Raw genomic sequence first — 112,710 nt, 5'->3', positions numbered from 1 at the left:
GTGATGATTCAACCCTTCAAGTCCAACTCTTTCAATTTGCCTACAGCCAAGTTGCCTGTCCAGTACCAGGGCTGGTCAGGAATGTGGACTTTTGCAGTCTATGATGATTAGCCCATCCCCATGCTGTTGGGGGAAGACTTGGCCAATCATGTGAAGCGGGTCAAGGGGGTGGGAATAAACAAGCCGTGACGCCTAGCTCTATTCCGGAAACTTCTATCAGGACCCGGTCAGAAGTGATGGACCCAGACCCCAGGCCAATGTCTGCAACAGCAGTAGTGGATCCAGTCCCAGAGACCCAGACGGAACCAGTCCCAGAAGCGGAACCAGCGGAACAACCAGCACCATAAATGATCTGGAGGATGGTGTGGATTGCACTCTCAGCAAATTTGTGGATGATACTAAACTGGGAGGAGTGGTAGATACGCTGGAGGGCAGGGATAGGATACAGAGGGACCTAGACAAATTGGAGGATTGGGCCAAAAGAAATCTGATGAGGTTCAATAAGGATAAGTGCAGGGTCCTGCACTTAGGACGGAAGAACCCAATGCACAGCTACAGACTAGGGACTGAATGGCTCGGCAGCAGTTCTGCGGAAAAGGACCTAGGGGTGACAGTGGACAAGAAGCTGGATATGAGTCAGCAGTGTGCCCTTGTTGCCAAGAAGGCCAGTGGCATTTTGGGATGTATAAGTAGGGCATAGCGAGCAGATCGAGGGACGTGATCGTCCCCCCTCTATTCGACATTGGTGAGGCCTCATCTGGAGTACTGTGTCCAGTTTTGGGCCCCACACTACAAGAAGGATGTGGATAAATTGGAAAGAGTCCAGCGAAGGGCAACAAAAATGATTAGGGGTCTGGAACACATGACTTATGAGGAGAGGCTGAGGGAACTGGGATTGTTTAGTCTGCAGAAGAGAAGAATGAGGGGGGATTTGATAGCTACTTTCAACTACCTGAGAGGTGGTTCCAGAGAGGATGGTTCTAGACTATTCTCAGTGGTAGAAGAGGACGGACAAGGAGTAATGGTCTCAAGTTGCAGTGGGGGAGGTTTAGGTTGGATATTAGGAAAAACTTTTTCACTAGGAGGGTGGTGAAACACTGGAATGCGTTGCCTAGGGAGGTGGTGGAATCTCCTTCCTTAGAAGTTTTTAAGGTCAGGCTTGACAAAGCCCTGGCTGGGATGATTTAATTGGGGATTGGTCCTACTTTTGAGCAGGGGGTTGGACTAGATGACCTCCTGAGGTCCCTTCCAACCCTGATATTCTATGATTCTATGACCTATTGCCAGCACTGAATCCAGTACTTGCAACCTCAACACCAGAGGGCCCCACCGAACCTGAACCAGCAGCAGCCCATAACCCTAGACAAGAGGCTCAGCTGGAGCCTGAACCCCAACATAGTGTCCCAGCGGAGAGCGGTTCACAGTCAATGGAAACAGCCCCATCCTCTACATCGCTTCCAGAGGGACCAAGCATAGGTCCACAATCCGATGAGGAACTGATGTCTCCAGCATCAAGGGAACAGTTCCAGATCGAACAGGAAGCAGATGAAAGCCTCCAGAGAGCTTGGACGGCGGCACTGAGCAACCCACTGCCTCTCAGCTTTTCTAATCGATCCAGGTTTGTTGTAGAAAAAGGACTTTTATACAAGGAAACTCTTTCTGGTGGACACCAGGAAGACGGGCATCCTCAGAGACAGTTGGTAGTTCCAACTAAATACTGGGCCAAGCTCTTGAGCTTAGCCCACGATCATCCTAGTGGCCATGCTGGGGTGAACAGGACCAAAGACCGTTTGGGGGGGTCATTCCACTGGGAGGGAATGGGCAAGGATGTTTCTACCTAAGTCCGGTCTTGTGAAGTATGCCAAAGAGTGGGAAAACCCCAAGACCAGGTCAAAGCCCCTCTCCAGCCACTCCCCATCATTGAGGTTCCATTTCAGCGAGTAGCTGTGGATATTCTGGGTCCTTTTTCGAAAAAGACACCCAGAGGAAAGCAGTACATACTGACTTTCATGGATTTTGCTATCCGATGGCCAGAAGCAGTAGCTCTAAGCAACACCAGGGCTAAAAGTGTGTGCCAAGCACTAGCAGACATTTTTGCCAGGGTAGGTTGGCCCTCCGACATCCTCACAGATGCAGGGACTAATTTCCTGGCAGGAACTATGGAAAACCTCTGGGAAGCTCATGGGGTAAATCACTTAGTTGCCACTCCTTACCACCATCAAACAAATGGCATGGTGGAGAAGTTTAATGGAACTTTGGGGGCCATGATTCGTAAATTCATAAATGAGCACTCCAATGATTGGGACCTAGTGTTGCAGCAGTTGCTCTTTGCTTACAGAGCTGTACCACATCCCAGTTTAGGGTTTTCACCATTTGAACTTGTATATGGCCGTGAGGTTAAGGGGCCATTACAGTTGGTGAAGCAGCAATGGGAGGGATTTACACCTTCTCCAGGAACTAACATTCTGGACTTTGTAACCAACCTACAAAACACCCTCCAAACCTCTTTAGCCCTTGCTAAAGAAAACTTACAGGATGCTCAAAAAGATCAAAAAGTCTGGTATGATAAACGTGCTAGAAAGCGTTCCTTCAAAGTAGGGGACCAGGTCATGGTCTTAAAGGCGCTCCAGGCCCATAAAATGGAAGCATTCTGGGAAGGGCCATTCACGGTCCAGGAGTGCCTGGGAGCTGTTAATTATCTCATAGCATTCCCCACCTCCAACCGAAAGCCTAAGGTGTACCATATTCATTCTCTAAAGCCCTTTTATTCCAGAGATTTAAAGGTTTGTCAGTTTACAGCCCAGGGAGGAGATGACGCTGAGTGGCCTGAAGGTGTCTACTATGAAGGGAAAAGTGCTGGTGGTGTGGAAGAGGTGAACCTCTCCATGATCCTTGGGCGTATGCAGCGACAGCAGATCAAGGAGCTGTGCACTAGCTACGCGCTGACGTTCTCAGCCACCCCAGGACTGACTGAACGGGCATACCACTCCATTGACACAGGTAATGCTCGCCCAATTAAAGTCCAACCTTACCGGGTGTCTCCTCAAGCTAAAACTGCTATAGAACGGGAGATCCAGGATATGTTACAGATGGGTGTAATCCACCCCTCTGGAAGTGCATGGGCATCTCTAGTGGTTCTAGTTCCCAAACCAGATGGGGAGATACGTTTTTGCATGGACTACCGTAAGCTAAATCCTGTAACTCACCCAGACAACTATCCAATGCCATGCAGAGATGAACTATTAGAGAAACTAGGACGGGCCCAGTTCTACCTTGGACTTAACCAAGGGGTACTGGCAGGTACCGCTAGATGAATCCGCCAAGGAAAGGTCAGCCTTCACCACACATGTCAGGCTGTATGAATTTAATGTACTCCCTTTCGGGCTGTGAAATGCATCCGCCACCTTCCAAAGACTTGTAGATGGTCTCCTAGCGGGATTAGGAGAATATGCAGTCGCCTACCTTGACGATGTGGCCATATTTTCGGATTCCTGGGCAGAACACCTGGAACATCTACAAAAAGTCTTTGAGTGCATAAGGGAGGCAGGACTAACTGTTAAGGCTAAGGAGTGTCAAATAGGCCTAAACAGAGAGACTTACCTTGGACACCAGGTGGGTCAAGGAACTATCAACCCCCTACAGGCCAAAGTGGATGCTATCCAAAAGTGGCCTGTCCCAAAGTGAAAGAAACAGGTTCAATCCTTCTTAGGCTTGGCCGGTTATTACAGACGATTTGTACCACAGTACAGTCAGATTGCTTCCCCACTGACAGACCTAACCAAAAAGAAACAGCCAAATGCCGTTCAGTGCACCAAAGAGTGTCAGAAGGCCTTTAACCAGTTTAAAGTGACACTCATGTCTGACCCTGTACTAAGGGCCCCAGACTTTGACAAACAGTTCCTAGTAATCACAAATGCGTCCGAGCGTGGTGTGGGAGCAGTTTTAATGCAGAAAGGACCTGATCAAGAATTCCACCCTGTAGTGTTTCTCAGCAAAAAACTGTCTGAGAGGGAAAGCAACTGGTCAGTCAGTGAAAAAGAATGTTACGCCATTGTCTACGCCCTGGAAAAGCTATGCCCATATGTTTGGGGACGGTGTTTCCACCTGCAAACTGACCATGCTGCGCTACAGTGGCTTCATACCGCCATGGGAAATAACAAAAAACTTATTCGGTGGAGTTTAGCTCTCCAAGATTTTGATTTCGACATCCAACACATCTCAGGAGCTTCTAACAAAGTGGCTGATGCACTCTCCCATGAAAGTTTCCCAGAATCAACTGGTTAAAATCGTCCTTGAGATGTGGAAAATATTGTTAGTCTTTATGTACTTGGTAGTATATTTAGAGGTGCATGTGCCTTATTAACTCTGTTTTTCCTAGAGCTCCAGGAAGAAATCCCAGCCAGCGTTTCACCCTAGCTGAGATTTGGGGGGCGTGTCATAAATATAAAGGGAAGGGTAAACCCCTTTAAAATCCCTCCTGGCCAGAGGAAAAATCCTCTCACCTGTAAAGGGTTAAGAAGCTAAAGGTAACCTCGCTGGCACCTGACCAAAATGACCAATGAGGAGACAAGATACTTTCAAAAGCTGGGAGGAGGGAGAAAAACAAAGGGTCTGTGTCTGTCTGTGTGATGCTTTTGCCGGGGACAGAACAGGAATGGAGTCTTAGAACTTAGTAAGTAATCTAGCTAGGTATGTGTTAGATTATGATTTCTTTAAATGGCTGAGAAAATAGCTGTGCTGAATAGAATGAATATTTCTGTCTGTGTGTCTTTTTTGTAACTTAAGGTTTTGCCTAGAGGGATTCTCTGTTTTGAATCTAATTACCCTGTAAGGTATTCACCATCCTGATTTTACAGAGGTGATTCTTTTTTTACTTCTATTAAAAGTCTTCTTGTAAGGAAACTGAATGCTTTTTCATTGTTCTAAGATCTAAGGGTTTGGGTCTGTGGTCACCTATGCAAATTGGTGAGGATTTTTACCAAACCTTCCTCAGGAAGTGGGGTGCAAGGGTTGGGAGGATTCTGCGGGGGAAAGACGTTTCCAAACTATGTTTTTTCAGGAACCCAGATAAAGTTTGGTGGTGGCAGTGGAAGTCCAAGGGCAAAGGGTAAAATAGTTTGTACCTTGGGGAAGTTTTAATCTAAGCTGGTAAAAGTAAGCTGAGGAGGTTTTCCTGCAGGTCGCCACATCTGTACCCTAGAGTTCAGAGTGGGGAAGGAACCTTGACACTCCTGGAGGCCAATACTGTCAAATTGTGTCCGCACTAACCCTAATTTGAAACGGCGATGTTGATTTCAGCACTAATCCCCTCATCGGGGAGGAGTACAGAAATCGATTTTAAGAGCCCTTTATGTCGACAAAAATGGCTTTGTTGTGTGGACCGGTGCAGGGTTAATTTGATTTAAGGCTGCTAAATTCAACATAAACTCGTAGTGTAGACCAGGCCTGAGGGATTTACCCTCACAACTCCCCTATGAGCAGCAGTGTATCATTATTCCATTTTATAGATGGGAACAGAGGCAAAGGGAGGCCAGAATTTATAAATGTCTCTCCTAATATTAAGTGCCTAACCCGAAACACCTACAGCCTGTTTTTTCAGAATACTTGGCATCTGATATCACTTTTTACACCAAAGCACTGTACAGACACGAACTAATTAATCCTGGAGAGATGCAGGGCCAATATTACCATCCCTATTTTATAGGTGAGGAGACTGAAGCAGAAAGACAAAGTGACTTGCGCCAGGCCACACAGTGAATCAGTAATGGCACCAGGTTTGGAACTCATTCCTCTGGGCTACCTGCCCTGCCACAGGCCCTGGGCATCCACAACTTGCTCTGAGTTCAGGTCAGCACCTCTGAAAATCAGGCATCTGCACAGGCTCCATGGACACCTGTGGAATGAAGCAACTGCGCAATGGACCAAGGGAAAGGGAGCTGAGAATGTCTTTGGGAATGGATGGGAATGCCGTATGAGAAGGACGCACTGTGGTTAAGGCACAAATCTGAATCCTGGTTCAGCGACTGTCACTCTATGAAACCTTGGGTCACGTCATTGCTTCACTTCGCCATCTGTAAAACCAGGGTCATGGCACCTTCCTCTGTAAAGCACTGTGCGATCTGCAGGTGAAATGAGCAATAGAGAGTTTGCACAAAACCTAAGAGAAAAATTCTATCTTGGACCTGGAAGCTCCTGACTAATTTTCAGCCCCATTGACCTTTATTTGTCTGTTTTGTTGGGTAGTGATACTAGGGTGCATATTGAGAACTGGGTTGCACCTTAACTATGGAACTACTGTCCCCCCTTCAGTTTAAGGATTCAATTCAGTGAGATGCTGAGCCCCCTAAACTTGCATTGTAGTTAACTTTGGGGGTGGGTTTCATGATTCATGGACACCCCCACAACACCTCAATAGCATTTTTTACCTGATCTCCCACACTCACTCTTTTCCCCCAACCCACCCACAGCTCCCCACATATCTAGCTATCTATTAACAGTTTGCCCAGTCAGACCTAAAAACTATTCAACTGAAAATCTGGCCCCATTAAGGTGTCTCAAGTTGGGTACACAAATTATGAGGTTCATAATATCACTAGTAAGTTTCTAACCTTAGGCCATATTGTTTGTAGTGTTGAGGTCACACAGTTAAAAGGAGTTCAGACATCACAATGATATGGGATAAAACCATGGACAGAGAGACAGAAAATCAACATAGGCAATGGAAAACTTCTGGCTTCTTCAGCAATAGCTCAGCGATATAAATTAAAATGTGTTTCCTGTTCTTTATGTTGTTTGGTACCTTTCTCTTTATTATGTGGTTAAATATAAATCAAAACAGCCCAGCATTTATTTACTTAGATAAGAAAAATTGGGAGAAAAAGGAAAACCTCTTCTGTGCATAAATCTGAATAGTCATAACCAGCTTTGGTGCCACCCTCTTTTTGACTGAACACATTTATTTTAGTCATTAAGGCTGGGATTTTCTAAACCACTGAAGAGACTTGGCAGAGCAAGTCCTATTGACTGTCTATGAGCCTCTTTTTCCTAAGTAACTTGAACCTTTCAAAAATCTCATCCTGAAGCTATCAGATATGACTCTGCTCCTGATTCTGGTCTAATAAATGAACAAAGTGTAAATGAATCGCCATTGAAGTTTCTCTGGAGTTTGTACAGATCTATTTTAGAGCAGCATCTGTGGAGTAAGGCTGAGCCTTTACTGCTGTCTCATTTTTCAGAAGAGAAATGCACTCTGTTGACTCTGCACTATGTATTCCCCTATAGCCAGGGGCTGCTACTTTGGGGCTGTACCTGGGAGCCTGATAACATTGCCCCGAAACTGACATAGCAAAATCTTCAAACAATTTTTAAAAAATCAAAAAACAAACAAATCAACAAATTCCTGTTTGAGGATCAGCAGATGGAGAATATCAAAAGGAGCAAATTGCACTGAGTGTTTAGTGTCTCTGCAACATTGGATTCTCTCTGATTCTGCCAAATTTAAACTTCCATTAAAAATGAAATGTAGATATTTCACTTTGGAAACAGCTGTGTATTGCAGGGTTTATTCAGCCTTGCAGAAACTGTCTCTGGCTGAAAATAGGAGCAGGAAAGGTGATAACTTGTCTCACATTCACCTTAATGCAGTGTTAACTCTGCCTCCTAATTAATTTCAGTAAGATGAGAAATCCAGTCCTAACCCCCTCCACCAGTACAGTTATATCAAGAAAAGGGTGAGTTCAAAACTGACTGTTCAGATATAAGCAGTGTAGTTGCAGCTGTGTTGGTCCTAGGATATTAGTGAGACAAGGTGCATGAGACCTAAAGAGCTCTGTGTGAATCAAAAGCTTGTCTCTCTCATCAACAGAAGTTGGTCCAATAAAAGCTATTACCTCACCCATCTTGTCTCTATATATTCACACAAGGTTTTCTGGCATTTTTTAACTTTCAAGCACCTGTACACTGCATATTCTTTCTTCATTTCAGTACAGCTCCTACTAAATGCAAACTTTTTGGGGAGGTGAAGTGAAGAAGTCCAAGGTATAACACTCCATCCTTCCAAAATGCAGGTGAAAATGAAAGGGAAATTGAGACTGTTTTTACCATATGAGTGAACCAAAAAGACTATTGCAATAACTGGAAAAAAAGTACAGAGACACTTTAGCAGGGTCAAGAACAATTACCAGGAACTTACAGTGGAGGGGAAAGTATGTTATCAGTGGTGAATGGACAGTTTTGTGGGGGTGGTGTCTTTCTTATCAATGTGTATCTTTAGATCTTGGACAAATCACTTAATCCCTCCATTTACCCTCCACACAACTGGAATAACTTTTATTTCACTATATTCTTTGTCTATTTAGTTTGTAAGCTCTCTGGGGAACAGACTGCCCCTTATTTTGGGTATGTACATTTCCCAGCCCAATGGGGCTCTGATCTCCATCGGTGCTACTGCAATACAACTAGTAATGATAATGGAAATCTCTTGTCTCCTTATTTCAAAGGACTGTCTCATGCTTATTTGCTGGTAACACAGCCCCATGCTGATTGTATATGAGCTATTGGAGGCAATTGTGGTGGGTCTGCTAATACCAACACCAGACTGCCCCTTCGTTTCCTCTGCAGAAAGACCACTGAGCTGCACAACCTGAAAATGAGCCTCAACAGGTGGATAAGCCACCAAATTCCATCTGTGGGAGGCCAGTAGATGGACCAGCATATGAAACAAGGATACCGGAGCATGTTTGAGGAGATGAACTGTCATAATTCCTCTCTAGGTAGATATAAATGAATTAAAACTTGAGAATGAAATAAATTTTGGTGTTAAAGTTCACATTGTTAGTTTCAATGTTTTGGACTCATGTAGCTTAAAAATTACCGATTGCCAAAAGAAAAAATATCATACATAGTGGGAATGTCTGGAGTTATGTGGTTATTTTGTTAATTAAAAAAAAGCAGCATTATCTCTCATAACTAACTCCTTGTGTGCTGAGGTTATCATGGTATGGGGAAGCCTTTAGCATAGCTTCGAGAAATATGACACAGCCTTTTGTCCTATGTCTCCAAATATTCCCTACAACTGAAATTGGGGGTTAACATGGAGAATGGGGAAGGCATTTTGTTAGTCCAGGAACATTTACGATGTGCCAGGAAAGCTCTACAACTAAGGAACAGATGCTTTATCAAACACCAGGATACCTGTGAAATTGCTCAGCCAGTTCAGTACCACACTGGCATTGCGGAGATGACAACATATTTCGGTTTGCCGTGTCACAGAGGAGTGACAGCAGGACCATTTTGTACATCATCATTACATTGCATAACTGTCAGGAACAGTATGAGCTATGTTCTGTCTCAGCATCATAGCGCTGGCATCCCAGAGTGTAATCCTGTCATGTTTTGACACAGCCCTGTTGCACTACCATGACAGTGACCCAACACCCCAGTGTGCTATTACAGCAACTCTGTGTTGACATCACACAGACATGCAATCACCTTGACATCAATGCAGTAGCTGGTTGCACCACTTTAGTGCTGACATTAAGTAGAGGACTAGCACCATGATCTATGCAGTGTCATTGCACTGACATCTGACAGAGGTGTGAGCCACTTGTCACAATTCAGGGCAATGGCTCCTGTGTTTCCTCTCTATGGCCAGTAAGGGCACCTGCTCCGGCACCTCAACCATCACCTCTCTTGGGTGGGGACCCGTATCTCTCTCCTTCCTGACCATGGCTTTTCCAGGCTGCACAGCTCCCAGCCTACACTGTGACCTTCTCAGAAAATTCAGGGTTGCCTAATCTGGTCTGCTTTACTTTTATCCCCAGAGATGGTAAACAGTGTAATTGTCACAGTTAAGCTACCACACAGCTATTTCTAAGCAAGCACATGTATTCCTAAGGTAAAAGCATCACAGAGAAAACATTTTAAAACAACAGAAGAACCTAAACACATACTAAGAACCTTACCAGAGATCACCCTCAACTCCAACAAGGGCTGTGGCCAGTGAACAGTCCTCCAAACCCCACCCAGGGTTTTCCTGGTGGCCACAAGTTCATAACAGCTTTTGCTCAGAAACAGCATTTCCATAAGTAAATTAGTTACTCCTTTAAAGTTTGTCTTTGAACTGATCTCATGTAACAGGTGCAAAGCAGACAAAAGGTCCCCTCTCAGGGCAAAGCTTTGAAGGCTGAGTCCTTAAGTGCTAGTTGCAATCCCCTCCTCCCCAGTACTCCCTAGGCATTCCTCTTCACACATAATTTCCCAAAAGATCAGTTGCATCTGCTACATTGTTCAGCATCATCTTTTGAAGCCCACAGTACTTCCCAGAGAATGCATTAATTCTGTCTTCCTCCTAAAGAAGTTCCAGCCAATCTCACAATAATACATGACTATTTGCCTTTTATTATACATTGAACTCCTAACATGTGGAAACTTTATTCAGTAAGGTTTAAAAATAAGATTTGTCTAGGACAGGAATTCTCAACCTTTTTCTTTCTGAGTCCCCCCCGCCAACATGCTATAAAAATTCCATGGTCCAGCAGGGGTGGGGGACAGCTCAGGGCTCCAGGCTTCAGCCACCAGTGAGGGGGAGGTTTGGGACTTTAGCCCTGCAGGATGCTGGAGTTCAGGGCTCTGGGCTTCTGCCACCAGGTGGGCTGGGGTGGGGTTTCAGGCACAGGTGTAGTTTGACTTCTATGGCAGGGGGCAGGGCCCAGTGGGGTTCAGGCCAGTTCTGCATGGCAGAGCCCCAGGAGGGAGTGCCGTCTCCAGCCCCGACTCACCTCAGCAGGCCACCCAGCCTCTCTGGGTTGGGGGGAGTGCAACCAAAATTATAACTCAGTTCAAAAAGTTTAAAAACCACTCAGGGTGCAGGCAGGGTGGTAGCTAGGGGCTGTGTGCAGGCAGGGGGTAGCTCAGCATGCAGGCAAGTGGTAGCTAGGGGTTGTGTGTGGGCAGGAGTTAGCTCAGGGTGCAGCCAGGGAGTAGCTAGTAGCTGTGTGTGGGCAGGAGGTAGCTCAGGTGCAGGGACAGGGATAGCTTGGGGTTGTGTGCCAAGGGAGGCTCCCCCCTGTGGTATTTGCTCCTTGAGGGCTTTGTTGGCTTCAGAACTGGGTCCTCCCACCCAGACAACTCTTACTGGCTGTGTGAGCAGTGAAAGGGGTACTCCTGGGGGAATTCTGCACCACTTGCACGTGCACATAATTAATGAGCAGTGCACATTTTAAATTTTTTATGCAGAAAAAACCTGCTGAAAATTTGCTGCAGTTCCACCTTTTGCCCACCAGATGGTGCTATGGCAATAGAACACAGCAACAGCTCTCAGTAGAAAATAACATCTGCAGTTCCACCTTTGGCCCACTAGAGGGCGCTGTGATGAACGAACACAGCAGCCTCTCCCAGCCAGCTAGGAAAGAGGAAGAGCCTGCAGAGCCTTCTTTACAGCGCCTATTGGGCCAGGTCAGGAGACAGGGGCTATGGGGAGACAGCCAGCCTGGGGCTACTGGGGGGGGGGTCAGACAGAGGCTCATAAGGGATGGTGGGGGAGGACAGATTGGGGAAGGGGCTGAATGGGAGTGGAGGTGCAGAACCACAAAGGGGAGGGAAGCTCAGGGCCACATGGTTATGGCGGAGTGGCTTAGTGGGGGCACAGAGACACACGGGAATAGGGAGGGGGTGCAGGGCCACATAGGGACAGGGGATGGCTGAGTGGGGTCACAGAGACACATGGGGATGGGGTGGATGCAGGGCCACATGGGAGATGGTGTCTGAGTGTGTGACAGATTTAAGTTACCAATTGGCCTGGGACTTTAGGTGATCAGGCTGAGGTCACAGGATCTTTAGGGGAGGAGATGAAGGAGCACACCAAGTGACTAAGTTTTAAAGCTTTATTAATAAAATAACAGCGGTGAGTGCTGGATTCTCTCCACGTCACTCAAAGGAAGGAAGAAAGCATTAGTGCCCGAGCCCTCACCCACTTTCATACTCACACACTCACAACCCAAGGCTGGCCAAGTCCAGGTGTAATGTAAGAAGAATAGGGGGAAGGATGGACGAGAATTTTGTCCTGTGCACAGGCCATCCAGGGTTCGCTGTTGATCTCCGACTTGCTTTGGCTCTTGGGAGGATTTTTAAGTCCTGGGTTCTTCTGGGGGCATTTCGTTCAGGGACCTTTGTTTCCCATGCTCTTTGTACCAGTTTAAACCAGCTTTTCGCGGCTTCCTCAGCTTTCCCAAAACACACTGGCTTCAGGGACACAAGATTGTTGTTTTCCCCACTTGCTGACCTTCGCCGTTTTACTAGGTTTTGCGGCCCCTGCAATTCTGTTCAGCTTAATTCTCCTTTCTCATGGCTGGTCAGGATTAGAATTCAGGCTTTCATCTCTCTTGGCATCAGAGAGTCTGCTTGTGTGCATTGGCCTTGGGTGGCTGGAGCCAGCTTCTTATCTTTGGATCTAGATGGATCGTCGAGTTTACTTGTTTCTTTCTCCCTTCCTCCCTCTGTGGCCTCTTGCAACTTGCAAAGGAATCTTTCACTCCACACTCACACCTTCAACCCCTCCCAAAATCCTTTCCCATGTATATGCATATATAGGCGTTAGCGACATACAATGCTGGTGCTTACCCAGGGAACCCCATAGGGGGCAATTTTACTGTGACTGTGACAAATGGTGGTGGAGGGACACATATGGACAGGGGGTGTAAGGACACATGGGGAAGGGGGAATGGGGGTGAAGGAACATGTGGACACAGGGGGCAAGGATACATGGGATTTAGGGACACATGGGAGCAGGAGCAGGTGTGCCTGACTGAATGGGAGAGTATAGGGAGCCAGGGTGGCTTCCCTCTGAACCAGAGGGTAAAGAGCCACCCTCTCAGCCTGAGTGGGAGGGCCAGACCAAGCTTACGCCAATCCCCGGAAGGGGAGGGGTGGGACAGGAAGTACAAAGGGCGGGGCCCTTTGCCCAGTGAGGAGAGCACCAGGGAGGGAGACAGACACAGGTTGCTGGCTGCTCCCTCGCGATCCTGCTGCCGACCCAGGGGAGGCCCTGGGCCAGGAGGAACCTGACGGGGAGGAAGGCCTGCGGCAACCAGGACTGCCAGCCGCTGAGTACCCAGAGGACCTGGAGGGGCCGGCTGTAGCCCGGGCCAGCGTGAGTCCGACACAGAGGGGGAGCTGGAGCTACCAGCAGCGGCATACCCGGACAAGCTGGAGGGACCGGAGAGACCCGCTTGAGAGACTGGGTAGGAAGTAGCCCAGGGGCAGAACTGCACCGTGGGTTGGGTGTGTTTGGTCAGCAGGTGCGGATAGCCCCCCGCTGACCGAGCAGCGGGACCTTCAGCTCCTGCCATTGTCAGGGCCCTGGGCTGGAACGCAGTGGAGTTGGGTGGGCCTGCGTTCCCCTACCCCGGCCAACCTGCCTTGGGTAGCAGAACTGTGCGCTGCAGACTCGTGCCGGCGCTCCCCCTGCCGGAGGGGTGCGCTGCAGACTCCGGCCAGCACACCTTTCCCGCTAATTCCCCAGCGCCCGAAAGGTGTGACTAAGGCCCGCCAGTGGGACCATAGCTCTCCATCGCCCCCTAGGGGCTCAGAGGACCGATTGAAACCTGTCACAGAGAGGCTAGGGGTCAGCCAAGGTCTGCATCGGGGAAGCTCCCTAACAGTCTCTCTCTGTGGCCCCCAAAAGCCTGTTCCATACTTTTCCCACGCATACTCAACAACCCTCCAAGTTCACACCCAGGCTCCTTCCCAGCAATTACTTCCCTCTCCCTCAGCTCCTACATTACTCCTGACTCCCCCAAACCTTTGCACTGCTTCTGAGGGGTGCGGGAAATATGGTTCTGTATTGCAGTTTAAATGAATTATTACTCCGAGTTCTGTATTAATATGCCTAGTAAGGAATCTATTTGTCAAAAAACATTTCCTGAATCTTTTTTGTTGTCTGTATTGTTACAGACGTACTTGCTGACAGATATTTTGAAATAAACGACCAAAAATAATTGAAACGGGTGTGATTATATTGTGTTATTTTGACAAATAAAATATGCAGGAATTTGCAGAATTTTAAAATATTGTGCACAAAATTTTTAAGTTTTTGTTGCAGAATTCCCCCAGGAGTAAAGGGGGCTGGGAGCTGATGGGCAGCTGCAGCCACAGCCCAGGGCACCACAAGCAGCAGCAGGAGATGGGGGAGCACTGCAGCCACCCGCTCCATGGTACCAGCTAGAGCAGCAGCAGCCCTGCATTACCTGGCTCCAGCTTCCTGCCTCTGACCTGGCCAGCTGGTTGGGTGGGAGCAGAGGAGGGGTGTGTGGAGCTTCCTCCGGGACCACCCTGCTCTGGTTAAGGCACTGCAGTTTGGGGGAGCAATGCCCACACTGCGCCTCTCCAACTCTGCCCATGGGCTAGGGGCTTCTGCCCTGTGGGGCTCGGGGCTTGCGGACCCCTGAAACTGGCTTGTGGCCCCTCCACGGGCCTGTGGACTCCCGGTTGAGAACCGCTGCTCTAAGATATTGCTGGAAATTGCCACAACTGTCAGATCTCCCCCTTAAAGAAGTGGGTTTTACTAGGGTGCTGGACAGGGTTATTTCCTGAGTAGCAGCTTTCCCATTACCTTTTATAATTTTATATTTCAGCCATGCGTATAATAAACTTTCTGCAAGCCAGCCAGCCTACACCTGTTAAAAATCCACACAGAGTTGTTTGTCAACCATCCTGCGTAATTTCTCTCCTTGGAACCCCTGTGGCTGAGCTCTCCCATGCCCCTTTTTATCCTTGTTATCCCAGAACATTTGGGTGTAAACTTACAACCTGGTTCTCCCACTCCCACCTCCCATTCAGTTTCTAGGGAGTGTGTGTGGTGTCCCTTCGTTTCCCAACAGGTCAGCTGCCCCAACAATGGGTGGAGGTTCCCCAACCCCTGGGAATATTACAAGCAGCCATTCTGTGGACCGAAGGGTGAAATATATCGGGAGTATATCAGTGCTCTCAAATATATCAGTGCTCTCAACCCTGCACTGCACTTAACACCGGAGTTGGGCAAGGGAGCATCTGCAAACCTCCCCCATAGCCACATTCCTTTCTCTGCCCCATCTCCTCCAAAATACTTATGTTTAATCCCAAAAGGTTTGACCAGAATATTGCAGGACATTGCCATAACTGTCACTCCACTGTCTCTCCGTTTCATGCCCTCCCACAGAGTGATTCTGGGCTGTGGTTGGAAACTCCCCTCAACTCAGTCCCTTCCATGGGTTGAGGTACCTAACTCTACCCCACCACTCCCCCACTCCAGGCCTGAGCTCCAGTTGCCTTCTGGTCCTGGTACAGCCTCTGGAGGGTAGAGAGAGCCTGGATAGGAGGTGTCAGGGCTTCATGTTGTGCTGGCATCAGCAGGAGGAGCCAGCTGGCCTAGGATCCAAGACCAGCCTGCAGATTCCACCACTTTCAAGGAGCCAGTGAGCCTACGAATGGTTGGCACAGATAGCAGGGTAGGGGGGAGGAATTTAGTCAGGGGGAAGGAAGGAGCCAGGGCCCATTGGGGAGAGAGTGCCACTGGAAGTAGACAGCTGGGGGACTTTGGGAAGGATTGGGGGTGGGGGGGACTTGGAGTGCTCAGGTAATTTTTGATTCAGCCTTTTAACTTTCCCCACAAATCCTTTGAGGTTATTTCATCACAAGTTACAGATTTGTGGGGGAAGGAGGAAAGTAGGCACCTGAGCAGCATGTGACCAGAGGAGGTCCCAGGGCATGTGTCCCTGCCTTGGGGAGCAGAAATCCTGATTCTAATGGCTCAGACCTGATCCTTGGGGATGCACCTGCTCTCTCCAGCTCGTGTCTGCTACAGAGTCAGATTCCATGTTCTGCCACTAGTGGGGGCTGTGCTCAAACTTCAGGAGAGAAAACACAGAGCTCGGATATCCCCCATTGACCCTTCCACGCCCAAAGGACAAGCGACATGGCCAGTGTGACCCCTGATTTCTGCTGTTTAATCCACCCAGTTCCCACCGTGTCTTATCTCCACTCTCTCCTATGGACACTACCCAATTCTCACTCCCCCCCGCCCCACACCTGCAGCCTTCTGCAAAAAGTGCTCTAACTTCAGCTCCATCAACACAATAAAAAGTTAAAGTCAGAAGTGGCTAGTACCTGAGATGCTGAGACCACAAAAATGGTAGCAACTGGTCCTTTGCTTTCTTCTGATTTGTTGGGGACACAAAGAAAGGGCTGGGCCAGCCCAAATGGATGAAATGAGAACCGACTCCAGAACTGTCCCTCCCTCCCATCGCAAAAACTGACACACCTTTAGCCGCCCCCTGGGAACTCATGCTGCATTGACCCACCCAAGAATATGAACCCTGATTTTCTCACAAAACAAATGACATTTCAAGAGGGCCTAGGCTACCCTTTCTTCATCACCTGGAACCCCTGACCTCCACCCACTAATGGGCCAACCTGGAGTTCGTTTGGACTCTCAACAGCTTAATAGATCTATAAAATATCAACAAACTCCCTTGAATCCTTTGAAGAAAAGACCCCTATGCTCGCCAGTGCTCATTGCTTCCCTGTGCTGGATTCAAGGTCAAGGAATTGGGTAACACAACTACAGTCATGTTTAAAAGCCAATCCATACTGTAAAATGCCCTCTAGGCAAAGCCACAGGTGATAGCAAAGACCTGACTATTTGCTAAGGGGCCCATTTTCACACTGTGCTCTGGGGGCAGGATGTGCATAGCCCCCCTGCCCATGAATATTCATAATAGAGGCTTGTAAACCACCATTATAGCTGAGATCCCCCATCTCCCACTCCAAAGTATCCAGCCCCAATGTAGCCCACCTCTCCAATAAAGGAGAACTGATAAATTCCCACCCCCTCCTTCCAAGCATATCATGCCACAAGTCCCTCTTCCAGCTGGAGAATCTACTCGGTGCTCACTTCCCGCACAGCTAAGACATAAGCCAGCATGACCCCTTCTCTGCAGCAGAAACTACCCAGTTTCCATGCCCACCACACACGCTCCATGGAGCTGGAACACAGAAAGCTGAGAAGCTGCCTAGGCCCATATGCTGCTAGCCTGTGTACTACAATGATGCCTGCTGAAGTAATCGCTGACTGGTGTGGGAAAGTGTCCTAACATGAAGGAAAAAATAAGGCGGCCACACCTAGGAACCTCCGGGAGAGGACTGCACAGTGCCTCCATGAAAGTGTTATCCAGATCTCTCAGGATTCAAGGGACATCCCTGTGTACATGAACAAACTGCTCCGCCTTCCCCCCACCCCCGCTTTGCCTAACTCTTCAGGGGAATGAAAAGCAGATAATGCTCCCTCTCTTTGTTGTACCACTCCCTCTTCTTGCATGAGCAAATTAATGCAAAGTTTAAAGCTGCCCTGTTAAGATAGGGGTACCATCGCTATAATGGGGAATACATTTACACGCTTATCTGAAGATCCTTCCGCTGCATCGGGCTCACCCATGCTCAACTGCCGGGACCGACTAGACCATGGGGGAGTCTCAAATAGGTCCTGGCTTGTGGCATAGATGGACCCTCATCGCATGTTCCACATCTTCCCCCTTTGCGTCTTCCACCTCGTCCTTGTCTTCACTGTTCAGGCCGGGTGCCTGTGGGCTTAGGCACCTCAGAAGAATCCATGGTGGTGGTGGGGTTTCTGCCGATGATGGCATGCAGCTCTTTGTAAAAGTGGCAGGTTTATGGCATCGACTGATGGCCTCCCTAGCCTTCTGATATGCCTGCCACAGTTCTTCTGCTTTCATGTGGCACTGCTGCTGGTCCCTGTCAGACCTTCTCCGGCATCCGCCGAGCTATCTGCTTGTAGATGTTGATGTTTCTATGGCTGGTCCGTAGCTGTGCTTTCACAGTCTCTTTTCCCCACAGGCCCAGCAGATCCAATGTCTCCTGTCTTCTCCAAGCTATGTCTGAAGCATGTAGCCATCATGGTCAGCTGGGTGATTGCACTCAACAATGGAGAACTGCTAGGTATGCCAACCAAGCTGGGCAATCAGGAAAAGACTTTTCAAAAATTTGTGGGGCATTAAAAGGAAGGGGGGCCTTTCAGCCTATATGATCCCTAGGCAGTGGAGTTCATAATTGTGACCACAGTGGGGTATTGTGAGATAGCTGCTGGAGGACTGTTAGGGTCAACATAGGTTTCAGAGTAACAGCCGTGTTAGTCTGTATTTGCAAAAAGAAAAGGAGGACTTGTGGCACCTTAGAGACTAACCAATTTATTTGAGCATGAGCTTTCGTGAGCTATAGCTCAAATAAATGTGTTAGTCTCTAAGGTGCCACAAGTCCTCCTTTTCTTTTTGCGGATACACATTAACACGGCTGCTACTCTGAAACCTGTCATAGGTAATACAGTATCAACATACACTTGTGCCGTGTTGACCTCAGTATATTACTTCTGATGGCATTCTGTGCCAAAACATTAAAAATTCTGCATACAATATTTTAAAATTCTGCAAATTTTATTTGTCAAATAAATGTGGAGGCTCCAGCGTGGCATTGGGGAGCACAGGCTACTGGCTGCACATACATGGGAGATCACTGTGTAGCTCCTCCCCTGGGACACAGACTCAGCGGTGAGGCTTCATCCAACCCTGACACAGCACTTGGGCCTGCCCCAGAAACACCACAGAGCCCTGCCCCTCTGTGCCAGGTGCACCAGGTATGGGCAGCCAGGCTCTGCAAGGCAGGATCCAAGTGTGGAGGGGCTTAATGTGGGGAGATCCAGGTGTGGGTTGAGAGGGTTCTGTGTGGGGCAATGTGGGAGCAGGTGGCTCAGTGGGGGATCTGGGTGTGGAGGGGATCTGGATGCACAGGGTCAAGATTGTTGGAGGATTCTGGGTGCAATAGTAATGGGACTCTGCAGGAGGGTCCAAGTGAAGGTGGTTGGGGCTCTGCGGGGAGGGGGGTCTAGGTGTGTGGCGGATAGAGCTCAGAATGGGGGTTTGAGTGTGGGGGGCTCAGTAGGGGGTCCAGATGCTAGGGGAGTGGAGTGGGGATCCAGGTGCAGCTGGTTGGGGCTTGGTAGGGTGGGGATCTGGGTGTGGGTGGCTCATTGGGGTGGTGCAGGGGGAGTGGGGCTTATTGGGGAGGTTCTGGGTAGAGGGGGTGAGGCTTGGCAGGAGAGTCTGGGGCATGAGGGGATCTGGATGCATGGGAGTTGGGTGGATGGGGGAGCAGCTCCCTGTGCAGTGATCCCTCACCCTGCAGATGGGGATCGATGGGTGCAGGAAGCATGGGGGAGTTTGCAGAGCTTCCTACAGCTGGGGGAGAAATCTGGGGGTGGGTCTGACATGGCCCTGGATGCCGTGCAGGGGAAGAGAAAGTCTGATCCTCCCCAGCCCTGCTGGGAGCCACCAGCCAGGTCTTCCCCAGTCCCACCTCCTACCACACGGTGATTTACCTCTCTGACAGTTGCCCTAGGCACTCAAAACATACTGCTGGGGAGGGTCGCATGACTGCTGTTGCTGCTTCCCTTTGCTTCCCAATCAGAAAGTCATAAATCCTGCACATGTGCAATGGCACAGAATTCCCCCAGAAGTCATATATAGACCATGTCTCACCGCAGGGAGGTGATGTTACTGCATTGACCTCACTACATTCACCATGCTTCAATGCTGTTTGGGATGGTGGTGTTACTATGTCGGCATAACAGGGCACTTACATCAGCAGGAGGCAAATTTAATTGTAAACACGTGCACCTGTAACCCATGCCTGCTTGGTGGGTGCTCTGTCCCCCTCCAGAGGCACCTAGACCACTTAGAGATTAATCAGAGTGTTGCAGCCTTGGTTAAGATCCACGTGACTTTTAGCTCATGCAGTAGAGGCTCTTGCATTTAGCTCCAGAGGTCTCAGGTTCGATCCTGACCACCAACAACTGGGGTCTGTCAACGTCACAGACAGCGAGGTTGATGCAAGGCAGCTTATGTCAAACTAACTTTGTAGTGTAGACCAGGTCTATAGTATAAGATTCCAGGATTGTCACTCTGTGTATATATCATTCTGAACCCCAGACTGTCTGTTGAATTAGCGTGAAGTGATAGAAACAGCTACAAGCATGGCTGAGAGCTCTTTTTGTTCAGAATATTGCTAGGTTCAACCATTACTGGGATTCATGATCTGTTACTGTCCCATGTTTAAATTCTCACTCTTCCACAGAAGGCCCTGAACAACATTTCTCCCGTCCCAGTGCTTACACTCTCCTGTTACTTCTTCCCTCTTTTTTTCTCCTTACAGGGGGAGGATCGGCTCAGAAATCCCAGGGCTTCATCAACACCTGGCCCGTCTTCACTGTGCATGAACCATTGAGGCAGCCAAAGCCCCCGGGAGTGCCAGATAGGGAATGAGCAATGGAAAGAGAGGAGGAATCGAAACCAGTACAGCTAGTTACAGCTGCACATTCTGTTTTTCTCCTTTAACAGCCAGATGCACACAGACTACGGTGCAATCACTGTGCTGGCCCAGGTCCTGGCCCCCACTGAGAAGCAAGTAAAACCAGCCTCTCGTGATAGGGAGTCTCTCTCCCGTCTCTGTTTTCCCTAGTCAGGGCAAACACTGAGGCTGTAGCAGTTCCTTTTAGGAAGGTCTTGGAGAGGGAAATGGGGACAGAGGAGTTTCCAGTACAGGGGAGGGTGTCTCTTGAGCTAGAAAGGTCTCTTTCTGGCTGAGCTGGAGGGATCTGTGGGGTGGGGGGGCGGGGGAAGAATCTCCCCTTACCTTTCTTATTTTTTAAATAACTTTCACAGCTTTCTTTCTGGTGTCTCCCAGAACTCAGCATAAAATATGACACTGTCCCTATTGGGAAGGGATGGAGTGAGAGTAATTGGGAGAGAGAAGGAGAAATAAAGGCAGAGCCTTCTTAAGTTCCCTCCTCCATCAGCATCTCCTTCCTCCCTTTCCTTCTGCCCTTCCAGGTGAGAATGTCGTTCCACAATGAGTGGAAGCAGCATAGGAAGTGCTGTCATGGAGACGGAGCCCCTGGGAGCGGCTTCTATATCAGGATGGTGATTCTGCAGGCTCTAGGCCCCCAGACTCGCCAGCGCTGGCTCCCATGTGGAGACCCGAAGGGAAAGACTCCCTCCTCCAGTACACACTGTGATAAACTCAGGACAGATAGCTGCAAGGGGATTGGAGGCTAGAAAACAGTCCCAGAAGGTTAGAAGGCCCTCCTCCCTATCAACTGAGGAGGAGTGACTACAGGTCAATCAGGTTCACCTGAGAAGAGGGTTACCAGAGATCAATTAGGATCAGCTGATTCCAACTACGGGCTCCCTGAGACCTTTTTAAACCCTCCCCTGCTGGGAGAAGAGGGAGAGAGAAAAGGAGTCAAGCTGCCAGTAGGCAAGGAGCAGCAAGACAGCAAGTCTCACCAGGAGAGGAGGCTTCATTCCCTCCTGTAAGGGAGAAAAACAAGCCCTAAAGACTGGCGGAGAGAAGAACAGACTGCCCCTGTGCAGCCCAGAGGGACTTTTACTCCAAGCCTGTCTCACCAAGGCTAAAAGCAGCTGAGTCTGGTGAGACCAAGAAGGTGCCTTGCCACACGTGGTGTCAGGGTTGCGATCGTCTGAGTGAGACTTCGTGGCGAACCATCTCAGGGCATCTCCCCAACAAGAAGGAAAAAAAAATGGAGGCTGTAGTGAAGGCATTGGTACAGGCCACCACGGCCCAACAAGAGGCTACCAGGGTTCAGATGGCTGCCCACCAGGAGTCAGTGCGAATAAAGCAGGAGACAAATCAATTACTGATGAGCCAGGCGGCCCAGGATTGAGCCACCCTGCATGAGGTTGGGAACCAGCTAAAGGCCCTGACCACTCTGACGCATGGCCCCCATGGGACCCGGCCCCTGCAAGCCAGCAGCTACTTATAGAAGATGACGATGGAGGATGACATAGAAGCATATCTCCTCGCATTCGAGAGAATGGCCCTGCGGGAAGCCTGGCCCCAAGACCAGTGGGCCAGTATCCTAGCTCTTTTTCTGTGTGGGGAGGCCCAGAAGGCGTATTTTGACATGACAACAGAAGCAGCTACAGATTACCCCCAGCTGAAGGCGCAGATCCTGGCAAGGTCTGGCTTGACTACAGCTAAAAGGGCCCAGCGGTTCCACGAGTGGAAATACAGGTACAGCAAAGCGCCCAACCCCTCATTCTTCCATGAATTTGCCAAGGATTTGTTCTTTCCCCTTGGGAAGCCCAGGAAGACTTGGTGAGAAAGGAGGGCAGATGAGAGGAGGGGAACGAGAATTTTGGCCCAGAACCAGAAGCCTACACTCCCAGGGGAAAATGTTGGCTCAGCTGACAAGGGCTATGCAGGGGGTTGATAAACCAACAGCTGGACCCAGTTCTTCGGGGACACTCCCCCCCCGAGAGGGAGACGGAAATAGATCCCCCTGAGTTTGGGCAAATTGGACCTTCACTGGAAAATTTTGGGCAGGATCAGGCTAATGATCCAATATATAACAATATTCGCGAAGAAGTAGTTGAGGTGAATGGGGTCCCTGTGGAAGGCAGAGCCAAGGGCCCAAGGCCATATTATATGATAAAGAGGGATCTGCTACACAGAGTAGTCCAGGTCCAAGAGGAAGTCGTGGAACAGCTCTTAGTACCACAGAAGCATCAGAGGGGCGTGATGGATCTAGCCCACACCCATCTGTTAGGGCGGCATCTAGGGGTAGATAAAACCATTGATCGAATTCTACAGAGATTTTTTTGGCTAGGAATTTATGTGACGGTCCAATGATATTGTGCCTCCTGTCCTGAATAACAATTACATGGCCCCCGACCACACATAAGGGCCCCTTTGGTACCTCTGCTGACTATTGAAGTCTCATTTGAGCAAATAGCTATGGACCTAGTAGGCCCACTGGAGACCGCAGCCTGGGGCCATCAGCACATATTGGTTGTGCTAGATTATGCTACTAGATACCCTGAGGCCATACCCCTACAAAACACCATGTCCAAGACCATAACTAAGGAATTAATCCACATTTTTTCTAGAGTAGGGATACCCAAAGAGAACTTGATGGATCAAGGAACCCCCTCTTTGTCTAAATTAATGAAGGATTTGTGTGTAATGCTCCACATATGGACCATAAGAACATCAGTCTATCATCCGCAGACCAATGGCCTCGTTGAAGGCTTTAACAGAACATTACAGAACATGATACAGAAGGTAGTGAGCCGGGCTGGGAAGAACTGGGATGCCCCGCTGCCATACCTAATGTTTGCTATAAGGGGAGGTTCCTCAGACTTCAACTGGGTTTCCCCCATTCGAGCTGTTATATGGTCACCACCCCCATGGCAGACTGGACATTGCCAAAGAGGGTTGGGAACAACAGCTGAACCCAGGGAGAAATATCATCGAGCATGTGTTGCAGATGAAAGACAGGATAGCCCAAGTCGCCCCCGTAGTATGGGAACACATAAAGAGGGTGCAAGGGGCCCAACAGACATAGTACAATAGCCGAGCGATGATCCGAAAATTCCAGGTGGGAGATCGGGTAATGGTGCTCATACCCACAGAGGAGAGCAAGCTCCTAGCCAGGTGGCAGGGGCCACACAAAATAATAGAAGCCATTAGAGAGGTCAACTATAAGGTCCAACAGCCTGGCTGCCGGAAGCTGGAACAGAGCTATCATATAAACCTGTTGAAACCTTGGCAAGACAGAAGCTCATGTGGTCACTCTAGGGTCACCCCCCAAAAACAACCGGTACAGCCAAGTGGGAATATCCCCGGAATTGACCCCGTCCAACGAACTGAAATGATCAACATGATCAAATGCAACCAGGACGTATTCTTGGAAAAGCCAGGCAGGACTACCGAGGTTCACCATCACATCCTCACAGAACCTGGAGTGAAGGTGAATGTCAAGCCATACCGGATCCCAGAGGCAAAAAGAGAAGAGATCAAGACAGAAGTCAGGAAAATGCTGAAGTTAGGAGTCATTGAAGTGTCTCATAGCCAATGGTCCAGTCCAGTTGTCCTAGTACCTAAGCCTGATGGCAGTATGAGGTTCTGCAATGACTTCCGGAAACTGAATGAAGTATCCCAATTTGATGTGTATCCTATACCCCGGATAGATGAGATAATTGACTTGATTGGGAAAAGCATGATTTTTGTCCAGTCTTGACCTGACCAAAGGTTACTGGCAAATCCCCCCTTCCCCCCCCGATAAAGAGAAGTCGGCCTTTTCAACACCAGAGGGACTGTATCAGTACACTGTTCTCCCTTTTGGTTTACATGGGGCTCCCGCAACTTCCCAAGGACTAGCTGTTGTGTCCACATGGCAAGTATGCAGCTGCCTATCTCGATGATGTCATTATACATAGCCCAGACTGGGAGATGCACTTGGAAAAGTGGAAGCAGTCCTGGACACCCTGAGGAAGGTGGGGCTAACTGCAAATCCCTCCAAATATGCGATTGGGCTAGCAGAAGCCAAATACCTCAGGTATATCGTGGGGAGGGGCATGGTGAAGCCCCAATTGAACAAGTTAGAGGCAATACAGAATTGGCCCCGACCAGTCCAGAAGAAACAGGTCAGAGAATTCCTGGGACTAATTGGATGCTATAGGCAGTTCATCCTCCACTTTGCCACCAGGGCATGCCCGTTAACAGACCTAACAAAAGCCCAGAGTAAGATGGACCAGCGCTGCCAAGGAGGCTTTTGCAGATCTGCAGACCACACTCTGCACCGACCCAGTGCCGGTAGCCCCAGATTTTGAGAAGTTTATCTTACAAACCTTTATCTCCGAGGTTGGGTTCGGAGCGGTCCTTTTGCAAATGGTCAGAGAAGAACAACACCCAGTCTTGTTCCTCAGTAGGAAATGCCTGCCCAGAGAACGTAAATATTCTGTAGTAGAGGAGGAATGCCTGGTGGTAAAGTGGGCCGTAAAAAGCCTATGCTACTACCTACTCTGATGAGGGTAAATCTCCATCCCGGATCACATCCCTCTGAAGTGGATGCACCAAAAAAAAGAAAGAAACGCAAGAGCACCAAGGTGGTTACTGTCGCTAAAGAATGGCAACACTGATGGCCTGTCAAGGGCGCACTGTTTGCCGACCCAAGTAGTCCAACCCCGTAATGTTGAGCGGGGCTGTGGGGGGGTGGGTAGGGTGGTGGGGATATGTGATAAACTCAGGACAGATGGCTGCAAGGGGGGCGGGGGGCAGAAAACAGTCCCAGAAGGTTAAAAGGCCCTCCTCCCTATCAACTGAGGAGGGGTGACTACAGGTCAATCAGGCTCACCTGAGAAGAGGGTTACCAGAGATCAATTAGGATCAGCTGATTCCAACTATGGGCTCCCTGAGACCTTTTTAAACCCTCCCCTGTTGGGAGAAGAGGGAGAGAGAGAAGGAGTCAAGCTGCCAGTAGGCAAGGAGCAGCAAGACAGCAAGTTTCACCAGGAGGGGAGGCTGCATTCCCTCCCATAAGAGAGAGAAACAGGCCCAAAAGACCTGCTGAGAGAAGGACGGACTGCCCCTGTGCAGCCCAGAGGGACTGTTTTACCCCAAGCCCGTCTCACCAAGGCTAAAAGCTGCTGAGAGCAAGAAGGTGCCTTGCCACAATACATATAACTTGTTAGCTGCTGTCTGTATAAATGCATGTGGAGAGAGAGCATCAATCTGGCTGAGATGGGAAAGAGACATCACTGTGAGATTTCATAGGGAGATGGGCTTCAATGGAAGTTAGGAGGAGCAAACGGAATCCCCACACAGACGTTTGTAGGGTCTGTCCACCAGTATAGAGGCCAAGATTTGTGTGGTACCCGAACTAACATGTCTAGAGGCTGTACTGATGCCAGCCCCTTTGCAGATTCCGAACATGGAGCCTGGCTGCTGAACTACATAAATGCATGAGGCTACATGCCCTAGAAGCTTGAGGATATGGCCAGCATCATCTGGAATCTTAGCTATGGCAGGAAGGCTTTAGCTTCCGTTGAGTCCAAGAGAGCTCCTAGAAACTCTCTCCTTTTCTGTAGGTGACAGGATTGACCTCTCTGTGTTGAAGAGCAACTCAAATGTGTCCAAGGTGGACTGGATGACTGACACGCTAGACAACACCTGAGGCACAGACCTTCTCACCAACCAGTCACCCTGGAAAGGAAACACTTGAACTCCTGACTTCCTCAGGAACGCTGCCATCACTGCTACATGCTTTGTGAACGCATGTGGGGCTGCAGGCAGTGCCCAAGCAAAGGGTAGGGTCACAGGGTAAGAGGCTTCATGCTGCTGTGTGTCTAATGTCCTCGATTGCCTTAATCCAGAAGGGGAGCTTGGAGAGTGCCTAGGGGAGGGGGGCTGAATTCCTACCAACCCAGGAGGAGAGGGCCTTCCTCCAGCTGTAGTTTAGTATAGATTACCCTTTTATCTAAAAGTTGAGAGATCTTCCTGCTCTCTCCAGTCATTACCAGCAGGCTCTCCACTCTGGGAGAATTCTGAAGGCTAGTGAAGTTTACTTACCAAGTAGAAATTCAAGTTTCCCATTCCTTCAACCATTCTACAGATATTTTTCACATTTCCTGGGCTTCCATCTCTTAGGAGAATATCAGCAACCTCTATCTTTATATTAATTTCCTTTGATTAACTATACCCCCCACCCAGGGGAAGAGCAGATTCATAGAAGCCAGGGGGCAGTGGCTGTGAAGGTGTATTGAAGCAGAACAGTGTGGCATGGACTCTGCCACTCAATTATATCAAGAGCACAGTGATCACGGTACTGTTATATTAGAGGGGAAGGGTGATCTTGTGGTTAAGGCACAGGACTGAGAGTCAGAAGATCTTGGATCAGTTTCTGGCTCTGCCACAGACTTTCTCTGTGACCGTGGACAAGTCACTTAGACACTTCAACGAGAGTTAGGTACCTACATAGCTTTGAGGATCTCAGTCTGAATCTCTCAGTGTCTCAGGTTCTCATCTGTAAAATGGGGAAAACAAAACTTCTTCCTCCAATTATTGCCGGCCTTGTCTACACGAACTGTAAACACTTTGTAGCAGAGGCTGTTTTTTCTAACTATGTGCACATCAGCTAACACAATGGGGCCCCATTCTCAATTGTGGCTTCTAAATGTGATATAAGTAATAAACAAAAACACCAGATTTAACACCTAAAAGGGCGATGCTCCTACGGGAACACTCTTAAAACTTTTTTTTTTTTGCTATTTAGTCAGATAAACAAACCATAAATGTACATCACACAACTCTAATCTGACATACCATGAAATTATGTCAGAATACATTTATTAAGCCATATCAGTATTATCCATTTGTATGTGGGAGTCAGGAAAGAAAAGGCTTCCTGAAAAGGGCATAACTTTTTCTCGGTGTGATGGCAGAGATACCATTTTTAAAAACCCAGTCTATGGTATATAATGACCTGGGAATAAACAGCCATACAAATAAGCACTCATCTCATTATATAAAACAACAGAAAGCTGGCTGAATTTAGCCAGGCACAATTTCCATTGGAGAAATCCACACTGGAGTAGTAGCTGCCTATGAGAGGAATGAAAGTGATGCACGCACTTGTCTTCATGTTCAGCACTACAGCAGTGCAGCTCTGCCGCTACAGCGCCTTAGTGAAGATGCTCCTATGCCAACGGGAGAACTTCTCCCGTTGGCATAGTTAATCCATCTCCCCGAGAGGCGATAACTATGTCAGGTGGAGAAGCCCTCCCATTGACCTAGCACTGTCTACCTGGGGGATTAGGTAGGCATAACCAGGTTGCTCGTGGGTGTGGATTTTTCAAGCCCACAAGCGACAAAGTCATACTGATATAAGTCTGTAGGGCAGACCTGGCCTTAGCTGGCCTCTCTTGTACTACCAAGACCTGATCCAAAGCCCATTGGAATCAGTGAGAGTCTCTCCATTGATTTCAATAGGTTTTGGATCAGCCCCCTGGAGAGCATCTTGCCAGGCTAAAGAGGGCATTTTAGTCAAAATGCTGCCTAACTAAATTTTTCCTCTTCCCAAACCCAATTCATACCCTGCCCAATAACTTACATTTCACAAATTTCTTCTCCAATTTCCTCTCTTGACTTCTTCACTGTTCTCAGAATTCATGTAGCAAAAGGCTTAAAGGATACCACCTTCACAAAACTGATATCATAACTGGTATTTGTTCATACCTAAATTTCCACTGACGAGGGCAATAAAATGGGGGCAGGCAAGAACCATGACACGATGTTTACAGCGTTTCCCCCCTTTTCAAAAACATAACCCAAGTTGAAAATTATTATACACCCCAGCAAAGTTAAAGCGATTCCACAAATTCAGGCTTCTGGAAGGATCAAGAAATATTACTTAAAAATAAAAACAAAAAAATCTAGTCAGCAGAGTTTGCTGTCACTGGAACATCTGTGACCAACTTGATCTGCCTTTTCAAGATCCATATTAAACCTTTTAGGGCCCAGTCCAAGGCCTGTTGAGCTCAATGGAAGTCTTGCTGTTGACTTCAATGTGATGTTGGACTGTGCCCACAGCACACTTCTACTTTGAAAAGTCTCTATGCAAAAATGGCATCTTCTTGCCCCACACATCTGCTCCCTGCTGGTGTTCAGAGACATAGCTGCTGACTTGAATAACTCAGGTAAGTTTTTACTGCTCTTTATTTGTCTTAGCACTGCAGGGCAGCAAACTGAATCTGTGGGAGTTAGCTGGATTCTCTTCTGGTTTGTGCATCAACAGAATTGTAAATGAAGTCCCAGTTGCAAAACTAAATTCTGTCCTCAGATACCCCTTTGAACAAAATGAGCAGATTGCACAAGCATAAATGAACGCATAATTTGGACCACAGAATTTTTATTGCCAATGACAATGATGATGTACAAACCAGAAAGAACCCCAGATTCACTCTCATATACCTCACTGACTCTGCAGGGCTAACAGTTAGAATAACCATCTTTTAACTTGTAAACGGAGCAAATTTGATCTCAAATCACCGAAAGACAATGAACACGGAACCTCACAATACCATTTTTTACAGAGTCACTTTTCAGATCAGAATCAGATTTGAAATAAAAACCTCAACTGACATTTTCACTTATGCCCCTCCCAACCCTGGGGGAATGCCAAACACACCTCAGCAACACCTCTCAACACAGTATGCAGAGACCCTCGGGAGGCCAACCCCTGCCACACAGAACAACTGCAAGGAAGTTGGAGTAGGGAAACGAAATGGGTTTGTGGGTGGGATGGGGACAGGATGGGTAGCCTCCTGACACTCTTCCAGGACAGCCTGGTAAGGGAATGGCCACTGGTGAAGCTCCTTCACATTATTCAGGAGCTCCTCCATTGGACCGGGGAGATGTCGATGGCTTTGGGAGTGAATGGACTGAGTGTATTTCTCAGATTCTCTATAACCATTACTCCCTCTCCTCCAGCGCACATCACTATACACACACAGGTAGAGGGAAGCGGATGGAGAGGAGCGTTCCAGCCTCCTATGGTTTCAATCTCTGATGAAGCCTCTGAAGTTTCACCAGAGATGATTTTTGGATGATGCTCTTGTCACTGTTAGGTCTTTCCCTCGGGTGGGCTTTCAGGTGCTCCACCAGGTCCGACTGCTCGCTGAAGACCTTGTCGCAGTCAGTACATTTGTAGGCCCCCTCCTCCTTGTGGTTTCTCTGGTGCACAGAGCGCTGTGAGATGTGCATTAGGCTCGTCTCACTGTGGGGCCAAGGGGAGGGCCTCTCCCCCGGGTGGGTTCTCAGGTGCTTGGCCAAGTTCGACTGCTCACTGAAGCTCTTGCCACAGTGCGGACAGATGTATGGCCTCTCGCCGGTGTGGGTTCTGCAGTGGGTGTTGAGATTGGAGAGCTGGCTGAAGTGTTTCCCGCAGTGGGGACAGGGATAGGGTCTCTCACCCGTGTGGGTCCGGTGGTGCTTCCTCAAACTCGACTGGTCGCCAAAGCTCTTCCCACAGTCGGTGCAGACATAGGGCCTCTCTCCCGAATGGGTCCTCAGGTGGGTGGTGACGTTGGAGAGCTGGCTGAAGCGCTTCTCACAGCCAGGGCATTTGTAAGGTCTCTCCCCTGTGTGGGTCCGCTGGTGCGTAGTGAGGTGGGATCTATGGATGAAGCTCTTCTCGCAGCGGGGGCAGGGGTAGGGTCTCTCCCCCGTGTGGGTTCTCTGGTGCTTGGCGAAAGTCGATTGGTCGCTGAAGCTCTTCTGGCAGTCAGGACACACATAGGGCCTCTCCCCAGTATGGGTCCTCAAGTGGGTGGTGAGATTAGACTGGTCACCAAAGCTCTTCTCACACTGGGGGCAGGTGAAAGGCCTCTCCCCTGTGTGGGTCCTCAGGTGGGTGGTGAGACTGCTCAGGTTACTGAAGCGCCTCTCACACTCAGGGCAGCTGTAGGGCCTCTCCCCTGTGTGGGTTCTCTGGTGTCTAGTGAGGTTTGAGAGGTGGCTGAAGTGTTTCCCGCACTCAGGGCAGGAGAAGGGCCTTTCCCCCGTGTGGGTTCTCTGGTGTACAGTGAGATGGGAAAGCCGACTGAAGCTCCTCTCACACTCAGCACAGGGGAAGGGTTTCTCGGCTCCATGGACTCTCGCGTGTGCCGAGAGCTCCTGCTTTTGCCTGAAGCTTTTCCCACAGGCCCTACATTTATACATTTTCTTTCCTGTGTGAATGCTGCTCTTGTGGCTATTCAGGTCTCTCTGCCCCTCGAAGCTTTCCTCACACACAGAATACGTACATGGTCCCTCACTTGTCTCCGACCTCTCTGGCACATGGGGCTTGCGCAGTTCCCTGAAAGTCCTTTCATGTTTCCTTGCGGTACCTCCCTCATCCCTGGCTGTGTTTCTCCTCTGCTTTTGTGACTTGTGCTGCCCTTTGCAGGTAGTTTCCTGGTCAGGTCTCTGGGAAACTCTCTCTTTTGATTTCCCCAATAACATTCCCAGCAGCTTCAGGTTCTCACGACCTTCTTTGTGATGCTTCTCAGTTCTGCTCAGGATCCCACCACCTGCAGGGAGAAGAAGAAAATCTAGATGTGACCTCCTGTGCTGCTAGTAGAAGGAAACCACTAACCATTCCCAGCAGTACAGTGTGACTGAGGCAGTCCTTCATCTCTCCCAGGATGTTAGCCCAGAAAGCACTTACTCTAGCTGGCACATTATGCAAGTGGCTCCACGTTCCAGGGCTGCTGGTGGTGCTAGAACAGGTGAAACCGCTTTAAGGGAGAATGAAATATTTCACCATAAACATTGCTGAGAGAAGAAAAAGGAAAATGCTCAATTTTTCGAGTGTCCACTAACTTTGGGTGTCCAACTTGAGACTCCTGAGGCCTGATTTTCCAGAAGCCAATTGGAGCTGTGGGGACTCAGCACTTCTGAGCATCAAGCCTTATCTGCTTGGGTTTTCAATCCCCATTGCAGAGTTTGGGAATAGCAGAGTTTTGTTCGGAAAGAAAAACTAAAATTAACTCTCAGGATCTACATAGAGAGAGTGCAGAACCTCATTCTCTACATGCTCCTGTGGAAGTCTAGAGCCATCAGAAAAGGCTTTGCTTTCCAGACTGGGATCCCAGTCATCTCAAGGGGAAGTTCACTGAGAAAGGAGAGCTCAGTCTCATTTCAACTCCAAAATCTTCACTGATTGTCTAAAAATCTGATTGTCTCTCGGTCTCACAACTTGGTGTCATATGGGATCTTGGAAGTACTACTGGTGAAGGGGAACTTGTGGGTATTGAGGTAAAGATTTCATATCAGCAATAATTGAACACGGTCTTTAACACAGCACTCTTTAAAGTGCGACTACACCTAAGGAGAAGAATTCAATGTGTACACGGCGAGTAAGAACCACCATGAACGTTAGCACTCACTGATTAGTGTTTATGTTGAACAGGGAAGAGTGTCTCGGGATCACGCAATAAGGCGGCAGCCTGGTTTCTTAGCAATTGGAAAGAAACAGTGTTGAAGGCCTAAACATTACAATGCATCATATGACTATTTAAATTGCATTGACTGAATTAGCAAAGCTATTGGAACCTACTGCTACATAGTACATGTCATACTTTTCCAGTTATGCTGCCATCCCTGATGGAAGTCTTTTGTACAAAGGGGAATATGTTGCATGACAATGCATGATGTGATACTGGTGGGAGTAGCTACGTGATCTTAGATTCCACTTCTGCATCAGTGGGAACTGATTGCAAGGGAAAGCTGTCTGTCTTCAAATTATCTGTGCCTGGCTGCTTCTTCTGGCAACATTCTTTTGGGGAGTTTCCCTCCATGCAGCATGCTCTTAGGGAAGAGCTGTGTTGCCTTATATCCTACATGGATAACTCTACCTAGGGAGACACAACCATTGGATCCTCCCAGTGTGATGTTATCTGAATAGTTCAGTGTTTCAACACAAAAACTGGATAAAAGGAGGAAATGCCTGCCCTAAAACAAATGTTAGAGGCTGGGAAAGATGAATATTAAGGCTCCATTCCCCAAATGAAATAATCACAAACGCAGAAAGTTTGAGCCAAATCCTCTGCTGGCATAATGCTAACAAAATCAATGGAGTTACACCTATGACTCACTAGGGGTAAGGAAGACTGTGATTTCAGAGAGAGAGGCAGAAGCTTGTCAGGCATTGGCCAAGACACAGTGAATCCTATAAAGGAAATCCAGTTCCGCAGCTTAGAAAGGGTCTCCATCTTGTCACTTCATTTGAGGAAGCTTGGATTATTACTACTCGCCTGGGGAGGGGCTTTCAGGAATAGCTCCATCCACTGAGTCCTGAAGATCCACAACCCACAGCTCTGACTCTCTTGGTTCTACTGGAGATATCAGTTTTGGTTTGGGACTTTTATAGCCTGTTTGTGGGAAATGAGATTGGGAGACATTATATTCCGTTGTTGGTCCCTGAGAGTGTGTTACAAAAGTATGTAAATGGTTTAACACCAGTACCCTTTGCTGGAGAAGATGTGTACTCTTAATAAATCCAAACGTGCTAATGGAGGCCCTGAGGCCAGGGAAAGGAAGATGGTCCAGTAGAAGGGCACAAGCCTAGGACTTGGGAGACCTGGGTTCCTGTGTAACCTTGTGCAAGGCACTTAGCCTCTCTGTGCCTTGGTTCCCCTGCTGTACAATGGGGATAATAGCCCTGCCCTGCCTCATGGAATGTCATGAGACTACATACAGTAAAGATTGTGAGGAGCTCAGATACTACATTATTGGAGGGGCATATAAATACTAAAGAGAGACAGAAAATCCAGATAGTTCAGAGATTATGCAGCTTGGAATAAAAGAAATAAAACTTACATTTACCCAGTGAAGATAACCTGTTATAGTCTTCTCTCTCAGGCATTGATACAACTCCTTCTGCCATTCCCCTAAAATATCCCTCTCCTCACAGAAGAAACAGACAAGACATCACCAGACTTCAACAGGATCTGAAATCACAAGCATTATAAACTCAGCATCTTTTGCTTCAGTCCCATCCTAACACCTGAAGCCCAAAGTCTGAGCTGGAGAATTGGTCTCTGTAGGAGTAATTCACAGTGATAACCCAAGGACCGCACAGCAGGTATATCATAGGGGATTTATCTATCCCCTGGATATTTCATCTGTGATGTGGGTAAATTCAGAGTCCTATGGGACTATGCCCTTCTGTTCCCATGTAGATCTCAGGCAGTGAAATTGGAAGGGCCCTAGATATGCCAGATGAATGAGGAAATAGGCTCTTTCCCCCCCCTTTCACTTTCTGATTCTCCATTTCTCCACTAGCTTCCATCTTCTTCTGGGTGCAATTCATGGTGGTGGTTTTTTATCCATAGAGATCTACACTGTTTGGAACCTACCTACCTTAGTGGCTGTCTTTCTCTGTCCATGTCCCACTACTACTGCTCAGATCATCTAGAGTACTTTTGCTCTCACTTTGCTTTTGTTACACTTCCATTCCTGGAGACAGGAAACAGCATGTTTTAGGATGAAGATTCACAGCTACAGAAATGCTCCTCTTCAGTGTCAGACCACAGCTTGACTGTACTGACCTTCAGAACACAGTGCAAGACACATCTTCTTGGCCAAATGTTTCCTCGACTATGGGCCATTAGCAGGTGGGTGACTGGATGTTTTTCTAAAAGATGTGCTCAAACAGGAATTATTTCAGGGAAGTTCTATGGCCTGTGTTATACAGGAGGTCAAACTAGATGATGACAATGGTCCCAGCTGGCCTTAATATCTATGAATCATTAATAGTTGGCTGGGTCCATACAAGGAAGAAGGCTGTTTATGCTGCATACTGTGGACAGACTGATGCACAGACCAATTTTCAACAGTATAACCATGCATGCATTTACCAACTATGCATACCAACAGAGTATTTGCTTGTTGAAATACTGTTTTGCATGCACAGTTGTTAGCTGAATGAGGCTCTCCATTTTATACATGGTTGTGGGCTTCTCTCGTTTTGAAAATCAGGCCCCTAAATGTCAGAATGCATTTAATCTATGCTCTTAAAAATCCTCCAGCTACCGTTAGGGACACTTTCTGCTGTAGCTCATGAAAGCTCATGCTCAGATAAATTGGTTAGTCTCTAAGGTGCTACTAGTCCTCCTTTTCTTTTTGCGAATACAGACTAACACGGCTGCTCCTCTGAAACCTTTCCCACCCTTGTCTCCCATGATTCAGGCCTTTCTCTGTCTTGGGAAGCTGCTGGGCACTAGCATTTCCTGTCAGTTCAGCATGAGGAATTCTGCTCAGGACCAGGTCAGGTCTGTCCTGACTCTGCACATGAAAGAGCAGAGATGTGGAGGAGAGGAAACAATGCAGAGAACAGGGCAGATGGAGACCCCAGAAAGAGCAGGAGACGCTCTAAGAGAAGGCCTGGATCCTGGGGGGGGGGGGCACACACCAGCTCTGCCACGGGAGAGTCACTCACTGGGACACGGCCACTGCCGATGAGCGACCACCCCCAGCCCCGCTGCCCCCCTCTGCCCGCTGGGTGACATTTACCCTCCGTCCCTCCCAGAGCGCAGAGCCTCCCCCGAGCTGGCGGGGCTGCACCGCCCGCCCCACGCCGCTGCCCTGGCTCAGGCTCGCGCAGACCTGCGCTGGGCGAGGGGCCCCCTGAGCCGCCGGCCCCGCCAGGCTGCTGCCCCGGCGCTCTCCGGGGTGGGGACGCTCCTGGCCTGCAACCGCACACGCGGGGCGGCCCCTGCCCCGGTGGCTTAACAGGGCCCCCGCGGGGCTGCAGCCGCCCTGAGCGGGCTAGTCCCCTGTCCCTTGCCTTTGCCAGCCCCGCTTCAGGCTGCGGCTCCGGTGTGTCCCGGGGGCGGTGCCCGCTGCCTCCAGCCCCGCCGGCTGCCCCAGGCACTCCCCGCTCCGGCGGGCAGCGAGCTCGGCGGGGCACGGGCGGCCCAGCCGCTGCGGAGGCCAGGTTTCCGCGGGACCCACCGCCCGGGCACAGGAAGCCGAGGAAGCACCTCTCCCGGCCAGGCCGCTGGAGCAGCGCCGGGGTGTTAACCCTCCACGCGCCAGGCGCTTCCCGGTGTCGTTCCGCTCTCGCCTCCCCGCCCCCGCCTCAAGGGGCCGCTCTCTGCACCCTGGCAGGCGCCACGCCGTGAGTTCCCACCCCGGCTTTGTCACACTGGAGGATAAAGGGGTTAGCAGCGGGGCTCTGGAAACAGCCTTGAACTCTCTAGAAACAGGTGCCCAGAGCCCAGGTGACATTGATGGTGACTGTTCACTTGAGAGACCCCCCCAAGGGGGCATGGCACGCCTGAAAAGTCTAAAGAGCTGTTTACCTGGGTGTTAGCTTTTTGCTACTTTTATGTCTAAATCTTAGGCTTCTTCATGGCCTGCTATAGGCAGGAATACTCATCTGTGGTCTGTTCTGCTGAGTAATATTGGTATTATTCATTTATAGTATGGCACAGCCCAAAGGCCTCAGTCAGGATTAGAGCTGCAGTTGTGCTGGGGGATGAAGACGGTTCCTATTGCAGGGAGTTTCCAGTCCAAAAGATCCTCAGCAGTGACAAAGAACATGAAGAATAATGTGTATTTATTTAGTTCAGTCCATTCTAGAGCTGTGAGGTTTGTCAGGGTGATGTTAGTGACAGGGCTTGTCTACACTTAAAACATGACAGTGACACCACCGTAGCTGTGCTGCTGTACTGCTTCAGTGTAGACACTACCTGTGCCAACATGAGAGGTTCTCCAGTGGGCATAAGTAATTTATCTCCCCAAAATACAGTAGCTAGGTTGGTGGAAGAATTTTTTCATTGACCTAGTGCTGTCTATACAGGGACTTAGTTTAGCATAAGTACCCGCTTCAGCAGTGGAGTTATGCCAACCTCATTTTGTAGTGTAGACCAGGCCACACACTTGGAAGCGCTGTTGTATCTGCAGAATGTAATCTTTTTCAATTAAACCAAAATGTTTATGCTTCTAGCCCTTGCAGAGAAAATCTTCAAAATGTGAATTGTTGCTGTGGTGCCTTTGGGCTGGTCTACAATGAAAACTAACATTGGCATAAGAACATGAGAACAGCCATACTGGGTCAGACCAAAGGTCCATCTAGCTCACTATCCTGTCTGCCTAGAGGGAATGAATAGAACAGGTAATCATCAAGTAATAAGTGATAATGTGATAAGTAAAAAATCCACACCCCTGAGATGTAGCTATGCCAACCTAGTCATTGGGGTAGAAAGCGTTAGGTCGATGGAAGAATTTTTTGGTTGATACCACCTCAGGTGGGTGGATTAACTACAGTGATGGGAGAACCCCTGCCGTGGATGTAGGTAGTGTCTACACTGAAGTGCTACAGTGATGCAGCTGCAGTGCTGTAGCTGTGCCATTGTAGCATTTTAAGTGTAGACATCAGGTTGCAGAGAGACGAGCTAAACAATAGCTCTAAGAGACTGATGAATTGCTCTATTCATGCAAAGAGGAAATGAACTAGGGAACTTAATGATAATTTAAATGTTAACATTACATTTGTTCTTGCTGATTATTTGAGCAGAAACATCCAGCTAACTTGCTTCTCCAAGTGTGGTTGGCTATTGCAGAAGTAAGAGATGGAATAGACCTACTGTATTCAGACTGTGGTGTGCATTTGAAGCTCACAGTTTGCTCACTGCTTCCAGAGTTCCTTGGAGGGGAGTCATCAAGAACTTAGGACAGGAAGAGAGTAGAAAACCAGTGTAGTGTGTGTGCTAGACAGGCTAAGCAGATCTATTTCTAAGCCATTGCAGAGTCAGGACGGAGAAGGAACAAGTCTGTTAGGACCACCTGAGCAAGGTTTAAAAGCACCCCTGGTCCGCCCCCCCCCTCCGTGGCTGATCTGCCCCCCAGCCGCTCTGTCAGTTACTGTCCCCTCTGCGGGGGTGGGGCCGGGTCTGAGATCGGGCTGGGGGCCCACGGGTGGGATGTACAGCCCTGAGCACCTCACTCCAAACACTGCTATGGCATTACGCATTCTTTTAACATTACCAGTATCAGTGGCTTCTGGTGAGCACAGTTTCTCAAAACTGAAATTACTAAAAAATTATTTAAGGTCCACCATGTCTCAAAATTGTTTGTCAGGACTTGCATTAATTTCAGTTGAAAGTAGCATTGCAAAAAATTTAGATTTCACTGAATTATCAAAAGACTACGCAAGTATAAAAACCAAAAAAATTCAGTTCATATAAATTCTTTTAATTTACGAGACACGGGGCGCACCGGAAGACACTTTTCATTACAGTGTATAGTTGAACCCAAATTGTTTGTAATTGTGATTTTGTTAAAATTAAATGAATATACTAGTAGGAAATTGTTTTATTTCACTAACTACAAATTCTCTGTTTTCATTTAAAAAAAATTTTAAACAGTCAAAAAACCCCCCAAAACAAAACAAAGAACATTGCAAAGTACAAACATATGTAAAAGCCCCCCCTGCCTGCAGCTTCCTGTACTTGGTTCTGAAATGACTGGGAAGCTAGTGGAGGTATTTGGGCATGGTTCTAGTGGAAGGGCTATATTTGTAAAGATTGAGTTTACTTCCTCAGGAGCTCAGCGGGGCTGTTTGGAGAGATCACATAATAAAACCATTATCGTCTAGGCAGCTCCAGTGTAATAAAGGAAACAGGGGAAGGGAAGGAATTCCCTGAGAAGCCCTGTGGGTGATGCATACCAAGAGTGCAGAGATCTGAGAATGTTTTGGAGAAAACGGGTAAGATGAGAGAAGATCATTATCTAAAGTCCGGGGAGTTGGAGGTTAAAACCACAGAGCTTCTTAACCCACCCTGCCCTAGAGAGGATCAGCACAGTCAGAGAGGGAGGAGTACTTAATAAAGATGGGACTTTCCTGTTCCCAGCCAAATATCCCTCCCAGCGCCATGTGTCCGAAGCGACAGGATCTGCATCTCCAGTGTAAACAACACCCCTCCACTGCCATGCAAAGAGCATGAATCCCCCGGGAGCAGCTGGGAGCGGTAAGTCGGGGCAGGGGCGTCTGTACTGGGGCAGGATCACAGCAGAGAAATAGCTTCTGGGGAGGGGGCAAGAAAACAGCGCAGAAACCAGGAATTGCTGCCTGTGGGAGCGCAAGGGAGTTGAAGCATGAACTGTGTGCCTGGAAAGAGATCAGATAGCAAACATCAGGGGACAAAACCAGCATCTGGGGGTCGGTGCAACTGCAGCCCAGCAGGGTCCCTGCTGCACCAGCCCTTTCAGGGGTAGCACATAAAAGGATCCACCTAGTTTAGTTTAAAAGGGAGCATGGAATGAAGTCACTCAAGAGCCAACGGGGAGGTTCATTGGGATTTCCCTCAGGGAATATTTTATTATTGCTACTTTGTCCCAAGAGCATAGCCAATATTTGGGGCTTTGAAGGGTTGTTTCTGTTAGGAGGAGAAATAGATTATATGAATCAGCTATAGTCTCTGGTACACTCCTGTTTAGTTACAAAGAATGCGCACAAAGTCCTGTTTCCCTGCACGTAGTAGGAACAAACAATATCAGCCAATGTCCTTGCTCAGTTTTCAAGCCTGCTTTTCCAGCGAGTCCTGGCTGGTCTGCATCTCCCTTGATGCACCACAGTCTCCCCTCTGGTAGAACCACTGGAGTGCATCATGACTGCACGTCAATTTTCATGATGCATTGCAGTCATGAAACGTGTAGGCCAGCCAGAAATCCTGTCCCATAGAGGAGAATGGGTTCTGCTACATGGGGGTGAACAACGCATCTGAAGTACCACAGCAGCTCAAGCAGACACAGTTCAATGTGGAAGAGAGCTGAAAGGAAACATTTCCATTTGGTTCAACAAACCAAACCAAAACATGTTGATTCAGAACTGTCAAAATGTTTCAGTGAAAAATATAAAAAAGAAATGTTTAGACATTTTGGAACTGAAATTTTTTGGAACTTTTTGTTCTGCAAAAAATTTCAATATATCTGGTTTTTGTTCCAGTTTGGGACAAATATCAAACAAATATCAAAAGATCTTGATTTCCTGCGGGGTGGAATTTTTGTTTTTCTATCAGTCCTAATCTCAAGTATTATAGCCAGCAGTTAAAGCAGAGGCTCTCAACCAGGGGCATGCATACCCCTGGGGGTACGCAGAGGTCTTCCAGGGTGTACATCAACTCATCTGGATATTAACAGGCTACATAAAAAGCACTAGCAAACTCAATACAAACTAACATTTCATACAGACAATGACTTGTTTATACTGCTCTATACACTATACACTGAAAAGTAAGTACAATATTTACATTCCAATTTATTTTATAATTATGTGGTAAAAATGAGAAAGGAAGCAATTTTTCAGTAATTGTGTGCTGTGACACTTTTGTATGTTTAGGTCTGATTTTGTAAGCAAGCAGTTTTTAAGTGAGGTGAAACATAGGGATACAGAAAACAAATCAGACTCCTGAAAGTCTGGAAAGGTTGAGAGCCACTGTGTTAGAGCAACTGGAAAGCAGATGCCAATTATGGTTTAACATCAGTCCTGACAGTCTGCTAGCATTCCCTCGCCTAACCAGTGTACTGTAGCAGAAACTTTCCTGTTTGCAAGTGTTGTATTGAGTTCTGAAGGTGATAAGGGCCATAGTCATTACTTTCTTCTATGGCAGTGAGTTCCATAGTGCGGGGCCAGCTTCTGGGAATGTTCTGAGGAAAGGTGTGACAGAGTGGGATATGTCTGTACCCAATTGTGAGCTCCATTTTGTGTTTCAACATCTATCTTGGATTGTAACCTCCATTATGACCTTCACGTAATCGTAGAACCTCCAATTTGAATTAGAACATCCATTTTGTATTAGGGTTTGACACCTACTTCAATGACAGTGGCTTTGTCTACACTTAAAACTTATGCTAGCAAAGCTGTCAGTCAGCGGTGTGAAAATACCACACACCCTAGCTGACGTAGCTAGGCTGACAAAACTGCCAGTATAAACAAAGCTGTGTTATCAGAAGAGGGCTTCTGTCACTATAGCTAACATCGTTCAGGGAGATGGTGTTCCTACACTGGCAGAAAATCTCCTTCTGTCACCATATGCTGCATCTACACTAGGGGCTGGCGTAGGCTGTGTAATGTAGACATAATCTATGGCTGAGAAGCCACCATAGAGCAATCATGGGCCATCGACTTTAGTTGTCTCTCAACTACTGGCCCACTGTGAGGGGATAGTGGATTCTCCACAGCAGCCTGACTTGGGGCAAGAGGCTGGAATTTCCCAGTTGGAGCACATGGGCAAAAAGAGTCAGAGGCTGTATTTAAGAGGGGAGGGCTTCTCTGAGCAAGCGGACCAACCACCACCACATGTCAGAAGCCTCTTGGCTAGAGAGTGAGGACAAGGCAGGAGGGTCTGCCTAGCCTGAAACACTGACCAGACCCTGGACTTGTGGGGTGAGAGAGTAAGAGAGTGAGGTGGAAGCATTGCAGGACTGTTTGTTATTTTGCAAAGATCTATAACTCTCCAGTGCTCTCTTAAGAGTAAAAGTGGCTGTGGTTAAGAAGTGCCTTGGCTAAACCTGTAAGGGGGTTAACGGAGCAGCTCAGTGCCCACACCCAGATAAGGCTCTGAGGGCACATGTCAGGCTTGGGCGACACCTAAAAATTAGGTTGACAAAGCAACATCACTCAGGGCTGTGAAACATGTTGTGCCCTGTGCAACATAGCTAGGTCAACTTAACCCCACTGTAGAAGCAGCTAGACAGAAGACTTATTCGTCACCCTAGCCACTGCCTTTTGGAGAGGTGGATTACCTACACTGACAGGAAAAGTCTTACAGTCAATGTAGGAAGCAACTACACTATGGCAGTACAGTGGCAAAGCTGCAGTGCTATAGCTCTCCCATTCCAGTGCAGACACACTAGAAGCAGCTAAGGGCTTGGCCTGGTTTGGGGTTTAAGACAGCTGCCTGTAGAGCCCCATATCCCTTGGAAGGATGGCAGACACGGCAGCTGGGACTGGTAATTAGTCACTACCCAGACCCGGGGGTTTAGAAGCATGTGGGATCCAGCGGTTGGGTCCGTTCATAACAGACTGGTGTCAGTCCAGAGAGAGGGATTGGTCCAGGTTGTGATAAAAAGCTCAAGTGATTTTTTTTCTCCTGTTTTATGATCTTATCAAAGGGTCTAATTCAGCACCCATTGATGTGATTGGAAAGACTGCTTTTGATTTTGATGGGCTTAGGATCAGGCTGTAAAGATTTCAGATTTGTGACAAACTCTTTGCGATTCCCTTGGCTGAGGCACCCTTTCCCTCAGACACAGGGATGAATCATGTCTCGATTCTCTCTTTATTCCAGCAGGTGATGGGATCATGAGTGAAAACGAGGAGGAGAATCCACAGCAGGATGGTCTTCAAATAGAGGAACCAAGTGTAGCATTGTCAGAAAAATCCAAAGGGAAAGATTCCCAGAGCCCTGACTGGGAAGATGACTATGAGGATGAGTGGGGGACAGAAAATCAGGAGAGAAACCTTCCAGGAAAGAAATGGGGTGAATCTCCTCCCCGAGAGAGAGGTTTCAGGAAATTCAAAGACATCATTGCCCAGCAGAGGCCTCACACTGGAGAGAAACCTCATAAATGTCCCGACTGTGGGAAGAGCTTTAGTCGGAGATCAAACCTCATTCAGCACCAGAGGACCCACACAGGCCAGAGACCTTACAAGTGCCCCGAATGTGGGAAAACCTTCAGCCTGCGCTCGACACTTACAAGACATCAGCAAACTCACCTGCAGGAGAAGCCCTATAAATGCACTGAGTGCGGGAAGAGCTTCCGCCAGAGCTCAGACCTGATCACCCACCAGCGAGTGCACACAGGAGAGACACCTTACCGGTGTGCTGTGTGCGGGAAGAGCTTTGGGCGGAGCTCCAACCTGAGCCAACACCAGACCACGCACATGGGGGACAGACCCTATCAATGTGTTGACTGCCTGAAGAGCTTCCGGAGCAGTTCCGCCCTGGTGCAGCACCAGAGGAGCCACACGGGGGAGAAACCCTATCAGTGCTCTGAATGCAGGAGCTGCTTCTTGCAGAGCTCGGACCTGATCAAACACCAGAGGATCCACACCGGGGAGAGGCCCTACCAGTGCCCCACCTGTGGGAAATGCTTCAGCCAGAGCTCCTCACTCACTGAGCACCAGAGGACACACACCGGGGAGCGACCTTACCATTGCACCGAGTGCGGGAAACGTTTTTGCCAGAGCTCCACACTCATCCAGCACCAGAGGATCCACACGGGGGAGAAGCCCTACAGATGCACTGAGTGCGGGAAAAGCTTCTGCCGGAGCTCCAACCTGAATCAGCATCTGACAATCCACATGATAAAGAAACCTCATCGGTGCACTAACTGTGGGAGGGGCTTCAGTCAGCTCACTAACCTTACTATACACCAGAGAATCCACTCTGGACAGACACCCTAGGACGGTGGTTCTCAAACTTTTGTATTGGTGACCCCTTTCAGCAAGTGTCTAAGTGCGACCCCCCCCCTTATAAATTAAAAACATGTTTTAAATATTTAATGCTATTATAAATGCTGGAGGTGAAGCGGGGTTTGGGGGTGGAGGCTGACAGCTCACGACCCCCCATGTAATAATCTTGCCACCCCCTGAGTGGTCATGACCCCCAGTTTGAGAATTCCTGCCCTAAGAGCTATGGGGACAGCTTCACGGACCTACCAGCACCAGAAAATACACTCCACACAGAAAGCATTGCTGGCTGTCTCCCTCCTGGATAGTGGCCTACTCCAGGAGGTTCAATTCAGGGAGGGATTAGGGATATCTTCCTCCACCTTTAAGAGCTTTATCAGCTGGATAATCTTGCAGAGAAGGATCTGATCTGTTCTGTTGCTTTTGCTGCATGCACTGCAGAGTGAAACCGATCAGGATCATGCCAGTTTCATTCTGCTGCTGGGGTACCCTTTGTTATACAGTTGGGATCTGCAGAGAGGGCTAGGTGGAAGAAAATGACAGGGAGGGTCAGAGACACACAGAAGCAAGTGGGAAGGTAATGTTGCTCAGGGCTGTTTCCAGAGACTAACTTTATCCTTGACGCAGCTCTCATGTAATATATAATATACCTTCTAGGGCAGATGTTGATAGATACATGCAGGCAGGGTATATTGGCTCCACATGTGTAGAACTACTACAAAGCAGTGTCTTACTGTAGCTTTCTCACATGCTATGGAGTGGACATTGACACACCAAGACGGCCACAGCCTGGATTGAGAGAACACAGTATCTGGTGCCTGGATCCTTTGGGGAGAAGACTATGCCCTGGTCTATGCTAGGAGTTGAGGTCAAATTTAGCAGCGTTAAATCGATTTAACCCTGCACCCGTCCACATGATGAAGGCCTTTTTTTCGATTTAAAGGGCTCTTAAAATTGATTTTCATACTCCACCCCCGACAAGGAGATTAGTGCTGAAATTGGCCTTGCTGGGTCGAATTTGGGGTATTGTGGATGCAATTAGATGGTATTGGCCTCTGGGAGCTATCCCAGAGTGCTCCATTGTGACCGCTCTGGACAGCACTCTCAACTCAGATGCACTGGCCAGGTAGACAAGAAAAGGCCCGCGAACTTTTGAATTTCAATTTCCGTTTGGCCAGCGTAGCAAGCTGCAGGTGAGTGCAGAGCTCATCAGCAGAGGTGACCATGCAGAGTTAATCAGCAGAGGTGACCATGATGGAGTCCCAGAATCGCAAAAGAGCTCCAGGATGGACCGAATGGGAGGTACGGGATCTGATTGCTGTATGGGGAGAGGAATCCGTGCTATCAGAACTCCGTTCCAGTTTTTGAAATGCCAAAACATTTGTCAAAATCTCCCAGGGCATGAAGGACAGAGGACTTAACAGGGACTCGAAGCAATGCCGCGTGAAACTTAAGGAGCTGAGGCAAGCCTACCAGAAAACCAGAGAGGCAAATGGCCGCTCCGGGTCAGAGCCCAAAACATGCCGCTTCTATGATGAGCTGCATGCCATTTTAGGGTGTTCAGCCGCCACTACCCCAGCCGTGTTGTCTGACTCCTTCAGTGGAGATGGAGGCAACACGGAATCGGGTTTTGGGGACGAGGAAGATGATAGCTCACAGCAAGCAAGCGGAGAAATCGGTTTTCCCGACAGCCAAGAACTGTTTCTCACCCTGGACCTGGAGCCAGTACCCCCCGAACCCACCCAAGGCTGCCTCCCGGACCTGCCAGACGGAGAAGGGACCTCTGGTGAGTGTACCTTTTAAAATACTATACATGGTTTAAAAGCAAGCATGTTTAATGATTAATTTGCCCTGGCATTCGCGGCTCTCCTGGATGTACTCCCAAAGCCTTTGCAAAAGGTTTCTGGGGAGGGCAGCCTTATTCTGTCCACCATGGTAGGACACTTTACCACACCAGGCCAGTAGCATGTACTTGGGAATCATTGTAGAACAAACCATTGCAGTGTATGTTTGCTGGCATTCAAACAACATCCGTTCTTTATCTCTCTGTGTTATCCTCAGGAGAGTGATATCATTCATGGTCACCTGGTTGAAATAGGGTGCTTTTCTTAAGGGGACATTCAGAGGTGCCCGTTCCTGCTGGGCTGTTTGCCTGTGGCTGAACAGAAATGTTCCCTGCTGTTACCCACGGGGAGGGGTGATGGGCTAGCCACGTGGTTGGGGGAGGCAAAATGCGACCTTGGAACGAAAGCACATGTGCTATGTATGTAATGTTAACAGCAAGGTTTACCATGAAAGAGTGTACCCATTGTTCTATAAAATGTGTCTTTTTAAATACCACTTTGTTTCTCTCCACCAGCTGCATGTGTTTCAAGGATCACAGGATCTTCTCCTTCCCAGAGGCTAGTGAAGATTAGTAGGCGAAAAAAACGCACTCGTGATGAAATGTTCTCTGAGCTCATGCTGTCCTCCCACTCTGACAGAGCACAGACGAATGCATGGAGGAAGACAATGTCAGAGTGCAGGAAAGCACAAAATGACCGGGAGAAGAGGTGGCAGGCTGAGGAGAGTAAGTGGCAGATTGAAGAGAGGGCTGAAGCTGAAAAGTGGCGGCAGCATGATGAGAGGAGGCAGGATTCAATGCTGAGGCTGCTGGAGGATGAAACTAATACTAATACTAATACTAATACTCCAGTGTATGGTTGAGCTGCAGGAAAGGCAGCGGGAGCACAGACCGCCGCTACAGCCCCTGTGTAACCAAGAGCCAAGTTCCATAGCCTTCTCACCCAGATTCCCAAGAACGCGGTGGGGGGGCCTCCAGCCACCTAGTCACTCCACCCCCAGAGGATTGCCCAAGCAACAGAAGGCTGGCATTCAATAAGTTTTAAACTTTTAAAGTGCAGTGTGGCCTTGTCCTTCCCTCCTCCACCACCCCTCCCGGTGCTTCCCTCATCCATCACCTCTCCCGGGCTACCTTGGCAGTTATCCCCCTATTTGTGTGATGAATTAATAAAGAATGCATGAGTGTGAAGCAACAATGACTTTATTGCCTCTGCAAGCGGTGATCGAAGGGGGGAGGGGAGGGTGATTAGCTTACAGGGAAGTAGAGTGAACCAAGGGGCGGGGGGTTTCATCAAGGAGAAACAAACAGAACTTTCACACCGTAGCCTGGCCAGTCATGAAACTGGTTTTCAAAGCTTCTCTGATGTGCACCGCGCCCTCCTGTGCTCTTCTAACTGCCCTGGTGTCTGGCTGCATGTAACCAGAGGCCAGGCAATTTGCCTCAACCTCCCACCACGCCATAAATGTCTCCCCCTTACTCTCACAGATATTGTGGAGCGCACAGCAAGCAGTAATAACAATGGGAATGTTGGTTTCGCAGAGGTCTAAGCGAGTCAGTAAACTGCGCCAGCGTGCTTTTAAACCTCCAAATGCACATTCTACCACCATTCTGCACTTGCTCAGCCTGTAGTTGAACAGCTCCTGACTACTGTCCAGGGTGCCTGTGTACGGCTTCATGAGCCATGGCATTAAGGGGTAGACTGGGTCCCTAATGAAAACTATAGGCATTTCAACATCCCCAATGGTTATTTTCTGGTCTGGGAATAAAGTCCCTTCCTGCAGCTTTTGAAACAGACCAGAACAGAGTTCCTGAAGATGCGAGCATCATGTACCTTTCCTGGCCATCCCACGTTGATGTTGGTGAAACATCCCTTGTGATCCACCAGTGCTTGCAGCACTATTGAAAAGTACCCTTTGCAGTTTATGTACTCGCCGGCTTTGTGCTCCGGTGCCAAGATAGGGATATGGGTTCCATCTATGGCCCCACCACAGTTAGGGAATCCCATTGCAACAAAGCCATCCACTATGACCTGAACATTTCCCAGGTCACTACCCTTGATATCAGCAGATCTTTGATTGCGTTGGCTACTTGCATCACAGCAGCCCCAACAGTAGATTTGCCCACTCCAAATTGATTCCCAACTGATCAGTAGCTGTCTGGCATTGTAAACTTCCACAGAGGTATTGCCACTCGTTTCTCAACTGTGGGGGCTGCTCTCATCTCAGTATTCATGCACTTCAGGGCAGGGGAAAGCAAGTCACAAAGTTCCATGAAAGTGCCCTTATGCATGTGAAAGTTTCGCAGCCACTGGGAATCGTCCCAGACCCGCAACACTGTGCGGTCCCACCAGTCTGTGCTTGTTTCCCGGGCCCAGAATCTACGTTCCATGGCATGAACCTGCCCCATTAGCACCATGATGCCCACATTGCCAGGGCCCGTGCTTTGAGAGAAGTCTGTGTCCATGTCCTCATCACTCTTGTCACCGCGCTGATGTCACCTACTCATCCGGTTTCGCTTTGCCAGGTTCTGGTTCTGCATATACTGCTGGATAATGCGTGTGGTGTTTAATGTGCTCCTAATTGCCAAAGTGATCTGAGTGGGCTCCATGCTTGCCATGGTATGGCGTCTGCACAGAAAAAAGGCATGTAACGATTGTCTGCCATTGCTCTGATGGAGGGCGGGGCGACTGACGACATGGCTTACAGGTTTGGCTTACAGGGAATTAAAATCAACAAAGGGGGTGACTTTACATCAAGGAGAAACAAAAACAACTGTCACACAGAATGGCCCCCTCAAGGATTGAACTCAAAACCCTGGGCTTAGCAGGCCAATGCTCACACCCACTAAGCTATCCCTCCCCCTTGTATTTCATGGAGGGAGGGAGGAGCAAATGTATACAAAACAAATCTGGTCTATTTCTTGTTTTGATCCACTCCATCTATCTTTTACATCTTTGGCTGGCAGCAGACGGTGCAGTAGGGCTGCAAGCCATGCACATCTCCTGGCTGCCCGGCAGAAGACGGTGCAATAGGACTGCTAGCCATCCACATCTCCTGCCTGCTCACCATAAGATGGTACAATAGGACTGCCTGCAGGATTAAAGAGAATGACCTGGTCAAGTCATTCCTAATTTAGTCCCTGCACCCATATCTGCCCAGGCGCTCCTGACCAACCTTACTGTGGCGGCCAGGAGCACCTCAGACATGATGAGGATGGCTTTCAGGCCTATAGTACCGTCTCCTGCCACAAGGCAATGGGTTGCTGCTGCTGTGTAGCAATGCAGTACCACTTCTGCCAGCACCCAGGAGACATACGGTGACAGTGAGCTGAGCGGGCTCCATGCTTGCCGTGGTATGGCGTCTGCACAGGTAACTCAGGAAAAAAGGCGCAAAACGATTGTCTGCCGTTGCTTTCACAGAGGGAGGGAGGGAGGGAATGGGGGCCTGACGATATGTACCCAGAACCACCCGCGACAATGTTTTTTGCCCCATCAGGCATTGGGATCTCAACCCAGAATTCCAATGGGCAGCGGAGACTGCGGGAACTGTGGGATAGCTACCCACAGTGCAACACTCTGGAAGTCGACGCTAGCCTCGGTACTGTGGAAGCACTCCGCCGAGTTAATGCACTTAATGCACTTAGAGCATTTTGTGTGGGGGGACACACAATCGACTATATAAAAACGATTTCTAAAAAAACTACTTCTATAAATTCTACCTAATTTTGTAGTGTAGACATACCCTGAAACACTGCAGTGTTCACATGAAGTACAGGCCACTAGTGAGGTAATGGGATTGTGTGAAGTCCATAAACTGGGGCCGTTGTCAGGTATCTAATTCTATACAAGACATGCCTTCCAAGAAGAGGCCAGAAAGTCCTCAGGTACTCAGCAGAATATGAGGGGCTATTGTGGCCACTGCATGCGATCCAGACTCTAAATACATGGTCTTCCCCCTCCCACACCCAGTCTTCCTGATAGTAACAAATATGCATTCAGCAATGCTAATGAGCAGCAGTGGTGGATTAAGATATATTAGGGCCCTGGGCACAAAGAATGTTTGGGCTTCCCACACACACCCCTGCCATGGGGCCACGCCCCCTGCTCCTCCCCTTCATCCCCCCCCCCCCAAAGGCCCCGCTCCCTGGCCTGGCCAGAAGCCGGGCCATGGTAAGAGCTCCCCAGGGAGAATCCACAGCAGGAGGGTCACTGTGGGGAGCCCTGGACCCTCCACCTGCCCTGGGTGGTACACCCTGGGGGACAGGGACATGGGCTGGGGGCTGCTCTCAGGCCCCCTGGCCTCCTGCCCAAGGCAAGTGCAGGGTCCGGGGCTCCCCACAGCTGCATGGGCTCCCTGGGCAGCTCTTACCACAGCCTAGAACAGTGGTCCCCAAACTGTGGAACATGCCCCAGGGCCTCCGCTCAGGCCCCACCCCAGCCCTGCCCCCAGATCCAGCTGTGGCTCTGTTCCCAGCTGCACCCCCACTCACAGCCCCCGACTGCAGGCCCCAGCCCCTCTCCTGGCCCTGGCTGTGTGGGGGGAGGGCATGGAGCAGGTAAGGGGGGCCTAACTGTAAAAAATTTGGAGACCCCAGGCCTACAGTGACTATACATCCCCTTTTGGCCCCAGACACCCTGACATTTTTGGCAAAATGGGGCATTTCTCCCGTCTGCTTTTGTCAACTGATCACCAACTGGCAAGAGCAAATGGTACAAATGCCCAGTTTTGCCACACAGGAGCTTGTGGGTGTGTGAGAGGTGGGGCTCGAGGCAGTGAGTGATGGGGTTTGGGAGGGGTCTGAGCAGTGGGGCTCAGGCCAACCCTGCATGGCGGAGGAAGGGAGGAGGGCCGGCTCTGCGTGGGGGGAAAGGGGCTTGGGTGAGCTCCATGCTGTGTGGGGGAAGGAGAAAGGGAGAAGAGGCTCATAGTAGCTCCACGCTGCACGGGAGGAGGCCCTTGGGGGCCTTGGTCCAGTGCCATACGGTGGCCCTCAGTCCAGCGCTGCATGGGGCAGCGAGCGGGGACTTCAATCAAGTGCCATGTTGCACCAGGTGGGGGGAATCCTTGGTCTGCCTGGGGGGCTCCCAGGGCTCCTGGGGGGCTCCCAGGCCAGCTCAGCGTGGGGCTTCGGCTTGCAGTGCTCAGCCAGCTGTGCCTGGGGGTGGTGGGAATTGCTCACCACTCTTCCACAGGCTTCCCGCTGGGCTGGACTTTGGGCCTCAGGGGGAAGAGGAGGAGCGGGGAGGGGGAGAGAGGAGGAGCAGAGGGCGGGGCTACAGTTCCAGCTGCTGCAAATTGACCGGGGTCCCTGGCCATGGGTAGAGGGATACACCCCCAGCCCTGCCCCTGTCCCTTCCATGCAGCTGTCTGCGTTTCCTGTCTGGGGGCATGCGCGCCGCTTGAACACACAAGTGTGACCAGGGACAGCTGCCCGCCCCAGTGGGTGGGGATGGAGGCAGTACAGTCGTGCTGGAGGAGCTGTCGGTGCGGGACGCTGGTTCCTGGGAATGGCGGCCACACGTTTTGCTCCGTTCGCTGCTGCGGTTCCTGGAAGAGCCCTGCAGTTCCACGGATACCAATTTATATCCATGGATATCCGCATCCATGGATATAGATTTTTGTCCATGCAGGGCTCTACTGACAGGCACTCTCCAAAGCACACTGTACAGTCTCAAGTTGAGAAAACAAAGTAACAACAATGGCAGAGCTAGACCATGTGCCACTGAATAACTTTGTAGTAAAAGACATTGTGCAGCAATACCCAGGGAATCCCTGTGTAATGATCTGCTACTAATGCCCTTCACATGGACAAAAAAGGATTATATGGCCTGATTCTCCACTGCCGTGTACCTCGTGTCATCATGTACATCTGTTTAGAGTGGGTGTAAAATGTTACCATTCTGACTTGGCTGGGTTTTACACTCAGCACAGGGTTAAGTGGTTACACAAGGTACAAAATCAGGTCCATAGTTTCCCTGGTAGACTGGGGGACATGGTACATTATTATTTAGCAAGCTATAAAAAGCGGAGGCAGAGGCAGTCTTGACACTATTGGACGCTATTAGAAATGGAGCCAGTGGTGACACTGAGCAGAGATGCTGTAGACCACAACCCAGAGTATGTGCAGCCTGGGAGTGTCTGCACAAAGATGTGTGCTTAGTAAATCCTAACCGTGTAGCCACATTTGGTGCAGCTGTAATTCATGGTAAACTGACAATAGGAGGGGGCTATAGAGTTTGTCACATTTCTAAATGCTTGTTTGTTACTGTTTAAGATAAATAGAATCTTAATATTATTAATTGAAGTCTGGAGATCCTGCACTGGCATCAGCATTCCCTCAGAGCTTGCTGATCCTGAGAACATTGAAAAGTATAAAGCAACTCATTTATATGGTTCCATGTTGTTGGTTTTGTACGTAATTGCTTGTACCTAGTACCATGTTTGCACTTCTGTACTTAACTATGAAGGTAGATTCCTCTTTTCAAAACTACACTTGATTGTTTATGTTACATACTGTTCTTTACAACATTTAAAGTTATGCAATAAAGTAAAATCATTGTTTCCCACGGGTTACATTATTCTTTTTATTACAAAACTGCAATAGGTGTTTAGCAATGGGAAGTTTCTCCAGGGCCTCTAATCTGTTTCTATATTACACACAAAAAAATACATTAAAAGAACATTTTTAAGATTGCAACATAAAGCACTCAAAACGTAAGAAATGCCAGAATTAAGGTTGCCCGTGCAATTTTAATTCAGCCCCCTTGTGTGTATGAATTATGAGACCGTTTTAAATTATATTCTCAAATACAATTTTTTTCCACAGGACTTCTACCTCATTCAGTGCACAGGATGGACGGTACTCACTTTTCCCAGTCTACTCCTTCCACCTTCCCCCTCACTGTGCTAGATCCAACTCTTATCCCCTCTGCTTTTGAATTAGACAGCTTCCTCCTCTTTGCTGGCTGAGTGTCAACAGGAGGGTCGTTGAGAGCACAGGAAAGACAGGCTCCCAGCTCTTAGTTCTGGTGCCTGGCCCCTTCCCAACCGGGAGCAGCCATTACAAAGAAAATCCATTTATGTCCTGTAGCCCTGGGCTGGAAGGTGCATGCTCAGTTGCTCTCTGGCAGTGGTTCCCAAACTGGAGTTCATGAACCCTTGGGGGTTTGTGACATGTTACAGGGGATTCTCAGAAAAAAATTCCCTAATGGCAGAGCTGTCCCTAGGGACCCCGGGCAGCCTGGAGCCAGCAGCCTGGAGCCCCTAGACTTCCAAGAGCTAAGCAGATCAAAGCAAGCATATCTATCACACTGAGGAGATTTAAATTTCAAGACTCCTTATAAGAAATGGAAAGGGAGGTGGGGATTGGTCCTGCTTTGAGCAGGGGGTTGGACTAGATGACCTCCTGAGGTCCCTTCCAACCCTGATATTCTATGATTCTATGATATTTTTTGCTGTTTTTAAAATTAAATAGGCAGCTAGTTTTGTTTTTAAAATTATTCTGAAGAACAAGTTTTAAGCTTTGTTGTAACGTGTGTTGTTTGCCTGGACTGCTCAAGACCTGAATGCTTGTGTAGGAGGAACTCTTTGAGTTGGCTTCTTAAATACCTTCATGCTGGTTCACATCTGATGAAATATAGGAGACTTGTCTTATAACAGGCTTATTCAAAGTGATACAAGCTACAAAAGTGAGAGCTTGGAAGAGTGTTGCCATTTTCCTAATGTAATAAAAATACTGTAATGGTAAATAATAATTAATAATAAATAGTGTGTAATAAGCATGTCATAAAAACAAATTTTATATTTCCAAGATCACTGCTTTTATAATTTATACTCAGGTAAAGGAGAAAATCCCTGGAAATATTCATTTTTAGGAGGGGGTTCACGAGCCTTGACATTTTAGTGAAAGGGGTTCACAGGTTGTTAAAGTTTGGGAACCACTGCTCTATGGGGATGGCACATGTGCAGTCCCATCATGCAGGAGCTGTGAGGGGATGGTGCATGCTCAGAAAGGATGGAATCTCTGGAGATTTTAGCTGTTAAACTCTAGGATATTTCTACTGACCATATGTGAACTGCAATTTTTCAAAGGCTTTTAACTTGGTCAAATTTGGACAGATGTTCATGAGGACAACAGGCACATCTAGGGTTGCCAACTTTCTAACTGCAGAAAACCAAACACACTTGCCCCACTCCCTGCCCTTCCCTGAGACCCCACCCCTTCCCTGAAGCCCTACTCCGTGCTCACTCCATTCCTCCCCCCTTCGTCACTCACTTTCCCACACCCTCACTCACTTGCTCATTTTCACCATGCTGGGTCAGGGGGTTGGGGTGCAGGAGGGGGTAAGAGCTCCAGCTGGGGGTGTGGGCTCTGAGGTGGGGCCGGGGATGAGGGGCTTGGGCTGCAGGAGAGGGCTCCAGGCAGGAGGGTGGGGCCAGGCTGAGAACCAGAGCAGCATGGCTGTTGGTTCCCCAGTAGAAGTTATAGGAGACCAGCTGAAGTATTGTAATGTAATCTGCTGGAATTCTGACGAGGACTGGAATTGTGTGCCCTCCCATTAGCTCCAGTAGGGGGCAGAGGTCACACACTCCTTGTTCTGATCCTTTCCCTACTTCCCATCCCACATATACATTACACAGACTGAATTCATCCTTGAGGCTAAGTGGGGGATGGTAAATAGTTTCTTTTCTAGGAGGTACTCACAGTACAGTTGTATTACATGGATTCTTGTGTACATAGTGCCACTGGTCTTCCACAGCCTGATCCATGAGACTGATATAGTAGTTGTTCAGTGTACCCAGTGAGATGTTTCTTACTCACTGTGAAATGAAATCCTGGATAACTGCCTGCCCCCAATCTCAATCAGATTTATTCACAGAAGAGACCTGAGAAGGCAAGAGTCTGAGTAGAGTGTGTATGTGAGGTGGGGGTCCTTGTGGGGGAGAGAAGGGTCAAGAAAGTCCAATATTGAAGGAATGTGAAGAATTAATTCCCCTCTCTCACTGAAGAGAGCAGATATGTGGGGCAGGTGGATTCCCTCTGGGACTGGGCACTGAATTCCCGGGGATGCCTTCGATGCTGCAGCTTACCTGTTCCATCTTGGTATTGATCACTACTAGACGGGAGCCCATCTCTGTGCAGTTCTTCTTGCTGTTATCCCAGGTCTTAGTATCATTAGGGAAGTAGTAGTAGCTGGACTGCAAGCATTTCCAGCCTATCAGACAACGTGTCCAGACTCACCCTGTGGTGGTGGGAGGGGAAACCAGGGAGAACATGACTGTCTAATGAGTCTAGACAATCTTTCGTCTCTTTAATTTTGAAATAGCACCCAGCTCCTTACTGATGTTTTCCACAGGAATCATTTTGCCCACCATGAAAATACAACTGCCCCCAGGGTGAGATACAGCACCACATACTGAACCACCTGCAACTCTTCCTGCCCCACTTGGGTGTACTGGGATATCTCCCACCCAGTTACGACAAGGCCTGACCTGGTTAGCTTGTCAGACCAGACTTGGTCACCTTCCACCTAAGAACATTCCCTCCCAAAGTGATGTCTACCCCAGTTGGGATGAGTGTCTGCATTGGAACCCAGGCCCCAGAGCAATGGGAGTCATGGAGGTGGCACATGTACTATGTGGCTGACGTCTATTTTTCAGTAGGTCTGACCTATCCCATCTGGTCTCTTCCTTGAGATACTGGTGCAGGTTCTCAGGCTCTTCAGGGAGCTGAGCATAGCTTTGCTACATCTTATTGTCCCAGTTCCAGGTAGCTGGAGAAACCAAGAGTGTATGAGCGGAGTCAAAGGAATGCAATCTGGGGAGAGAAAGATGTCTGAACTGTTGTATTGAAGCAGTCTATTTCAGTTTAGTACCATATCCCACTTCCCTAACACATCAGATCAGAACTTTGGTCTCTCTAGTCCAGTATCCGGCCTGTCATAGACGCCAACTCCGTGGGTGCTCTGGGGTTGGAGCACATATGGAAAAAAATAGTGGGTGCTCAGCACCACTGGCAGCCCCGTGGATCAGCTCCATCTCCCCCTCCCCCCAGCGCCGCCCAGCAGCCAGTGGGCCCTGCTGATCAGCTTTTCCCCCTCCCTCCCAGCACCTTCTGCCCGCCGTGATCAGCTGTTCAGTGACGTGCAGGAGGCATGGGGTGGCGGGAAGAAGAGGAGGAGCAGGGGCAGGAAGAGGCAGTGGAGGGGGCAGAATGGGGTGGGAAGAGGTAGGGTGGGAGCGGAATGGCAGTCAAGCACCCCCTTGGGAACTCAGGAGGTTGGTGCCTCTGCAGCCCATGCAGTAATGTGCTGTGGAGTGCAATGAGCTCATCATTCACAATGATCCCTGAAGTCAGGGGCTCCACGTGATGTGACTGTACATGCAGGGGAGTTTTGGTTCATGGCATAGAGGGTGGCAAGATACAGTGGTAACATATGGCCAATCTGGTGAGGATCATACCTGAAGTGCGCATGTACTCAGCGAGCCTGCTGTCAATGGCACTGGCCAAGCTGGTCAATGGCTCCATCAGGATGCCTCAGTCTGTGGGGAGCTACAAAACATGGAACAAAATATGTTTGTTTATAAAACTCACCAGGATGCTAGTACAGACCCCAATATAAGATTTTGGTCATTTTCAGGGGCACCTGGCGCCAGGGCCACTGTAGACCAAATGGATTCCTAACCTAGGAGCATCTTCAGCACCCCCTCTCCATTTGTTAAACTTGTGAATACCTTATTTTTTATTGCATTTGTAGCCCGTTTCACGACTTTGATGCATGATTTGCATGCATGATTTATCCCTGTCATATAAGATGATACATTTGCATGCTAGGATCCATAAATCTATATTTATCCATGTCATATGTAAGCAAATAAAACAAATAATTTCCTCTAAGCTTATAGAAACTTTTTAATTTTAAGAGTAACTGAAATGTACTAACATCAAGAAATTGAACTGTGCACCAACATTGGGTGGATCAGTGTTAAATAGTGTTACAGTAGGTGACAGCCTTAGAATGTTAACTGCAGTCCTTTAGCTTTTCGCTTCCTATACGGAGCTCCTGAAAGCTTCTTTGGGGGGCATTTCTTATTTTCTACAGGGGAAAACAGACATTATGAGGGAGAGCAAAAGTCTGTGTTCCATAGTCTTAGAAAGCATCAAACATTGCGTGTTAAGAATGGCAAAAGAAGTACTAGTATTTATTTTATATTGCTGCATAGATAGGGGTTTGATAGATATCTCTGGTGTCTCATTAAATATGTCTTTTATTAGTCACCACTTACACTCTTCAAATCTTAAAACACTAGTACATGTTCATAATTACACAGTAAAATAACAGGTTTCAGAGGAACAGCCGTGTTAGTCTGTATTCGCAAAAAGAAAAGGAGTACTTGTGGCACCTTAGAGACTAACCAATTTATTTGAGCATGAGCTTTCGTGAGCTACAGCTCACTTCATCAGATGTTTACCGTGGAAACTGCAGCAGACTTTATATACACACAGAAATCATGAAACAATACCTCCTCCCACCCCACTGTCCTGCTGGTAATAGCTTATCTAAAGTGATCAACAGGTGGGCCATTTCCAGCACAAATCCAGGTTTTCTCACCCTCCACCCCCCCCCACAAATTTACTCTCCTGTTGGTGCTAGCCCATCCAAAGTGACAACTCTTTACATAATCAAGTCGGGCTATTTCCTGCATAGATCAAGGTTTTCTCACATCCCCCCCACCCCCATACACACACAAACTCACTCTCCTGCTGGTAATAGCTCATCTAAACTGACCATTCTCCAGGTTTAAATCCAAGTTAAACCAGAACATCTGGGGGGGGGGGGGTAGGAAAAAACAAGAGGAAACAGGCTACCTTGCATAATGACTTAGCCACTCCCAGTCTCTATTTAAGCCTAAATTAATAGTATCCAATTTGCAAATGAATTCCAATTCAGCAGTTTCTCGCTGGAGTCTGGATTTGAAGTTTTTTTGTTTTAAGATAGCGACCTTCATGTCTGTGATTGCGTGACCAGAGAGATTGAAGTGTTCTCCGACTGGTTTATGAATGTTATAATTCTTGACATCTGATTTGTGTCCATTTATTCTTTTACGTAGAGACTGTCCAGTTTGACCAATGTACATGGCAGAGGGGCATTGCTGGCACATGATGGCATAGATCACATTGGTGGATGTGCAGGTGAACGAGCCTCTGATAGTGTGGCTGATGTTATTAGGCCCTGTGATGGTGTCCCCTGAATAGATATGTGGGCACAATTGGCAACGGGCTTTGTTGCAAGGATAAGTTCCTGGGTTAGTGGTTCTGTTGTGTGGTATGTGGTTGTTGGTGAGTATTTGCTTCAGGTTGCGGGGCTGTCTGTAGGCAAGGACTGGCCTGTCTCCCAAGACTTGTGAGAGTGTTGGGTCATCCTTTAGGATAGGTTGTAGATCCTTAATAATGCGTTGGAGGGGTTTTAGTTGGGGGCTGAAGGTGACGGCTAGTGGCGTTCTGTTATTTTCTTTGTTAGGCCTGTCCTGTAGTAGGTAACTTCTGGGAACTCTTCTGGCTCTATCAATCTGTTTCTTTACTTCTGCAGGTGGGTATTGTAGTTGTAAGAAAGCTTGACAGAGATCTTGTAGGTGTTTGTCTCTGTCTGAGGGGTTGGAGCAAATGCGGTTGTATCGCAGAGCTTGGCTGTAGACGATGGATCGTGTGGTGTGGTCAGGGTGAAAGCTGGAGGCATGCAGGTAGGAATAGCGGTCAGTAGGTTTACGGTATAGGGTGGTGTTTATGTGGCCATTGTTTATTAGCACTGTAGTGTCCAGGAAGTGGATCTCTTGTGTGGACTGGACCAGGCTGAGGTTGGTGGTGGGATGGAAATTGTTGAAATCATGGTGGAATTCCTCAAGGGCTTCTTTTCCATGGGTCCAGATGATGAAGATGTCATCAATATAGCGCAAGTAGAGTAGGGGCTTTAGGGGACGAGAGCTGAGGAAGCGTTGTTCTAAATCAGCCATAAAAATGTTGGCATACTGTGGGGCCATGCGGGTACCCATAGCAGTGCCGCTGATCTGAAGGTATACATTGTCCCCAAATGTGAAATAGTTATGGGTAAGGACAAAGTCACAAAGTTCAGCCACCAGGTTAGCCGTGACATTATCGGGGATAGTGTTCTTGACGGCTTGTAGTCCATCTTTGTGTGGAATGTTGGTGTAGAGGGCTTCTACATCCATAGTAGCCAGGATGGTGTTATCAGGAAGATCACCGATGGATTGAAGTTTCCTCAGGAAGTCAGTGGTGTCTCGAAGGTAGCTGGGAGTGCTGGTAGCGTAGGGCCTGAGGAGGGAGTCTACATAGCCAGACAATCCTGCTGTCAGGGTGCCAATGCCTGAGATGATGGGGCGCCCAGGATTTCCAGGTTTATGGATCTTGGGTAGTAGATAGAATATCCCAGGTCGGGGTTCCAGGGGTGTGTCTGTGCGGATTTGATGTGATCTATGCCATCATGTGCCAGCAATGCCCCTCTGCCATGTACATTGGTCAAACTGGACAGTCTCTACGTAAAAGAATAAATGGACACAAATCAGATGTCAAGAATTATAACATTCATAAACCAGTCGGAGAACACTTCAATCTCTCTGGTCACGCAATCACAGACATGAAGGTCGCTATCTTAAAACAAAAAAACTTCAAATCCAGACTCCAGCGAGAAACTGCTGAATTGGAATTCATTTGCAAATTGGATACTATTAATTTAGGCTTAAATAGAGACTGGGAGTGGCTAAGTCATTATGCAAGGTAGCCTGTTTCCTCTTGTTTTTTCCTACCCCCCCCCCCAGATGTTCTGGTTTAACTTGGATTTAAACCTGGAGAATGGTCAGTTTAGATGAGCTATTACCAGCAGGAGAGTGAGTTTGTGTGTGTATGGGGGTGGGGGGGATGTGAGAAAACCTTGATCTATGCAGGAAATAGCCCGACTTGATTATGTAAAGAGTTGTCACTTTGGATGGGCTAGCACCAACAGGAGAGTAAATTTGTGGGGGGGGGTGGAGGGTGAGAAAACCTGGATTTGTGCTGGAAATGGCCCACCTGTTGATCACTTTAGATAAGCTATTACCAGCAGGACAGTGGGGTGGGAGGAGGTATTGTTTCATGATTTCTGTGTGTATATAAAGTCTGCTGCAGTTTCCACGGTAAACATCTGATGAAGTGAGCTGTAGCTCACGAAAGCTCATGCTCAAATAAATTGGTTAGTCTCTAAGGTGCCACAAGTACTCCTTTTCTTTTTACAGTAAAATAAGATGCACAATATTGCAGCTGGGCTCTCCCTTCGTTCTTAGATCAAGAATTTTCTCTCTCAGAGGGGACCTATTAACAGTCTTCATATATGTTAAGGGCTGTTATAAAGAGGACAGAGATCAATTGTTCTCCATGTCCACTGAGGACAGGACAAGAAGTAATGGGCTTAATCTGCAACAAGGGAGATTTAGGTTAGATATTAGGAAAACTTTCTAAGTATAAGGGTAGTTGTGCTATGGAACAGGCTTCCAATGGAGATTGTGGAATCCCTATCACTGAAGGTTTTCAAAAACAGGTTGGACAAACAGTCGTCCCCCTTCCCCCTGTAACTCTGCACTCCCTCCCTCTTGGCCTACCTGGTCTAAATTTATTTGGTCCTGATTCAGACTAGGGGGCTGGATTTGCTGACTTCCCAAGTTCCCTTCCAGTTCTATACTTTTATGATTCTGTGATCACTGCTCTTTACTGCACTAGCAACATTTAGCTTTAGCTTTAACGGGGGCAAGTGTTATCACTAGCTCTCTCTTTCCTTCACACAGACACACCTTGTATCAATCTGTGTCACTGTGTGGAGAAATATGGTCTCCAATCCAGGCAATATTCACACAGAAGTCTTGTTATATTGAGTCAGATCTACCCAGCACCACTGGTCTTCCTCCTTCTGATCGGTCAGACTAACATAGTAATAATTCTTTTTAAATGCTGCATTAGTTCTCTGGGTATAGTTGAAAATGAAGTCCTGTATTTAAACAACAACAAAATCTCAACCAAATATAATGACTGACCAGACTGTAGGAGGCAGGAGTCTTTTGTAGGGTGAAACAGTAAGGATGAGTGGGTTGGGTGGAGGGTGTTGGGAAGGGAGATGATTTATAGAAGTCCAGTATTTAATTGACATGGATGCTGAATTCACCTCCTACCCCTAGGATCAAGAGTGGATGGGTCCTCCAGATCCAGACACTGAATTACCAGTGAAATCTGACCCATGGTGAGTTATCTACTCAGCTTCTGTATAGATCACAACCAGATGGGAGCCCATCTCGGTGCAGTTCTTCTCACTGTCAGCCCAGGTCATTTTATCACTAGAGAAGTAGTAGCAGATGGTTTGAAAGGGCTTCCAGCCCATGGGCAGCATACCCAGCCTCGCTCTCTGAGGGACAGAGTAAAGTTGGGAGGAAATGAAAGCAGGGAAAACTCATTTATATAATGTTTCTCCCGGGGGAATTCTACATAAAAAAAATAAAAAATCTGCACAAAAAGTTAAAAATTCTGCACACAATATTTTAAAATTCTGAAAAATTCTGCATATTTTATTTGTGAAAATAATTCAATATAATCACACTAGTTTCAATTATTTTGGTAGTTTATTTCAAAATACCTGTCAGCAAGTATATCTGTAACAATACAAACAACAAAAAAGATTCAGGAAATGTTTTTTTGACAAATAGATTCCTTACTAGGCATATTAATACAGAACTCTGAGTAAAAATTAATCTAAACTACAATACAGAACCATATTTCCCACACCCCTCAGAAGCAGTGCAAAGGTTTGGGGGAGCCAGTGTAATGGAGGAGCTGAGGAAGAGGGAAATAATTGCTGGGAAGGAGCCTGGGTATGAACTGAAGTGTTGTTGGGTATGGGTGGAAAAAGTATGGAACATGTTTTTTTGGGGGGCAGGGAGTGATTGTTAGGGAGCATCCCCCATGCAGACCCTGGCTGACCCCTAGCCTCTCTGATTCAGTCAGGCACATCTGCTCCTGTCCCCATGTGTGCCTACACCCCCATGTGTCCTTGCATCCCCTGTCCACATGTGTCCCTCCACTCCCACTCAGACACCCACTCCCCCATCCCCATGTGGCCCTGCACCCCCTTCTCGTGTCCCCATGTGTCTCTGTGCTCCCATTCAGCCATCCCCCTTCCCCCTATAGCTCTGCACCCCCTCCCCCTCTGCCCATGTGGCCCTGCGCCTCCACTCCCATTCAGCCCTTGCCCCAGTCTGTCCTCCCCCACTAGACCTTATGAGCCCCCAGAGGGGAAAGTAAGCTGGTAAGGTCCAGTATGGAGTACCAGTAAAAAAAGATGCAGTAGTGTACTGGCAAATAAGTGGAGTATTCAGTACTGGCTCACTTTCACCTCTTTTGGCTGCAGAACAAAAAGTTCAAACTCAAAGCTAATAAAAGCTTGGAAAGAGAAAACTCACTGTCACATTTGTTTGTTGTTTCTCTCCCTCTCCTCCTCCAGCCAGGCTGCCGACCCGACGCGGCTAGGCTCCCTGTTCCCCCAACCCTCCCACTCAGCAGGGGCTGCAGGGGCTCCCCTCTAGCTTGTAGCAGGGAGCAGAGGGACTGGCTCAGGGAGAAGCTTCCCCAGGTAGCCTGCTGCCTCCATAAAAACAGTTTACATTTAGCTGTTCACTCCGCAATCTGAACCGCGGAATTTGGGGCTATTTCTGGCTTCCTTGTTAATTTCACTCAGGGTTCTTGCTGGGAGCGGGGGAGGGGGAGTTCTGTGAGACCAAGGCAGGGGCAGAATACAGTAGCCATTTGGTTGCACAGCTTAAATCCAGAGCTAATAAAAGCCAGTGGAAGGGGAAAACTCACTGTCACATTGGTTTCTCTCCTCCCTCCTCCTCCAACCAGGCTGCCAACAGGGCTAGGCTCAGTGCTTCCCCGAACCCTTGTACTCAGCAGGGGCTCCCCTCTAGCTTGGAGCAGGGAGCAGGGGGACTGGCTGAGGGAGAAGCCTCCCCAGCTAGCCTGCTGCCTGCATAAGAACAGTTTAAATTTGCGACTCCCTCCCTGGTTCAGACTGGGATTCGGGGCTATTTCTGGCATCCTTGTTAATTTCATTCACAGTTGTTGGGGGATGGGGGTGTGTGGAAGGTGAGACCAAGGCAGGGGCAGAATACAATAGGCATTTTACTGCACAGCCCCAGAGCTAAGAAAAGACAGTGGAAGGGGAAAACTCACTGTCACATTGGTTTCTCTCCTCTTTCCTCCTCCAGCCAGGCTGCCCGACGCCGCTAGCCTCCCCATTCCCCCGACCTCCCCCACACCTCAGTAGGGGCTGCAGTGGCTCTCCTCTAGCTTGTAGCAGGGAGCAGGGGGACTGGCTGAGGGAGACGCCTCCCCAGGATGCCTGCTGTCTGCATAAGAACAGTTTAAATTTAGCTGTTCACTCAGTGGTCTGAAAACTGGATATTCAGGGAAATTATTGTGCCTCCTTTGAAAGAAATAGTAGTTTTCATTCCACCCTCTTTATATATTGAATTAAACACTTGAAATGTCCTTAGAACATAGGATCTTTTTTTGTTTTGTGGGTGTCGGTGTCCTGCAGAGTGCGGAGGCTGAAATTGACAAAACTTTCTCTAAGTATCTAAATGTGCTTCTGCTGGTATAGCTATTTTTGTACAGGAAGGGGAAGGGGAATAAGTGATACTGGTATAAGGCACCTTAATAACAGTATCATTGCAATAATTTCTCTGAATATCCAGTTTTCCCCTCTAGACCCTTTGTGGTTTTGTCTATGGGGCTATTTGCTTTCCCTGTGAATCTTTAGTTGTTTTACCAAAATTGCTTTGCCCAAAATAAACCCCGATCATCAGAACACATCTTCCCACCACGTTCTCCATGTTTGTTTTTTTTAAACAGTAACAATTCAAAGAGGATCTGCAAGCAGTTTGGACATTACAACCATGATCCTCTGCTGTGGAGGGAATGGGATAGATTTGAACTTGGAAATGGTTCCTGATTTTGATTGTATTTTTTGTGTATTATATTATTGAAGATCGCCTCATCCAGGAGGCAGAAAAGAACTGCCCAGGCTTTGGTACCCCCTGCCCCCAACAACCATGAGTGAAATTAATAAGGAAGCCAGAAATAGCCCCTAATTCCATGGTTCAGAGGAAGAGTGAACAGCTAAATTTAAACTGTTCTTATGCAGACAGCAGGCATCCTGGGGAGGCATCTCCCTCAGCCAGTCCCCCTGCTCCCTGCTCCAAGCTAGAGGGGAGTCACGGCAGCCCCTGCTGAGTGCAGGGGTTCGGGGATGCACTGAGCCTAGCCCTGTTGGCAGCCTGGCTGGAGGAGGAGGGAGGAGAGAAACCAATGTGACAGTGAGTTTTTCCCTTCCACTGGCTTTTGTTAGCTCTGGATTTAAGCTGTGCAACCAAATGGCTATTGTATTCTGCCCCTGCCTTGGTCTCACACCCCCCTCTCCCCCGCTCCCAGCAAGAACCCTGAGTGAAATTAACAAGGATGCCAGAAATAGCCCCAAATCCCATGGTTCAGACCATGGAGCGAACAGCTAAGTTTAAACTGTTCTTATGCAGGCAGCAGGATACCTGGGGAGGCTTCTCCCTGAGCCAGTCCCTCTTCTCCCTGCTACAAGCTAGAGGGGAGCCCCTGCAGCCCCTGCTGAGTGCGGGGGTCGGAGGAATGCAAAGCCTAGCTGCGTCGGCAGCCTGGCTGGAGGAGGAGGAGAGAGGACAAGGAGAAAAATGTGACAGTGAGTTTTCAGGCTTATTCCAATGGTAAAGTTTTATTACAGACAGTATTGGTAGTAGTAATAGTAGCTTTATTTTCTATATCTAAGTCATGCAATGGGAGGGATCCATGAAGTATGTAGGAGAGGTGGGTTGCTTGTGTTTGGACTTTAGGGTAAGAAATGTAACTTACTTCCACCGCTGCCCCTCCCCCCCATTCCCGGAGGCGGGAGAGTGGGACCCGTACCGGTAAGAACTATATTTTACTTTCACCCCTGTGAGCCGCTGTCTGACCCCTCACCAGCTGCATGCTGTCTGTCTCCCCACAGCCCCTGTCTCCTGACCTGGCCCAACAGGTGCTGTGAAGAAGACAGGCTCTTTCTCTTCCCTGTCATAGCTGGGGCTGGCCATGAGCGGCTGCTGTGTTCTATTGCACAGTGCCCTCTGGTGGGCAAAAGGCAGAACTGCAGGAACTTTTCAGCAGAAGCTATTTTCTGCAAAAAATTAAAAGTATGCATGGCCTATGAAATTTGCGTGCATGCAGTGGGACAGAATTCCCCCAGGAGTAACCTGTCTAGCCTCTTTCATCTTCAATGCTCCCAAAATCTTTGCAGGTTTCAGAGTGGTAGCCATGTTAGTCTGTATCAGCAAAAAGAATGAAGAGTACTTGTGGCACCTTAAAAAGAAAAGGAGTACTTGTGGCACCTTGGAGACTAACAAATGTATTTGAGCATCAGCTTTCATGAGCTACAGCTCATTTCATCGGATGCATGCTGTATGCAACAGTATGCATCCGATGAAGTGAGCTGTAGCTCATGAAAGCTAATGCTCAAATAAATTGGTTAGTCTCTAAGGTGCCACAAGTACTCTTTTTCTTTTTGCGAATACAGACTAACACGGCTGTTACTCTGAAATGTGGCACCTTAGAGACTAACAAACGTATTTGAGCATAAGGTTTCGTGGGCTAAAACCCACTTCATCGGATGTATGCAATGGAAAATACAGTAGGAAGATATATATATATATATACAGAGAACATGAAAAAATGGGTATTGTCATACCCACTATAATGAGAGCGATCAGTTAAGGTGAGCTATTATCAGCCGGAGAAAAAAACAAAAACCTTTTGTAGTGATAATCAGGATGTCTCATTTCCAACAGTTGACAAGAAGGTGTGAGTAACAGTAGGGGAAAAATAAGCAAGGGGAAATTGTTTTACTTAGTGTAATGACCCATCCACTCCCAGTCTTTATTCAAGCCTAATTTAATGGTGTCCAGTTTGCAAATTATTTCCAATTCTTCTGCTGAATTATAAATTTGTTAGTCTCTAAGGTGCCACAAGTACTCCTCGTTCTTTTTAAAATCTTTACAGACTCTGTATGCAGAAACTGTGTCCCTTCTTCTTCTTTTTCCTTTATGCCACTTTTCCTGGTGAGGGTCATGGTGGCAGCATGGAGAGTAGGGAGGACTAGACCTCCCTTTCCTCTGCAACAGGTTCCAGTTCCTCCTTGGGGATTACCAAGTGTTCCCAGGCCAGCTGGGAGATATAATCCCTCCAGCGTGTCCTGGGTTGGCTCAGGGCCTCCACCCAGTAGAGTTCCAAAGGAATAACAGAATTAGAGCTGGTGAAAAACATTCAGTTTTTCAAAATGTGGATGACATTTTTTTGTAAAAATGTTTCAATTTTTTTTTACTGGTTTTAACCATCTCATAAAGTGATTGATGCTGATTAAAAATTCAAAAGTTCATTGAAATTTTTGAGTGAAGATGTTTCTACATTTTTTTGACCAGATGTAAACAAAGCTGAAGCACTAACCAGAGGGAGAGAGGGAGATTGGATCCACCAGATCAGAACAGACTCTTATTCCGGCATATTCCCTGGTGTCTGAGTCCCTGGCTGTAGATAACAGATTTCTTGGTGTGTTTGGGGTGTTTGGGGATCTATGAAGGTAGGTGTAGTGATCTGTGGGTTTCTTGTATATTGCTGTCGGTTGGGTTCCATTGCTGAAGCTGATCATGGTGTCACCAATTCACCAATAGCTGATATATGGACTTTGAAGTTTCTGTATGTATCTGATTGCTTTACCATTTAACAACTCTCTTCTTGTTCTTTCATTTTCTTTGTAATAAACCTATAGTTTTAGACACTAAAACTGGCTGGAAGCATGGTATTTTGGGTAAGATCTAATCTAATATTGACCTGGCAATGTGGCTGGCCCTTTAGGGTTCAGAAGAACATTTTGTATAGTGAGCAGAGTTTTTTAAATAACTTCTCACTGTACTTCTCACTGGACCAAGGTGATGACTGGGAGCCAGAGAACTGGAATGCAGTAAGAGGGCTGTATGATTTCTTTATTTAACTTGTTGATAACTAGTGTGATGGAATACAAATAAAGTTTGTGACTGGTTGGTGAGTTTAACTTCAGTGTTAACCATCAGTTTTGGGAGTATCTTTTTTCCCTTTTGCAGCTTGCCCTGACCTTGGCATTTTCAGTGAGGGCTACCCAGGCACCACGGGTCACACCAGGGAAGGTAGTTTGCAGCCAGATTAGTTGCTGTTGGTTTTATTTCAAGCCTTCTTAACAAAAACAGGATCACAGCCTTAATCCTCCAGATCTATACAGGTTACTGTGATATCCCCCAGGGTAGAATCTGGACAGTTGAACAGCTGTGTCCTCTCAACCCTCCAATCTGGGGTGCCTTTCATGCTGCTTTGCTATGAGAACAACCACTCCTGGCCTGTTCACACACAGCCTTTGGTGTGCAAAATCACTCCCAGCTGAATTATATGAGTACTCTAGAAAGCCCCTCCTGAATTACACTGACAAGAGACCAGCAAGTTCCTGGTCTCCAGACTTATTCCCAAAAATGTGCATCTTTTACTGCCCAGTTCTTTCCTTCTGTGCAGTACAAGCTCATAGAAAATCCGTCATTTCATTAATAGAAAATGATATGCAGAAATCTTCATTATCTCAAATGGAGGTTTCCAAACACTTCAATTCAAATACACAGTGGTTTAGATAAAACAATAAAACAAGTTTACTACCTAAAAAAAGATAGATTTAAGTGATTACAAATAATGAGGTATAAAAGTCAGAATTGGTTACAAAGAAATAAAAGGTAAAACACAAACTACTACCTAACTTAACAAGCTAAAATGAATGAAAAGCAAAGGTTTTTCTTACCAAATACTTTTACTGGCTGAACTCCTTCAGTTAGGACCTCTGCCCCAGTTCACTGATGCTTCCTTTGTCTTTCAAATGCTGTTGATGCTGTGAGTAGGGGAGAGAGGTGATTTGGGTCCTCTATTCCCCCTTCATAAAGCATTTCTCTTCTTTGAGAATCATCTCCAGCTGGGGTTCAGGTGACAGCAAGTCTGTTTTAGATGTGGACCCCCAGTTGGATTCCAAAATGTAAATTTCTCACTCACATCCTTCTTCCTGCCAAAGAATGTCTGCTCAACCCAGTAATTATCCACTTGATTATGTTGACACCTGGCTGAGGTGGTGCCTAACCCTTTGTCCCTGAGGAACTGGTTTGGGTTGCTTTTCTAAACTTGGAGCGTGTCTCAGCAATGTCAAACAGTAAAATCTTATAATTTTACATACAATGTTTCTACACACATTTTACTAGGACAATAATGTTCAGTAGATTATGAAGTTTACATGTTACCTCACAAGGCATACCTGGTACAAAATTTATCACAGTCTTGTAAAAGTGGTGAACATAAGGGCACAGTGTGTCACAGTTATGTTCCTTTTCCTAAGTCTGTCTCTCCTCCCCATGAGTTCATCAACCTGAAAGTTCCTGGCTCTTACCTCAGAGCCTTTGCAATAACAGGACTTTTCCCAGTCTCCCATCTGTTTCTTGGAGCTGCTCCTCCCAGCAGTTGCCCCAGCCTGTGGTAGGTGTTGCAGCCCCCATCCATTTCCTGCTCCTCCTTTTATGAGGATCAAGCAGTTACGTTTGCAGGTCTTTTTCCACGTGACGTGGTTGAGGCTAATTAGCCATACAGCTGCAGGCCTCTGACCCCAGAGGAATGGTGCCCTTGTACCTTCACACCCAGCTATCTTAAATCTGACTATCTCAGGTACTAGAGCTGAGAACTCATGGTAGCATGTGGTCTGTGGTTAGTGTGGCCTATACAAACTCTCCTGGAACCCTGGTACAAACTCAGGTGGCTAGTCTGCACTGAAACCATACTGCTCTGGGACCCAAGCTAGCTAGATTAAAGTTAGCTCAGGTACGTCTACCTGAGCTGCTACTACACCATGTGGTCGCACTGTAGACATATCCTTTGTCCTCTGGCGTGGGGTTTACAGTTATTGAGTAAATATTGAAACCTTTCCTTAGACGAGCATCAGATGTTCCTCCTCTAAACCCATTAACAACAAATCCTAGGACTGTCACACATTCTGCCCAAAGAACTGGAGAAGGTGCTAAAAGAGACAAGCCTGCAGTGACTGCTGGGAAATGGATGAGACAGGAGTTAATGCTTTCTGTCTCTAGGATGAGGTCTATCCATCCCACTTTCTGCACCTTCCCCAACCAAGATATTTGCTTTTCCTACAGTAGTAAAAAAAATGTATTTAAAACTGATCACATGAATTGTTAATCACAACTGTTCCAGTCTGTGGCATTTACAGAGATTTGGGCTGCTCCTCTATTCACTGGCTGGACATGTTGCATAAATAATCATCATCAGGAATAACAATTATATAGTAACTAAAGTCGTATACTCCCTTGATCTCTGGGCAAACCTTCAAGAGCCCTTGGGGGCCATGCCACAGTGCACTGTGGGGAGTATATAGTCCTGTGTTTATACCCTGGCCCACAAACCAAAACTAAAATAGAATTTGGTCTTTTCCTCCAAATGAAGCAGGAGCGCTGTGGGTAAGGACTGGGGTGCGCTGCCAGAGCTGTGTGTGGGAAGCTCTTGACTGACACAGCAGATTGTGCTGAAGGTCAGGAGTCAGGTGCACTATCAGAGCTGTGTGGAGATCCTGAAACAGCAATAAGGTGGCAGCTAACAATGCTGCCCCAATGAATCAGGAGGTCTTTTGTCTGTAAGATTTCATCCCAGCACACTGTGGTCCTGTCACTTTGCAGAAGGTTGGGGTTCAGGGCATAGGAATTAACCAGACTATCTTCTGTGTTTTGAAAATGACAGTAAACACACCCTGATGTGATCCGAGAGCTATCCTGCCCTGTGTGACTCAAGGACCCTGGGTAAAAGTTCATTCCAGCACCCTGGGATTCTCGCACTTTGTGGGAGGTCACGGCTGGTTTCTCAGGAAATGGGCTTCCCAGAATGAACTGGATCAGAATCTGTTGTTTACATCTTGACTTTATTAAGATAAACAATTAAGATAAACACAATAGTAGACACAGTCCTGAAATAAGCAGGGAATTCCTGGAGGGGAATCGTACGCAGAAAGAGTCAGAAGTAAGCAGTAGGAGATGGGACAGCACTAGGTGAAACACATACAAAGAAAACTTTATACAGAGCGTCCGACATTCTGCCTCAAAACCCAACAACAATGAGATCTAGACCTGTGGTCTCCTCAGAGGAAGTAGTGGAAGAGCCATTGCTCCTGCCATTCAAAACTAGGATTAGACAAAGATGTGGAGAATGCACGACCAGCAACAATCCAGCACTAGCTCCAGGGCAGTGGGAAAGAACTGGGCTTATAGATCCTTTCCATTTCTAGGAGATTTGGTCTAGGATCAGTCTCTTGATTGAAAACCTGTCCTTTCTCTGGGGCAGTGGTTCCCAGAGTTGTTCTGCCGCTTGTGCAGGGAAAGCCCCTAGCGGGCCGGGCCGGTTTGTTTACCTGTCGTGTCCACAGGTTCGGCCGATCGCGGCTCCCAGTGGCCGCGGTTCACTGCTCCAGGCCAATGGGAGCTGCTGGAAGCGGTGGCCAGTACGTCCCTCGGTCTGGAGCAGTGAACTGCGGCCACTGGGAGACGCGATCGGCCGAACCTGCCAATGTGGCAGGTAAACAAACCGGCCCGGCCCGCCAGGGGCTTTCCCTGCACGAGCGGCGGAACAAGTTTGGGAACCACTGCTCTGGGGTATAAATTGTTCTGCTCCATCACAAAAGAAGTTAAATCTGGAAGAGGGATAAGGAACTGGTTGGCCTTCTAAACAGTCCCAGCTGGAAGCACAGACACATGTTTCCAGTGAGGTTGGAACAACAAAGAGCTCTGAGATTTGGACCTTTACTCCTGCATCTTTTTCCTGAAAGCTGAATCTCTTGTTAAACCCAGCAGCCACCAGAGCAACATGGACATGATGAAACACTCTCCCATTCACAGCACACACATTCTTGGGGACTGATGTGTTGGGCCCAAAGGAAGTTATTACATTTAGCAACACTTGGCTGAATTAATACAGTGAATAGCAACTCTCCCTTCAACACTTTAAGGCAAATCCTCTGGTTCTCCCGTTTTCAACCCACCTTCTCCACTGGACTCGTTGGGTGATGTCACAGGGAGTTTTATGACATCATAAACAGAGCTTGGCTGAAGTCTGGTGTTTTTCCACTTTAGTCATTTTCAGAAGTTTATATTTTTTTTTCAAAATATTTTTTTGTGGTGAGTTCATGCCACTGAGCACGGTAACTTCCACCCCCACCTTCCTGCATATTATACAGCCCCGGACTCACAGTGATACAAACCCTCCAATCTGATCTCTCTGTGAGCTGCCCATGGTGAGGGATGGGCTCGCTCTCTGATTTCACATCCATGAGGGGTTTTTTCATCAAATACTTGTTGCCGCAGTTTCACAAATTCGATGAGATGGTATGATACAAGGGAAGTTATTCCAATTCATGTTCTCCTTTTGGGATGTATCTACAGCAACACATTTCTCCACACTGAGGTTGTTTGGTTCCCCAGGTATCCAGAACCTGTAAGACGGAGAAGTTGATGTGTCAGACGTCAGACATATCATTATGAGTGACCCAGGGGAAAGAGTTGTAACTGGTGAGGATGGAAGAGTGGTGGAAATGAATCCTCCAGAGAGATTCCCCTTCGTCCCTAAAATGGATTTGTAGCTGCTCATCATGATGCCATAAGAAACTTTCCCTTTGCTGGACCAGAAACATTTAGCTCCAGTAGGTGACAGAGATCTCTCTCTGAGACACACACATAACCACTATACTGTATGTGAATCTGCTGGACAGTCTTTATCCCAAAAGGTACTCACACTGCTGTCTTGTTATATGGAGTCAGATCCAGCCAGTGCCACTGGCCTTTCTTCTGTTGAGCCAGACCAATATAGTAATTCTCCACTTTGATTCCAATAACTGTTCTTTTTACATAATTGGAAATGAAATCCTGGATAAAAAAAAATCAATTTAAATTTCACTAGATTCAGTTACTGAGCAGACAGTAGCAGCCAGGAAGGAATCTCTGGGGACTGTGAGTCTGGTGCTGGAGGTGTTGATGGCTAAGGAAGCCCATGACTGAATGACCCTGGAGCCAGAACTACTCACTCAAACTCAAGAGCAGGTGTGTGTGTGAAGGTCTCCTCTAGGGCTGGGCACTGAATTCCCAATAGAGTCTGACCCCCAGCAAAGATACCTGCTCAGTTCCCGTGTTGATTACGACCAGGTGGGAGCCCATCCCTGTGCAGTTCCTCTCACTGTCATCCCAGTTCATGATGTCTTTAGAGAAGTAGTAGCAGCTGGCCTGAAAGGGCTCCCAGCCCAAGGGGCAGCATGTCCAGACTCGCCCTGTGAGGGAAGAGAAACCCAAGGAGAAGGAATCATAATAATTAGAGATGGAAAATCCCTACTAGCGACATCTTTGCCATTGTCTATGGACAATGTTGAATTGTTCCCTCCAGTTTACTCTGAAGGGGTTGATGTATTGTTAGAAGACATTAGCTAACATGGTCAGTAAGCCCAATGTGGACAAGGCAAGGTAGACTAACATGTTGGCTGACATGTTCTAACCACATACCTTTAAATTCTCAACTGGACAAAGCCAAAAATGACTCAGTTAATACAGTTTCCACCCCTTCGCTTGGGAAGACATCCATAGTCTAATGGATATGGGAATGTTAGTGTTAGAGAATATTTCCTCAACCTGAATTGCTCTTCTTTTTCTCCCATTATACCTCCTTTCTCTGACCATTCTCAATTAACCCCTCCCCATCCTACTTGTTTACACCCTGCCTGTGCTTGAAGAACATTGCTATTTCTCTCCTTAGCCCTCACTTAACCCCTCTGTACAGACTTCATTTTCTCCTCAGGGGTGAATCCCTGCAGCCCATTGTCACTGTTTTCTGTCAGTCCAGACCTGGGTGTGAATCAGGCCACTAGCCCAGAACGCTGACATAGGGGTGATTTCCTTTCTCTTTCGGTGTCACTGACCTTTCCCTTCATCTCTCCCCACGACACAGTGCCACTCTGCAGAACCCTGGGGCAGGGCCTTGTGCATTTCACAGCTTGGATTTCCCATGAGGAAAGTGACTGGTAAAGGAGAGAAAAAAAGAGAATGGATACAATATTTCCCTCCTCTTGCTCCCACATACAACCTGATTTCTTCTCCATCTCCTGGCCAAGAACTGTCACAGTATGGTTGCTCCTACTTGGGTTTGCTTTATTTTCATACATACCCAAACAATCTCCCATAGGAGAGAATAGGGTAGCTCAGCTTCCTTGATCTGGGAGAGTGGGGGGGGGGGCATTCCTTCAGTGGGAGAGCCGGAGGCTAGAATGCAACATTCTTTAAACTTAAAAGCCAAACCACCCCATTGATATAAACAAAACAACATCAAAAGGAACCAGCTGCAGGAGTAAAAAGAGAATGCAGGCAGAGGTCCAGCAACAGAGTGGGGGCTACTCAGTTTATTGCACCCAATGCTGCATGTATGATTACCTGCCCTATGGGCAGATGGCATATGTGAGCATTCGGTGCAAGGAGCTCCTGGACCTCAGAGACTGTGTACAGGTTTTGAAGACCAGAGAGGCTGAACTGGAGGAGCTGAGGGAGACAGAGAGGTACATAGATAAGACTTTCCAGGACACAATAGAATGGTTCCCCCCGCAGTCTGACAACCTCTGTGCTGTTGAGGAGGATGAAGGTCCCAGGGAAGGAGAGCATCTAATTGGAGAAGAGGGAAACAATCCCATAGTTGGGACCCTCCTTCCAGTTGATGTTGTGGTATCCTCTCCCACTGAGGATACCTCTCCGGGGGAGGGAACTCCAGCTATTAGAAAGAGGCAGGTATTAGTAATAGGCAAGTCAATCATTAGAAGCATAGATAGTTGGGTTTTCCATGACCGGGAGAACTGCATGGTGACTTTCTTGCCTAGTGTGAAGGTTGCGGATCTCTCGAGACATCTAGATAGACTTATGTGTAGTGCTGGGGAGGAGCCAGTGGTTGTGGTACATGTAGGTACCAATGACATAGGGAAGAATAGGAGAGAGGTCCTGGAGGCCAAATTTTGGCTGCTAGGTAAGAGATTGAAGTCCAGGACCTCCATGGTACCATTCTCTGAGATGCTCCCAGTTCCACACGCAGGGCCAGTTAGACAGCAAGAACTATAGAGTCTCAATGCATGGATGAGATGATGGTGTAGGGAGGAGGGGTTTAGATTTATTAGGAACTGGGGAAACTTTTGGGAAAGGGGGAGCCTATACAGGAAGGATGCACTCCACTTAAAACAAAATGGAACCAGATTGCTGGCACTTAACATTTAAAAGGTCGTAGAGCAGTTTTTAAACTAAGGGCTGGGGGAAAGCCGACTGGTGTGGAGGAACATGTGGTTCAGACATCCCTTGGGAAGGACCTATTAATAGAGAATCTCTATGTCCTAGTGAGGACGAGAGGATGGAAAATGATAAAATACAGGCAGGGTCTGATCAGAAACAGTCAAATGAAAAAAAGTCGCATTCAGTTACATCATGTAATGGCAGACAGCTAAAAGGAGACAAGTTTTTAAAGTGCTTGTATACCAATGCTAGAAGTCTAAATAATAAAATGGGTGAACTAGAGTGCCTCATATTAAATGAGCATATTGTTATAATAGGCATCACAGAAACTTGGTGGAATGAGGATAATCAATGGGATACAGTAATACCAGGGTACAAAATATATTGGAAAGACAGAATAGGTCATGCTGGTGGCGGATTGGCATATGTGAAAGAAAGCGTAGAATCAAATGAAGTAAAAATTGTAAATGAATCAAACTGTACCATAGAATCTCTATGGATAGAAATTCCCTGCTCTAATAATAAGAATATAGCAGTAGGGATATATTACCGACCACCTGACCAGGGTGGTGATAGTGACTGTGAATGGGAGATTAGAGCGGCTATTAAAATAAAAAACTCAATAATAGTAATAATAATAATAATAATAATAATAGGGGATTTCAATTATCACCATGTTGACTGGGTACATGTCACCTCAGGACGGGATGCAGAGATAAAGTTTCTTGACACCTTAAATGGCTGCTTCTTGGAGCAGCTGGTCCTGGAATCCACCAGAGAAGAGGCAATTCTTGATTTAGTCCTAAGTCGAGCACAGGATCTGATCCAAGAGGTGAATATAGCTGGACCACTAGGTAATAGTGACCATAATATAATTACATTTAATATCTCTGTGACAGGAAAAACACCACAGCAGCCCAACACTGTAGCATTTAATTTCAGAAAGGGGAACTACACAAAAATGAGGAGGTTAGTTAAACAGAAATTAAAGGGTGCAGTGCCAAAAGTGAAATCTCTGCAAGCTGCCTGGAAACTTTTTAAAGACACCATAATAGAGGCTCAATTTAAATGTATACCCCAAATTAAAAAACATAGTAAGAGATCCAAAAAAGAGCCACTCTGGCTAAACAACAAAGTAAAAGAAGCAGTGAGAGGCAAAAAGGCATCCTTTAAAAATTGGAAGCTAAATCCTCGTGAGGAAAATAGAAAGGAGCATAAACAGTGGAAAATGAAGTGTAAAAATACAATTAGGAAGGTCAGAAAAGAATTTGAGGAACAGTTAGCCAAAGACTCAAAAAATAATAGCAAATTTTTTAAAAAGTACATCAGAAGCAGGAAGCCTGTTAAACAACCAGTGGGGCCACTGGACGATCGAGCACTCAAGGAGCACTCAAGGACGATAAGGCCATTGCGGAGAAACTAAATGAATTCTTTGTATCAGTCTTTATGACTGAGGATGTGAGGGAGATTTCCAAACCTGAGCCATTCTTTTTAGGTGACAGATCTGAGGAACTGTTCCAGATTGAGGTATCATTAGAGGAGGTTTTGGAACAAATTGATAAATTAAACAGCAATAAGTCACCAGTACCAGATGATATTCACCCAAGAAGTTCTGAAGAACCTCTAATGTGGAATTGCAGAACTACTAACTGTAGCCTGTAACCTATCATTTAAATCAGCTTCCGTACCAGATGACTGGAGGATAGCTAATGTGATGCCAATTTTTAAAAAGAGCTCCAGAGGTGATCCCGGCAATTACAGGCCTGTAAAGCTGACTTCAGTACCAGGCAAACTGGTTGAAATGATAATAAAGAACAATATTGTCAGACATATAGATGAACATAATTTGTTGAGGAAGAGTCAACATGGTTTTAGTAAACGGAAATCATGCCTCACCAATCTATTAGAATTCTTTGAGGGGGTAAACAAGCAAGTGGACCAAGGGAATCTAGTGGATATAGTTCTCTGCTGCCAGTGGTAAACAGTTCTACCGACTGACTGGTGCAAGACAATCTTGGTCAACAAGGCAAACAAGAGCAGTGTCTGACCCACATGGGGCGGGTTGACGTGGGTGTGGCCAGGAAACAGCTCATTAACATCGTCATGCCTTGCTGAGCAGTAGCAGGTGTTGGGGCCTTCAGTGTTGTTGAATCTGGGTATTTTCTTAGCCTATTTACATGTGTACACTATTTCAGGAAATCACCTCTTCCAGAGCTCCCAGGGCAAACACCAACATCATGTCCCAGGAAGCAGCTCTGCCCCAGGAATTGAGTCGAGGTGCACAGATTAAGGAAGAGAGAAAACTCTTGCTGTTTGCCACGGTGCCCCCAAAAGAACCTGCATCCCAGAACTAACCTTGGTGCAGATCCCATCAGTCCCACAAGCACGGGAAGGCAGAGCATACTGGAGGTGAACCACTGGCTATGAGACCGGTGTGAAGCTGAAACTTTGGGTGTTGTGAAACATTGGACACATTCCAAGGAGAGAAGGGGCTGTCCGAACAGGATGGGCTGCATCTCACAGGTGGTGGAGGGGCTAATCTTCTGGGTTGGAGACTAGCTGGCAGTCAGGAGGGTGTAAAACTAACAACACATGGGGGAGGTTTCTGAGGGGGCGAACACAGTACAAATGTTTAAACGTCTAACTTAAAGTCAAGGTGTTGGGAACTTCTTGAACGGAGGAGGCAAAAAATGTGAAGAGAAGTGTTTTTTTCAATTGCATATGTACCAGTGCCAGGAGCCTGGGTTATGTACAAGAGGATCTGGAAAATCTCACTGATGAGAAGAAATTTGATATAATTGGCACTACTGAAACCTGATGGGAGGCTTCACATGCCTGGAATGTTAAAACTACTAGTTATCACCTGTTTAGAAGGATCAAGTGGGTAAGAAAGATGGTGGGTGGCTGTGACACTCACAGCGTCCCAATGCCAGAGGGCAAGGGGCTCACTGGTAACAGGTAATAAATTTCAGCTGGCCTGAGCAGTTCAGTGTACCCCAGTTCACTGATGTCATAATCTGTGTCTAATAGGTGTCACATAACATGTCATTGGAAAACTAATAATTCACCAATCATTAATTGTCTTGGGTGATGTAAGTATATGGTGTGTATTAAAAGTTATGAATAGATAGGCTGGAATTATATCTAAAATGTATATAAACCAGGCATGTAAGAGGGATTTAGTAAACAGGTCTGCCCTAGACAAAGGAATGTGTTTGCTTCTCTGACCAGCCTGGTCATCAGGCAGAGACAATGAAGGTCTATTTTCATATTAGGTAAACAAAGCTATCAAGCTAACAAGCGGGGAAGAGAAACTTTATCTGAGCTATAAAGACAAGGGACCTGAACCTCAAATGATAAGCTATGTATCAACTGATTGGGTATAATATTACTGTATTATGAAAGTCTATTGATTGAGATATTTTATGAAAGCCTATGACACACTAGTGATTGATATCAACGTGCAATGTCTGTATTAGCAGAACATAAGGGATTATGAATACTCATTGATTTCATGCTTTAAAGTGTGTGTCCAAACAAAGGAAGAAACAGGTCTCTCCCAGACAGGATGGAATGTCACAGATATCTACCTGTCCCCAATGAAAATAACCAAAGTGTGACCCAAAATAATGGAATCCCCACTTACACAGAAAATCAGCGGGGAAATGGGAAGTCCACAAGAAGGGAAGAACAGCAAAAGGTCTTCCTGCCTCTTGAAACAAGGTTGTTGAACTTTGGAAGATATAAGCCAGGACAGAAATTATCTTTGGCATTGATCACTGGACAGATACAAGGGCCTGGGGCTCTTGCAAGCCAAGAAAGGTGGATCCTTCAACCAAGGCGGGGTGGGTTTGAAGTCTCTGGGAACTGAATATAGGTGAGACAGCTGCTTAGGTAAAGATTGTACCTTGCTATATTAAGTTTTAGATTTTTAGATATGTGTTTTCATTTTTATTCATTTGGGATCTTTTTTAACTTTATTCCTTTTGCTTAGCATCACTTAACCTATGTCTTATTGTGAATACATTTGTTTTGTGTTTATTATAAACCAACTCAGTGCTGTGTTTGAGGGGAAGGTGTATTTATCCCAGTTAAGTTAATAAGCTGTAATGTACCTTTGTCTCTTTAAATGATCAAACAAACATTATTTTCCTGAGTTATCCAAGAGAGAGCAGGACACTTCAGGGCACACAGGATCAGGAAAAATTTGGGATGGGGGTGTGTTAGAGTCACCCTGCAAGTAGTAACCAAGGCTGGTGGAAGTTGGAGGGTGGCTATGGGGCTGTAGAAAGGCTGCTGGAGTCAGAGCTGCTGAACCAGGGATGGCTGAACACAGACACTCAGGGTGATCTGCATACTTGCAGGCTGGCTGTGAGTATCCTAGGCTGTGAGCTACAGCTGCAAAGCATTGAAAGGCACCCAGGGTTGCAGGACAAGTGCTGACACAACCCACCACTGGTTTGGACTGAACCCTAGAATTTGACAGTGGCACTCTACATGAAAGATACTATTACCTGCTTTTGAGTTATTAATAACTCAAAACCACAAGATCGTCAATGTATATGGATCAATGTGATAACTAACAAAACCCAGGAGGAGGTATGGATGGGAGTCAGTTACAGACCAGCAAATCAAACTAGGGAACAGGATGAATTGCTCCTTCCTGTAAAGTTGTGGAAAGAAAAATTGTGTTGTTATGGGGAGAATTCAATTTGGAAGCCAGTAGTAACCCTCATTAGAGTTTCTAAAAATGATGGATGATCATTTTCTAACAAAAAAGGTATTGCACCAAACACATTTTGGACAGCACCATGAACAGCTGAAGATGAATTATCACTGAACTGAAAATTGGTGGTTGTCTAGGGACCAGTGATCATGCCCCAGTTACATTCCTTGTGGGCAAACCTAAGACAGTCCCAACCAGTTATGAGTGTATGTGTGTGTATGTGTACACACACACTTTCTGCTTCAAAAGACCTAATTTCCCAAACCTGAGGAAGATTATGAGTGAAATTGATTGGGAGGAAAAATGAAGACAGAAAATTGTGAATGCAAATTGGGAGTTCTTTAAGGAGAATTTATTAGATGGCCAAAAACCCATGATTCAGAAATTGTGATAGAAAACTACTTTGCTTAAAAGCCCATTCCAGTTAAGAGGTCAAGTGAAAACAGGAATTAGAATAAAATATATATATAAAACCAATGGAGAAAGGGGAAGTAGATAGAAATCAGTATAAATTAGAAGTTATGGCATATAGAAAAATGTTAAGGGAAGTTAAAGACATCAGGGAAAAATCCATGGCTGACAAGGCTTAGGAGAATAAGAAATGTTTTTTAAGTATATCAGGAACAAAAGAATTCCTAAGAACGGTATAGGTCCATTACTATGTGTAGATGGTAAAATTGTTAATAATTCTCCAGAAAAGGCAGAAATATTCAATAAATATTTTGGTTCTGCATTGGAAAGAAGCAGGATGATGCATTTATATCACATGAATATTATGTACTTTCCAGATCATTAGTAACTAAGGAGAATGTTAAACAACAGTTACTAGGGATTAACATTTTTAAATCAGTAGGCCCAGACAACATGCACCAAAACGTCCTAAAAGAGGTGGCTGAGGAGTTCTCTGGCCCACTGGTGTTAATTTTTAGTAAATCTTGGAATTCCAAGGAAATTCCAGAAGACTGGAAGAGTGCTGTTGTGCTATTCAATTCAATGCAAAAAGGACAAGTGGTATCATCTGGGTAACTGTGGGCCAGTTAGCCTGACATAGATCCCAGAAAAAATATTAGAAATATTGATATGGGCATCACCCAATAAAAGAATTAAGGAAAATAATAGAATTAATGCCAATGAACATGGCTTTGTGGAAAGTAGGTCTTGTGAAACACATCTGATTTTATTTTTGATTAGATAAGTTTGGCAGATAAAAGTAACTGTGTAGATATATTTAGAGTTTTGCAAAGCTTTTTAGCACCACATGACATGTTAATTAAACAACTAGCACTGTACTACATCAATAAAGCACATGTTAAATGAATTAAGAACTGGCAGATCTCAAAAAGAAGTTGTCAGTGGAGAATTACCATTGCGGGGGGTGTTTCTAGTGGGGTTCAACAGGGAGCAGGACTAGACCTGATGCTATTCAACATTTTCATCAATGATCTAGAAGTATATATGAAACAACTGGTGATAAAATTTGCAGGTGACACAAGGATTGGCTGACTGGTAAACAATGATAGGGCCACACAACAACCAAACACACAGAGAGACCAGATTGAAGGCAGAAAGGTACAGCTCATCACACTGCACCGCAGATTGGCTCTTTTGCAGAGTGCCACAAGGGACCTAGATCACATGGCTTCCCCAGCCTGCAAATGGGTCCAGGCAGGGCCATCCCAAAGGGGGTACGGAGCCTGGGACAAATCAGCCTGTATTGGCCCCCCTTAACATTTTTTCTATAGGTTAAATCTGGTGTGGGGAGGGAACACCAGTGCTGGGGGGCGAGGGACAATCGACAGTCACAGGGTAGCACTTGTGCTAGGGGCAAGGGGGCCCCCTCTGCTGAGGGGTCCCGAAAAAGGGAGAGGTCTGGGGCAGAAGGGCAATGGATGGGGTCAGCCTGGCGCTAGCGTGTTCCAGCGGAGCTAGGATGCTGGCGGCTGGTGCGGCGGTGGGTGAGCAAGAAAAAGAAATAAAACGCATGCTTCCTGCCGGTGAGTGCAGGCCCGACCCCCGCTGCTGACGCCAGGCCCCCTGCTAACCCTCCTGGGCTGGCCTGGCCCCCCGAACCCCTAATCCTACCCCCCCGGGCTGGTCTAGTGCCCCCTGCACAACACATGCACACTGAAGCGTGGAGCCCCCCAAAGCACGGGGCTCAGAGCTGCTGCCCCGATTCGCCATACCCAGGGGACGGCTCTGGGTCCAGGAAATCCCATATAACTTAAAATGATGGCTTGTAATTTTAACACAGTTTCCAATATGCCACATATACAGAATTGGCAAGACCAATTCAGGGATATTGCATCCAGTTCTTTTGTTCCACATTTTATAAAGGATGTTGATCAATTGAAGAGGTTGCAGAGGGCAGCCATAAAAATTATTCAAAAGTGCAAAAAATAGCTTTACAGAGACACTTTAGGAGCTCAATCTGTTTAGCTTATCAAAAAGAAGATCAAGAGGTGACTTGATTATACTGTCTAAGTATCGTTGCAGAAAGAAAATACCAGGTACTAAAGGGCTCTTTAACCTAGTGGAGAAATGCAGAACAAGAACCAGTGACTGTAAATTAAAGCTGGGCAAATTTAAGTTGGAAATAAGGCACCGTTTTTAAGAGAGGGTGATTAACCATTGGCACAAACAACCAAGGAAAGAGGTGGATTCTCCATCTCTTGATGTCATTAAATCAAGACTGGATGCTTTTCTGGGAGATAGGATTTAGTCAAACTCAAGTCATTCGTCTCAATACCAGGATGACTGAGTGAAATTCAATGGCCTGTGATATTCAGAAAGTCAGACTAGTTGATCCGTTTTGGCCTTAAACTCTATGAAAATCATTTCTTCAAAAGCTGAACAATGATTACATGACAAAAAAAGAACTTGTAAAACTGTGAATAATAGCACCATCTGGTGACTCCTGCCATAACAATCCTGCAATATTAATCCCAGGATGCACCTCTTTGGATAAAGAGAACATAGAAATTTGCTCTGACTTTTATAGAGGAGTATATCAACCAGGCTACCCTTAAATCCCCAACACTCAGGGAACTGGGAGGAGCAGAGGTGGCAAACTACGGCCCATGAGCCACATCCAAATCAAATGTTGTGAGGCTCACAATAAAGTCGTGAGAGTTGGTTATTGAGTGGGGGGAGCTTTGGATTGACTAGGCTGTCTCTTAGTTCTTGTCTAATGAGGCACCAACCACTGCTTTAAAGCGCAGGACAGCCAACCCCAAGTGCTCAAACATCATGAATCAGAACGCTTCCCCCCCAGATGATGACATTTTATAACATAATAAATTATGGGATCTTATGATTTGCCTTGTGGGCTTTGCTCCTTTCAGGGTCATGTTTTTGAGTTTTTTTCTGAAACCAGGAGGGCTAAAAACTTATTTTTTAAATGAGTGCTATGCTATGATCCTGCAAAATCACATGACTCCAGGATCTGGGGCTTTAAGAAAAACAGCAAATATTGTGAGATTTGTGATAAATAATGAGAGTTGGCAACACTGAGTAATCCCCGGGCTCAACAGACCTGGTAACACTAACAACAACTTGTTTCCCTCCAGTCAATTTCTTCTGGAAGGAAGCTCCAGCTCTTTACTGACTGTATCTACAGTAGATGCTTCCCCAATCACAGAAAATCAGCTGCCTCTGGGGTGAAATGTGGCAGCTGTTTAATGACACAAAGAGTAGGTCAGGACAGCAGAGATCAAGTGAAAACCCAAATGGACCTGCCGGGGGGATTCCAGGAGACAGTGTATAGCTGCCTGAGGTGGGATTTGACATGGACACCAGATTAAACGCTGCTATTGATGTGCAATACATTGCTCGCTCTTTAATTTCCACAAGGGAGCAGCATTTTTTACATATTACACAAAAGGTGTCACTTTCAGCAGCCCCTGGCACTTGAGGGTCAGACAGGGAGGGAGGTGTATCCTCCTGAGTGACCCACACCACACCCTGCAGACCATGACCTACAGCACCCCTGTGCCCAGCTCCCGGCAGTGTATGAGAGCCTGGCCTGGCTGCACTGGCTCCTCAGTCCATGCTGCTGTGTCTGAGACAGCAGGAGGGAAAGGCCCAATAACAGCGACAGAAAAATAATGAAACCTCCCCACTGACATAGCTGCCTTTCCTCTGGAGCCTGGGGGGGCCTTCAGTCTCCTGCCAAGACTGTAAAGGTTCCCACCACCAGCAGGGGTGAGCAAAGGCAGCGGGAGATCCAGTGACCGCACACAAATGATAATGGGCTTCATCACACTTGCGACAGAAACCACCGAGAAACACAGGCGTGCTGTGGGGAGTGGTGCTGGTTACTCAGGAGGGGAAACTTTTCTCTCTGTGTCAATAGGCAGAGTGTGGGATGGGGCAATGGATTAACTGTAGAGGAACAGACTATTGTTCCATCTAGCCCTGCATCAGGCTTCTTGCAGAGATTGGTGTTAGATGCCTCAAATAAATATTAATTTAATAATAATAATATATCTCCATATCTAGCTACCTGTCCCACTTTGAGGTTGGGGGAAAGGAGGGACGGTTCTTTCTGGCCCCTATAGAGATCATTTATCCCCTAATGCCTGAGGGTTTTTTACCTTTCTCTTTATTATGCTGCCCTTTTTATATCCAGCAATGGCACCAGACTTGGTTGATTCCCTGCAGCAGGCAGTTCCACAGCTTGAGTTTACAAGCCTTTCATTTTACTGATTCTAAATTTACCAGCCACTATCTTACTCAAGATCCTTTTCGTTTTTGTAAGATGGGAAAAAGGAAAGAAGCAGGGAGGACAGACCCCAAAGAGAGCAATAAAATCCCTTCTTGTTTTATACATTTACTTTTTCTTTGCAATGCAGCCAAATAAACAGAATTCAAAACCCACCCATGCAGCCGGAGATGACACAGGCCTTGAGGACAAGAACACAAACAAGAATGACCCAGGGGCTCAGCCAGAGGCAGAGTTTCCTCTCTTCTGTGGGGCCTGAAATACATAAGGTAAGAGCAGGAATCACATACCCTTCCCAAAGATAAAATTGCAGGAGAGCCCCTGTTTTCCTGATTCCAACACAGTGTCCTGAGACAGATGTGAGGAATTTTCCGAGAATTACACCTGGACCCAGAAGCCTGCAATTAAAAGTGGCTCAGTTACAGGAGCTAGGGTTAGTGCAGGGTCCCCCAACTCTCCTCTTTCTTTTTTTCTCTCTACCCACAAGACTTGTCTCTCCTCTTCTTTCCCCTTTATTCCTTCTCTTGTCCATTGCTTGGTCCCCCACACCTCCTTTTCTCCCCATAACCTCTCCCCATATATATCTCCTTCTATCTCCCCAGCCACTCCTCCTTTCTCTCATTGCATTCTCTTCCTCCACCTCTGCCCACCTCTCCCTGTTTATCCCATCTTTCTACCTCCATCTTCTCTACTTCCCTTTTGTTTATCCTCTGTACTCCCTTCTCTCTCCTCTCCCCATCCACCTTTCCTTACTGTTTAGGGATCTGTCTACACTTTGAGCTAGGGGTGTGATTCCCAGCTTTAGGATACATACCTGTGTTAGCTTTGATCAAACTAGTGTGCTAGAAGTAGACTGTAGCCATGGTGGCATGTGCAGCAGGAGGGCCTGATGACATACCTAGCATATCTAATGAACACACACTTATGGCAGCTACCCCCACTTGCTGCTTGCACTGCTCCAGGTAATCTATTTTTAGGACACTAGCTCAAACAAAGCTAGTGTGGGTATGTCTCCTTGAGCTAGGACTCACACCCCTAGCTCAAAGTGTAGATATTCCCTCCTATGTGTATGTCTACATCGCAAATGGAGATGTGATTGCAGCATGCGGAAGGCATACCTGTGCTAGCTTTAATCTAGCTGGGGCAGGTAACAGTGGTAGCGAGGACTGGGTGGCGTAGGCTTCAGCACAGGCTAGCCGTCCCAGTACAAGCCCACTGGGGACCCTGGGTGGGTACTTGCACTGCTAGCCTCTGCTGGGGTCCATGCCACTGCATCTCTGCTGCAATTGTCCACACAGGCATGTCTACATGCCCTACAATCACCCCTTCATTTGCGGTGTATATGTAACATATGTCTCTCTCTTCCTGGACTGTTACTCACAGGTCAGTGCCCTAAGTTGCCCAAAGGAATGAAAGTCCAGCTCAGCCTGTTATATAGAATTGTTTATAAAAGTCAGTCAAAGTTGGAGACAAATACAAGTGGTAAAAATTGGGTTGTTTACAGTGAAAAAATCATGACCAGTCTTCAAAGCATCTAGTAAGGTCAGAGGTTGGCATTGTAATGAGAAGTAAGAGTGTAGAAATGGGAGGAAATGTTTATGGTTGAAATCATCCAAATGTGTTTCAACTGGTTCATTTAATGGGGTCAGGTTGACACCCCTTCTTGGACATTGTTTCTGTGCGATCATTGAAATGGACAGAAGGTGATTGCTTTTCTCTCATAATTTCATTATCCCTTCCCCAATTCCTTTGGGCCATTCTCCAGCCCTGTTACTTCCTGGTTCCATTCTCTTTGTCCCTCTATCTCATCCTTTCCAGCCATTGTTCCCCCAGTTCTGTATGGTCTTTCCCCAGAACTTCTCTCCTCTATCACTCCCTCTCCATTGCCTTCCCAAATCCTTATTTCAATCCATCCCGCCCTACAAAGTGAGATGAAATCCCCATTCTCACCTGCAGTTCCTGGGCTGGATTTCCCCGTTGGGCCCATGGCCTCTCCCAGAACCTCACTGTCCCCACCAGTGACTCCAGGGAATACACGCAGCCACCAGCATAGGAGACCGTTCTACTGAAGAACAAATTGTATTCTGAGCTGGTCAAACACAAATGAGGAGCCTTAATGATGTCTGATGAGATGGCAAGGCTGAGAGCCAGAGCCTGGAGATAAATACCACACAGAAGGTAGTGGAGGGAAGGGGAAGTTTTCAACCGGTCTTGTGATGGCTCATTTCAGACCAGAAGTAGATAATTATGAGACATAAAAGCAACTCCACCCTAGTCCCCCTCCCCCGCCAAATATATACATAAAAAAGTGAAGAAAATGAGGATGGAAAAGAGGAACTATCCCCCATTCCTGAAATAGTTTATTTCGAAAATATTCATGCAGTTTTGCAACATGTAACATTGTAACATTAACCTTTTATCTTCTAGGTTTGCCCTGTGTCTGTGGGGTGGGAAGGGGAATCTTTAGCCTGTCAGATCTCACACGCTATGGATTAAGCCAGTTTAAAGCCAACACAGGCCTAATGTTTGCTATAAGGGAGGTTCCCCAGATTTAAGCTGATTAAGCCAGTTTGATACTGCCTGTTTTTCTAGGGTTTGTCCCCTATCCAGTACTCAGACAAAACCAGATGTGGCTTTGTCGGGAATCAGACACACAAGGTCGTGCCGGCAGGGATAAGGCAGCATGCTCTTAAAAATGGAGCTCCCCTGTGAGGTGAGACCTCGCTTTCACTGTGAAGGGGAAGGCGTATGCTGTTCCTGGAAGTACTGGCGTGTGTTCTGTGAATGTGTGACAGGCCACCCTACTCTGCCATGGTACATTTTTTTGTTTTTCATTATCAGCTTTCTTTAATCCTTTTACATCATGTTCATTTTTAACATCTTTTTCTACAAAATTAGGCAGTTTAGTTTTTAGTTTTCTCTTAAACAGAACGTCTGCGTGAGACAATTAGGGTGACCAGATAGCAAGGGTGAAAAATCGGGACGAGGGTGGGGTTGGGGGGGATAATAGGCACCTATATAAGGAAAAGCCCCAAATATTGGGACTGTCCCTATAAAATTGGGACATCTGGTCACCCTAGAGACAATCCATGTTTCAAGGGTGCTGCCTATAGTTAAGCAAGCCTAAGTCAGGATTTGAATTAGATTCGTTTGTTTTTTTTAGTAGCTTCTCTATAATTTTTACACCATTCTCCACTAGACCATTTGGCTGTGGGTATCTAGGACTTGCTGTAATATGCCAGAACCCGTAATATCTCACAAATTTTTTTGAATTCATATCCTGCAAATTGTGGACCATTGTCTGACATTACCATTGAAGGAATATCATACCTAACAAATATTGATTTATGCGTGTTATTACATGCTTTGCTATGGTGTTGTCCAGTAAAGTAATCTCTGGAAAGCGTGAGTAATAGTTTAAAATCACAACATAATCTTTACCTGCATATCTGAATAAATCAATACCAATTTTATACCAAGCCTCTAAAGCTTCCTGAGGTACCAGCATAGGTTCTTTCACAGGCTTAGGCTGTAACTTTTGATGTTTCACATTTCTTAACTGCTTTTTTCACCCGTTTGAGGCCAACACAGCTCTGGCCCTTCTTTTGTATTTTTTATTTCCTAAATGTCCTTCATGGATTCTAATAAGCTTGTCAGGCTGTAATATTTTGGGAACAGTTATTCAGTTGCTTCTAAACAAAATACCATCAATCACTGAAAGTTCTTCTTTGAAGTGAAAATATGGACTAGGTATATGGTGTCCAGGCCAACCTACTGTTATAGCTTTTATCACTCTTGCCAAGGTCTCATCATGTACTTTGGCTGCTGCAAACACAGTCCACATTTTGTCAGAGACAGGGTAGTTTTTCTTTATAACAGGGGTGGCCAGCCTGTGGCTCCGGAGCTGCATGCGGCTCTTCAGAAGTTAATATGTGGTGCCTCGCATAGGCACCGACTCCGGGGCTGGAGTTACAGGTGCCAACTTCCCAATGTGCTGTGGGGGTGGGGTGCTCACTGCTCAACCCTGACTCTGCCACAGGCCCTGCCCCTACTTCACCCCTTCCCCCAAAACCCCCACTCCTTCCTGCCCCCTTCCATGAGCCTGCCATGCCCTCGCTCCTCCCCCTCCCCTCAGAGCCTCCTGCATGCTGCAGGAGGCATGGGGAAAGAGGGGGAGGTGCTGATCAGCAGGGCTGCTGGCAGGCAGTGGGGAGCTGATGGAGGGTGCTGACGTATTACTGTGGCTCTTTGGCAATGTACACAGGTAAATTCTGGCTCCTTCTCGGGGCAGGTTGGCCATCCCTGGTTTATGAGGTTCACATGCATATATCAGATTCAGAGTCATTTCCTGCTACAGTATTGTCAAAAGCTCTAGACCAGTGGTTCCCAAACTTTAACAGCCCGTGAACCCCTTTCACTAAATTGTGAAATCTCGCGAATCCCCTCCTAAAAATGAATATTTCCAGGGATTTAAGTTTAAATTTCCTCCGCACTCTGCGGGGCTCCTGCTGCGGGACCCTGTTGACCGCCCTGGTCAACTGAGCTCCACTGAGCTCGGGCTGCAGGTCCCGCTGACCGCCAGGGCTTGGGCTGCCAGCCCTGTGCGGAGCGCTGGGGTTCGGGCGGCCGGCTCCCCCACTGACGGGGGCAGGGCTCGGGCTGCCAGCCTCAGCTGCCCGGCTTTGCTCTCCCTGGGGCTCGGGCTGTCTGCCCTGCCACCGGGTCCCACCTGCTGCCTCCAGTGCCCGGGGTCCCATGGCCGCCATGAGTGACATTTTTCTGGCGAACCCCCGGTAACGTTCTGTGAACCCTCAGGGGTTTGCGAACCCCAGTTTGGGCACCACTGCTACAGACAGAGTATCCACTAAATCCCATCCTGCTTTATATTCTATTTGCAATTCAGTTAACTGCAGCTGAGAAAAGCAGTCTCTGTACTCTGGGAGGAGTGTCAGCCAGTCCCTTCATCGAAGGGGAGTTGTCAAAATCCTGCAGATGCATCCAATGTGGAGAAACATTTAGTGCCAACCATTTCTCCAAATATGTGTTCCCTAGTGGGCATGGGGAAAAGTGTTCTTTTAACATACTTGTTAATTTTTTTCGGGTTCGTTTTTTTTTCTACAATTACTAATGAACGAACCCATTCTGTGTCTCCTTTACTGTCTTGATTACCTCTAGTGCCATTAATCTATTTAGCTCCTCTTTTGAGTTTTTTTCTCACAGCTAGAAGAACATTCCTAGAGGAATGTATGATGGAACAACTAGGCTCTGTCAATTCAGTTTGATATTCTGCTGGCAGTTTTCCAATGCCCTTAAAGACATCCTAAAACTGCTCCCCAATACCTGAGTCCCCTTGCCCCTCTAATGAGTATATTTTCTCTGAATGAACCCTAGTGTTGGGCGTGTTTTTAAGGCCAGTATAGGTACATTTTTGGCACAATTACAAAATTTATTATTTTTCAATCTTATTTTTAACGTTCCCTCTAATTCACATGTGCCCACAAGTAGAAATGAGCTCTCCACTGTAAGGCCTTCACTTTACCTGTCTATTAGCAATGTACCCAGTCTTTTTTTAGACCCTTAAAATATATTCCATTACCACATTTGCTTGAGCACCAGTGTCTTGTTTAAAAGTCAAAAAAGTTCCGTTCATTGCCAAGGTAACAGCCCGATTATTTGGTGCAGCTGCTTCATTCAAAGCTCTTCTTCTGTGCTGCTAGCTCTGTTCTCCACATGTTACATAGCGTGTGTACTTTGGTTCTTTTGGTGCATCTGCTATTGCAAATTGCACACTCTTTCAAAATTATTGAATTTCGTGCACTTGTTGCAATGTTGTCCAAATGCAATTCATTGCTGAAATTTCCTTCCACGCCTTGTGTAATTCTTTATGTTGTCCTCAACAAATTCCTTTTTTGCAAACTCACTTTTTTTTTTTTACAGGCTTTGTTGAACATTTCTGCTTTCCCTTTGCCCTGAGGGTTTGTGATTCTGTCCATCAAAGCAGTATCTTGTTTTCCCTCCAAAAGTGTCAATCTGTTCTGGGTAACCTCTGCTGTTTAGCATCTTCTAAATGCCTAATCCAGGTTCAAATCTGGGTCTTCCATTGTCTTTTTCTAATCTTTGGTTCTCGAATTCCCGTCGTTAGTTGATCTCGGATTAGTGAATCTGTGAGCTGATCATAATTAAATGTTTGGCTCAACAGCTTGAGATCCACCATGAATTCTTCAAACAACAATCCTTCTCTCTGAGCTCTCATGAAATTTATATCGTTCAAAAATTTCATTTGTCTCGGGTGTGCAGTACTCTTCAAACTTCATGCATCTTATAGCATGCTTGTGCTGCCTGACTTAACTGTACATAATTAGAAATATTTAGTGTTTTGACCCCACGATAATTTTTTAAAAAAAATAGCTCCCTTCTGTTTATCTTCTTTTTCAATAAAGCCACTCACTTGCATGTACAGGCTGAATCTGTGTTGAAATCCCTTCCACTTATCTGCTGTATTGCCAGAGAACTTCAGCTCCAGAGGAACTCTCAGCTGCTCCATTTTCCTTACCCCTTTTGTCCTGTACTCTCTTCTCCAGTCACTCTCTGACCACTCCTGTTACCGTGTAGTGTTTGTGGGCGCAGTGTAGGAGACTCAGGACTGTAGGAAGATCAGAATATATCATTTATTATAGATTCAGCTCAGCAACTCAGAGTCTGGTGTTGCAGTTTAGAAGGCGGCCTCAGAAGTGCTCACAGCTCCCCCTAATGTATCTATACAGCTAAACTGGGCAGAGCCCTAAAGGGGGCAAATCTTCACAGGGATATCTCCAAGGTAAATGCAGGATCCCACAGGAAATGACATTAATGATTGAGTGCAGGGAAGGCCTCCGCTGAGTCAATCCCTGAATATCCCAGGAGCATACTAGGGGAGCTGTGCTGATGGATGTACCTCTTTTTTTATTGAAAAAGCAATAAACCCCCACTTGTGGTGCCCATAAGGGGTGCTGCAAGTAGCCTTTCAGAGATTCAGAGATATTAAGGCCAGAAGGGACCATTTGAGCATCTAGTGTCTGACCTCCTGTGTAACTCAGGCCATAGAACCTCACCCTGTTTACTCCTGCATTGAGCCCAGTAACTTGTATCTGACTATGGCAGGACTTTCCAGATAGTCAGTCTTTCCAGTCTTGATTAGAAGACATCAGAGCACAACCATTTCCACTGGTAGTTTGTTCCAAAGGTTAGCCAGACCCACTGTTACGAGTGTGTGCCTTATTTCTAGTTAGAATTTGTCTGGCTTCAATTTCCAGCCATTGGTTCTTGTTGTTCCTTTCTCTGCTATGCGAAAGGGCCCTTTTACCTAGGATTTTTTCTGCATAAAGGGCCTTAGACCTTTCTCATTGCTCCCCCATCAAGCGAGCAAACTTTCAGACTGAGTATTTGGAACTGAGGCCCCATCATGGGGTTGAGTGTTTGCGGGAGCTCTTCATGTTTCACCAGAGCATGCCCACAGCTGCCAAAGTCCACATAGCACTTTGAGATCTGCTGGTGCAAAGCACGATATGAAAACTAGGTGTTATTATGATCTCATATGAGCTAAGTGAAGTTTTTCTAGAGCATTCCGAGAGCATTCTGTGCTCCCCAGAGAATGTTTTATAGTTCTAGATCCTATTTTCTCCTATGTCGACACAGTGAGTGGAGGTGGGGTTGGTGGTGCACTAGCAGGTGGTATAAGGTGAGTGGACAGGAGTGTGGGGAAGAAGAGAATGGAAACGCTTGAGGGGCTAGTGGTAGAGAAGACACTCTAGCATAGTCAGCAGCCCCTTCCGCTGACTGCAGCGCGGGATTTTGGGAGACCCTGTGGTAATGTTAGGCAGCCCAGGCTGTGTCAGTCAGTCAGTCTGAGAATCAGGGAGAACCATAGTAGGAGGGCCTGTCTGTGTCCAACTGCCTCACTAAAGAATCCTTTATATATATGTAACCCCTTGGGGTTCAGAGAGCATGGCCTCTTTAAATATTTTTCCTATTGGGGAGGGGGAGCAGTGAGAGAGAGGAGGGAAACTTGGGGGTGTGGCTCTGGAGCCAGGGGAGAGAGGGGCTGCAGCTGGAAGGCCTGGAAAAAAGTGAAGGAGAGAGAACCTGCCTGAAGCCTGAGAGGGACAGGGCGGCTGATCGGGGGACACCCCAGGACAGTGGATTCCTGTGCGCGCCATCTCTTGGCCAGAACTGCCTGCAGAGCAGACTCCATCTTGGCCACGAGGGCGCTAAAGTTACAGATACAATACAGCTGAGTCCTGTCTCTTTCCTACAGCGAGGGCACCACAGGTATCAAGGAAGTGTCAGAGGAAGGAGGGGAATGGGTCACCCACTGAGCGGGAAAAGGAGGGGAGCACTCACTGAGGGACTAGCTGCTCCAGGTCCCAGTAAGAAGCGCTGGAGGAACATAGGAGCATGGAGACTAAGGGAGGGGACTAGCAGTAGCTATACTCCTTGCCGGAGAGAGGTTAATGTGCTGGAGTGCTAACACCAGATGAAGGTCCCTTGAGGGGTGTGACGTTATCTGATTAAAATATGACCATGTAGATCCACTGTGATATAATTGCAACAAAACTTATACAAAGTATGTCAAGTAATGTGTCTATGGAAAAGTTATTGTTTGCTGAATATGATTATCCTATGTGTATGCATGTATCATGTTTGTATCTGAAGTTATGAATATTGACCATGTGTCTGTATTTCAAATGTGTTTGCTCATGTAGGTAACACCTACCAGGTATTTAGCCAGCACATTGTAAAGGGACTATTCAAGTTGAATGGTCCATCAAGGAACACTTAACTCACAATGGGCCATGGAAGACGCCCATCTATACGTAATGGGCTTCCTGAGGACATTCTAACTAGAGTACGGGTAATGGCCTCTGCTTTGACTCAGCGGAGCATGCCAGGACATGTGATGAGACCACGTGACACTAAACTCCATCTTGTTACCTGTATTTTTCCACTGTGCAGAGGAACAATGGGTTTCCCTTCACATGGCAGAAGCTATAAAAGACCCTGAAAGCATTTTTTCCTGCTCAAACCTCTGGAAAGTGTGGGCCCCTTACTGAATGAGGGAGGCAACCTAGTGACAGAGGATGTGGAAAAAGCTAATTTACTCAATGCTTTTTTTGCCTCTGTCTTCACGAACAAGGTCAGCTCCCAGACTGCTGCATGGGAGTAGATGGCCAGCCCTCTGTGGAGAAAGAGGTGGTTAGGGACTATTTAGAAAAGCTGGACGTGCACAAGTCCATGGGGCCGGACGAGTTGCATCCGAGAGTGCTAAAGGAATTGGCGGCTGTGAGTGCAGAGCCATTGGCCATTATCTTTGAAAACTCGTGGCGAACAGGGGAAGTCCCAGATGACTGGAAAAAGCCTAATGTAGTGCCAATCTTTAAAAAAGGGAAGAAGGAGGATCCTGGGAACTACAGGCCAGTCAGCCTCACCTCAGTCCCTGGAAAAATCATGGAGCAGGTCCTCAAGGAATCAATTCTGAAGCACTTAGAGGAGAGGAAAGTGATCGGGAACAGTCAGCATGGATTCACCAAGGGAAGGTCATACCTGACTAATCTAATCGCCTTTTATGATGAGATTACTGGTTCTGTGGATGAAGGGAAAGCAGTGGATGTATTGTTTCTTGACTTTAGCAAAGCTTTTGACACGGTCTCCCACAGTATTCTTGTCAGCAAGTTAAAGAAGTATGGGCTGGATGAATGCACTATAAGGTGGGTAGAAAGTTGGCTAGATTGTCGGGCTCAACGGGTAGTGATCAATGGCTCCATGTCTAGTTGGCAGCCAGTGTCAAGTGGAGTGCCCCAGGGGTCGGTCCTGGGGCCGGTTTTGTTCAATATCTTCATAAATGATCTGGAGGATGGTGTGGATTGCAGTCTCAGCAAATTTGTGGATGATACTAAACTAGGAGGAGTGGTAGATACGCTGGAGGGCAGGGATAGGATACAGAGGGACCTAGACAAATTGGAGGATTGGGCCAAAAGAAATCTGATGAGGTTCAATAAGGATAAGTGCAGGGTCCTGCACTTAGGACGGAAGAACCCAATGCACCGCTACAGACTAGGGACCGAATGGCTAGGCAGCAGTTCTGCGGAAAAGGACCTAGGGGTGACAGTGGACGAGAAGCTGGATACGAGTCAGCAGTGTGCCCTTGTTGCCAAGAAGGCCAATGGCATTTTGGGATGTATGAGTAGGGGCATAGCGAGCAGATCGAGGGACGTGATCGTCCCCCTCTATTCAGCATTGGTGAAGCCTCATCTGGAGTACTGTGTCCAGTTTTGGGCCCCACACTACAAGAAGGATGTGGATAAATTGGAGAGAGTCCAGCGAAGGGCAACAAAAATGATTAGGGGTTTGGAACACATGACTTATGAGGAGAGGCTGAGGCAAGTGGGATTGTTTAGTCTGCAGAAGAGAAGAATGAGGAGGGATTTGATAGCTGCTTTCAACTACCTGAGAGGTGGTTCCAGAGAGGATGGTTCTAGACTATTCTCAGTGGTAGAAGAGGACAGGACAAGGAATAATGGTCTCAAGTTGCAGTGGGGGAGGTTTAGGTTGGATATTAGGAAAAACTTTTTCACTAGGAGGGTGGTGAAACACTGGAATGCGTTACCTAGGGAGGTGGTAGAATCTCCTTCCTTAGAAGTTTTTAAGGACAGGCTTGACAAAGCCCTGGTTGGGATGATTTAATTGGGGATTGGTCCTGCTTTGAGCAGGGGGTTGGACTAGATGACCTCCTGAGGTCCCTTCCAAATCTGATATTCTATGATTCTATGACTATGAACTTATACTTTTGGGAACATTCTAACCAAAGGACTGAGGCCCTTCCAATGATTTGGAAACAACCAGAGACTTAACAAGACAGAAGTTTATTCCATCGCTGCTATGAGCCTGATCCAAGAACCTTGGAATTACTGTATGTAGTTGGTTCCTTTAACCACTTTTAACTCTCACTTTTCTTTCTTTCTTTCTTTCTTTCTTTCTTTCTTTCTTTCTTTCTTTCTTTCTTTCTTTCTTTCTTTTTGTAAATAAACCTTTAGATGTTAGATACTAAAAGATTGGCAACAGCATGATTTTTGGTTAGATCTGAGTTATATATTGACCTGGGTGTGTGGCTGGTCCTTTGGGATCAGAAGAACCGTTTGGTTGATGAAAATTGGTTTTAAATAACCACTCATTAAGTTTAGTGTTGGTGGTGGTGATACAAGGACTGGAATACCTAAGGAGACTGCTTTTCTGACTTCTTGTTAGCTAGTGTGGTAAAACAGAAGTTTTCTTTTGTTGCTCGTTTGGTATATTTTATGGGAAAATAACCACCAGTTTTGGGGTGTGTCTGCCCTATTTCTCAGCAGTTTGTCCTGAATTTGGTATTCTCGGTTGTGACCCACTGAGGCACGGTGACAACGGGCTGTCATTATTACAGTGGTTTAGGTCTAGAGAGACCCAATCTGTTTTCATTGTCCACTCTGAAAACTTGAGTAACCCCCACCAGCAGCAGCAGGCAGGGCAATGTACAGTCAGTAGCAAGGCTCCTGGTAGCGCACTCTGCTGGGAAAGAGTATATGTTTTTCCTTAAATACACAGTGAGTGAACAGATAACTATTAGGGCTGGTCAAATAAGTATTTTTGACAGAAAATTTGGGTTTTTGACAAAACAAAAATTGTCTCATGGCACTGTTCTCATTTTCTGAAGAAAAAAAACCATTTTCCTAGTTGTAGCATAGTGCCAAATACAGTAGAACCTCAGAGTTACAAACATCAGAATTACAAACTGACCTATCAACCACACACCTCATTTGGAACCAGAAGTATGCAATCAGTAGTAAAGTTTCAAAGCTGTATTAAATCAATGTTCAGTTGTAAATTTTTGAAAGAACAGTCATAACGTTTTGTTCAGAGTTACGAACATTTCAGAGTTATGAACAAGCTCCATTCCCGATGTGTTTGTAACTCTGAGATTCTACTGTAGATTGGAGTGTATAGTTGTGTCTGTGTATGAACTTTGTAGGGGAGACCAAGCGGCCTTCTCCTCTGGGAGACTTTTAAATCCCTGACTCCACTCCCTTCCGGTTTATTCCAATGGGAAAATAGTGATTGTTCAGGCAGGGATTTATTTTTCTGTCTATCACTGTGGCCGTATCTGAGTGGCTGGCTTGGCAGTAGCCAAAGAGAAAGTGAAACTCCTTCATCAAAGGCAGGGAAATCACTCCAATCTTCCCTTCATTCTGGTGCTGACATTTGAATGTGCAGTTTCTGAGAGATCCCTCCAGAACATCATCATATTTAGCAGTTTCCAAGCTTCTTGAGGATGTTGGAAGTTTTCTTTGAGTGCACCGTGGCTATCTGGGCACACATCTTAAACTCACCCCTATTAGTCTTTGACCATCCATTGGAGCAGTTGCCCTCACGATGCTGATGTTGTTTAGTTAATACCTCCTTCTTCCCATGTTCCTGTGGCTTTGTAAATTTACAGCGTTACACCCAAGGTTGTTAATAGCAATAACCCTAGAAATTGCCGTTTATCCACTGCTTGGGTACTGCAGAAAGCTCATTTGCATTAACATTTTCTCAGGGCCAAATGGAAACCAATGTGCTAGAGGGGAAAGGCTCCATAGCCCTGCCCCGATTCCACTGAGCCAGTCCGTGCCCCTGATCTGGGGCTGAACAGAAACCAGTGCCACAAAAGTTCAAAGCTCCACAGCACAGTCCACAAATCCCTTGAGCACCATTTCCCTAAATAGCTTGTTATTTACCTTTGGCCTCTGCAGGTGGTGGTGTCTTCTTGAACTTCATCTCAGTGTAGACAATCTCTGCTGCCATTCAGAGACTGTGTGGCTGACACCCATTCTTTATATATTCATATTTATCACATTTAAAACTGATCTTTTAATTCCCTAGAGCCAGAGTACAACACTGGCCACTTTCTGAGTCCTTCCCATCAGAAGTGTCTGCCACCCCTTCTCCTACCTGCAAGAAGAGGAGAGATCGGGTGTGGAAAGCACTTAATATGAGCTGAGAAGCATTTGGAGACAGAGCTACACCCCTTGATACAGCTCACCCTCATCATCCAGATCCCCCTCCCCAGATTCCGCTGTGAGGCTGCACCCAATCCTGACGTAGCACAAGGGCCAGGCCTGCCCCAGAAACACTCCAGGGAGCTGCCTCTCCATGCCAGGTGCACCAGGTGCAAACTGGAAAACAAAATTTTCATTTAGAAAAAATCACATTTTGAATCAGGAGATTTGTCAAAATCAAACCTTTCTCACGAACAGTTTCAGTTTGGACAAATTGGCATTTTCGGACAAAAAAAATGTTTAATTAGAAAATTCCTGACTAGCTTGAAGTAAAACTGCTATAGCTGTACTGGTATAGCTCCCCAAGTGGGCACATGTTCCAGGTTAAGAGTGGTGGTGGTGGTGATGGTTGTTGTTGTTTTTTGGTTTTGGATAAACACCTGTCAAAGTGACATAATCTAAATCAGAAAAAGGCCCTCTTAAACCAGAATAAAGATGTCCTCTCAGGGAGCTATAAGTGCATTTACTGTGCATAAATGCATATAAATGCATATAAGTGCATTCCCATATAGTCAAGCCCTCAGTTGAAAATCTTCCAACTCTTTCTGTACCTCCTCACAGCAGAGAATTTGAGTCTCTAACAAAAGGGCTGATTCTTTTTCCTCTTTTTTTCTGGTAAGAATGTATTTAAACTGTTGAAGTAAATCAGTGACCATAACTGTAGCAGTTTGTGGTTTTTATGGAGGTCTTAACTGCTCTTCTGCTCACACGCCACTTTTGAATATTTATTGCAGATCATAATTATTAGGAATTGTCAAGGTTCCTCCCCCACTCTGAACTCTAGGGTACAGATGTGGGGACCTGCATGAAAAACCTCATAAGCTTATCTTTACCAGCTTAGGTCAAAACTTCCCCAAGGTACAAAATATTCCACCCTTTGTCCTTGGATTGGCCGCTACCACCACCAAACTAATACTGGTTACTGGGGAAGAGCTGTTTGGACACGTCTTTCCCCCCAAAATACTTCCCAAAACCTTGCACTCCACTTCCTGGACAAGGTTTGGTAAAAAGCCTCACCAATTTGCCTAGGTGACTACAGACCCAGACCCTTGGATCTTAAGAACAATGAACAATCCTCCCAACACTTGCACCCCCCCTTTCCTGGGAAATGTTGGATAAAAAGCCTCACCAATTTGCATAGGTGACCACAGACCCAAACCCTCGGATCTGAGAACAATGAAAAAGCATTCAGTTTTCTTACAAGAAGACTTTTAATAAAAATAGAAGTAAATGGAAATAAAGAAATCCCCCCTGTAAAATCAGGATGGTAGATACCTTACAGGGTAATTAGATTCAAAACATAGAGAATCCCTCTAGGCAAAACCTTAAGTTACAAAAAAGATACACAGACAGAAATAGTTATTCTATTCAGCACAGTTCTTTTCTCAGCCATTTAAAGAAATCATAATCTAACACATACCTAGCTAGATTACTTACTAAAAGTTCTAAGACTCCATTCCTGGTCTATCCCCGGCAAAGACAGAATATAGACAGACACACAGACCCTTTGTTTCTCTCCCTCCTCCCAGCTTTTGAAAGTATCTTGTCTCCTCATTGGTCATTTTGGTCTGGTGCCAGCGAGGTTACCTTTAGCTTCTTAACCCTTTACAGGTGAGAGGAGCTTTCCCCTGGCCAGGAGGGATTTCAAAGGGGTTTACCCTTCCCTTTATATTTATGACAGGAATAATAGACATTCACTGTACTGCTTAGGCCTCATCTACACTGCGAGTACAACCAGGTTAGAGGGCCCAGCTAAAGCAGGAAAATTTCCCAGCACAGTTTAAGTAGTTGGTTTTAATTGTGGCCTTGTCTCCATGAGAAAACTGCACTGATTTAATTAAATGGGTTCAGAGACTGATTGAGTTAAATTGGGGCAACCCCTTTGGTGTGGACACTCCTATTTCTGTATTACACTGTCACATATTGATTTAGCTTTAGGGGATTCCGTACTGACTTCAACTCTGTTGATACACGACACTAGTGATAAACCACAATAAAAGCCTCTGCACAAGGGGGTTACCCCAATTTAACTAAACCAGTACCTAAACCCAGTTAGTTAAGTTGGTGCAGTTCCATGCGGAGACAAGCCCTGAGTCCCTGGAGTGATGCAAAAGCTTTGGACTATTTAGCATTGCTCAGGGACATGAGCAAAGCCTCTTCTCTACTGCAGTGATGGAACAGAGTTGTAGTTGAGTTAGGGGGAAACAGGTTGGACCTGGTTATATCTGTAGTATGGACAGGGCCTTATGCCTGGGTTTAAATGTCCCTGCTGTGGAACAGAGGCTGTGCTGTGCTGTGGAACAGAGGCTGCTGTGCTATGCAGAAAATGTAAGTTATTAACTTGACCAGCATTGGGAGGGTTAATAGGAGGCCTCTTTTTCCCAGTGCAAACCCACTGGCCCTGCCCTTTCCAGCTTGCCTCCTGCACAAGACTTCTGGGAGCTTTAGTGACACTCCAGCTTTTTTCCACTTTAAATACTTTTAGCAGTTTATATTTTTTCCAGAATTGATCTTTTCAATGGAAGTTTGGGCCCCAACAGCCCCTCCCTGCCACCATAATTACAGCTCACAGCCCAGCGTGATTCATCCTCTCCCATCAAATCTCTCTGTGAGCTGACCCTAGAGAGAGATGGGCTCAGTCTCCAGCCTCATATCCAGGATGAAAGAAATCCAGCCAGTAAGATTGCTAAAGCATGTGGTGAGAGAAACATTTTGCTTTGAATTCATTTAGGCTTTGAATTCATTTAGGCTTCTTAAATTAGTTATTAGTTGCGTTTACTTTTATTTTCTTGTAACCAAATCTGACTTTTTGTCTCATTACTTGTAATCACTTAAAATCTATCTTTATGTATCTTATAAATGTGTTTTATTGTTTTATCTAAACCAGTGTGTTTGGATTAAAATGTTTGGGAAACTCTATTTGAGATAACAGGATTTGTGCATATAATTTCCTATTAATAAAATGACAGACTTTATATGAGATTGCGTTGTCCAGGAGTGAGCTGGGCAGTACAAGTCACACATTTCTGGGGGCAAGTCTGGAACTGGGAGTTTGCTGGTGTTGCCCTGCAATGTAATTCAGGAGTGGCTAGCTATAGCACTCATACAATACAGCTGAAAGTAATTTACATGCTGGAGGCTGTGTGTGAGCAGACCAGGAGTGGTTGCTCTCACAGCAAAGCACTGTAAAAGGCACCCCAGGTTGGAGAATTGAGAGGACACAGCTGTTCAAGAGTCCAGATTGTACCATTGGTAATGTTATGTCTTTTCCCCAGTTTCTGTTTCCATGTGCATACATGACAGTACTATCCTCATTGTTGTGTTTACTGCGTCTCCAGAACCCAGAAGAGAGAGAAGCTCATGTGTTTGAGATGCATCACTAAGAGTGTGGTGGGGGGAGAGAGGCTGAGCTAGTGAGGATGCAACAAGAAGGAGAAATACAGCACTTGGATCAAACAGGGAGATTTCTCTTCCTCCTTTTCACTGTTCCCAAAGCTGAGTTTATAGCTTCTGACCATGTTCCCTGTGTAAATTTTCTCAGTAGTGGGTATAGCTCTCTCTCTCTCTCTCAGACACCCCCCCATTACATTATATATTATTATTACTACTATTATTATTAATCATGGCACTAAGTAGAGGATGCTAAATAGTCTTCTCAAGGTGCAGTCTCTTTATACAGAGTCTGATTCAGTGCCACTGGGCTTCCATCTCCCAAGCAGTCAGAATGATACCACAACTCTTTTCTTGACTGCTTGTAACTGTTCCGTTTACCTGAGTGAAAATAAAATGGTGGAAAAATAAAATAATATCAGATGCAGTCACTGAACAGACAGTAGGAGCCTGGGGTCCTATAGGGGGTGTGATGGAGCTGGCTGTGATGGGCAAAGAAGCCCAGGATTGAATGGTCACAGAGCCTGAATAAGCTGCTCATCTTCAGATGAGTAAGGCATCTGGCATCGGGGGGGGGGGGGGGTTGTGAAGAGGGGAATGGAAACATCCTCTCCAAGGCTGCAGACATAAAGGGTACAAGAAAACATTCTAAGCATTAGAAGCAAGAGGAAAGCGAAGGATAGAGTAGGCCCATTACCCACTGAGGAGGGAAAGACAACAGAAAATACAATAATGATCAAAGCATTAACTGCCTTTTTTGTTTCAGTTTTTGCCAAAAATGTCAGCAATGATCTGACAACTAACATAGTGAACATCAGTGTAAATGGGGTAGGGTATGAGGCTAAACTAGGGAAAGAACAAGTTAAAAATTACTAGACAAGTTAGATGTCTTCAAGTCAGCAGGGCCTGATGAAATGCATCCTAGAATACTTAAAGACTTGGCTGAAGAGATCTCTGAGCCATTAGTGATTATCTTTGAGAACTTTTGAGGATTGGGGAGACCCCAGAGGACTAGAAAATGGCAAATATAATGGCATCTATAAAAAGGGGAATAAGGACAACCCAGGGAATTATAGACCAGTCAGTTTAACTTCAGTTCCCGAAAAGATAATGGAGCAAATAATCAATTTGTAAGCACCTAGAAGATAAGATGATAAAAAAGAGTCGGTATGGATTTGTCCAGAAAAAATCATGTCAAACCAGCCTAATATCCTTTTTTGACAGGGTAACAAGCCTTTTGGATAGTGGACAAGCAGTAGTTGTGATATATCTCAACTTTAAGAAGGCTTTTGATACTGTTTCACAGGACCTTCTCATAAACAAACTAGAAAAATACAGCCTTGATGAACCTACTATAAGATGGATGCATAACTTGTTGCAAAACCATAATCAGACAGTAGTTATCAATGGTTCACAGTGAAGCTATAAAGGCATGTAAAGTGGGGTCCCACAGGGATCTGTCCTGGGTCTGGTTCTATTCAATATCTTCATCAGTGATTTGGATAATGGCATAGAAAGTACACTTACAGAGTTTGCGGATGATACCAAGCTGGGAGGAGCAAGTGCTTTGGGGACAGAATTAAAATTCAAAATGATCTTGAAAAACTGAAGAAATGGTCTGTAATAAATAAGATCAAATTCAATAGGAGAAATGCAAAGTACTACACTCAGGAAGGAATAAACAGTTGCACACATACATAAAATGGGAAATGACTGCCTAGGAAAGAGTACTGCATAGAAGAATCTGGGGGTTATAATGGACCACAAACTAAATATAAGTTAACCATATAAGACTGTTGCAAAAAAGGGAACATCATTCTGGGATGTTTTAGCAGAAGTGTTGTAAGCAAGACATGAAGAGTAATTCTTCCACTCTAGTCTGTACTGATAAGACCTCAGCTGGAGTATTGTGTCCAGTTCTGGGCACCCCACTTTGAGAAAGATGTGGACAAATTGGACAAAGTTCAGAGGAGAGCAACAAAAATGATTAAAGGTCTAGAACAGGGGTTCTCAACTGGGGGTTGTGACCCTGCAGGGGGTTGCGAGGTTATTACGTGGGGGTCATGAGCTGTCAGCCTCCACCCCCAAACCTCACTTTGCCTCCAGCATAATAGTGCTTAATATAAAAAAATGTGGTTTTAATTTATAAAGGGGGTCACACTCAGAGGCTTGCTATGTGAAAGGGCTCACCAATACAAACGTTTGAGAACCACTAGAAAACATGACTTATGAGGAAAGATTGAAATAATTAGGTTTGTTCAGTTTGGAGAGAAGACTTAGGGAACACATGATAACAGTTGTCAGTACTGTATGTGAAAGGTTGTTATAAAGTGGAGGGTGATAAATTGTTCTCCTTACGCATTGAGGACAGGACAAGAAGTACTGGGCTTAAATTGCAGCAAGAGAGATTTAGGTTAGACATTAGGAAAACTTCCTAGCTGCCACATTAATTAAGCACTGGAACAAATTGCCTAGGCTAGGCGGGTTGTGGAATCTCTGTCACTGGAAGTTTTAAAGATTAGGGCAGACAAACACCAGATGATGATCTAGATAATACTTAGTCCTGCCTTAGTGCAGGGGAGTGAACTAGATGACCTCTCAAATTCCCTTCAAGTCCTACATTTCTATGATGAATCAGGTGATAATTCATCACTTCCAGACTGAGGTTTTTTTTCTACTACTTCTTCTTCCTCTTTATACTAAAATTTCCCCCCTGAAACCTTTCCCAATCAATTCCTTCCCCACTTTGGTGCTTTCTCCCTCTATATACTTGTAGACGGTTAATGCACAATAACCAATTCTGTGCTCAACTACACCCCTCCTCCTTCTGTGCTTGCTCCAGCAGCCTCTCCCTTAGTGTCTCCTCCTCCACTTTCTCCCCTTCTAACCATTTAATTCATGGATCCATCACTGGTCTCATTCTCTTCTCAATCTACACCCTACCCCATAGATGACCTCATCAACCCAAATGGCTTCACATGTTGTCTTTGCTATGTTGGTTCAAAAAATATACCCTCCATTCAATTCCACCTCTCTCTATTTGACCCAGAGCTGCCCCAGTGAAACCCTCTTCTGCTCCCTTCTATATCATTGACAACTATTTCACCATCCTCTCAGCCACTTAGGCTTGCAACCTTTGTGTCATATTTGACCCCTCTGTCTCTCTCTCTTCTTTATCCTCACATCCAGGTGCCCGCCCAAAACTGCCAGTCCTTTCCTCCCTCTCTCTCCATCCCTACTGCCAATTCTTCAGCCCATGCCTTGGTCATCTCTCTCTAATCTTGACTGTTGCACCTACCCCTCTGTAACATCTCCAGGTTTCATATTATGCCCTCAAATCCATCCAGCTTGCTGCCGCCATTTCTTCTCCTGATCCCTCCCCACCTGAGTCTCTTCATTGGCTTTTGTTCTTCTTCTGTGTCAGATTCAAAACACTTGCCACACCTTCAAGGCCCTTCAGAGCTTTGACCCATCTCATCTATAGTTGCCTCCTACTCCTGTGTTCACCCACTTCAGCTTATCTCATCACTCTTCTGTCCTTCCACAAGCAACTCTGCACCTTTTCTCACTATGCCCTTAATACCTGGAATATCCTCCTCGACCATGTGCTCCTGCCTCAAATCACTCCTGAAAAATCATTCCTTTCAGTCAGTCTTCCACCATTGCCCTCTCTCCTGACTGTCTCTAATTTGTGATATTATGGTGGGGCAGTAATGAAGCCATAGTCGAGGTTGCATCAGAAATTTGTGTTTAATGGGAAAAGAATAGGAATATCTGCTAGATATTTTACTATACAAAAAAACTGGAACACACAAAATAGAGCGTAGCAGGCTTTTAATTTTCTATCTAAATGGAATCTGTAAGAGAGTAACTGAATTTAACAATATTTTGGATATAGAAATGGGTGTGTTTTGTTATTGGAGCCCTAGTGTCTCACTTTTGCAAGAGTACACATGAAAGAATCTAGAATAAACTTCCCATACAGATACCCTTCCCGTGTCTATCTATAGTTTACGCAAATACCATTTATATATTTTTCCATTTTGGAATTTCAGAGAAAAATATTTTTTGTTTCATAACTGATGTGTGCTCTGCCAATTTGAAAGCACTGCAGTAAAGATATGACAGTGTGTATTAGCCAGCAACCTATGTTGCTAGACATATCTATCTATATATGTATATCTATACATGGAAGAAGATTCATCATATGCCAGTGACACTGTAGATTCTAATGTGAACATTGACTTCAGCATTGCTAATCTGGAAGTGCCACATTAATTGAGGAGGACACTCTTTACCACATATTGCCCTACTATGTCTTTCATGTGTGACAACACATTTGCCAAGTTGCAGTGACTGCATTTAATTGAATGTCAACATTTCTCCATAGCTGACTACTCACTGCAGCCACTGTGTTCTTGAGTATGTTGGCATTGTTCTTTGTAAGGCAATGTATTTACTTTTTATTTTTGATGTCCAGTTTACACAGCTGCTTTTAAAAATAGGAAAATTCACACAGAAAAATCTTTGTTTTTTGTTAATTATGATTGTACTGTTTTACTTTAATAACAATTTCTTCACATGGTGAAAAGCTAGAAAATAAACCCTTTCAGGTCAACAACCGTACTTCTGTTTCTCTACTGACACCAACAGAAAACTTTACAACTCTTACCAATTCCTATCCTCCTTCCACCGCACATTGTTCACACCCATGGCTTCATAAACTACCAGTCAGCCTTAACTCCAACATGCATATAAGAAAGATGCATATGTTAAGTGTGCTTTTAACATATGCCTTTGCATTGAGATTTTCTTTGACGAAAAGAGAATTTTTAACTGGTGTGTCCTTCTTGTACAAACTGTCATACCCCCTGAACTCCGACATACACACATGGGAGAGTTTTTTCCCCTACCTACTGAATCCGAAGAGAAGTGTATCTTACTAGGATGAATTGAACTTTGAAAAAAAAGTCTCGTTAAAACAGTAACTCTTGGAATATTTTTTTCACATTTCTTTCTATATAATCTGACTTGCTCTAATGCCCAAAATATAACTATGTTGTATAAAATCTATTTTGGAGATTCATCAGCTGTAAGGTTTTGATGACTGCACTTGGCAACAAGGTATGTGAGCAATTTACATATCTATACAAATCATAGCTTTGTTTAGTGACAGTTAAGGCTGCATCAAGACATACCCCACCCATCATCTTAGAACCTCAAAAGCATGGAAATAAGTTAACAGCAAGGTTTCCTGCGTTTCTTTCCTCTTTCATGTTGTCTGTAACATACTCCAGTACTCCATAAGGCTTTTGCTTCCATTGCAAACAGATACTGAAAGCAATACGTACCCCAGCTTCATCAAACTTGCATCCAACACAAAACCTTAACAGTGATCACAGCAACATTAAGGCAGAATAACTTCCCAAATGCATGGACTGTCCAAAAGTCAGATGATCTGTTGTCTGTTGATACATGAAGGTCTGAGGTTACTGTTAAAGTTTAATGACACATTTTATTTTATTTTATTTTGGGCCTTAGAGGAAATCAGATTATCACCACAGACTTAGATGAAATATTTAGGCCCGTAGGGTGAAATGCTGGTTTTACTAAACTGAATGGCAAGATTCTTATTGACTTCAATAGGCCCTGGATTTCACCCTTATTGTTTCTGTGGGAACATTCTTAAAAGAAGGAGCTACACTTTTAAGTTATTGCTCTTTTTAGAGTTCTCAGAAAAAAGAAAACACTTTTAACATCTATCTTCCTCTTGTGTATAGAGTTGGGCAAAGTATTTCAAATGAAATTTTTTCACCAAAAAAAAAAAAATGTAGATTTGGGCCAACCAAAACATCTAGTGAATTTGTGTCAAATCCACCAGATTGTTTTGGTCAAAAAGAAAACAAATTCTGAAAAAAATGAAACTTTTCATTACAATATTTTCCAAATGGAAGAGTTTGATTTTTCAAATAAAAACAACTTTTTGTTTTCAGTTTTACTTCAATTTTATTTTAGACATGTTTAAAAAAACCTCAAAAACAAAATGAAATGTATCATTTTCGGTCAATTGAATTGTTTTATACAACTCTCCTTGTATGTGTGTTGAAGTTAAGGCTGTATAAATTACAAGAATTAGATGTTAAAAAATAATTTTTTTAGAGAGGATAAAAAAGAAGAAGCAAATAAATAAATTAAAAAAAAAAAAAGAGAGAGAGAGAGAATCAATTTTCAGCCTTAGGGAAATGCCAATATGTTGACATTTCTTTTTATCCTGACTCAGGATGAATAGTCAAAATATTGAAACTTTGAGGAACAAAAAGTTCTGAAATATTTTGATTCAGAAATACCAAAGATTTCATTTTGACATTTTCAATTGAAACTGTTTTTTCGTAGATTTCAAGGCCAGAAGGGACTTTTGTGATCATCTAGTCCGACCTCTTTTATCACACTGTCCATAGAACTTCCCCAAACATATGTCCTTTAGAGAAACATCCAATCTTCATTTAAAAATGGTCAGTAATGGGGAATCCACCAGAACCCTTGGTAAATTGTTCCACTGGTTAATTATCCTCACTGTTAAAAATATATGCCTTATTTACACTCTGAGTTTGTCTAGTTTCATCTTCCAGCCTTGTTATACTTTTGTCTGCTAGATTGTAGAGCCCATTATTAAATGTTTGTTCCTCATGAAGATACTTATAGAATGTAATCAAGTCATTCCTTAACCTGCTCATTGTTAAGCTAAATAGGTTGAGCTCCTTGAGTCCGTCACTATAAGGCATGTTTTCCAATTCTTTAATCATTCTCTTGGCTCTTCTCTGAATCCCTTCAATTTATCAACATCTTTGTTGACACTGGAACTGGACACAGTATTTCAGCAGCAGTCTCACCAGTGCTAAATATGGAGGTAAAATCACCTCTCTACTCCTATTCAAGAGTCCCCTGTTTATGCACCCCAGGATTGCATTAGCTTTTTTGGCCACAGTGTTGTACTGAGAGCACATGTTCAAATCTTTTTCAGAGTCACTGCATCCCAGGATAGAGTCCCCCATTCTTTGTTCCTAGATGTATACATGTACATTTAGCCTTATTGAAACACATATTTGCTTGTGCCCAGTTTACCAAGCAATCCAGATTGCTCTGAATCAGTGACTTATCCTCTTCATTATTTATCACTCCCCCCAATTTTTGTGTCATCTGCAAACTTGATCGGTGATTATTTTATGTTTTCTTCCAGGTCATTAATAAAAATTTTAAATAGCATAGCACCAAGAACTGATCCTGCAGGATCCCACTGGAAAAACACCTGTTCAGTGATCCCTTTTTGAGACCTATCATTTAGCCAGTTTTTAATTAATTTAATATGTGCCATATTAATTATATTGTTCAAGTTTATTAATCAAAATGTCATGCAGTACCAAGTTAAATGCCTCCCAAAATGTATGTATATTACATCAACGGTATTACCTTTATCACCTAAACTTGTAATCTCACAAGAAGTAATATCTAGTTTGACAGTTTCTATTTTCCATAAACTCATGTTGCTTGGCATTAACTTTATAATCCACCTTTCATAGGCTCTGACTCCGTGGGTGCTCTGAGGCTGGAGCACCCATGGGAAAACAACACTGGGTGCTCAGCAGTCACCAGCGGCCCCGCCGATCAGCTCCTCCCCCTCTCTCCCAGCACCTCCTGCCCATTGCAGATCAGCTGTATAGCAGCGTGCAGGAGGTGCTGGGGGGAGGGGGTGGGAAGAGGTGGGGTGGGGTCTTGGGGAAAGAGGTGGAGTGGGGGCGAGGCCTGTGGCAGAGCTGGAATCGAGCACCCCTGGGAAAATTAGGAAGTTATCAGCTACTCCATTATTTTGCCTGGAATTGAAGTCGGACTGACAGGCATATAATTAGACAGGTCATCCCATTTACACTTTTAAAATATTGGCACAACATTAGCTTTCTTCCAGTCTTCTGAAACTTCCCTGGCATTTCACTGACTTATTGAAAGTCATCATTAACGGTCCAGCAAGTTTCTCTGCCAACTCTTCTAAGACTCTTGGATGCAAGTTATCTGGCTCTGCTGATTTTACAATGTCCAATTTTAGTAGCTGCTGTTTAACATTCACCTGAGATATTAGTGGAATGGAAAGAGTTGTCATAGGATATGGCTGCATCATCTGTTTTTCCCTCAAAATACAGAACAGAAATGTTCAATAAACAGTCTGTTCTGCATTATTTTGATAACTACCATTTCCATCTAGTAAAGGTACAATATCATTGTTAGGATTCCCAATATATTTAAACTGCTTATAGTCCTTAACTCTGCTGGCCATAAATTTCTCCTTGTGTCCCTTTGCTTCTGTTATCAATTTTCTATAATTCCTAGTGTTAGAAGTGTTAGTGATTCCGGCCTATAGATTTGCCTGAGATAGAATTTTGGGTCTAGTTTGCCAGTTTGATTTTTGATACACTTACATCCTTACTAATATGTGTGAACAACGATACTGTGTGTTGCTTCTGCCCAGCCAGATGGGTTTGTTAATATAATGAGAAAGATAAGGGATAGAGCAAAAGTTAATGGGTATGGTGGGAGTATAATATATGAGCGCACAGTTGAAGACTGCCTTGACTCCTATCTCAAGGCAAGATCAAGCAACCAGTCGGGAGAGGCAAGGGGGATGGGAGGGGAAGGTATAAGAAACACTCAGGCCAAAGAAATACCTGTCCCCAACCAAAACACAACCTCATTCCTTACCCCTCCCATGGGATACAAAAAAGGTGGGATGAAGCCCCCAGATGCACAACCCCCCAAAGTGGAACGTGACCATAAATTGTAAGCGGTGGAACCAAGGGTGTGAACTACAGGTATATTTATGCCTGCTAAGGGGGGGCGGTGGGGTGGGGGGAAGGACACTGGGGGGTCAGAGCTATGGATATGCTTGCTTGAAACTAACCCCAATAAACATCGCATTGCCTGCACTTCGGACTTCCCATCTTCTGCTTTCTGTCTGCGTGACAAGAACCCGGAGTGGGGGGGGGAGGGGGGGTGAAGGGAAAGCCCCCAACACCTAGTTTCTGATATATATATATATATATATATATATATATATATATATATATATATATATATATATATATTCATTACTTGCAACTTCCACTTTCTTTTGTTTGTTTTATATTATTTTTTATAGCTGCCTTCACTTCCCCTCCAAACCAGGTAAATATTTTAACCAATATGACTTTCTTCCTCAAGTGTAGTATTGTGGCTTTTCAGGCATCTAATAAAGTGTTGTTAAACAATTCCCAATTTGCAGTTACATTTTCCTGATTAAGTTCTTCCTCCCTGTGCATATGGCTCATAATTGCTTTGTGAAATTGGTTCTTTTAGCACCATATATATATATATGTATTACTGGTTTTGCCTTTATTCTGTTTGCATATTATGAATCTGATCAAGTCATGATCATTTGTATCTAAATTACCATTAATCTTTAATGCTGTGATCAATTCTTCATCGGTCAAGAAAATTTTTTTTATATAGAATTCCCTCATAGTGGATGCAAAACTGTTTGAGTTAGGAAATTGTCATCTATAATATTTAGATATTCCAAAACTTAGTCTTGGCAGCATGAGACCTCTAGCATATGTCACTCAAGTTGAAGTCTACCTGATCATGCAGCTTTTTCCACCCCCCCCACAGAGAGAGCTGCTTAAGGAGATGGTTACAGGATGACCTGTGTTCGTCACCAGCTGGGAGCAATTAACCACTCAGACTTCAAATAGCAGAGCTGATCATTGCAGTCTTTAACAAGGCACCAGCAAACAGAAAACTAAATGTTTAGCCATTGCTCAAATCAAAACCTTTTGATTTTCCCGATGGAAAATTCTCCCAAAATAGACTATCCTTAGTATCTGAGAGAGAACAGCACCCGCTACTGAGCCTCCAGCACCACTCCCTCCAGCTCTGGCTGTGTTACTGCCTGTTTACCCATCCACATAAGGCAGGGCTCAACTGGCTGGTTTGTGTGATCTCACTTGATTACCAGCCCCACCCACGGTGAGGATCTCTTCAGTCTACACAGGAGTTTAAATCAGAGTCCAGGTCCCAGAAAGGAAGGGAATTGCACGTGGTGGAGAGTCATTTCTGCCCACTTTCATTCATACTGACCTGTCCCTGCCTGATCCTCTGAGACACAAGTTTTTTCCTTCAGATACCGGAGCTGCCAAGACAGTTTCTCTTGCTCTTCGTGCTGTGTCCTAGTGTCCCAACGCCAGGTAACTACAGACACGGAGAGGAAGAAAACCAGAATTATAGCACTAGCCATTGGGAGAGGGGAACCGGATCTGGAGGGAGAGGACAGACTCTTGGTCTGTCTCTTGCTAAGTGCCCCACAGGAAGGCGCATCCTCACATCTTGTGCCTCATTGTGCAGTATAATCCCAGACTGGACGAAAGGGGGATTCTACCCGATCTTCTCAGTGACCAGATCATGCCCTGAAACAGGCCGCTTAGTACCTCTATCCATGCTAGCAGCAGCACCAATGTTGCTGCTCCACATAAATGTATCCCATTCCTCTTTAAACCCTGGTATTGTATCTGACTCAATGACCCCCTGCAGCAGTGAGTTCCACCGGCTGTCAACATACCATGTGAATGTGCATTTCCCTTTCCTGGTTCTGAATATACCAGCCACTCATTTCACTGGGAACCTCTTTATTTTTGTAAGTTAGGGCTGAGGGAAAAGGCAGGACAAATCCTTCAATAACACCCCCCACAGGGGGAGGGACCAATCCCCCAGAGAGCCATACAATTCCTGCTTATTGCATCTTATTTGCTGTTCTTTCCAATCCAGCTGAATAAGCGGCAGCCAGAACCCACCGAGGATGCTGGAGATGAAACAGGCACTGAGGATCAGAATGGAGATCACAGGAACGACCCAGGTGCTCAGCTAGGGGCAGCCTCCCCTCTTCTCTGCAGGGGCTGAAATACACCAGGCAGCAATCACACAGACCAGAGCCAAAGGAGCAGGAGGGTCTGTTTCTAGCACAGTGCCTGGAGGCACTTGATAGGTTTTCCTCTTGTGTGCTCACAGGAGCCATCTCTTCTTCTCCTCCATTACGCTTTTGTCTTTCCTTTTCTTCTACCTCTCTCCTCTTCTCTCTCCTCACTGTCTGTTTCTTTACTGCTTCTATTCCATTTCTTCCTTTTCCAAAATTCATTCTTGTTCCCCTTCTTTGCTTTGGCTTTTCTCTCCTCACTCCCCTGCCAATTTCCTTCCCATCTCACCCCCAGTTCTTGTCCCTCTTTCCTTCCCTTCCCTCTCCACACCTCTATCTCATGCTCTCTCTCCTTGGATCACCCATTTCTGTAAGGCTCTTCTATTGTTCTGACTTCTCCATCGGTCTTTGGCCATTCCCTTTTCCAGCCGTCATTACCACCATCCATCCCCCAGCAGAGCAGAGATAAAATCCCCCTTACCATCTGTAGTTCCGGGGCTGGTTTCCCCTGTTGGGCTCATGGCCTCTCCCAGTCAGTGACTTTGGGTTTCACATGTAATCACGAGCACAGGAATTAGGTGTTTTTGGAGGTGGCCAGACACAAACAAAGAGCATATAAATTCTCTGCTGGGACTGGCAAGCAGCACTGGAGTTTGAGGAACCCCACTGAGTGGGCGGAAAGGGAAGCTGAGGGTTTGCTGCCTTCTTATCAGGGGGAAAAATACTGTGAGAGGAACATGAAGTGAAACTAGAATGAGCCAAACATGGACCTCACAAAGGTATAGAGAGAAGGAACCTCCCTCCTCTGCACCCCACAGAACCTCATGGTCCCCCCTGCCCCAAAGTCAGTGGGACCCCCCCTGCGCGGATCTCCTCAGTGGCTGGGGCAAGCCATCTCTGACTCAATTTTCCGCTAGACCCCACCTATAGCTCTCTAGTCCAGGATTGGCTTTTGAGACGCGGATAGGGACACACATCCTCTCCTATGGGTCCTTTAGGGTTTCCCCGGGGTAGATAATGCCACCCTGGGCTCTATTGCTCACCCTACCCCTTATGCCCTGAGATGAGAATCCTTCTTGATGGGTGTCCCCTGAGCAGGCACTGGCAGTGAAAGCACTGGCATCTTGACTCCCATGGCGCTGCTGTACTGGGTTGGGTGGTGCTTGGAGGAGATGAGGGTGAGATGCAGGGGACCCAGGACCCAGGGAAGACATAGGGCCTCCAACTGGGTGACCTAGACATCCATCCGATCCCATGTGGGGCTCCTGAGAGCTGGAGTTCAGCCCCACAACTTCTTTTGAGGACTGGGGGGAACAAGCCCCCCTAGCTGAAGGAACAGTTAGGGAGGGAGCCCTGAATGAAACACAGCCCGATTAGATGGCCCAGGAGTAAGTCTTTGCACAATAGCTTAATACACTTTAAAAGTGCATCAAGCTAAACTTCCCGAGTGCACTCTTGGTGCACAGTAAGAATGTCCACACAGGGAGTTAGTGCAGAGTAGCTAGTGCACTTTAAAGTCACACTATAGCTTAGGTTTCAGAGGAGCAGCCGTGTTAGTCTGTCTTCGCAAAAAGAAAAGGAGTACTTGGGGCACCTTAGAGACTAACCCATTCATTTGAGCATGAGCTTTCGTACAGCTCACGAAAGCTCATGCTCAAATGAATGGGTTAGTCTCTAAGGTGCCCCAAGTCCTCCTTTTCTTTTTACTATAGCTTAGTGCACACTAACTTCCCCATGTGGACAAGGTGTAAATGTGTCAGGGATGCTGGAGGTGCCTGGCGTGTACTGAAGAATGACTATGAAACAGTGGGTAGTGGGACCACCTAGGGTGCTGTACCAACAGTCTCCTCCTACTGGCCATGAACGGGACTGCCCTGCTTACCTCCCTCAACTGCTGAATCCACTTGCTCCCCTCCTGTACCCTGGGAGAGTTACATGTGACTCAGCCAGTTTAGACCTTTGAACTCCATCTGGAATGAGGAACTGGTTCCTACTCCCCCTCAGTGCTCCAACATGACTGATCAGGGAGCTCATGCCTCCTTATATCGGATGTCTGTAGGGTGGCCATATTTTCCCAAAGGGAAAACGGGACACTGCACAGGGCTGGTTTAAGGCCCCCCTCCCGTCCAGTTTGCCCTTGCCAACTGATGATCAGTTGGCAAAAGCAAAGGACAAATGCCCAGTTTTACCAAAAAATTCAGGACGCCCAGGACAGGGCTTAAAAAAGGCACTGTCCAAGCCAAAACAGGACATATGGCCACCCTAGGTGTCCCTTATACAGTATGAGTGTTACTTAGGAGGTATGAGCATTTCCTGGGTCTTTTTAATTGGTGCATCATTTGAGACAGTGGTTGGCTCTGAATACATAGGGTCTGTTTGCAATAAACCCTTACACTATCTATCTAATCCATCCATCTACCATCCTTAAATCCTATGAGACTGAAAGAAATAGGAGCCCTGTGTGTAGCCCTGGGAGTAGGTGCCAGGGGATGGATCACTTGATGATTACCTGTTCTGTTCATTCCCTCTGGGGCACCTGGCATTGGCCACTGTCAGAAGACAAGATACAGGGCT

The 112,710-nt window shown here is 46.3% G+C and overlaps 3 protein-coding genes across 9 annotated transcripts; 1 reads left to right on the top strand and 2 right to left on the bottom strand.

Annotated features, from left to right (window-relative positions):
• Positions 1–27,232: 27,232 nt before the first annotated feature.
• On the bottom strand, positions 27,233–35,436 carry LOC140899089 (uncharacterized). 3 transcript variants are annotated; one of them, XM_073313913.1, is made up of 4 exons: positions 35,231–35,436; positions 33,262–33,392; positions 32,697–32,813; positions 27,233–30,971 (listed from the first exon to the last, which is right to left on the bottom strand). In XM_073313913.1, exons 2-4 carry the CDS (start codon positions 33,326–33,328, stop codon positions 29,452–29,454), a joined length of 1,704 nt encoding a protein of 567 aa, XP_073170014.1. In that variant the 5' UTR covers positions 33,329–33,392; positions 35,231–35,436; the 3' UTR covers positions 27,233–29,451. The 3 variants fall into 3 exon arrangements, with proteins under 3 accessions (XP_073170014.1, XP_073170024.1, XP_073170034.1); XM_073313923.1 differs by lacking the exon at positions 35,231–35,436 and adding an exon at positions 33,805–34,861; XM_073313933.1 differs by lacking the exon at positions 32,697–32,813.
• Positions 35,437–35,911: 475 nt separating this feature from the next.
• LOC140899083 (uncharacterized) lies at positions 35,912–45,881 on the top strand. 3 transcript variants are annotated; one of them, XM_073313888.1, is made up of 4 exons: positions 35,912–36,562; positions 38,301–38,417; positions 41,739–44,648; positions 45,222–45,881. In XM_073313888.1, exons 2-3 carry the CDS (start codon positions 38,390–38,392, stop codon positions 42,854–42,856), a joined length of 1,146 nt encoding a protein of 381 aa, XP_073169989.1. In that variant the 5' UTR covers positions 35,912–36,562; positions 38,301–38,389; the 3' UTR covers positions 42,857–44,648; positions 45,222–45,881. The 3 variants fall into 3 exon arrangements, with proteins under 3 accessions (XP_073169989.1, XP_073170000.1, XP_073169978.1); XM_073313899.1 differs by lacking the exon at positions 35,912–36,562 and having other exon boundaries at positions 37,831–38,417; positions 41,742–44,648; XM_073313877.1 differs by lacking the exon at positions 35,912–36,562 and having other exon boundaries at positions 37,832–38,417.
• Positions 45,882–69,557: 23,676 nt separating this feature from the next.
• On the bottom strand, positions 69,558–110,765 carry LOC140899075 (C-type lectin domain family 4 member E-like). Of its 3 annotated transcripts, XM_073313854.1 has the most exons (9): positions 110,618–110,765; positions 110,018–110,119; positions 109,308–109,418; positions 84,604–84,715; positions 82,810–82,908; positions 71,863–71,961; positions 71,069–71,220; positions 70,692–70,822; positions 69,558–70,392 (listed from the first exon to the last, which is right to left on the bottom strand). In XM_073313854.1, the coding sequence occupies exons 4-9, from the start codon at positions 84,638–84,640 to the stop codon at positions 70,245–70,247; spliced, it is 666 nt and encodes a 221-aa protein (XP_073169955.1). In that variant the 5' UTR covers positions 84,641–84,715; positions 109,308–109,418; positions 110,018–110,119; positions 110,618–110,765; the 3' UTR covers positions 69,558–70,244. The 3 variants fall into 3 exon arrangements, with proteins under 3 accessions (XP_073169955.1, XP_073169944.1, XP_073169964.1); XM_073313843.1 differs by lacking the exon at positions 110,018–110,119; XM_073313863.1 differs by lacking the exons at positions 82,810–82,908; positions 110,018–110,119.
• Positions 110,766–112,710: the final 1,945 nt, after the last annotated feature.

Source organism: Lepidochelys kempii, chromosome 1, assembly GCF_965140265.1.
Source record: "Lepidochelys kempii isolate rLepKem1 chromosome 1, rLepKem1.hap2, whole genome shotgun sequence".
Lineage (NCBI taxonomy): Eukaryota > Metazoa > Chordata > Testudines > Cheloniidae > Lepidochelys > Lepidochelys kempii.
This window is presented reverse-complemented; position numbering and strand designations above follow the sequence as displayed.

Coding starts and splice junctions, on each gene's coding strand:
- LOC140899089 (XM_073313913.1), bottom strand. CDS start 33,328: ATGGCAGAAGGAGTTGTATCAATGCCTGAGAGAGAAGACTATAACAGG. Junction 32,814..33,261: donor GTTATCTTCACTGGGTAAAT/GTAAGTTTTATT, acceptor TCCCACAAACAG/GCTATAAAAGTCCCAAACCA. Junction 30,972..32,696: donor TCCTGAAAGCCCCTCCCCAG/GCGAGTAGTAAT, acceptor TTCTCCCTGCAG/GTGGTGGGATCCTGAGCAGA.
- LOC140899083 (XM_073313888.1), top strand. CDS start 38,390: ATGAATCCCCCGGGAGCAGCTGGGAGCG. Junction 38,418..41,738: donor CCCGGGAGCAGCTGGGAGCG/GTAAGTCGGGGC, acceptor TCTTTATTCCAG/CAGGTGATGGGATCATGAGT.
- LOC140899075 (XM_073313854.1), bottom strand. CDS start 84,640: ATGGGCCCAACGGGGAAATCCAGCCCAGGAACTGCAG. Junction 71,221..71,862: donor GGGGAGAGATGAAGGGAAAG/GTCAGTGACACC, acceptor CTTCCCTCACAG/GGCGAGTCTGGACATGCTGC. Junction 70,393..70,691: donor CCATATAACAAGACAGCAGT/GTGAGTACCTTT, acceptor TCCGTCTTACAG/GTTCTGGATACCTGGGGAAC.